The sequence below is a fragment of the Hyperoodon ampullatus genome (assembly GCF_949752795.1).
Source record: "Hyperoodon ampullatus genome assembly, chromosome: 10".
Taxonomy (NCBI): domain Eukaryota; kingdom Metazoa; phylum Chordata; class Mammalia; order Artiodactyla; family Ziphiidae; genus Hyperoodon; species Hyperoodon ampullatus.
In genome coordinates, this window is record NC_136923.1 from 38,998,619 (window position 1) to 39,142,797 (window position 144,179).

Genomic DNA, 144,179 nt, shown 5'->3' on the forward strand with positions numbered 1-144,179 from the left:
AACTACAGAGCCCATACGCTTTGGAGCCTGCGCACGCCACAACTAGAGAAGAGAAAACCCGCACACCGCAACTAGAGAGAAGCCCGCGTGCCTCAACGAAGATCCTGCGTGCTGCAACTAAGACCCGTCGCAGCCAAAAATAAATAAATAATAAATCTTAAAAAAAAAAAAAAAACAAACAAACCTGCAGGGCCCCAAACTTGTTGCCTATCCCGCTTCACACAGAGCTTCGAGGCCCGAGTTCTAGCCAGGTCCCCTTGAATCTCAGAGACCTGGAAGAGGTCCTAGGATCCTCCAGCACCCCAGGACTTGGTGAGATACGCTCCCAACAAGAGCACCTAAACGAGTCCAGCCCATAAATGATGAAGTGCTGCCACCTGGTGGCCATCAGTAGCACAGCCCTTCTTCAGGGTCCAGTCTCCAGGGCAATCTCCCCCCCATCCCCCCATCCCACCTGTCCCTGAGGGCATTCATCCTTCGGGAATCAGGATGGCCGATGGCTGGACTCCAGGCGCCCTTGAGACCTCCAGCCAAACTGTGCATGCCTGGGGAGCTTAGCTCAGGCCTGGCTGCTCATCTGGGCTTTGAAACTCTTTTGATGCATGGCCACGACATCTGCTCCTGGACGGCCCTCAAAGCCCTGCACATTGCAGCAGCTGTCCCAGCAAAGGGCAGGCTGGACTTGGGATCCCTGGAGGCTCCCTCTAGGTCAGCAAGAGACCCTTCCAAATTCAGAATTTGGGTTTCCCTGATTGGGAACTTTGCACTGCTCTCACAGCACGCCCGTCGGCCATGGCTGGAACAGCAGTCCTATGGTCAGGGTAGAGCAGGGCAGGACATGGCACACTCATCCCTGGGCTTGGGGTTGGAGTAGAACCTGACAGGCCAGTGGGGGATGCCTGGGCCCTTGGGCTTCAGCCTCAGGTCCTCAGGGAGTAAGAGTCATTTAGCACTGCTGGCAGGATCTCTCAAATACGGTCCTCCATGAGAGATCTGAGCCAAGGTACAGCCTGTCAAAACTTTAAGAAATTGGTCCATGGGTTCAGATGCAAGATGAAGGCTGCAGTCACCTGGCTAGGTATGCTGGTGACAGGTATAGCTGTGGAAGAGGCTTAAAGTGGGAGAGAGAGCCGCCAGCTTCTCTGAGGATCTGATCAGAGGATGGACACTAAATCCATGTTTATAGGAAAGCCCATGCCAGTGCAGACAGCAGATGCTGTGGTCCAGAGCTGTCTTCATGGGAGCCTTGAGCAGCTGAATACGTCAACTATCAGCACCAAGTAGGGCTGGGACCGATTCAAGTGCCCTTCCTGGTGTGGGGAAGTCAGAGGTTCAAGATGGCTGATGGAGGCCTGGCTCTCCTGCCAGGGCTCAGCTGTGGCTTCCCCAGGGAAGAGGCTTACACTCACCTGCCCCTTGATGAGCTGGCTATACGTGATTAAGAGCTTCCCAGATTTCATGATGTGTGGCCTCACCTGTGTGAGGTGACCATTCACAAAATATGACCATTCACAAAAGCCATGGAGGTCTAGCTTTAAGAACAAGTTGCCCCTCCCTGACTAAACGCCAAACAGGGAGCCCAAGTACTCAGTTCAGCTAGATGGGCAGCATGGGTACCCCATCACCACATCTGGTCCCGGGAACAGCCTCAGACTCAGGCACACTTCCTGCTCTTGTCAAGCATGGTGTTGCTGGCCAAATGATGACAAGGACTTGATGACACCACTCAGAATGGAAAACCCCGCAACGTCCCTGACCACCTCCTCAGCAGCTGAGATGACAGTGGAGAAGTAGAGTTCTTCGGGGGAGAGAGATGGCCTCTCAGCTCCTCCACCTCAGCAAAGAGGTCGCCTGTATCGTGGCCAAAAGCAGGAAGGCTCTTCCTCACAGAGCAGTAACATGCCTACCCTCCGCAGGTCTAGGATATAGTCTGTGAAAAGTGAAGAAGCCCAAGTGCTTGCACTCACTTAGGCCTATACAAAGTAAGGAAGTGGAAAAGCCGACTCAGTTATGATCGAGTTTTCATGAAGAATTTTCACACACTTCCTTCATCACCCCAAGAATAAAGAGACACAGACACACATTTTTCAAGGTATTTCTTTTGTAAAGGAGCCAGATTTGGCAACTAGACTGAAAATCTTCCAAAATTCTGTACAAATGTGTAATATACAAATATACACAAGGCTTTTGCCGAGAAAAGACAGCACAACAAATGACAGAGGTGGCTTTGGTGTTACATACCACCCTAGGGCATCTCAACACCCCCTAGGAATGCAAGGGGCTGATGGATCACAACATAGGCTACACGTGTAAAACACACTACAATTACACTATGTACACTGAAGTATAAAAGACCCACTGTCCCCTTGGCCAGCTCACAAGCCCTCTGGCAGGAAGGCAGGTCATTCACCAGATAACCCATACTAGGGGAACTCCTTTAAGTGGGAGAACCTTGCAGAATGAAGTGGTTTGCCCTAAAAACTATTAACAGCACAAGGCATGCCCTTAAACAGAAAGGTGGTCAGAGTGAATTCATGAGATGGAGCACTCCTTGTGCTCTCTGGAGCTCCTTGTCATCTCCCTCTCTCTCTCTCTTTCTCTTTCTCTCTCTCTCTCTCTCTCTCTCTCTCTCTCTCTCGCTCTCTCTCTCTCTCGCTCGCTCTCTCTCTCTCATCCTCTCTGAGTCTCACTCCATCTCAGTGAACCGGGCAAACATGGCCTTCCGGACAGCATCTTTGTAGGAATCTGCACCAGACAGTCCGTATGCGCTGCCTTTGGCTCCTAGGCCAGCTCCTTTTAGCCGGACTTGAGCCTGGGGGGGATAAAACTGCTGTCAGCAGCTGGCAGGTAGGGTGTGGACGGCCCCCTCTCTCCCTTATCTAACCCACTCCCTACTGAGCTGGACCACCCTCTGGAAGACAGGAGAGGAAGTTTTAAATGAAGACATGGATTTCTATATTGGAGACCTGGAGTAGGTTTAAGGACTGAAGGGATCAAATAGGTAAGAGAGACAGGCAGATAGAACCCCACCCTCCCCTACTCCTATGCCTGTTCAGCAAGCATTGTAAGGGCCCCAAAGCACAAAGCATTGCACTGAAGCCCAGAGAAGGTCTGGTAATTTTGGGCACAGATCACAGCAGGACAGCTTGAAGTCAGCAGAACTCGCTTGCACAAATCAACAGTAAGAGTCTGACCTAAGCTATGTTGCCGGGTCAGAGAGGGAGCAATCACTGGCGGTGCTTTTGTCTAGAAGGCCAGTGGTTGAGGGCCTCTGCTCCTGAGCTCTGAGTAAAGGATTTCTTATCATGGATGGAAATCCTACTAAATTATAATTTGTTTTATACATAAGCAAAATCACTTAGAAATTAAAGCACAGTACCTTTCTAAAAATCCAATCTAATCTACACGGGTCTGAATTGGTATTAAGTTAGGGTTTGTTTATAACAAAGGACATAGAAAGACACAGCCCTTAGGAGAAGGTAGGTTTTACCGAAAGATGCCAAAAGACCAGAAAAATCAAGTAGGGTGCCACATCCATTCCTTCCAACTGACATCTTAAAAGGAGCGTGAAATATGGGAGGGCTGCAGAGAAGACAACTCCCACTGGGTCCTAGGTCCTCTGGGTGCTTCAATCTCATCTCTGGGATAAGCCTGCAAGCCACTGCTTACCTCAATGGGGGCTGTGATGCCTTGACACTTTCTTCCCAAACCCGAGCCTTCCCGCCAACCCATGGCCTGCAGCATCTTGTTGCCAATGTTACTGTGGTCAATGCCATCTTTGGTGGGCTGCTCGTAATTCCTGCCAGTGGCAAACACACAGTTACTTAAAAAGCCAGAGCCCCGGCTCACAAAGTGGAAAATGTGCACAACACATACACAGTGCCAGCATCAAACTGCTTCTTGCGCTTAGGTTCTGGAGGTTCTGGAATGCCATACTTCTCCCGTCTTTCTGCAGCTCGATCCCGGTATTTCATCTATGTGGGAAAACAAACATGGTTAGAGATATTCAGACTTCAATCTGTAGCAGTCTCATGCACCCACACTTCAAGATTATCACCTCAAGTGCTTTCTTCTTCTGGAGCTTGGCCTTTTAGAGTGCTCTCAAATACCACATGCCCTGTCTCCCTCGCTGCACTCAGTCATATCCAAAACGGCAGGTTTGTAGAGATGAACTGTGTATGGAACCTGGGGTAGAACTATGTTTCCAACAACCAGTTTTATTTAACGAGTCACCTCTTGTCAAGCTCTTCAACCAGCCTGCTGGGCGTGGGCACAGCTTGCCAAGGTCCTCGAGGGAGAGGAGGGCAGAGCTGCTGTACCCCCTCAGCATTTGGACAGGCCCACCTCCAGGGAGACAGAGCCAAGGAGACTTCCAGAGACCTGTTCTACAGTCCCTGGGGAGACGGCACCATAAACAGTGGAAAAAAACAGGAAAGCAAACGCCCTAACTACAGATACTATCTTGGGGTGAGAAATTTCAAGTAACTTGCTCACTGGTTCATCTCTAACCCATAGGCCTCTATTTGTATTTAAAACCCTGCCCAGCTGGCTCTCAACCTGCCTCGTCAACTACCAAATGACTGCCCATTAGTGGCCCCACAAGCTTCTCCTGCCCACTGCTTCCTTCCACATCACCTGCAATCATCTTGTGTCCTGCTGTTCCCTGGGCCTCATTTTAAGCTCCTCTCATTGTTCACAAAGGCTTCCCTGGCCAGGCCAAATGAGCTCACTCTCCCCTTGCTAAAATCCAGCATATTCACCAACTTGTGAGCAGCCTTGAGCACCCTCATTAAGGGTCAGTACAGGGCTCACAAAGCACAGAGTTGGGTCCAGTCTACATGAGCCACAATGGCCAGGTGACAGGTATGTGGCAAATCCTACCCTGCCCCTGGGACCTGAAACAAGTGCTACAAATAAAAGCCAAAGGCAGTTACCCCAAGACACTCTAGCAGCACAATGACCCCCATTCACCTCTCTCTCCCTCAGCTCCAAGGCTTCCAGCTCCTGCTCGCTCAGCCTGGATCGTCGGTAGATGTCCATGTTTTGCTATACAAGAGATTTTACAGACAGTAAGAATTCACACCTACCTAATTTGAGATATCACAATATTATCAGTTATCTATTATATTCTTTTTTTTTTTGCGGTACGTGGGCCTCTCCCGTTGTGGAGCACAGGCTCCAGACGCGCAGGCTCAGTAGCCATGGCTCACGGGCCCAGCCGCTCCGCGGCATGTGGGATCTTCCCGGACCAGGGCACGAACCTGTGTCCCCTGCATCGGCAGGTGGACTCTCAACCACCGCGCCACCAGGGAAGCCCCAGTATCTATTATATTCTAAGAGTCAAAGCCCAACTCACTACACTACAGCATGAAAGCCAGAGTCCGGTGCATACGGAGCTGCCACAGTCCTTTCCACTCTATAATCTAGAACATACTATAATCAGGAGCAGCCTTCTAAAAGGCAATCATTTCATACAGGTATTTACTGAAACTTCACTACCGTCAGGGCACTCACAGCATCTTGCTGCCTCCCCTCCCTGCCTCAGATCAGCTCAGAGAAGCATGGCCACCTTGTGTAGGTCTGAGAGCTGCTGGTGCCTGACCAGGGCGTCTCTGTTTGGGAACTGGCGCCGGCAGAGCAGGCAGGCCATCTTCTTCCAGTCGGCCAGCTTTTCTTCTTCACTCTCAAGTCTCTCCACCAGCTCCTCTTCATTGTCACTGTCACCACTGTAAGCAGCAACCAGACCCCTCTAGGGACAAAAGGAGGGTGGGTCATTGGAAATGTACAACAGGAAGATAGCAATAGCTAAAAGTAACGCCTAATCCAAGCTGTGACAGTACGCCCGTTACCCGTACTGAGTGGAGCAGCCAGGTCCTCCAGTGCTGGGCTCGAGAGCCTCCTGGCACCAACCCTCTTGGGGCCCCAAGAAGAGTTCCTGGATGGCTGTTCTCAAACTACTGACCATGTTTGAAAACCCCAAATACAACAGATCAGAGTAACGGCCCACCCACATTAGTATCTACCAATAAAATGTTTTTTTCTTGCCTTAATTTTCTCTTTCCAGTCTGTTAAAACTCTCTGTTTACAAATGCAATAAAACTCAATTAACTGAGCTCAGGAATTTGGGCTTCATTCCCTGCTCCATCTCTCCAGCTCTCACACAGGGAAAGCAAAGCCCTGAACATGGATTCTATGTGCAGAAGCTGCTCCAAATACCCACTGACAGGGACCAATTAAGTAGAAATCACATTAGCCAAGATGGAGCCGAGTTTCAAAGTGAGACACAAAGCACAGATATGGTCTTTAAACTCTGGTGGTACTTCCTTACTTTGAGGGGATTCTCCTCGTCTCCATTTCGCACCAATTCGGGGATGAGCTGCTGCCTTTCTGCTAAGGCTCCCTGGGAAACAGAGAACAAGTCATAAGCCTCAAATTTTACCTAAGTTCCCCTCATGAAGTAAGGCCATTCCTGCTACTGTTACCTTCTTCTCAAAGAGAGCAAAGCCAGCATCTGCTGCAGCAGATTCTCTCCTTTCTTCTTCCCTCAAAGAATTGACAGGTTGAAAGCTGTTTTTAAAATTTTCTTTCTGCTTGTTTAAACTCTTAGCCCAGCGTTCCATGTCTTTGGCAATCTAAAGTCAAACAACAATCACAAAAAATACACTTAGGTAGAGGAACTTAGAAAACAGTCTCCTATGCCATGAAAACAAGTCATTATTGTAACAAACTGTAACAAAACCCCTTTTGCCCTTACCTTTATGAGATACTATATACAACCAAAGTCATTAAAGGTCTCAAAAGTCAATGTATTTTAAATTCCCTAAATAGTTTTTATGGATGGGCTCTATCAGCTTCCCGTTGAAGTTACCTGTATAAACGACTTTTCCTCCCTGGACTGAAGCTGGGACTCATGCAGGCTCCTGCACTATGCAGGCTGATTAATGACTCTTTTCTTCTTGCTGCTCCATCAGAGGGAACTCTTCAGTGAATTCTTCTAACCGCGGAAAGGCACAGGAAGCCCCATACAGCCTTATACAAGCTAAATCTCAGGGACTTCCCTGGTGGTCCAGTGGCTAAGACTCTGTGCTCCCAATGCAGGGGGCTCGGGTTCTATCCCTGGTCAGGGAACTAGATCCCTCATATGCCGCAACTAAAGACCCTGCATGCGGCAATGAAGATCCCGTGTACCGCAACTAAGACACGAGACAGCCAAATAAATAAATATTAAAAAAAAAAAAAAAAGTCTTTGAGTCTTTCAGGATTTTTTTCCCCTAAGTACATAGGCAACTGACAGACAACATATGGTAACACTAAAAAATTGCAAAATGCTCTACAAACTTGATATAAATAAGATGTGTGGCCCCATTTTAAAGAATCCAAATAAAGCAGATATAAATGCCTCGCCCCCTGCTCCCCCCCCAAAAAACATAAAAATTAAGCCCAATATCCCAGAGAGAAAGATGGGTCTGCTGGCTGGGTCATGATCTTACCTGCTGTGCTGTTTTGCTCTTGGGTTTCTCCTTCTTTTCCTTCCCCTCTTTTGCAGGAGGTAGGCCCGTCTGCTGGTGGGAGTTAGACTCTGCAGCCAGCACGTAAGTCTCCTTCTCTCCATCCCAGTACAGGTACTGCTGGGTTAAGGAATTGTAGTAGTACTGGGGAAAAAAATACCATTAATGCAGATTTCTGCTGTGTTGAACCATTAACTTAAAGGAGTATTTTGTCAAAAACCCGCATCAAAGTTGTTTTGTCAAAAAACCTAAATATAAAAACAAAGCATGTTGCAGACTAGTAATATTTTCCGCGTAGAGAAGAGGTGCTGTACACCTTGGTGTAGGTGAGGATGATGAACCAGCCAAGAGGTGTGAAACCTCTTGGGCAAAAGTAGAGTGTAGTTTCTTTTTAAGAGTCTAGTTCCCATTAATTTAATCCCTGGGCCTGGAGGGCACCCAAAGAGAAACGCATCTGACTCCTTTCCATAGACAGACCATTTACACAAACCAAGTGGCCAGAACAGGTGGTTCAGGAGGAGCTTTTTCTCATACGTCCTCCATGACAACCACTTAACATCTCATTGTTGGGTTCAACCATACAGAACCCTGCCTGTGGACACCCAGGCAACCAAACAGGTTTGTAAGAGGCTAGCTCAGGAGCCTGGAAGGAGGTGACATGTGAAGGAACTTGATCTGAAATTTGTGGGGAGAACCACAACAGAGAATAGGTAGCAGTTCTCTCTCCTCTTCTCTATTCTTCAATCACTCACTCTACCTGCTCAACAGGGACCCAGGAGAGACTGCCTGTTTTATCTCTTCCAGGGAAGGTGGTGCGGGTCAGACACAGGAGCCACAACCTCTATGGCCATCAAGAAGAATGGCCTGGGAAAGGTTAGACTTCACAAGCAAGAGCAGTGGAAGAACCATGCACAGGCTCAGCCTGCTTGGCACGTCCCACACAGCTTCACACCTGACTCTCAGAAACCACAAGCTCTCAATGCCAAGTTCCTGTTAAAAGCACTTATTTTTACTGTTCTATATATACATACAGCTCCTGGTCATAAATAGCTGTTTATTTTTGGAGTGTTAATGTTGCTTTTCCTCTTTAAAAGTTATACACACCACCAAAAATAAAATATCACTCCACACACCTGCTAATTTCTACTCTCAAAAATACAAAGGGTTGCTAAGTAAAAGAAGCCAGACACAAAAGGTCACATATCTGATTCCATTTACACAAAATGTCTAGAATAGGCAAATCCATAGAGACAGAAAGCAGACAGCAGTTGCTGGGGTGGGACAGGATTAGGAAGTGACTGCTTAATATATAGGGCATAGGGTCTCTTTTCAGGTTGATGAAAAGGTTCTATAATTAGATAGTGATGATGGTTGCACAACACTGTGAATATACCACTGAACTGAACACTCTAAATGGTTAAAATGGTGAATTTTATGTTAGTGAATTTTATCTCAATTAAAAAAAAGAATATATAGTAAGAAAAAAATCACAATTAAAATTTCTATCTAGGTCTTTACATGAAGGTTAACAGTCACCTATAAATTTTAACTTGACAAAATAATCCATGGTTTAGGATTAAGAATAGTGGCTACGGGTGGTGTTACTGACCAAACAGCAACAGGCACCAGAGAATGTCCAGCGTGCTAGGAATGCTCTCGTTCTTATCTCAGTGCTGGTATATGTATGAACGCATATACATGTAAACATTCAAAGAACTGCAAGAACTGCACGTCAGTTTCATGCATTTTTCCATATGTACATTATACCTCAAAACATGTATTTTAACCCTTAAATTACCTGCGAGTTGGGGTCATAGTACAGCCCTGTTGTCGGATCATAGTAATATCCTGAAGATTCATCATACTGGTAAGTGGACGTGTCAGGCACTGCTGCAAAAAACAAAATCCAGCATATAGTCATTCCAGGTAAGAAACTGGCTTTACTTCAAATTCTAAGCCACTGAGATGCAGCAGGCCTTAATGGTCTTCTCTCACATCCCCAAGTGTCCCTCTGACACCCACAAAGGGAGAGGAACTCTTATTAAACAAAGACAACAACTAGGACCTTCCAACTATCAACAGCCCCATGAGGTTTGGCTTACCATATTTGGTACCAGGAACTACACCAGTGGGGGAAGCGGCTGGGGCCTGTGTACTTGTGCTAGTGCTAGGCTGTGCTTCCTCAGTCTGGAAAGAACAGCAGCTTCAATATAATTTCAACTGTAAAGTCTCTCAGAACTAAATCACTGCAATCATCCAGCAGGAAGGGCCCCCTGACAGACCCACTGTAGCAATGATCTAAGGCAATCCTTGAGCAAAACACATGTTGACAACTTTCTTCCTAAAGGTCAAGTCGAAGCATGCATAATATAAATACACCCTGTTTGGAATCTTGCACTTAAAATACATACACAAAATTATTTTATTATCTAATAATATTTGACAGAGAAGTGAGACTGGAATGTGTATTATTCAATCCTAGCTCATACAGCAGGAAAAGACAATACTAGTATGGCAACACAAAGCTTCCCCAACAGTCACCAGTTCTGTATCTAAAATGACAGGATTACCGGAGAGCCGGGTGGATTGGAGGTCTGATTATATAGCTGGGGACTCTGAGATACTACAGCCGCTGAGGTGGTGGTCACCGCTGTGCCTGATAATAAACACAGGAGTTAGAAGAGCCAACGCACTGAACTCTAAGCCAAACATCCTTATCTGTAATGCCCAACCTAACATCTTTGTATATGTCAGTTCTTAACAACCTAATTCCCAATAAGTACTCTTGAACCTACGATATTTTCATTTTTATAATCCTACTAGAATGTGACACACAAAGTCAAACATTCTGTATGATGGCTAAGAAGAAGGAAGAGAAGAAAGTCTCCATATCTGCTCTGGGGTTGAGAATAGATTTAACTGCCACACCTTTATAATTCTAGAACAAAAACTGAAGCATAAGCTTTTAGAGTGACCCTTCTGATTAATGTCTGGACACCAGACTGTAGGGCCACACCGTATCTGCTTACCTGAACCTACATGGTCACCCATGATTCCTAACAACACAGACAGGGAAAATATTGAATTCCAAAAATGAACACACTTCACATGGTCTCTAAGAGCTTCTTATCAGCTCCTGATGTACACAAGCAATCCCAATATTCCCCTAAGACCTTAGGCACATGGTGACAACCCTGAATGTGTCCTATCCCCAAGTTTTGCAGGAAAATGGCCCTCACAGATTTATTTGGGTCTATCTAGTGAGAACATCTAGTTCTATCTCAATTGTATTTGCTTAAACAAAAATAAAGGGAATATGAAGTTTATTACCTGATGCAGATGATGCATCAGATTCCAATCCTCCAGCCTGTTGCTGATAAAACTGTTGGTAATCCTGTGAGTACTGTAGAAGAGTCCACCATTAAAGCTGCTATTCTCAGACACACTCTGGAGACCAGAAGTTGGATGCTGGTCAAATCTACCTACCTGAGCATACTGGGCGTAGCCATCTTGGCCTGGCTGCAGGTAACTGTAGTCAACATTGCCTCCTTCGCCACTCTGAGACTACAAAATATCAAAAGAAGAGAAAACACAGACATCAAGTTTTTAAAATGTCCTTGGAGAGCTTCTAAGGCAAGCACCGCTGGAGAGGTTACTTCTGTGAATCTGGGCAACACCACCACACTACTTTGAGCAAAAAGATCCTCCATCTTACCTGGGTGGAAGACCACTGAGCGGCAGCAATGGCTGTACTAGCCACGGAGAAAGCACTGACCCGGTTACCATCTGGGAGGACCAAGTCTCTGAAACCACAATGATCCAATCATGTGATTCTATCTCAGTATGCCTCCAATCACTAACGCCACACTACCCAGAAAACAGCAATTCACTCCAGCCTTTGTTGGAAGGTCTCTAATGACAGCAAGGCCACATTTCAGATGAGGAAGGGTTCCCATGGGCAAAGCCCTAAGTGGGCAAGTGTCCCTGTAGTATTTCTATTCTCCTTTGTACCCTTCCATCTAATAAGGTGTCTGCTGGATGAGCAATGATACCAGAAAGGGGAAATTTATGTTGCTAGAATGAAGCTCTATATACATGAAGCTGCATGTTGTTCTGGAAGTAAAGAATTATATCCAGATGGGTTTGCACCATCCTGAAGCAGTTTGCATAGCACTTATTCTCAACCCATCTGCCATGTCTCTCTTTGTCTTGCTCTGAAGTTTTCTGGCAACTGGTTATTGAGACAGGAGGGAATAAGCTCTAAGAAGACAACTGTATCCTTCCCAGCCAACCAGGAAGGATAGTGTCTCAATGTAGAGAACATGGGCTTTGAGTGCAGTTAGCAAAGCATCCCTGGACAAGCACGCAGATGCAGCGGTTTGAAGTAAGGACAATGAAGCCACTCACTTTCTGGCACTTTTTGCAAAATCAACCCCAATAGTTTTGCCATCAATTTTCAAAGGAGGATGGAGACTCTGTAGTATCTGAAGCAGCTGAGAAGCATCCTGAAGGAGAATGTGAAGAAAAACAATTCTGTCACGTAATTGAAAATCTCTACTACCTAGCCCAGTCAAAGAAATATTAAAAAAAGAATAGCAATTCATTCTTATTTGTGGATATGAAATCATGAGAAAAAAATTAGCCCTCTTTCCTCCAGGACATGAAGGTATCCAGTATTATTAAAAGAGTAAATGCTAAAACAGTCTAAAACAAAGCATTATGGAAGGACGAAACTATGGCTCAACCTTCAGTTATCTACAGGTATATATGGTATTTTTACCACTTACTGAAGTCATCAGCCTGTAATTTAGCACTGTAATAACTGTCATTTCTTAAGTCTTGAACTTTGGGCTCCAGGAGCCTTACACACAGTATCACAATTGGATGAACCACATCTGCCTCTTAAATCTCAGTTTCTTTTAAAAGGAAAGATTCAATGAACATCTCACCATTGCAGAAGACAGCTGCACAAACGCGAAGCCTCTGTTCTGCTGGGTCTGTTTGTCTTTTATGAGGCGAATGTTATTGACAGCTAAGGATGCGTAGGGAGACAGCGCTGTCATGATGGAATCCACCACAGTGTGTGGAGCTATGTTTCGAAGTATGATTGCTGCAGGTGAATGAGACAAATGACAGATACATGCATTCCCACCATCAGTGCTTTTCAAGGCAGGTTCAAGTACAAACAAACAAATCCATTTTGGGAGGTTTCTAGCATATTTGACCCTTGAATGCAGGGGGATTGGGGGTGCTGACCCCACCCCCATCCCAGCCACGCAGTCAAAAATCTGTAGATAACTTTATAGTCAGCCCTATGTACTGGTAGTTCCACATCCCCAGATTCAACCAGAGGATAGTGTACTACTATAGCATTCATTGAAAAAGCCCACATTGTTCAAACCCATGTTGTTCAAGGGTCAACTGCATATCTTTCAGACTTTGACATGGAGAAGATTCTAAAAACCAATCTTCTATGAGGCAACCTGAAGCTACTGCTCCTCATTAAAAAACGGCAGGATGGGACTTCCCTGGTGGCGCAGTGGTTAAGAATCCGCCTGCCAAGGCAGGGGACACGGGTCGAGCCCTGGTCTGGGAAGATCCCACATGCCGCGGAGCAATTAAGCCCGTGCACCACAACTACTGAGCCTCCGCTCTAGAGCCCGCGAGCCGCAAATGCTGAGCCTGCGTGCCAAAACTACTGAAGCCTGCACGCCTAGAGCCTGTGTTCTGCAGCAAGAGAGGCCACCGCAATAAGAAGCCTGCGCACTGCAACTAGAGAAAGCCCGTGCGCAGCAACGAAGACCCAGCGCCAGCCAAAAACAAATAAATAAAATAAATGCAAAATAAATAAATAAATAAATAAAATAAAAAAGGGTAGGAGAACAAAAACATCAAATGGAGGTCAATTTCCAACATAAAGGCCAAAAGATTACATTTGAACTTACTATCACAGTAGTAATCCACAGACTGAACTGATTCTGTGGTTCCAGGGGGCACTTCCTGTTCAGAGTCTACAAGAAAGGAAAGGAAGAGGAAGAATCAGTAACTGAAGACAAACAAACAACAAACCAATATAAAATATACATTGAAATACCAAAGTTTTAATTTTAAGTAAATGTAGCAGTTATTTTTTCTTTTTTAACCATTTGTGGCTATAGTAAAACCTCATTAATTTTGACATGAATTTTAAATGGGGAATGCAAAAATTGGGCCAGTGGAGGACTGACATTACCTCTATACTAAAGAAAAGCAGATGCAGAATGTAAACAAGGCGAGCAGACTTAATTTTGGAACATAAAAGAACTATTTGTACTCTCACAATCATCAGCAGGATCTACCTAACCTAAGGTAAGAAGGTTTAAGGAAAATATATAGGTTACTTGTTTAAATGCCCTACAACCTGTACTTCTCCTTAGGTTCACAGACAATCCAATTAGTCAGGGTTTAATACATATTCCCAAACAGCTGAATCTGTGCTTACCAAACTTGTCTGCTCCACATCGGAAGCATTTTAGTCTTTTCCTGAAATTGTTAAGGCAGCACTGGAAAAAAAAAGTTTTATCTTGGTTATTTCTCACAGTAGGCCGGGCTTACTAGTAACAATGTGGGTAAGAGCAAGAGGGCCATGGGCAAGTCCCAGTGAGGAACAACAACAAAAAAAAAGCAGAAAGTGATACCATGTATCCAAGATAAAGGGATATTAACCTAAAAATTTAGAATGCTTTTACTATGTGACTTCTCCCAAGAAAAACAAATTTTGATGTATTCTGAAGTAGAATTCCATTTTTATCAAGCTGGGGAAAAGTTTTAGTTCACCCCAAAATCTTACAGCAAGCCACTGGCAAAGTTCTCCCTTATAACAGAAGAGCACCATAAGGACTTCCCTGGCGGCGCAATGGTTAAGAAACCGCCTGCCAATGCAGGGGACATGGGTTTGAGCCCTGGTCCGGGAAGATCCCACATGTCACGGAGCAACTAAGCCCGTGTGCCACAACTACTGAGCCTGCGCTGTAGAGCTCGCGAGCTACAACTACTGAAGCCCATGTGTCTAGAGCCCATGCTCTGTAACAAGAGAAGGCACCACGACGAGAAGCCCGCGCACTGCAATGAAGAGCAGCCCCCATGCACAGCAACAAAGACCCAATGCAGCCAAATAATAATAGAAAAAAAAAAAAAAAAGAGAAAAATTGCCAAAAGTTGAGAGCTCTAGAATTCAAGAAACCATAAAGTGAAATAAACTTAAAATCTTAATTGAAACACTGGGCTTAGAACCAGGATCTTAAACAAAATCTCTCATGTTTGAGGGATTCTGTCCTCTAATACCTACTCAGGAGGACCCAAGAAAGAAAGTACGAAGATCACCTTATGATAAAAGCTGGTGATTGTGTACTTACTCGTTTCCTTGTTTGGACAGTCAAACAAACAAATAGAAAACAACAAAACCCCAAAAGAGTTTTGTCTATTTGGGAAGAACGCATGCTTACCTTGTTACAAAGCCAATCTTCAAACTTAGGTCTGGGATTGCTATAATGCATTGCAATATGCTTTCCTTGAATCACCAGCTTTTTCTGTAAAAAAAGAAGTAATTAGTTATTCCCATTGTGAGGAACATGTGTCCATTTTCCCAGGGCAGAGCACACTTCGGAAAAATCAGTGCTCTGGAATTAAATGGACAACATACGGGGAGGACCAACCACCGCCACCTATACTCTGCCCATCCAATCCTTCAGATAGGCAGTAAGAGAATGGGATGCGGAGTAAAGGTAAACGGAGTCAGGGAGTGCTGAGAAAGCTGCCACACACTAAACGCTGACATGCACCAGGCCGTGTCTCCAGCAGAGACAGAAGTCCTAACATTCATCATTGACAGGCTGCCTGAGAGTGACAGTCTATTTCAAAAAGCAGAAGACACAACTCTCCCAGTTCTGAGGTTGTCTCCTACTTTAGCCCTTAGCATGGTGTCCTTGGGCTTCGCTTCACTTTTTCCCCAGTCCCCCATCCTTACGCAAAGTGAAAGCCTTTACATTTCCCCTTCCCTCAAATTCCTGCTTCAGGATGTGTCCTCTGGGGGACGATGGGAGGGGAACTCATTTTTAAAGGGAATCTGGTTACAATTTTCTCAGGAGGAACTAGTCTGAATGCCATCGACTCTAAAACAGCTAAATGAGATTTCTTCCTGCCAAGTGCAACCACGTGATGTCCTGACATGTGTTTTTCACTGAAATAGATGGTACTCTCCTTCAAGATGAGTAACCAGGAGGCCAATGAAGTTTCTTCAGGGGGTTAGGAAAAGATTGTAAATGTTCATATACCACCTCATCCTTCAAGTCAACCATGTGACTAAAAAGGACTTAATTTTCAAAGGTCAAAACTCCAAGCTGAATCTGTCTACCAAGAGTATACCCAGCACCTGCCCCCAAAGAGCCTTCATTTAACAGGCACATATTTTCTTTTTCTTTTTTTGGGGGGGAGGGGAAGGGAGCAGGATGTTCTGACACTGTCAGAACAGATTTAAGTAGGAGGTTAGATATCCAAATTTTTTTTAAAGGAGTCTAACCCCTCTAAACATACATACTGTTGAGTAATTTGGTTCTTGCAAATCCTGGAAGAGTTAAGACATGCTGTGAATGTTGTCTCTGCAATATCTAAAGACAAGATTGCATGTCTGGCCAAGAGGGAAAGAGCTGAAGGCCATCCACTCACTGTGTTGTAAAGAAGCAAAAATAAAGAAGCTGGGAGATATGTCAACAGACCATCCCACTAGGAGGGATGTGTGCTGGGGGAGACTCCAAACTATCACTGAGTCCCTAATCCTACTGGCCTTTTATTTCTGGAGTGAATTTGAACTGTAATGAAATATTACACATTAACATAGCTTTGTATACATTAAAATTGTGGAGATTTTTAAGTGTCTTACAGGTTTTAATTTCCTAGGAGTTTTAAACTCCCAAGCAAGTCATTCTGATACATCTACCATATTAAAAGATGCTGTCATGTAAAGAAAGCAGATTCACATGAAGCTTGTGTATGTCCTGAATTTTATTAGGATGGTGTCCATGGTATGAAATGAATGAAGATCTACCATTATAAGATCAGGCTGTCACCTCTGGGTTAAGGAAATGAGAGGCTTAAAAATCTAACAAGTCAATCAAAATGATACCCTCATTAGTGAGTCTTGTTATAAATGATAATAAATCATCAAAGAATATAACTCGTATTTATGAGTGACAAATCATAAAATGCTGCAGAGAAACAACATAATGAGTTAAGCAGACTTCCCAGAATGCACTGGTTAAGGCATTCAATACTGTGCTTTGGAGTTCTGGCAAAAAACGTTATTTAAGTGCCAAGCACTGAACATTATCTTGACAAACTGTAGAACACTTCAGTTAATGCTTCTTAAAGAATCATCAATGATTTGCTTTGAACAGACTATAAAAGGCATTCTCAGGGAGATTAGAATGTTAATGCCACTCTTAACTAGATCAGACAGCAGCAGGACACCAGCTCCCAGGCTAATCTCATCAGACTTATTGTTCAGAAATTCCACTAGGTCCTTATATAGTCCTTGAAGACCCATGTGAGCAGTTACGCCTCCAGGAGGCTTGCAGTCTCCAAGCGAAATAAAAAATTACTTACAAAATGCCTGTAGCAGACTTCAATTATATTCTCTTCACTGTCAAATCGAGAGTTGGATAATCTAAGATTACTCTCAATGGACATAATAGGAATATAATCAGGTAAGGAAAAGGGGAATATTAAAGATGTCTTGATTAACTACCAGACAAATATTCAGTGGTTAACAAGGCCCTGCCAGGTAGCCATGTTTAAAGGCAGAGCAAATTCTGCAATGTAGTGCTTGGTACTGTATTTATTCTAGTAACAGCAATTTTAATATATACAAAGCTTTTCTTTTTTTAAAGTCACTCCTTTGGAACAAACCACTCCTTCAACCTTTTTTTTTTTAAATTGTACAGACTTGTTCCATTTTCATGAATATCTAGACTTGGTGAGTGAAGCAACCTGATTGGCTTCCATCCAGCTGGTAGCATCTTGCAAGTGATAAAACTCCACGAAGGCGAAACCACGGCTTACACCTAGAGACAGCATTCAGATATAGACGGGATACTCGTGTTAGTCAGTTCCTTTATAACAGGTGAATCTCTCTCCCACTGCTTCAACACTGCGTGACAAAGCCAATTGGGAAGCAGCTTTACAAATGTGACTTGACTTGGGGATCTTCTTGATACTTTGCCATGGCAAGGAACCAAGCCGCCTGAACTAAATGCCACTCGATTTGATTCCACGCTTAAAAAGTAACCATGCAACCGACTACAAACAGTCAAACAAGGAGTTTATAAATCACTACTTACCGAAGGGAAAAAAAAGCCCCTAAAAACAAAGTTTTTAAAAAGGTCCTCAGATGCTTTCTAACATCGTTTTCAAACAGTCACATTCCTTAGCCATGGCAAACCTTTCATTCTGAATTCATGTGCTTGAAGATTGGGGATATCAGGATGTTCTTTAGGGACTGAGGTGGGAATGGGGAAGAGAACCAGAACAGCAGGAACTAAGCAAGCTCTCACCTGTTTTCCTCTTCATCAGCCTCACGTCCGCAGGCTGAGGGCCTTCAAAGGATTCCATCATTTCTCGAATCTGCACAGACAGGGTTTTACACATTTATAGTTAAAGCTTTAGCCACAAACTATTCCACACTAAAGAGAGGTCAAAGACTAGGGATTACATTAACTGCCTAATTTAGCCAAGCTTTTAACTTCTATCATCAAAACGTAATTATTCTAAAAATAGAATAAAAGAAGGAACACTTCTCATAGAAACTGATGTACTGTAACAGCTTTGAAGGCATTCTTTATATGCTGACTGGGAATTTCCTCAGGCACAATTATTTATGTTGTGATACACAGTCTTGCTCATGGTATGCTGTCCCTCAAGCCTCCCTCCTTTAGTCTAATCTTGTTGTTCTTTGTACTAAAGGACCAGAGAGAAAGATGAGATTTAATAAATGCAGAAGATATGTCACTGTCTTCTGAAGTACGCAACCAAGTATCAATGCCAAAAAATGAGGAACTCCCTTAAGATAAATATTTTTTGCACAATATCTTAAAGAAATACCTTCCTTACATTTACATTAATGGTGAAAATTAACAAAGCTCATAATGTTCTTCGGCTCCTAGTAAATCAAAGTAAACATTAATTTGGCCTGAAGAAAGACTTCTGGCTGGTAGGTTTGTTATTGATGTCAGATCAAACCCTTACTGCAAAAGGCAAAATACATTAATAAATACATTAGTCTCTTTATCAATCATACCAGGCAGCGATACTACCAGGGAGAAAACCAGGGCCAAATTTGTGAAACAGAGATTCTTAGTGGCCTCCACTTTCCATAATTACGTGTAAAGGCTGCAGGATTATATATAGTCAATCCTCATTATTTGGGGATTCTGCACTTGTGGATTTGCCTACGCATTAAAATTCGTTAACTCCAAATCAATACTTGTAGTGCTTTCATGGCCATTTGCAGACGTGTGCAGAGTAGTAAAAAATTTGAGTCACCTGATGTATGTGTTCCCGGCAGAGGTGATGCTCTGCCTTGTTTCAGCTTTCATACTGTAAACAAGTGTCCTACTCATAATCTGTTTAGTGCCAAGTTTTTCACATTTTTGTACTTTTTGTTGGTGATTTCACTGTATAAAATGGCTCTCCAAGTGCAGTGCTGAAGTGCTGTCTAGTGTTCCTAATGCAAGAAGGAAGGCTGTGATGTCCCTTACAGGGAAAATATATTAGAAAAGCTTCATTCAGACATAAGTTACAGTGCTATTGGCTGTGAGTTCAATGCTAATGAATCAACAGTATATATTAAATAAGGCACCTCTAAACAGAAATACACGCGAAACAAGGTCATATATTGATCTGTTAATGAAAATGTTGTGACCAGAGGCTCACAGGAACCTAACTTTGTATTTCCCCTAAAAGCATGGTTCCGTACCCCAAGTGCCTTTATAGACTGCAACTACCACAAATATAAGGAAAATCGACTATTTTTTCACAAAGAGTATGTATGAGAAGCGCTACACTGAGCCAGAGCCAACCACCTGACTCAAATTCATGCTTGGTAACACAGTAAGTAAAAAATCAGTCACCAGAGTAACTAAAAACAGTTTCTATAAAAGTAGCAATACAGTAACATACATAGTAACATAATTAACTAAAGACAGTTACTCTAAGAGTTCATATGTCAGTGGGGGACTAAAATAAAATGACAATACTGAAAGTGATAAACTGAAATTCAGGAGAAGATTAAATACTATAATTTTAAACTGTTTTAAAGATCCCAATAAGCAAATTTTCTACAAATACTGCACAAAATTTGGCAACCTCAGAAAGTCTTTGAAAACCTGCCTTCTTAAGGTAAGCACTTCTAGTTCTCTGAGAAGCCTGAAATAAATAAGCATTTCAATCTTGTTTCATTACCAGAAGGGAGTGCCCCCAGAGTCAGCTAAGGCATTGCTCTCCCCATGCCACCCACTTCTTCTGCACGCTCCCAGGGCCACAGGCCTAAAAGACTCAAGGGGACAGTATGATCAACAAGTAAACTTTCCTCAACTGACTCCTGCAAGACTTCTTGTTATCCCCTTCTCCCCTACTCCACATGCTCATGGTTGCTGCTACCTGAGCTCAGCTCTGCTGTCTTTCAACCCCCTACCATTCTAACCTACATAGCTTTTGTTACCAGGTAAAAACCTCAGTAGCTTTCTTTTATACCTAGCTGGGCTTTCAAAGACTCCATCACTGGCCCCCAAAGCACCTTCCCATCCACCTCTCTCCTGCCAGAAGCCTTTGATTTCAGTCAAATCAAGCTGATTTGGGCCAGTCCACATCTTATCCTCAGTTCTCCACCAGACCAAAACGTTTCTATCCCCCAAGAATCAGCTCCACTAAAATCTCCCTGGAGCTCTTCCTTGCCCTCGACCAGTTAACTCAGCTCCCTTAAAGAATCCTCCAGAGTTACTCCACAGAACTACTTTCAACAGGACCTCTTCCAACGCCTGTCCCTTTCTACTCTGCATTGTCTTCGTTATCTGCTGACCTTAGCTATTCATCCTTAAGCTTTTATGAGGCAGGATCCATGGTTCTGCATCACTATAGCATAGCAGTACACAGTGTAGCAAGTGTGCTGTGGATCACAAATACCCACTATTAATTCTAACATCCCATCTCACATTTGTCACTTCCAATGTTTAGAAGACCAAGGCTGTGTGAACTCAGTACTTATCTTTAGCTCTAAAATTCACTAAACATTAGTCAGAATATTACTCTGAATACTCCAAGACAATAGATACTGGCATAATGTATGTTTTATAAATGTATTTCAAAACATCACATTCATTTCACAAACAACATTGGCTGAGCAGCCTCCTGCATTCAAGGGTTGGGGATACACTTAAGAAATTCCAGCTGGTAGGTCAAGAAAGGCTTCAGGGACTTCCCTGGCGGTTCAGTGGTTAAGACTCCATAGCTATTAGAAAGAAAGGAAGGAAGGAAGGAAGGGAGAAAGAAAGAAAGGAAGGAAGGAAGGAAGGAAGAAAGAAAGAAAGAAAGGCTTCAAGGAGAAAAAAAGGGCACACTGGTAGAACAATGGACATGTCCAAAATGGCCTGCAGCAGAAGCAAGTGGTGGATGTGGCTGGAAGGAATGCGTGTGGGTCAGAGATACCACTGGAAATCAGGCAGTGCCCAGTACACCAAGGCCGTAGTTGACCAATCTGAGAAGTGGGGAGCCAGGCTTTTCTACAGGCTTTTCAAAAGTTTCAAATGGATAATATAATTTCCATTGAATCAAAGGATGGCCAAATCATAAAATGTTCTTACAGATACATCCTCACTAAGTAAGTAACCAATTCAATAAAAACGTACTGGCTACCTTCTAATAGCTATTATTGAAGGAATAAGAACTGCTCCCTGTAGTTCTTCTGAAAACTCTACATTGAGCTTCAAAGCCTAAATACAAATGATAATCTATCTGTGAACCAAGTTGAGAGAACTCCACCCTAATTACAGAAATGTATTTCATTAGATATTAGCTTGAGATATAGTAACACAAGAAAATAATGGTAGAAGCTCAAAGTTCATTGTGCCTATTGGATTGCTCATTAGAACTGTTGGTTCTCCTTACATCGCTCTCCGTGATGGTGATGGGAAGGCCGCGAAGCATGATGGTCTTGCTCTCCCTCTCATCACTGATGTCATGCCTATAGTCATGCTCGCCATAGTCACCATCTGAATGGTAGCCATCTTCGGATCGGTCACTGTTCCTTCTTTCACGTTCTCTCTGATTTACAATAAAGAAAATTGTAGTTCAAACCACACTGGGCTTATTTATACCCTTTGATCCAGTCTCTCCGCTTGTAGTAATTTATCTTTAGGCATAGAGATAATACAAGAACTCCATGATGATGTTCACTGCAGTGTCTTCTAAAACAGCATAAAACAAAAACAAAAACAAGAACAGAAACCCCCAAACCTGGCAACAATCATTTAGTTCAGGAAGAATGGTTTAACAACTCACCAAACAGTGTAACAACACACAATGAAACACTATTACCTGTTAAAATAAGATTATATGCATAAGAAAAAAAAAACAGTGCAAAATTATGTGGGCTGCACAATTACTGCTAAACAAAGCTAATGCATATGGAAAGAAATGTGAAAAAAGCTATGCTACAATGTTAAACTACAACTTTTAGAAACACCATCTGAGGCAAAGGGATGGTATATAATTATGCCCCAATTGTCTCATCTTTAAAATGAGAATAACACCTACCTTATAAGGTTGTAGTGAGACCTGAATGAGTTCATGTAAGTCAAGTGCTCAAAAGAGTGCCTGGTGCATAGTGAGCCCTAAGTAAACCCTGGCCAGTATTTCTATGACTACAGGGCTCAGTCTGTCTTTGAGGGTTATAGTCGACTCAAATTTCAGAATAATAAAGAGTTTGAATATAATACTCCTCTTGAGAAATTTCCACACTTGGTATACTTATTTCAAGAATCTTGGAGGTTCTGTGCATATAATTCATAATTCTAACAACTCTATAAACAGTTGTTGGCCACTCACCTCTGGACTGTCATAGTCTCGGTAGTCATCATATCTATCACCCCTCCGATCATCACTAGATCTTTTGTAATCTGAGTCCCTCCTCCTGCTTCTGGATTCACGCTCATCACGATCATCCCTGTCTATGATGGACCCGTATCTTCCACTGCGTTCTGTTCTACTCACTCTGCCACAGAAAATAATTTTCATTTACTCTTCAGTAAATCACATTTTGTCCCTTTAGAAAACATGGTTGAAAAAACACACAACCCACCTCTCAGTTCATAAGATATCCAACTAGTTCAGTGTATCCCTTAAAATTTATCACCGAATTCCAATTTACAAAGACAATAACTGGGAAAACAGCTATATCCTTAAGTATAAAGGTAGTTTTCAGGAATTCATATTAAATGTAAAAATATAGCTATCAAAGGTATGGGTTTAATATTTTTGAGAGAGTCAGGCTGCCCAAGTTCATCCTGCATTTTCCCAAGCCTGTGGCCTACACATCACTCCTTTCATCCCTGATTTCAGATCTTAGTGATCAATCTAGACTGGAAGAATGTAATTATAGTTGTTCCCACCAGGGACTGGTTCCAGGACCTGCTGCAGATACCAAAACCCATGGATGCTCAAGTCCCACAGTTAGCCCTCTGGTATACACAGTTCTGCATCTGCAGATTCAACCAGCCACGGATCATGTAGTACTGTATTTATTGAAGAAAATCTGCCTATAAGTGGACCTGCAAAATTCAAATCCATGTTGTTCAGGGGTCAACTGTATTAGCATTTCACTCAGTTACAAAGGAGGACATGTCCTGACTCATCCACTCTGAAGGGTATCTCACTACTGAGAAATGGACCAACAAACTGGATAACCTGTCTTTTTTCCCCATTAGGCAGTTAACCAAGTTCATTTGTTAGATATAACTAGCACCATCAGAGAACATTATTTCCTATAACATCTGATCGATTTTGACTGATTGGCTGTGTTGGGTCTTCATTGCTGTGCGCGGGTTTTCTCTAGTTGTGGTGAGCAGAGGCCACTTCTTGCTGCGGTGCGAGGGCCTTTCACTGCAGTGGCTTCTCTTGTTGCAGAGCACGGGCTCCAGGTGCATGGGCTTCAGTAGTTGTGGCTCACGGGCTCTAGAGCACAGGCTCAGCAGCTGTACACAGGCCTAGTTGCTCCGCAGCATGTGGGATCTTCCCGGACCAGGGCTTGAACCCGTGTCCCCTGCATTGGCGGGCAGACTCCTAACCGCTGCAGCACCAGGGAAACCCCTGATTTATTTTTGATTACTGAGCAGCACTGGGCTTCACAGGAAAACCTAATGACAAAAGGCTTAAACCCATTTGACCACAGATATAAACAGTTCTTTCATAAATTGTTTACCAGGTTCATAAAACTACTATGTAAGGACAAGACAAAGAGAAGGCTTATAAGCGCCTCATTTACAGTATACAAATTTCATAAAAAGAAACAAATGAAACAAGTAGTCTAGGACTATTTCGAAATGTTAAGTATGTAGATGAGAGACCCTAAAACGGTAAATGTTAATTTATTTGGAACCAGACTACTGACAAAGCATTAAAACAATGATATCATGTGACATGAATACTTCATGAGTCCCAATGCGCCATCAATTTGATCTATCACTGCGACTGGACTCAATATTAAGGAGGCAGCTGGATGAATAAATAAAGGTTGTATGTTTAAATCAAATGGTTTGAGTCGGAGAATCCACAGATGACACAGGAGTCAAATGCTCTCATCTTAATTCTTTATTAATTTTTTAGCGGTTTTTCTTTCTTCTTCTTTTTTTTAAAAAATGTAACCCATGGTCCAAAGCTTCTCAGCTCTCTAAATCTGGATCATCTTGTCATGGAGGTGACAATAACGAGAACTGGCATTCACTGATTGCTTTCTACAGCCCAGGTACTGTGCAAAGTGACAGACAGTATGATCTCCTAGCTTCTTCCAGAGGCTGTTTGTTATCCACACCAGGAACCCTCATGACTTACTATTCCACCCAGCCCTCCTTTGCCTAATTCTTTCTTACCCTTCAGGCTTCACCTTAGAGAATACTTTCTCCAGGAAGCTTTCCTGGCCGTTTCCAAGAAAACACATGTTCCTAAGTGTTCTAACAGCACCCTCAACTTCTTTTACCATAGCACAGTTCACACAGTATTTTAATTATCTCATTAAACTCTGTGCTTGTGAGAGCAGGTATCATGAAAGTGCTCACAGCAATGCCGGATACAAAACAGACACTCAAATATTTGTCTGATAAACAATTTTTAACAAATAGCTCAGTCCCCATTGAAATGCTGAGATCAAAGGCATGTAACAGTAATAACTTACCGTTTGTCTGAACCCATTGTCCTGCTGAAGATCTAGCACACTGCTCCAAAAGGTACAAATTTTGTTTTTCCTAGGAGACAAGAGATAGGTTGCTGCAAATCTGAGAGATCACGTAAGTCAACTGTTCCATAGCTGTTATACTACTGAGACTGGAATTTCATTAAACCATTAACAGTGATTATCTAAAGTTGGGGGGGTGGGGAGGGAAGTGGGGACCAACTGTCAACATTAAAATCAAGCTAACATTTTGCTAACAGTGAACATAGCAGGAAGGCGAAGCACAGTGAAAAATATTAGATTCCACATTCAATAACAAACCCATAAAAGGATACGAGCAGAAGGTTCCTTCCCTGCTCCTGCTGTAGGATTACAAAGCAAAAAGGGCACAGCTGCAATCAGCTCCCTGTGTTCTGAATCAAAGCAACTCCATTGGGATAGCTGACCATTAAAACATTAATCAAAGTGTCTGTATTAATACAAGGAGCGAAACGAAATTCAAAAATTACTTATGAAAAGCTTAAAACCTTTCAGAAGCCCGATGCTGAGTTGATGGAAAATCTACTCCATTTAAAACGCAACGGCTGATCCAAAGCTATCTCAAACAAGGGTGAACCTCCACACGACTTAATTCCTAGGTAACAATAATCGTCACAGGTTCTTGAGGTGGCCAGCCTGGCTCAGCTGCGCACCGGCGGTGATAAAACGTCACAGAGCTAGACTGCGTTCGATGCGTGCGCGGTCCGAGAAACTACTTACAGCCGTCCCTGGCGCCTGTTCTAGGCAGGCGCTCAACGAACATTTACTGAATTAACAAATGGAAGAGAACCATCCGGGAGAAACCAGGCCCTAGGCAGAATCTCTGATGCCTCCCCTCATCGCCTGGGCAGTTGCCCGGACCCACCTCCGCGGGGTGTCGCGGCCGAGATGGCGGCGCCACGGCCTGCGCGACCAACTCAGGCGTCCGGCTTTCTCTTCCTGCCTTTACACCCGCCTCCCGACCCCTAAGAGGTTCCCAGCCCGCAGATCAGCCTTCACCGAACAGCTTTCCGGAGAGGGCTGATTCAGGTCAAGCTGAGGGGCGATGGCGGCCAGAGACTGTCAGGGCGCCCCTGAGAAGTACCCGAGGGACAAACGACGGCTTCATGCTCAGCCGGGCTGGGTAGTCGGAAACACGTCCCGACAGGGGCACACTCAGAGGCCGAAAGAAGAGGGCCTCGAGCTGGGCGGGAGAACGCTCTCTGAAAGCTGACAGCGCTAGCGGCGAGGAGGGGCGCGGCTCTCCAATGCCTCCGGTAGCCCTTCGAGAGATCCGGCTGGAGCTGATCGATCGCCGCCCGCGGCTAACAGGGAGGCTCTACAGGGCCTGCTCCAACAGAAAGAACCGCGGGTCATTACGGGCGGCCGCCGCACTTACCCCCAGGAAGGACGGAAGTAGCAGCAGTAGCGGTTTTGTGCCAGGGGATTCCAACGGGGTACGGCCGCCTCACAAAATGGCGCCTCCGTCAACGGCCGTCTCCTACCCACAGTACCTCGCGCCTGTCCCCTCCCCCCACCACACGCTTCCTATGGAGGTGTCCAATCCGCGAAGGTGTCTGGCTGCGCGAGGGCTGCTGGGGAGTGTGGTCGCTAGGGCAACCTGTCACTTAACTACGCCCTGTGTCAATTTCCTGCGTATTTCCCTTTCTTCAAAACCCAGGCCTAATCTCCAGTCTGCCTTTTGCAGATACGGATCAGAGCTTTTAACTTTATTAGGCATAGTAATTATTTGCTTTGCTACAAGGGCCTTAGAGAGTACAGTTTTCTTTCACCGACGCGGTGTAAACCATCACGTTTATAATCTAGCTTTAAGAGAAGGAATGTAGGTCGATCGCCTATTGCATATTGAATGCTAGATTAGATTATTGGGCTACATGCTTTACAAATTTCTATTTTCATTTTCATAACCTATGAGGTGGTTATTAAATCCATTTTGCAAGTAAGGAAATTGAGGTTTATGGAAATTAAGAGGATTTAAAAAAAATATTTGGTTGCATTGGTTCTTAGTTGTGGCAGGCAGGCTCCATAGTTGTGGCATGCAGGCCCCTTAGTTGTGGCATGTGGGCTCCTTAGTTGTGGCATGCGAACTCTTAGTTGCGGCACGCATGTGAGATCTAGTTCCCTGACCAGGGATTGAACCCGGGCCCCCTGCATTGGGCCCGTGGAGTGGAGTCTTAACGCCACCAGGAAGTCCTTCCAGGGTTAATTTAACAGTTACTACTTGGCCGTCTAATAGAATCTCAAAATTAACACAGCCAAAAACCAACCTTGTCTCCTTCACAGCCTTCCCCACCCCATAGTTAGCAATCCCCTGCTTCCAGTTACTCAGGACAAAAACCTTGGAGTCATCCATGACTCCTTTTTCCTTGCACTCAATCTATCAGCAAATCCTGTTGACTCTACCTTTAAACTATATCTTGGATCACTTCTAGCTGGCTCAACTGCCATTCACTTAGTTAAAGCTATTATCACTGTCCTTGTTTTAGAGAGACAGTAGGTCACACTAAAATGTCGCACTATAGATTCCAAACTATAGTGGTGGAACTGGGATTTGAACTAGTAAGTTTAATTTGAGTCCACGCCCTCATTCACTAGAATGTACACTCCAGAAGGGGAGGGACTTTTGTCTGTTTAGTTCACTACTATATCCCCAGTGCCTCTACTTCTGCCAGGCACTTGGTATGCACTCAGTAAATATTTGTTGAATGAACAAATGAATCCACTACCAAAGCTAAAAGTGCAACATTTGTGGCAGAAAGAACCAGGGATCCTTCAGCAATTCAGAGAGATATTTTGGACCCTCACTCATCCGTCAAATGGTGGTATTTCTATGTATCCAGTTAGCATAACTTGCCCACTGGCATTATTTATAGATATAGATTTAGTGGAACTTATTTTTCAGGTCATATATACAGATTGAATAATTAGACCATGACAAGGCAGAGGAAGATATTAGATGTGGAAAACCACACTTATACTCTTTTCTTTCTGGATAAAAAGAAATCTTTTAAGAGTAAGTAGAAGGGGGACTTCCCTGGTGGTCCAGTGGTAAAGAATCCACCTTCCAATGCAGGGGATGTGGGTTCGTTCCCTGGTCAGGGAACTAAGATCCCACATGCCACAGGGTAACTAAGCCCACACGCTGCAACTACTGAGCTCGAGCGCCTCAACTAGAGCCCGCATGCCGCGAACTACGTAGAGCCCACGTGCCCTGGAGCCCACACGCCAGAACTAGAGACAGAAAACCACGCGCCACAACGAAAGATCCCACGTGCCGAAACTAAGACCCAATGGCAGCCAAAACATAAATTAATAAAATAAAAATAAAGAAAAAAACAGAATAAGTAGAAGGGCGTCAAAGAGATTTCAAACCAGAAGCTTCAGATATACTGGAAAATCTTTTCCTTGGAAAAGCATCTTTAAACATGTTCTAACTATGGCTTATCCTTCTACGTCGAGGGCATTAAGTGACTGACACTGGAAACTCTTTGGATAATTAAAAACATGACAGTAGATGGAAAGGTAGGAATCTCTGGATTTTAGAATAATGGGTAACTTTTCTCTCTCTCCTCTCCTCATCTCTATTTCTATCTTCCTATCTATCTACCTACCTACCTATGTCTGTTCGGGCTGCTATAACAAAATACCACAGACTGGGTAGCTTGTAAACAACAGAAAATTTTTTCTTACAGTTCCGGAGGCTGCAAAGTCCAAGATCAAGGTGCCAGCATGGTTGGGTGAGAGCCCTCTTCCGGGCTGCAAACTTCTTGTTGTATATTCACATGGTGAAAGGGTCTAGGGAGTTCTGTGGGATTTCTTTTATAAGAGCACTAATCCCAGTTATGACAGCTCTGTCTTCATGACCTTATTACTTCCCAAAGGCTTCACCTACTAATACCATCACCTTTGGGGTTTAGGTGTTGGTGGTGGTTGGGGGGGAAGACAAGCATTCAGACCATAGACTACCTACACACACATATTTGTCTACATTTTCATATGTATGTATGTATCTGTATATAATATCCAACTTATGGGGGAGTGTATATATATGTATATATATACACACATATGTATGTAAAACTTTTACCATCAGAATAAATGTATGTGACCCTCGGAACTCCAATATTAGTTTAATGATATTTAAAACTTAAATATAGATGGGTCATTGCAAACCCTGCAATGGATAATGCAGATGCCGAGAACCCAGAACTTGCTAGACTTAATGGTCACTAGAAGTCTGCTCATTTCCAAAGCAGTTAAACAAGCACTTCTGAGCATCCCTGAGGTGCCTGCTGGGCTGGCTTGTCACCAGCCATAAAAGCTATATAGCTGTTCATAAATGGTACAAAATCATTCTTAAATACTTGAAGGAGGTGTCTAGAAAAAAAGATGGATTCCACCAGAGCGAAATGCCATCCTCAAAATTCTCTGGTAGCTGACCTTCTTTGTGAACACTGCCCTGTTGAGTTCCAGAGCTGTGCCCCCAAAGGCCTGTCTGGCAGTTGATGTGAGTCTGGAAAAGTTTAACAGTTCCTGGCTAATTAAGGAAAACAAAGACAACAGAATGATTTGGTTTTTTGTTTTAAAGAAAGCTACAGATGTTCAATATAGAATAGAAGACAGTCCTTTAAGTTTGCCTTTACTACTTTTTTTTTTTTTTTTTTTTTTGCGTATGCGGGTCTCTCACTGTTGCGGCCTCTCGCGTTGCGGAGCGCAGGCTCCGGACGCTCAGGCTCAGCGGCCATGGCTCACGGGCCCAGCTGCTCCACGGCATGTGGGATCTTCCCGGACCGGGGCATGAACTTGTGTCCTCTGCATCGGCAGGCGGACTCTCAACCACTGCGCCACCAGGGAAGCCCTGCCTTTACTAGTTTTTTGATGGAAAAAAAAAAAAAGTTCTCTTAATGAAACGATCTTAGGTCTTTTTCTTAATTTCTCACTACTTGACAAAAGAAAAAAAACTAGTTCACATGTTTTGGTCCCAGGCTGGGAACTACTGCTTTAGAATTAGTAAAAAGGCTCATGTGGAGGGGGGGGGGGAAAAGACTTAACGTGAGAACTCTTGCCTATACCAAGAAACCAAAATAATTAATTTTGTCAGAGATGGGCTTAAACTGAGAGAGATATGCAATCAAAATTTAATTCAACAAGTATTTACCATAGACCTATGAGTTCAGCACTATTCACTCATTTATTGGGTGCCAACTGTGTTAGGCCCTGGGCCAGGCCCTAGGGATATAGTAATGAAGAAAATTACCCAAGATCTCTGCCCTTATGTAGCTGGCATTCTGATCAGAGGCCTCAGGGAACCTCCTAGGGACATCTTAGGGTGACACACGTTTCACACCCATTCCGAGTTTCATACAATATCCAAAGTACTGCTTTAAAAATGTATGAAATACTTTAGACCTTATTTCCAACCATAAAATCTCCACTAAAGTGGCAAAATAAAACCAGAAGACAAACCAAACCAAAACTAGACAGTGGCCTAGTCTGGAGGTCTGAGTTTAAACACATCAGAGAAGATGCTGCTGCCACCAAATGAGAATTAAGTCCATGTCATAGCATCCCAGTAGCATGCTATACTTCTCCCCTGCATCTCTCATCATATCAGAAATTGTGCAACGTCCATCTTCCCCAGAGGACTGAGTCCCATGGTCACAGAGACCCACACTGATCTTGCTATAAGCCCCAGTAACAAGTAAAGTAGGCTTTCAAAACATTCAATGACCACTTAATAACTTGATGATGCTACTGCTGGGCAGCCAGTAACCTGAGTCAACCAAGTAGCCTCTACAGGATCTTCAATACTGAAGCACTGGATGTGTTTCACAGCTCTGGTTAGGCCGAACAGGGTGACACAAAGTTAGGAGGAAAACCTAGTCTGACCAGTTCAGGACAAACTTGGAAACTTCGAAAAAATGTTTTGACCTATTCAGTGAAGGTCAGACAGAGAGTAATTGGACATACCATAGATGCACCTGCAGACCATCAGTCAGACCAGAAGGGCTCTTGGAGTACATCTGTCTGGGGCTGAAAGATCCAAATAGCCCATCTTCTAAAATGCTGCACTAGTGATAGCAAGGCCCAGAACTAGGGACTTTTGATCCCTAAGCCAATGTACTCCTGTTTGTTTTCCTTTTTCGGAGGGGTAAAAAGATATATTAAAGATTAAGAGAAAGGGATTATATTTGGACACAGCATGGCAAACAATTTAAATTCACATTTACCATTCCTGTTGCTAGAAATGTTTTCTCCTTGGTATACTCGCACCTCTCCTTACCTCTCCCACCCCTCACTGCTCATCCTCTCCAAAATGCCAATACCCCCACTCAATTTTTACAAAACCCTCCTTGGTCCTGCCTTATGCATCCAGACTATGTCGTTAGACCAAGGGTTGGGAAAAACCACAACCCCTGGGCCAATTCTGGCCTGTGGCTTGTTTTTGTAAATAAAGTTTTATCGGACCACAGCCAAAATCACTTGTGTATTGCCTGTGGCTGCTTTCTTACTACAAAAGAGCTGAGTAGTTGCAACAGAGATCATATGACCTATAATATGAAGTCTAAAATATTGACTCTCTGGCTCTTTACAGAAAAGTTTACAAACCCCTACCTTATACAATCAAGATGTTCTTCGAAACATGCAGTTCTAAGAAACATTTTTCCCCTGAGATACCTGAAAAGTGCAATTCTTAGTACCATATGTTCCCTTGAGAAATTATTTTTTAAAGTTTTAATAGGTGCATAGGATATAGTAGGATGTAGTAGTCCTTTTAACTACAACGAAAAACAAAAAAACTCACTTTTGAAGCAAATTCTGTGAAATGGTATGAGTGATATGGTGGGCAATAAAGATTTGAAAGAGGGCAGACATCTCTTTGGAGAGTTCTAGCCATGGAGGAAAGGAAAAGCTGGGACAGTGGCTGCAGAGAAGTGGTAATTCTTATTAAGCCAACTTGCTGTGGTGACCACAATGGGTGAAGCAGTGAACACCCAGCAGACACTCAGAAAAAGAGCTGTCACAACACTTCCTCCCCCCCGTCCCCCAACAAAGTCAGAAGAGGACTTCTGAAGGTCTAATGACTAGTAAACCAACATATGGAAATATGTTCAGCCTTAGCAGTTACAATAATGTGTGATGCTATTTTCACTAATTAGATTAGGAAAATAATTTTTAAAAATCTGACAGTATTCATACAAGCCAGAGTTCAATGGTCACTGCAACCAGTCCACTCACACTGATAGCAGGCACTGTTCCAGGGCTCACTACAGCTCTTGTTGCCATTTCAGCGTCACCTCAAATGGACCCACACCAAGGGACTCTCTTCCTCCTACCATTAGCCCCACCCCCCCACCCACGGGAGAAAAATTTAACCACCAAAAGAAGTCACATTGAAAAAAAGTTTATTTAAAAAAGTTCTAGCAGCAAGAACAGTAACAAAACAAAAGGAGAGACGGACAAACAAAACAAGAAGGAGGCTGTGTCCTTTGGGACTTGTCTCCACTCTTTAATCGAGTTCTTTATACCGAGCAAACATGACTCTTCGCACAGCGTCTCGGTAAGTCTCATTGGACTGTCTCTTGCTGGTTCTTCCTGGAGCTCCCACACTGGGACCCCTCATCCGGCTTTCAGTCTGTAAAACAAAGACAAACAATGAAGTGGGCTCTATGAATTAATTAGCCTCAGGGCTGGTCTTTGACTATAAGCATTTCTGGACTAGTAAGGAGCAGGATATAGGAGAATTTTTAAAGAATGCTTAATTAATAAACAAATACTCAAGATGAATAAGGAGGGTGGCGATGCCATGATTTCAGGATACAGGATTCAACACCAGAAATGTGAGAAGCCCATCTCCTATATGTGGCATTTTCAGACAGGGACTAAGACAACACAAAATGGAGAGGGTTCCCTCTTATCACCTTTTCTATCTTCTCTTCTTTACCTTAAACATGAGGGGTGAGGCCCTTCATGGGACCCAGGACTAACTTCATGCTCCTCAAATTTTAGCCATCAAAGACCTCTAACGACAATTCCTCTCTGAGATGCCTTTGTACCTTTTATTGCTGGTTTCCTGGTTCTTTTCACCAAATGATTCTTCAATCTCAAACTGCCTGATTCCCACACTGCCTCATGTCTTACTCTGTGTAAGAGTGAAATCAGCCCCATTCCAAATTCTCTCTCCCCTTCCCATCGCCAATCAAACAGCAAAGAGCCTAGCATGCCTAGCTACAATCCAGTATCAAGATTGACAGGGTTCGGGGCTTCCCTGGTGGCACAGTGGTTGAGAATCTGCCTGCTAATGCAGGGGACATGGGTTCGAGCCCTGGTCTGGGAGGATCCCACATGCCGCGGAGCAACTAGGCCCGTGAGCCACACTACTGAGCCTGTGTGTCTGGAGCCTGTGCTCCGCAACAAGAGAGGCCGCGATAGTGAGAGGCCCGCGCACCGCGATGAAGAGTGGCCCCCGCTTGCCACAACTAGAGAAAGCCCTCGCACAGAAACGAAGACCCAACACAGCAAAAATAAATAAAATAAATTAATAAACTCCTACCCCCAACATCTTCTTTAAAAAAAAAAAAAAGACTGACAGGCTTCTCAGCTCTCACGTTCTTTGCCAGCAGCGGTGAAAGCCCAGCTAATAGGCAAGGACATAGCTCTGGGCCACAGAATGAGAGGAAACTAAGTATATGCCAGGTTCATGCCATCCCTAACAAGATGGAAACCATTTCACCTCCTCTGTTGAAGCCAATCCAGGATGGCCATATCCGAGGCCTGCCCCCTTCCTCCAGCCAGTGGCCTGTTGGACACAGCCTCCTTTGCTGCTATTGTCGATGCCTTCTTTACCAACAGGCTTACGATCACTGCAAAAGAAGCATACATACTTAGACACCAGCACTTTCAAAGTGACATGCTTGTGAGCCCAATAAAAACCTCTGTCCTCTTGATTCAGATTTGCCTCCTCTTAAGAATATTAAACAGTATCTTTGAGTGCCTGCTATCTATGAAACCGGCTTTGTCCTGGGGGTACAGAGATGACCAAGATCTGACTCTGTTCATGGGGAAGGATGTGAGAAGGATAATATGTCAACAGATGCTTACAGCACACTGAAGAGCTCAGCCATGGATGTAGCAACAGTATATACCTACTATGGAAATACAAACAGGGAACACAAACCTGAAGGGGCATCACCAAAAATGAGGAATTCTAACAGGAGGGTATACCTGAACTGGGTCTTAAAAATGAGGAGCCTGTGAGCTAGAAAAAGCATGGGAGGAAAGGAGGACACAAGCAAGGAGAAGTGAAAAAATACAATTTGCCCAGAAGAAGAGTAGCAGGAATTGACAAAAGGCTGCTTGAGCCAGATTGTGAAAAGCCTTGAACATCATGCTAAATCATGACTCTGTACTTCATACTTCAGGCAAAGAATCTCTAGAACCCAGGCCTCCCTTTAGGCAAGGTATATTTTCACAAAAAGGCTAGTTTTAGGAGATTTCTGTTTATAAAGGTCATTTTGGTGGTAGGGTAGAAAGACTGAAGAGCAAAGATGGAGACTAAGCAGTCCAGTTTGGAGGTGAGCTAGGAATTGGGGCAAGGCTTAATTATGGATGTGGCCACTAACGATACAGAGGATAAAGGAGGAAGATTGGGACAGACCAGGTAGACCATGATGCGATGATATTACTACTCTGAAACAGGAATACAGCAGGTTTAGCAGGACTGGACTAGAGAATAATGTGGAATATAATATTGAGTAATTGTTTAGTGTGAGGAGGCTGAGAAGTGGCCAAGAGGATATGCCCAGAAGGGAAACAGAAATAATGATTTTGAGCTCAGAAAACAGAAATGACTTGAGATGGAGCCATAGGACTTGTTAGCCTGTGAGTGGTGGCTAAAGCCTTGGGTACCGTAGGCAGTCCAAGTCAAGAGGATGGAGGAGCAAGAATAAAGGAAAACTGAGGGCAGAGTCCTGGAGAATATCTGGAATAACCCAGAAAAGGAAGAGGAGCAGGAGAGAAGACTTAGAAGGAGGAGAGCCAGTAGAATGTGATGTGATGGGTGCTGAGAATAGAGAGGCATCTCTTTCTACACCCAGCTACACCCAACTGACTCAGGGCTAAGGCGCTCTTCCTCCTCCTGGCTGACTCCTTCAGTTTTGTCATCGTTCAGTGTATTTCAAATTGCAGAGAATGACCCAATGGGATGCTACATTGATTAAGTGGTCCCAACTTAGCACTTCTTACAAATGCGAATAGAATAGACTAAAATAAAAATGTCAGTGTTTATTGCACAGTAAGGAAGTATTTTTCATGAAGATTTCTTTTTCAGTTATTTACACACATACGCATATTCTGGGCCATGATTCAAAATAATCTCTTATTGAGGGCTGTGAACAAATAAGTTGGAATGCCAGAGCCCCAGACCCCATCTAGACTTCTTAGGGGCCTTTCTCCATCAATCATCTCCCCTTTCCCCACAGGCGTACTCTACCTTGGCTACTAGTTCTTTTGCTTACTAATGTAGAGACTTGTTCAAGTTTCACTAGATCAATATCCTGCTTAAAATCATTTCATAACCTCCCACTGCCCTAAGACAAAGTCTTAGCAAGGCGTTCAAGGAGCATGAACTTCACAAACTGGACTGTGTCTGCTGAGCCAGCCTCATCTCCTTGTCACTCAACCACTTATCTTCAGTGTTCAGCCCATCAAGCTACTTACAACTTCTCAAATGCATCATGACCTCTCTCTCTTTCATCCAAGAAGCATGCAGTTCCCTCCAATTGAAATGCCCTCCCCTTCTCCACCGGATTTCTGTGTCTGCCCTACAAGACAAAGTATCACCTAAGCCTTCCTATTCTCTGTTCAGACAGTCAAGGATAATATGTGTCTTGTCCACATGAATATTCCTTGCCCTTGGTGCAGTATCTGTACACAGTGGGCTACCAGCAAATTCTGTATAACTCTGGACTCACGACTTGGGAGCTCTCTGACCAGAAACAAGCACAGGAAGCTAGAGATCACATATTTCTATCAGCAGCCAACCACTTATTCAGCACCTAATGTGTGAGAATGGAGGTTCCCTAGAGAAAAAAGTCCAAGAGTGTGACATTCTTATCAGGCTAATACGGAGGTACAGCATTACTGATGAGGAGAGAAAGGGTTCTCAACTATAGCCACTCCAGCCCTGGTTTTGATTAAGCAGCCAGTGAGTCTTACACGCAAACATACATATTCCCTGTGTTAAGACAGGTGGTAAAAAGGCTGGGGTGAACTTCATGCTCAAGAGTTCAGACAGAACCTGCTCCCGATAACCTCACTCCCCGAGAGAGAAAAAGGCAGCATGTTGGAGAAAGTGATGGTTTCATCATTAGGCTTGAGACCTAGGCTGAGTGAAGAGTTTCTAGCTTACCTGTCAGTTTCCCTGGAGTATTTAATTCGCTTCCTTTCTGGAGAATCAAAAGATTGGAGCTTTTCCCTGCGATCATTTCCTCTTTCTTTAAACCTTCCCTGTTGGTAAGCAGAAGAACAGATCTGAGACTCCCATCTGAGTGGGTGGGAGAGTGCGAAAGCTTCACTTTATTCCCGATATTTCTTCTAATGTGAAGGGATTCAACTGGTAACTCCTGGAATCTCTCATTCCTTTAAACATTCTTCTTGAGAAAGTAGTAGCTTCTCTAACTGGTAAATTTGGGAAGAAGAGGCTATCTTTTCCTCTTCTGAGGAGGAGGTGCTCTCCAATACGCCTCCACAGGTGGATTCTTAACCGTCACATAAAACCTGTCATGGGCTGGTGAAGCCTGTAGCTGGGTAAGTGAGTCTGCCTAATTGGTCTAGATAGCAAGTCCATTTGGCTCTCACTCTAAGCTACTTCCTCCAACTTGGCCTTTAACAGTAAAAGATGCTATTTTAGCAGCCCTATCCAACACTCCTTCATTGATTTTAAAAGCTGGGCAAGAAAGAGGAATGTTATTTCACCTACCCAAAGACCCTAACACCACCTTTTAAAAAACCAACTTTATTAAGGTATAATTTATAAACTATAAAATGCATCCACTTTAATGTAGTTTGATGAGTTTCAAGAAATGTATACACCATCTTTTGGGGCTTCTTCGTTCTTTATCTTCAGCACAGCCTACAAATGCTACACCAGAAAGCAAAAAGAGTTGGGGGTCAAGGGAGTAACAAGTCACCGAATCTTACCTCCCGTTCTCTCCTCTCCAGATAGGCTAGCTCCTGCTCAGACTGTTTTATCTTCCGATGGATTTCCAGGTTTTGCTGAGAAAAGAGGGAGTTCTATGAGTGTAGGTCTAAAAAAAGTGGTCCTAGAAATGCTCTAGGCCTTTCCTGATAGCTGCTTTAGGACTGTAGTTCCTTTCACTGACCAACTCTCCTAAGTGATCACTGCACCACGCAAGCAACAATCCCTAACTGGACTTGCGTTAGCCTCACCAATGGGAACCCAGGTTCTAACACTGGCTTGTCACATAGATTAGTTACATGTTGTGGCACAAGACAGAATTTTATCCTACTTCTCTCCAAAGTGTAGAAGACACAAATCTGGTTTATATCTCTTTACCTAAGGTAAAAATGGGAGAGGGGAATCTGACTACACCAGTGAAGAAAACCAAATGCCCACATGCTCTGCCTACCACCACTACCATCTGCCATCCTCAGACACTATTCTCTGTGGGCACTATTCAAGCCCACAGAGAAACAGGAAAAGGAACTCCAAGGTCACAAAAGAACAGATTGCTCTGAGAGTCCTGTACTCCTTGAGGGTCCTACACTCCTGAAGCGTGGCTCCCTCTGGCATACATAAGAAACTTAAGGTGTCCAGAGAAGCTCTTGCACAGAGAGGGGATTCTTTGCATTGGATTACTGCAAGGAAAGGGAAAGTGCTATAGTCCACGTTTCACTGTCCCAGGGCTAGTTCAGTTTGTGGATTCATCAGACCTCTGGCTCCTCTTTCCTGACAACTTTTTAATCTCTTTAGAAATTTACTAGCACTTTCATAAGAGAGCTGAATTTTAAATGTTTTGTCTGATGACTCAGAATTCCAGAAGGTCAAAGGAACCTGGGAGGTAGTCTGTTGCAGGGGTTGTCAGAAGGAGCCTCTCAGAATCCTAGAAACTTTGCAGAGCCTCAACAGAGGCAGCTGGAAGAAGAGGTGTACCTATCATCAAAGCAGAGCTTCTCAGCTTTTAGCTACATAAGACTTTGGGTTTTATATTGAGAGAAAGTCTAAATCTAATCCCTTCATGTGCTCTAGCAACATCTGCTAGAAAAGGAGTGTGAAAGAAATTACTTTATACTGAGAACACGAGTCCATCTAGGGGCTTTACTTGTCCAGAATTTGGCTCCTTGGCCAGTACATATAAATGAGAAGACTGCAAGGGAGGGCCAATGTATGTCAGTTTAACACCCCAAGAATAGTTGTTGTGCCATGGCTTATAGCAATAACTCACTACATGAAGAGATGGCAGAATGTGACTCACCCTTGGGGAAAACCGCACACTGTCAGAGCTAGATGGAACCAGGCGAAGCCACCAAGTATCAAAGAAGAAAAGGGCCTTATATGAAGTCCAACTGTTAGGTTAATGGTAGAGCTAAGATGAGAAACCCAGCACGTGAGTTTCCTTTTCCACGACCCCTTCTCCTCCTGTCTTCAGCACAGCTTCCATGTTTGGTGCCCCAGCCATAGCCATGATGCTTGCCTTGGGTCTACACCCTGAAGTTTTTTGAAGGTGGGCACCGTCTTAATGCAGAGCAACTCATGAACAAAAGGTGGAGGAACAACTCATTTTTGTCTTTTTTTTTTTTTTTTTTGGCCACACTTTATGGCATGTGGGATCTTAGTTGCCCAACCAGGGATCAAACCTGCGGCCCCTGCAGTGGAAGGCGAAGTCTTAACCACTGGACCACAGGGAAGTCCCAGCAACTCATTTTTGAATTAAACTGATTTAATTAGAGGAGTTGGGGAAGATACAGGCTCAGGAGGACAGCATAAGCTTCTTTAGTCACAGTGATAAAGAGTCAAAAGTTTGAAAGGTCAGGGCCCTTCCCCTAATACCTTGTGCAGGTCTGAAAGCTGCTGGTGTTTGCTCAGAACTTCTTTATTGGGAAACTGCCTTCTGCAGAGCAGACAAGCCAGTTTATTCCAGTCAGTGAGTTTGTCTTCTTCATTCTCCTTCTTGGTCAGCTCCTCCCGCTGCTGGGGCTGTGCTGTGCGGGGCTGTGGAGGAGGGGTCTGCTCCTCCTCCTCTTCCTCCTCATAGTCACTGTCTCCTCCATATTCACCCAGGAGGCCGATCAGTGGGTTTACCACTTTAGGCTGGTAGGAGAAGGCCAGGGATTAACACAAACTCAACCTATATTTTGGGCCTGTTTTCTGGATATTCTGATACGGGCATCTCATTTCTTTTAGCTTGAATAATGAACTGGGTTCAAAATAGGCCCACTGACCATGTTGCTCATTTCCCAGATGGAAGCAACATGGCTCGAGCTTGACTTTTCTCCTTGTCCACTGAGATAAGCCAGAAAGTTTCCCTTAGAAGTGACTCTAGCAACAGAACAGTGATGAGAAGGAAGAGAAAGGGAAACTGACAGAGACCACATGGAGAGTTTAAAAGTTGTAAGTTACTTTTGAAGAGGCAGAGATAGCAACCACCTCCAAGTCACTGTAACCCACAGAGAAAAGGAAAGATAACTTTCATCAAGGCTACATCCTAGAGCAAAAGAGATTTAGGAGATGGACTAAAAGCAACTGAAGGATAAACACCCAGGTAGACAGATCCAGTTCCTGAGTAAGGTAAAGACAAAGGCATGGTTAGGATAGATGTTATAGTGAACTGAATCAATAATGTAGAGCAGGCAAAAAGTATTTATCAGTAGCTTATAGGACATGTTAAATAATGATGCATGATCATTGGCATATGATCAATCAAAATAAAAACAGAGGGTCTCTATTGTTATATATTTATATTTAATAGAAATAACTTGTGATTAGATTGACACCATCACTTAAAGGCATCTAAAAAATGGGTACCAATGTTAGCATTGTTCACTCTGGCAGGCAAACTATAAAAATGACCATGCATGCACTCGACATCTAAGAGATTCTCATGCAGCACCAAAAGGTAGGAAACATCGGGGCCAGGAAAATGGGTTTCCTTGGTCACTTAGAAGAGAAGAATTAACAAGACCAAGATTCTAACTTAAAAAGGGCCAGTCTGGTGGGAATGTCACAAGGCAGAGGGAAAGAGGACAGATAACTGCCTCTGATTCTCCATCAATACCTCTATTAGCAGACAGGAAAATTTACCTCATGCTTATACTCAAGAAGAGTCCTTGTCTGTGAGACACAGAGAGCTAAAGGACCAACACCAAAGTGAGGCATCAACCTTTGAACTTCCTTTGCCATTCGGAACCAGCCCCAGCCCTAGCCCAGTGTATCAGCTTAGCCTTACTGGTGGAGGACTCTCTTCCTTCTTCACAGTGGGAGGCAGAGGCTTCTTAAAGACATCTTCTGGGGGAGCTGTCCCCTCACTGGCATTTTCCTGAAACTGATAAAAATCCGAGATAATTTTTATATGATACTTATAAAAGCTGGGTTTAGAGTTAACCCTGTTGAAATGAGTCTGATTTTCCAAACCTCTTAATTTGTGAAATATCTGTAATGTTACTATAATGATTCCAAAATTAAAAAAAAAAAACTTTAAAAACATCACATTTAGTATATATTGAGTGATTACTATATGTCAGGCACCAGATGATGCATTTATATACATTATCTCCTTCAGCCTTTACTATAATCCTTCTAAATAGGCATTAATATGCTCATTTTACAAATGACTGAGAATATGGTTAGAAAGAATAAGTGGCAAAAGCAGAATCCAAGTATTAAGCCAGGGGCTTCCCTGGTGGCGCAGTGGTGGAGCAATGCAGGGGACATGGGTTTGATCCCTGGTCCGGGAAGATCCCACATGCCGCGGAGCGACTAAGCCCGTGCACCACAACTACTGAGCCCATGCTCTAGAGCCCGTGAGCCACAACTACTGAGCCTGCGTGCCGCAACTACTGAAGCCTGCGTGCCCGTGCTCCACAACAAGAGAAGCCACCGCAATGAGAAGCCTGCGCACTGCAACGAAGAGTAGCCCCTGCTCGCCGCAACTAGAGAAAGTCCGCACGCAGCAATGAAGACCCAACACAGATGAAAATAAATAAATTTATAAAGAAAACAAAAAAAACCCCACATATTAAGCCAGTATAACTTTAAAGTCTAAGCTTTCAGTGGTGATCATTTTGTAATGTATAGAAATTTTGAATCACTATGTTGTGCACTAAAACTAACAGTGTTGTAGGGAAACAAAAGAAAAACAAAACAAAACACCCAAACAAACAAACAAACAAACTCAAAGAAAAAGAGATCAGATTTGTAGTTACCAGAGGCAGGGTGGGAGTAGGGGTGAGTAGGGGTGGGGAAATTGGATGAAGGTGGTCAAAAGGTAAGAACTTCCAATTATAAGATACATAAATACTAGAGATAGAGTATACAACATGATTAATATAATGAACAGTGCTGTATGTTATATATGAAAGCTGTTAAGAGGATAAATCTGAAGAGTTCTCATCACAAGGAAAAAAAATTTTTTTCCTTTTATTTTGTTTCTTTATGAGACAATGGATGTTCACTAAACTTACTGTGGTAATCATTTCATTATGGATGTAAGTCAAATCATTATGCTGTATACCTTAAACTTATACAGTGCTGTATGTTAATTATATCTCAATAAAATTAGAAGAAAAAAAGTTCTCAGACAGATTCTTTCTCTATATATATGTATCTGCATAAACACTAGTAGTATTAGAAGGGGGGGAAAAAAGACAATTTATGAATTAAGCCACAGGCCAATTCATCCATTTGCATTAATGCATAACTGGTGTCAGGGTGAATCAATATAATTCTTTGGAAAATAATTTGATTTTATGTCAGGAAATGTAAAAATGTTCATCATCTTTGTTCTGAAAATTTATCCTAAGGAAGTAATTTAAAAAAGAAAAAACAGAATGCTAAATGCTGTATATTATAACAGAATAAGATTAGAAAGAGGAGACAAACAATGTAGGAATGATGAAGAAAACAAGGTCACAGTTTTACTATGAATTTTTACCATACAGGCATGGAAGTAATAAAGAGTATTATACAAAACTGAAAAAATACTTATGATCAAATATAAAGTGAATAAAGAATAGAAAATGGTATCCCTTGCTACAATTACACCTATAGAAATGTGTATACGGAGTCAAGCACTGAAAAGGGATGTAGGAAAGTGAAACTGTGTGGAGCTGAGGTATTGGGGTTTGAGCTGAGCCACTTTGTTCCACCATCCACAGTTTCTGTATTTAAAAAAGAGAGTGACCACAGGCTCTAAGAGGCTAGTGGACTGCCTGCTTTTTTAGTAACTCTACACCTCAAACCCAGACCTCGTCTGTCTATGACTCTTTTCTTTTAATTTGTAATTATGCGGTGAAAAGGGAGCAGATTCACAAGTCCTCTTACCCTTGTCACTCCTCGGTCTTTTTTCTCCTTGCTCTCTCTTTTAGACATTTCCTTCCTGCTGCTTGACTTTCCTTGACTGGTGGGTTTCTTTTCCTTGATGTCTTCTTCCTCAGGTGACCCAGGGTCCTGGGGCACATAGACTTCTTGCTGCAATACAGTTGGAAACAGTTAAAGTCTACAGAACGTTTCACTTTCCCAGTAATTCCAGATCTAAGGAGCACAGTTCCCTTCTGAGGGAAAGAACAGCTCTCTCTCTCAAGCCTAAGAAGAGACCATATCAAACAATCGAAAACTCCACTTCAGGGGCCAGGATGTAGCCAGACCACTCACTGTCCATTTTTCCAAGAACAGCACTGTTCTTGCCTGTAATGCCACAAGGCATTGATTTTCTATATGTACAACAGTTAACATGAAGATTATCATCTTTAAAATCCACCTAAATAAATATAACTCAATATAAAACCTGGACTTTTTAAAACAAGAAGTAGACATGAGGTACACACAGTACAACAGTAGAGCAGCTGCCTTGAATGGAGAAATATTCAGCTTATATAGATTTAAACTTTTACACTTTTCATGTAATGAGCAACCAGAGAATACAGGGAATAAAACCTTCAAAGTAACAAATCACACGTACTTTTCTCAAAAGAATCACTGACAAAATAACAAAGCCAAAAACTCACCTGGGTATTGGGGTCATAATAAGTTCCTGCCAAGGGGTCATAATAGTAGCCAGTAGCAGAATCATATATGTAGCAGTCAGATGAAGCTAGAGGGAATAAAACCAGAGCCAGTGTTAGTGTCCAATGAAGTCCTTGCTGGGGACTCATCAAGAACAATCTAAGAACGAGGCTGGCCAACCCAAAACGGTACAGAACCTGTAGATGGTGCTGAGACAGAACCCCTAGTCAACTGCATCTCTTGCCAACTTTGTGACCATAAAGATTTCAATTAATGAGTAGTCAAGCCAAAAAGAACAATAGAAATAAGACAAAGGTCACTCACACTGTTGTCCTTGTCGATTTGCATCTGAAGACCAGTCTGAATTTCGGCCACCTCCCCGCCTATCTCGGAAATATTTTTTACCCTATCACAGAAAGACAAGTTAAAATTATGGAACTTCTGATAGCCATTTACCTTAACAATCACCCACTAGAGAAAATTTAAGATCACTCTTTCAGTCACTTGAGGATTTTAATAGAGCACCCCCCAACTGCTGAAGCCTACCTGATAGTAGTGCATGTGGTCAGAATGGTCCCCAGAATCATTTCTGCAACAAACAATACAACATGTCTTGAGCCTGCTACCAAAAGCCACTTGAGGAGTGCCCAACCCTACAGATTTGCTGAGAAACTCTTTTCCCCCTTTTGTATGGAAAGGAACCAACCCAGACAGTAAGCAAATCTGGTGATAGAGACTCCCAAGGGAAGGGGCAGTGGGACTCCTACAAAGCTATTGGCTGGAGCAAAACAGCAATTGAGTTGAGGGTGCCAGAGCAAGATCTGCCTGATCCCTGTAAGCCTGCCTCTCTGATGCAGCCATTTCCCAGTTACCACTCCTGGGTCAAGATGAATGAAGGAGTAAAGAAGAATAGGATTTCCCAGCACTATGGAGGTATGAACAAAGTCAAGACAGCATTTTCTTAGGTTTCCAAGGGGCAAGGATATATTGCGATTTTTTTCCTGCACATCCAAGACTGTACCATCACCTGGGACCCAAAGATACCAGAGAATCAAGAGGGAAAAAACCAAAGTACCTAGTACTGCTATTTAAAGGGAAAAACAAAAACCTAGAGTCAGAACAAGGCAAGCTTCAGAAAAAGAAAACATACGCACGTACCTGAAGCAACTCATACTGGGAAAGCACCACGTTTTACTATCTGTCTCTCCAGCCAGGAATAAGAGTTTCCTCCCAAAAACCTGAGTGGGGGTAGCACCCCTCTGCTTTACCTTCGTTTTCCAGTGGCCAGGTTTACAGCTACCATCTTCCCATCAATGCTAAATGGTGGATCAAGGTTCTGCAAGATCTTCACTACACGAAGAGCTTCCTGGGGAACCAAAGACTCATTTGAACCCAAAGAGAGAAAAGGACATGTCCCTTGAAAGAAAACTGAACATGGATTTTCCTTCTCAAAAGAAAAATTTCTAAACATTATGTTCTGGTCATAACCTTAATACTAAGAGCACACTGGCAAAAACAGGCAACTCTTAATGAAGGGTTGATCAGAATAATGGTCAGAGTAGACATCAGTTCTTGGTATAAATTTCAGAAATTCAAATCCTCTTCTTCTAGTCTGCAACTGTCACTGCATCAGATACAGTTTACAAAGTCTCTTGTGATTTCTGAGCGTGAAATCTAAGAAATATCAATGATTTTCATTGCTATCCTCACATTACTTCCATAGAAAAGGGCCCCACAACTAAAAATTCAAGCCATAAGAAATCTATTAAAGCAACACTTTGAGGAAAAAGAGGAAATGTTCTGTTTCCATCAAACATAAAACTGTCTGTGGCCAGGCAAAATGATTTTAAGAAATCAGAAAATTCACTAAAATCTTGAAAAGGTTTAGTCCTCAGATTTTCCACAAGTGACTAAGCTGTCACTTTATTTTAACTGGAAACTGTAAATGCCACAAGACAAAAATGGATCTAGAAAACCACTCAGAGTTCCAACTTTCAAGGGCAGTCATTTCACCTGAATGAACCCCAAGAAAAGAGTAAGAGGGGTTATGGTACCAAGTAGCAAACGAGAATTCCAAGGTTAAAGTCCTTCAAACCTTCTGGAGGTTTCTATAGCCAGCCATCCCTAGGCTGTTCTGAGGTGGTAGGAGGTGAGGGATCCGGGGGTGGTGGTGGTGGTGACGGATAACGACGACTCACCGCATGGGAGTCAAGGTCAATAAAGCCATAGGTGTGGCCCATGGGGCCTGTTCTGTTCTTGATGATACGGACGTTAGCAGTAGTAAGGCGGACGTAGGGCTCCAGCACTTCCACTATCACCTCAGGTGGAGTGGAACGATAGATGCGTTTTAGCATGATTGCTGAACAAACCAAGCACAAACGGGAGAGGAGAAAGGAAAGAGAGAGAAAGATTTACATTTTTGAAGTCCTCAGAGCCTGAGTGTGTGTGTGCGTGTGTGTGTGTGTGTGTATATATATGTATATATATATATATTTTACTGTAGATGACTGCAGATGTTACCCTGCTCTACAAAGGCTGGTTCTATAACAAAATGCTAGTCAAATACTTCATATTTTTCTTCACCAATACTTAGAAATCTAAAGTTATACTTTGCTGCATCTGAATAGCAACTTGCTATTTGGAGGATACAGATTACTTCAGTGAGGCCGGGAAAAGCAAGAGCCTCTTCAATCAGGCTGAGCAGTTTTACTAGGGTGTAAGAAGCTGCTGGTCCAGAGCCACAACACAAGCAATCTGTTTCAACCACGGTGGTCACGGTCTGGTACATGCCCCAACAAACCACTTACTTTTGCTTTCCCCATCCTGGCGTGTCTCCCCAGACCATGGCTCCTTCTCTCGGTCTCTTCGGAAGGTGAGCCCTTCCCTCCGCGAAGGAGGGAGATACCTTTCTGCTTCTCTCTTTTGATGTCCCAAGCGTGGTTCTTGTCCTTCTTCCCGCTTCTTGGGTTCAGATTCCTTATCAGCTGACCTTGGTTGGCTGGGTTGTTTTTCTGACGGTACTGGTATGGATGTTTTCTGAGGCTGAGGGTAGGTTATTAATTCTTGCTTGGCCTCTGTCACTAGAGGAACAGAACAGAAAGAGAATCTCCAACAGGTTTTATCCCCTCAAACACTGTGATTCCTCCTTACCTGCTCCCAAATACTCATACTGGAATGCTTTTATTTTGTTTTGTTTGGCTGCACCACGTGGCATGTGAGATCTTAGTTCCCCGACGAGGGACTGAACCTGGGCCACAGCAGTGAAAGCACCAAGTCCTAACCACTGGACCACCAGGGAATTCCCTGGAATAGTTTTAAAAGTCAAAGAAATACCTACAAAAAGTCCTCTGCCAGACTTTAAGCATGGCTAATAAGACAGCATATAAAACAGTTAACAGAAGAAACTACCCAGTATTTAAAAAATTTAATCTTACGAGTTTTCTATCACTTCCCCAACATTTAAATCCTTCATGAGACCCTGAACTTTACTATTATAACCAATGATAGAACAGATCTGGGGACAAAATTACCAAAGATATGGCCCTTGCTAGAAGTTTGCTAGAAACGCTTATCTCAGACGTGTATGGCTAGGGGCCTTGCTTCTTCCAGTGTTACGGTACTAAGATAGCTGCTCAAATTCTGTAAGACCAGACACCCTATTCTCCGGCAAAGCTAAGAAGAGACCTACCTGCACACAGCTCATTTATATGCAAATAATTATAATGGGCAAATGTCCTTCAAAATATAAATGATTCATTTCAAATCTCTAAAGCAGGATAATTTGTCCAGTTAATTGGAGGTATTTCTGCAATTAATTCATTCTTAGAGGAAGTCATGAGGCTCAAAGAGACATTCTATGGGAGCAGTGTAGAGATTACTTAACAGCAGTGACAGGCGACCAATGAATACTTGCTATGTATGTTTCCATGTTAAAGGTGTTTCAGCCATCTTAGTGGTATGGTGCTCAAAGGTTTTTATAAACCATCTGTTCATTTGTTAGAGTAGACTGAGAAAGAAGTCTTTCTTGAGGGAAAAAGTACAATTTTGCCTAATTGACGTAATACAACAAGCTAAAAATCTCCAACCTGTCCATGGGGAAGTTATTTACTCACCTTCCCACATGCTGGTTTGGTCTCTAGAGCATGTAGAGCCTTCCCCAAAGATTTTCAGAACACCTGCTTCACAGCCCTCACTAGAGAGTAGAATCTCCACTATAGGCCAAAAGCCCAGCTAAGGAATTCTTTGTAGGCATGCTAAGTTCTAACCTTGGAACAAACAGATCTTTCAGAAGACTAACATGATCCCAGCACTGAACTGTATTTTATGGTCATGCACTAGCTTTCCTTACAGAATAATATCAGAAAGAGGCACATAACAGTCATTGTTATAGGACTATTGTTACGGATGCCTTTGACAAACTCTTCAAGGTTGTTTACCTACAGGTTCTCTGGAGAAATTAACTTTAAAACCAAGTTACTGAGAAGCTGTTAGGTTTATTACTCTATAAAAATAGCATAAACCCTCAATCCTGATTATTGTCTCTTGTTTATATTTTTACTGTTACTTTAACAAATGTTTTTGTGTTGAAGATCCTCAAATGTTTAGAACGTAAATGAGAAAATAATAACAATAGCAAATTATTCCCAATAACTTCAAGCTTTACAGATCATTTTGTATTTAGGGATGATCACTCTTTGAAGCCAAGGAAAGCATGAAATTTGTTTTGCTCAGTGCACAAAATAAAAACTACCACCTCCATCTCTACCACCACTCACCTTCCCTTGGGCACTTGCAGAATGAACATGAAGATCGGTGTCCACCAGTGCTGGCCTTACACTACAAGGGAAAGGAAAAGAATTCAAATTGACCCCCCAAAATTTTTTTTAAAATCTTACTTATATCCAACACAGCAACAACTGCCGAAAAATGAAAGAAATAAGCCATATCCCAGATCACCTTAAAACCTAATCAGTCTGATGTCTTCCACTCATCAGAGCTGACATAGACTCTGATGAGCTGCTGTTTGAGAGCTGCCTCTAACAGGGTATATGGACCTTGGAGCAGCCCCAAATGCTTTTGCTCTGGACAAGGATTTCTACAGGAAGTAAAGTTGACTAAGAAAACTGGACTATTAAGTGGTTTATAGGATATACTGCCCTAGAGCTGTTACCACTCAGTCTGCATCCAAAATTTGATCCTGAACTGGTTATGACAACCCTATTCAGGCTTGGCTGGAACTGAGAAGAATCCAGTCATCAATTCCTTTCTCAAACACTGATTTTAAAAAGGGCACGGAAGGAGGAGGAAGATCCATAAGTAGTGTCTCTGGCAGCTATTCTGAGGATGTTAAAAGGAAAAGTTACATTCACTACCCTAGAACAAGGGAAGAGACACTTTGCATTGTGAATGTAGTTCTTCTTATCTGAACCTATGAACAAAAAGGCAAGTCTATCATTGCCCAGCCCCAAACACAGCCCCAAACCTGAACTTTTGCCACTGAGCTCAGAGTGTTAGAAGGGCAGAGTTGACTGGTAAGAAACCAAAAGAGCAGGAACCATGAAAAGGATTCTGTATGAGTAGGGCCTTGTAGGTTGAGTAAAAGATTACCAAATGGAGGAGGAGAGAATAGTAATAAAAGCAGCAGCAGCTAATGATTAAACAGCACACAGCATGTACTGGGCTTACTTTACTTTACATGTGGTCATTTACTGATCCAGACAACTATTATCTCCCCAATTTGTAGATAATGAAACTGAGACCTGGAGAGGTTAAGTCACTTGAGCAAGGTGATTAAAGTCAATTACTTTATTATTCCCTTCTCTGTAAGCAGAACATACACACAGCCCTGCCCACTGTCAAGTGACTGTGGTGCCTCCCTGTAGGGTGAGTGACTTCACTGTCAGCCTTGCCACATGTCTTGCTTTGGTCAATGGAGCATGAGTGAACGTGATCTACACAGGTCTCGCAGAAGCTTTAAGAGCCAATGCTTGTGTAGATGAGCATCCTGTTCTTTCCCTTGGCCAGGAGTCCCGATGCGGGACTAACTCCTTCCACCTGGGTCCCAGACTGAGTGGCCCTGAAGCCGAACTGCAGCAACTGCCCACAGCCCCTGGACATGTAATGTGAGTGAAGAATATGTTTGTCAATGTAAGTCACGAGGATTTGAGGGCTATTTGTTATTACAGTTGGCCCTCCATATCCACAGGTTCCACATCTGCAGATTAACCAACTACAGATCAAATATATTTGGGGAAAAAAAATTCCAGAAAGTCCCAAAAAACAAAACTTGAATTTGCCACATGCAGGCAGCTATTTACATAGCATTTACATTGTATTATCTGCTATAAGTAATCTAGAGATGATTTAAAGTACATGAGAGGATGTGCCTAGGTTATGTGCAAATACTACATCATTTTATACAAGAGACTTGAGCATCTGTGGATTTTGATATCAGCAGGGGGTCTTGGAATTAATCCCCCACAGATACCACTGGATGACTGTACAGCAGAGCTGTAAGTGGGGGAATCAGGATCCTAACCTGAGTAGGTATAATTTAAATACCATAAAATTCATCAGTTTTAAGTGTCCAATTCAATGATTTCTAGCATATCTATAATACAATCATCACCATAATCTAACTTTAGAACATATTCTTATCCCAAAAAGAAACCTGGTGGAGTCATCTCCCATTCTCACCCCCAGTCCTATAGAATTAATCTTTTGCGTCTGGCATAGTTTTTTCCCAGTTCATTCATGTTGTAGCACCTATCAATACTTCATTCCTTTTTACTGCTAAATAGCATTCCATTTTATGGCTATACCACATTTTGTTTATCCATTCATCAGTTGATGGGCATTTGGGTTGTTTCTACTTTTTGGTTATTATGAGTAATACTGCTATGAATTTTTTAAAAAGTCAGTGCATTTCACATCAGGCCAAAGATCACATATGCAGGGTTGGCACCTCAACTCTTCCAGAAAAGCACAGAAATTATAAAGTACCTCTGAAACAGCTCAACAAGTGGCCTGCCATTTTAGGGAACAATTTAACCAAGCTATTTTGTTCTTTCAAGCAATAGCCTTGGCAACAGCTATATAATTCTGATGTCAGATATTAACATTTTTTTCTGCTGGTTAACAGAAAATAGAGTTCAAAACTTTCCCTTTAATGCTAGCTCCCTCCGTCTCTGATTATAAAATAAACAATACATGTGCATTATAGCTAATAATGGAAAGTTTAAGAGACAGGGGAAAATCACTCATAATTCTAAGATGTAGAGGCAATCACTATTAAAATGCAAAATGTTCTCAAAATTCTAATGGCCTTTTTTGCAGAAATGGAAAAGCAGATCCTCAAATGTATATGAAATTGCAAGGGACCCTGAGCAGCCAAAACAATTTTGAAAAAGAAGAACAAAATCAAAGGACTCACACTTCCCAACTGCAAAACTTACTAAAGAGTTACAGTAACCAAAACAGTGTGGTGGGCTTCCCTGGTGGCACAGTGGTTAAGAATCTGCCTGCCAATGCGGGGGATGCAGGTTCGAGCCCTGGTCTGGGAAGATCCCACATGCCGTGGAGCAGCTGAGCCCGTGTGCCACAACTACTGAGCTCTCACGATCCACAACTACTGAGCCCTCATGAGCCACAACTACTGAGCCCACATGCTGCAACTGCTGAGGCCTGTGTGCCTAGAGCCTGTGTGCCGCAACAGGTGAAGCCACCGCACCACAGCGAAGAGTGCCCCTGCTCGCCGCAACTGGAGAGGGCCCATGCACAGCAACGAAGACCCAACGCAGCCAAAAAAACAAAAACAAAAACGAAAACCAGTGTGGTACTGGCATAAGGATAAAAATATAGATCAACAGAATAAAACTGAGAGTCTACAGAAATAAACCTATACATCTATGGTCAAATGATTTCCAACAAGAGTACCAAAACCATTCAACAGGGAAATAATAGTTAATAGTTAATTCAACAAATGGTGCTGGGAAAACTGAATATCCACATTCCAAAGAATGAAACTGGACCCTTACTTCATACCCGGAACAAAAATTAACTCAAAATAGACTAAAGATCTAAATATAAAAGCCAAAACTATAAATTTCTTAGAAGAAAACATATGGATAAGTCTTCAAGACCTTGGCTTTGGCAATGGTTTCATGACACCAAAGGACAAGCAATAAAAGGAAAAAAAATAGGGGCTTCCCTGGTGGCGCAATGGTTAAGAATCCACCTGCCAATGCAGGAGACACACGTTTGAGCCCTGGTCCAGGAAGATCCCACATGCCGTGGAGCACCTAAGCCCGTGCACCACAACTACTGAGCCTGCGCTCTAGAGCCCGCGAGACACAACTACTGAAGCCCGCGCTCTGTAACAAGAGAAGCCACCGCAATGAGAAGTCCGCGCACCCCAATGAAGAGCAGCCCCCGCTCACTGCAACTAGAGAAAGCCCGTGCACAGCAACGAAGACCCAACACAGCCCAAAATAAATAAATATATAAATAAATTTTTTAAAAAAGAAAAAAAATAGATGAATTGGGCTTTATCAAAATTAAAACCCTGTGTATCAAAGGACACTATCAAGCAAGTTAAAGACAACACACAGAATGGGAGAAAATATTTGCAAATCACATATCTGATAAGGGATAAACATCTAGAATATATAAAGAACTCTTACAACTTTTTCTTTCTTTTTTTTTTTTTTGGCCACACCGCACAGCTTGTGGGATCTTAGTTCCCCAACCAAGGATTGCCACTGCAGTCAAAGCACCAAGTCCTAACCACTGGACCACCAGGGAATTCCCAAGAACTCTTACAACTTAACAAGAAGACAGAGGGGAGGGATGTATTGGAAGATTGGGATTGACATACACACACTACTATATGTAAAACAGATTAACTAATAAGGACCTACACTGTATATAGCACAGGGAACTCTACTCAATACTCTGTAATGGCCTCTATGGGAAAAGAATCTAAAAAAGAGTGGATATAAATATAACTGATTCACTTTCCTGTACACCTGAAACTAACACAACACTGTAAATCAACTATACTCCAAAAAAAAAAGACAACCTAATCAAAAATGGACTTGAATGAACGTTTTTCCAAAGAAGATATACTAGTGGCTACAAACACAAGAAAAGATGCTCAACATTATTAGGGGAATGCAAATCATCCTCATACTATTTCACACCCGCTGGTGGTTGTGGAACAGTTTGATGGCTACTATCAAAAAAAAAAAAAAAAAAAAGGAATATAACAAATGTTGGCAAGGATGTGGAGAAATTGGAACCCTCAGACAATGTTGGAGGGAATGTAAAATGGTGCAGCTGCTGTCTGTGGAAAACAGTTTATTGGTTCCTCAAAGAGTTAAAAAATGAAAAGTACCATATGACCCAACAATTCTACTCCTGGGCAGTTCCAAAAGAACTGAAAACAGGTTTTCAAACAAAAACTTGCACATGAATATTCATAGCAGTCTTATTCTCAATAGCCAAGAAGTAGAAACAACTCAAATGTCCATCAACTGATGAACAGATAAACAAGATGTGGTATATCCATATAATATTATTCAGCCATAAAAATAAATGAAGTACTGATACACACTATAACATGGATGAACCTTGAAAACATGCTAAGTGAAAGAAGGCAGACACAAAAGGTCACATAATATACGGTTCTACTTACATGAAATGTTCAGAATAGGCACATTCATAGAGATAAAAAACAGAATATTAATAGTGGTTTCCAGAAACTGAGGGAAAGGGAAATGGCGAGAGACTGTTTCATACATATGGGGTTTCCTTTTAGGGTGATGAAAAAGTTCTAGAATTAGGTAGTGTTGATGATTGCACTTCATTGTGAATGTATTTAAGGCTACTGAATTATATGCTTTAAAATGGTTAAAATGGTAAATTTAATGTTATGTGTATTTCATCACCTTTTAAAAAATAGTTAAATGTTTTCCTAAATTGACAGCTTAAGGTACTACATCCATGAACTATGAATACTTTGGTCAATGACAATCACAGCTATCCAAACTGTATTCCAAAATGTAAAGCTAAAGCTTTTACTTAATTTTATCAAGTTCTACAACACTTTTAATGAATCTTGGTTCAGAAACTTTATATAGATTTTTCAAACTTATTTTTGAAACTAAATAGTAGCAATGAAAAATGACAAAATATATTTTCATGCTCATTTGCAATCAAACTGGACTTCTAAAAAGAGTATAAAAATAAAAAAATAAAAAAATTTTAAAAATAAAAAGAGTATAGCCCAAAATCTTTATATATGCCATTCAAGAACAATATGAAGTTGAACAGAGGAAAAATACCATGGTACCTAAAGTTCTATATCCTTGGAAACCCCTGAATATCCAAAAAAAAATGTGTACCTCTCACAGAACCAGCCTCTTTATATACATCATTCCAAACACTAATAAATCCTCTTTACCCCAGGAAGGGTAACTTGGGAGAAGTTATAAGTCAAAGGACTGTTTTTCTTTCAGTTCGTAACCAACAGAAAGCATGGCATATGTCCTTGGGAAAAGGTCTCCAACGACAGGCCCAGAACCCTCTATGGCCACAGGCAGTAGCTGGGAAGCAGAAATTATAGATGATCTTGCCCTGACCTCCAGTTCATCTGAAGTGAACCAAGGAAGAAGAGCTTTGCCCTTGGCAATGCATACTATACCAGGCAGCATTCCTGTAGACATGGAGGAGCTGTGATGCTGGATCATTACTTCTAAGGAGAGGAATTCTTGGCACTTACCCGTTTGCAGTACCAAAAATCCAGGCTTGGTACATACTCAAGGGTGACCTCTTTGTCATGGATCGTTAGAGTTCCCTGTAAAGACAAAGACAGAAGCCATCAACATCAACCTTTGGAGAAACAAAGAGACAGGAAAGCACAGAGAGCCTTTCCAGTCCCTAAGTTGAAACATTTTACAAAGAGTGGGCTTATTCATCGGCAAAAAGAAATGGCTGTTATAAGCCACAGACTTGGGACAGTGTGGCAGAGCAAGCTTAAGCTTAGGGAAAGGGAATGGGAGAAGGTGAAATCAGTCTTCAGCCTTGGCTCCTGTGGGTTGGGGTGCTGTCTTTGGGCAGGTTAGGTCCAGTCTACTCCTCCAGAGGTCATGTAGTCCCAGCACGTCCCCCACCTGGCTAGGGAGCTAGCACACTGTCAAGAAGCAAACTTTTTCTTTCTGAAGCACAGAGGCACAGGAGCCCTCTCAAATATCTTCTTTTCCATGGCTAACTCAAATCCCCTTGGTGAGGTAGTAAGGGCTCTTAACTTTGGTGCCTGAAAACTTTTTTTGCAATACTGCTGCATGGCAAAAGCACCAAAAGAAAGAGGTACAACACCGAAGACAGGAAGAAAAGAGGAATGTGAAAGCTTCACGGCAGGTCACATCCTGAGAGCAGGAAACTGAATGGCTGGTGGTGGCAGCAGTGGTGGTGGTGGCGGTGGTGGCAGCAGCATCACTGTGGCTTGGAGCCTTCAGAGTGAGCTGGCCATGAGAACTGAGGAGCAACCATTGGCAAATAAGCACTTTGGGAAAGCCTGGCACCAGAACAGGTGGGAAAAGGGGTTCAACAAGCCTGCAGTTACAGAGCTCCTTTGCCTCTGCATTTTGGACAAGACACGAATTCTTTCACATCAAGAAAAAAATAAATTTTGTTTAATAAACACTGGACAGCAGATATGTGTTAGAGCAGAGGAAAAAAAAATCTCTGCCTACTGACAAGGGACCCTCACCCACACTTGCAAGTGAACTAACCGAGGATGCGACTCTGGAACTAGCCCCTGCGCTGTGTTCATTCTCCGCCCTCTAGGGTCCTCTGTGTCTCCTCAGACAGGGCTCTGAGTTATACAAGGCATTTCTTTGCAATTGGACCTCAGTTTCTTGCTTGAATCCATACATCTGTCAAATAATGCTTTACCTCTCTGCTTTTCACACCAAAAGAGTCAAGAGAAATACATAGAATAAAATTATTGTCTTGTGAAAACAAAACAAAACAAAAAAAAACCTGCCCACCTACCTAAGTCCTAGAATTTGGTCTCTGAGAAACTGTTTCATGGTTTGTTCTCAAGGCTAGAGGACAATGATAATAAAAATTTGCTAACATTTTTTAAGTGCTTACTCAGAGCCAGAAACTGTTAAGCATGTTATCTCATTTAACCCCTAAATGATCCCATGATCATTATATCCATTTTACAGATGACGAAACATGCTCAGAGAGGCAAGGTTACCCAGCTGGTGAAAGGGAGAGGCAGATTCACTTCTGGGGCTGTAGATAAGGGACTGCCTGCTGCATTTGGCAACTCCTGCTCACTCTTAGGGATAGGTAATCTGCTCTAGGAGCCAATCCAGGAAAGAGAAAAAGCTCTGCAGACAGGGAGGGTCAGGGGATTATCACTCTGCCAAGCTCTACCTATACAGGAGGTTGGTCAAGATGATACCCTTCCACCCAGAGGCAGTATATCATGTCATTTAAGAATATGGACTCTGGGTCAGGTTCCCTAAACTTGCATCCTGCCTCCACTCCATGACCTTCAGCAAGGTCCTTAACTTCTCTGAGCTTCAGTTTCCTCATTTGTAAAGTAGGAATAACAGTACCTACTTCATAAGGTGGTTATGAAGATTAAGTAAATTAATACATGTCAGGTGCTTAGCATGGGATATAGTTAGGGCTCAATACCTGTATTTCGAGCCCTAAGTGCTAGAAAAGGACTAGTCACTCATTCATCAGATTAGTTACTCACTTCATCTTACTTGCTTGTCAGGTGATAATACTTCACACCCCATTTCAATCTACTGAAAGACTAAGCTTTCATAAGGGAATGGTCACTGCATGTCAGAACCTGTATCTTTAGGACAGCACTTAGCATAAGTTTTCAAATGCTGGGCCAAATCTGATCAACCAGGCTAAATCTTGCTGGTCTTTTATTATCAGTACCAAACTCAGTACTTGGTACAGAAAAGGAGCTTAATAAGCAGTTATGGAATGAAAAAAAGACTGAATGGATCCAACTATCCCTGGAAGACTGGAGTGCTTTAGCACACAGTGGCCCTAGAGGAAGGTACTGCTGTCATGTACACCTGTACACCCAGTCCATAAAACATGTGGGTTGCCATTTGAACAGTGAACAGTGCCATCAGAACAAGGCACCACTGTGAATTGCAGTCAATTGCAAATTCTGATTGCACCACTTGGAGGCATCAGTAGACTCAGGAATTCCTAAGGCAAGGAGCACGTTATACTTATCAGATAACAAATATGATGTTCCAGAAGCCGTTGATGACTTTCTGTCGAGGCTAGGGAACTCGCCCTGCTAGGAGTACTCACAGCATATCAACTTGAGAAGATTACCTTCAATTCATCTGTTACAAAGGCATGCATGATTTTTTTTTTTTGGCAGCACCATGAGGCTTTCAGGATCCTAGTTCCCGGACCAGGGATTGAACCCATACCCCCTGCAACAGAAGTGCAGAGTCCTAACCACTGATTTCTTATTCCTCAGAGCCCCCTACAACTAAGGCAGCCCTTTCTTTTCAATCTGTACATGGTTAGACATGAGGCTACCAGACACCACTGCTAAAGAATACAAAATGGTTGTTAAACCCATCACTATTGAAGAACAGAGCCAACTGATTTTTTATAAATTTATTTATTTATTTATTTATTTATGGCCGCATGGGGTGTTCTCATTGCGGTGGCCTCTCTTGTTGTGGAGCACGGGCTCTAGGCACGCGGGTTTCAGTAGCTGTGGCTCGAAGGCTCTAGAGAGCAGGCGCAGTAGTTGTGGCGCACAGGCTTAGCTGCTCTGCGGCATGTGGGATCCTCCCAGACCAGGGCTCAAACCCATGTCTCCTGCATTGGCAGGAGGATTCTTAACCACTGTGCCACCAGGGAAGCCCAGGAGCCAACTGTTTTAATAAGAATAAACAGACACGGGACTTCCCTGGTGGTCCAATGGTTAAGAATCTGCCTTCCACAGGTTTGATCCCTGGTGGGGAACTAAAATCCGACTGCCTCGGGGCAACTAAGCCCACACCCCGCAACTACTGAGCCCATGCACCACAACTAGAAAGAAGCCCACGCTCCGCAATGAGGAGCCTGTGTGCTTCAGTGGAGAATCCCATGTACTGCAACTAAGACCCGATGCAGCTCAAGACAAATCAATACATAAATATGTTTTTTAAAAAATTCTAAGAAAAAAAGAATAAACAGACACAAAAAACTCAAATGAGAACAATCAGGTTGATTTATGATTTGATTCCCCAGGTGTTATCATACAGAGGCTGCCCAGATGTACCAAGCACAGGCGTGACTTATATTGTACTCCTCCCCATTCCTGCCAGGTCTTTTGTTCAGATTTCATAGAGTAAAGATATGCCAGTGTCTCCTAGGGAAACAACCTGTGGGGAGTTGGATTAATAAGTGGGTAGGATGATTTTGTCACTTTCTGGTTGACCACTTTTAATTGTCTATTACCTACTACCTTCACACACTAGAATTTTTATTCATCATTTGAATTATTGGGTTATTTATTAAGCCACTTGAAGCAAAGGTACCATGAAGACAAGTCTGATTAACCACATCTGGCTTCTAAAGATGTATCACCATATATTTGAAGGTAAAACCAAAGACACCCCCTTTCTCAGTCGTGTTAGATTAGGCGTAAATTAGATTAAAACCTGCTAGAATCCTCCCAAGCCCAAAGCTCTCACTTGACAAAGTCACATATATGCGTCCCTAAGTATATTTCAAAGGGTCTTAACGTGAAGAAGCTGCAAGCAGCGAGAGATAATCACACTCCTGAACAGCAAAGCAAGTCCTTACTCTCCACCTCAGGGACACTAGAGAGTAGCATATTCTGGGTCTGAGGGGTGCTAAATTCAACATTCACATTTCCATTTCCCTTTTCATCTGCTGCTCTTGGAGACTTCGTAACTCCATTTTGTGACTGTTAACCTGTGAAAAGGACTTGGGTCAGAGAATTGAGACTCTATCGTAACTTCCAGCTGGTTTATAACCAAGCCCAAGGATTCTTAAGGTACTGGGGAGGTACAAGAGAAAATGGAAAGGAAAGAATGTTTCTGGCCAGCAGCTCTGCATCTTTTCTGAAGATCTCCCACAAGCAGAGTCACAGTTATACTCTGTATTGAGAATATGATTGCTGTGTGACATAAAAGATCACCCCAGGGCTTCCCTGGTGGCACAGTAGTTGAGAGTCCGCCTGCCGATGCAGGGGACACGGGTTCGTGCCCTGGTCCGGGAAGATCCCCCACATGCCGCGGAGCGGCTGGGCCCGTGAGCCATGGCCGCTGAGCCTGCATGTCCGGAGCCTGTGCTCCACAACGGGAGAGGCCACAACAGTGAAAGGCCCGCGTACAGGAAAAAAAAAAAAAAGATCACCCCATTCAAGTATGGAGACAGACAGGATCAAAGGCAGGGGGAAAGTATGTGAGCCTTGTGAATACAACTCACACTGAAAAATGAGCAAGCCCTCTTTGCAGATTTGTGCTTCTTCCAAATACAGGATGGGAGAATCAAGTAACTGGTGGTTGAGAACTGGTACTGTCTATCAGAGATAGTAATCTTTATTCACAAAGCAATTACAGTTTATAAAGGCATTCTTCACAAATGTCATCTTGATAAATCCTCACAATAGGACATATATAATACCTATTTCCACATGGGAAAGTATGGCTGAGATACATGAGCACCCTGCCCAAGATTATAGAGCTAGTTAGCAACTTATACGGGACTGAATGTCAGGTTTTCTTTTCACCATGTTGCTTTTCTTTGTTTTTAAACTTCCAGGGTGTCAGCCAACTCATAATACTTGCCACACCAAAGAGGTGGCTTCTCTACTGAAGCCCGCGTGCCGCAACTAGTGAGCCCACATGCTGCAACTACACGTGCGCCTAGAGTCCATGCTACACAAGAGAAGCCACCGCAATGAGAAGCCTGCGCACCACAATGAAGAGTAGGTCCCGCTCGCCACAACCTAGAGAAAGTCTGCGTGCAGCAACAAAGACCCAATTCAGCCAAAAAAAAAAAAAAGAGGTGGTTTCTGATGAAAAGGTGCACAAGGTAAGTCTAAAGAAATTTACAGGCAATGGCCCCACAGGGAGTTTTTAGAGAGACTGCCATAAAGACTCTTTCTTGATAGCATTGCCAGTCTTCCAAATGGCCTGCTCAAGGTGCTCTTTATGTTCTTAAAGCACCTGCAATTACTTTAGGTGCTGTGTCTAAGACAAAGAGGGCTGCTAGTAAGTACACTACTAGGAATTTCAACACCAACAACAATCAAATAGACCTGCTGAAAGAGTAAAGCAAGAGGAACACAATAACAGGTTTAAAACAGACGTATCTCTTGGTAACTGTGGGAGACTGGTTCCAGGACCCCCACGGATACCAAAATCCAAGGATGCTGAAGTCTCATCTAAAATGGTGTAGTAGGGTTTCCCTGGTGGCGCAGTGGTTAAGAATCCACCTGCCAATGCAGGAGACAGGGGTTCAAGACCTGGTCCGGGAAGATCCCACATGCCGCAGAGCAACTAAGCCCGTGAGCCACAACTACTGAGCTTGCGCTCTAGAGCCCGCGAACCACAACTACTGAAGCCCCTGCGCCTAGAGCCCATTCTCCACAACGAGAAGCCACAGCAATAAGCCCGTGCACCACAAGAAGAGTAGCCCCCGCTCACTGCAACTAGAGAAAAGCCCGTGTGCAGCAATGAAGACCCAATGTAGCCAAAAATAAATAAATAAAATAAATTTATATAAAAAATAAAATAAAATGGTGTAGTATAGCTGGCCTTCTGTATCTGCAGACGCAGAACCTGTGCATATGGAGGGCTGATCATATGTCATTCCCCTCAGTATAAAAGGGTAGTTTTGGGCTTCCCTGGTGGCGCAGTGGTTGAGAGTCTGCCTGCCAATGCAGGGGACATGGGTTCGTGCCCCGGTCTGGGAAGATCCCACATGCCGTGGAGTGGCTGGGCCCGTGAGCCATGGCCGCTGAGCCTGCGCGTCCGGAGCCTGTGCTCCGCAACAGGAGAGGCCACAACAGTGAGAGGCCCGCTTACCGGGGAAAAAAAAAAAGGGTAGTTTTTATAGAACTCTTTTGCAAAGCAGCTAGGCTCATTCCTTCTAGTACGAGGATATGTTACAGTTCAAACATCTTGTAAAACTCAGTATCCCCAAAGGCCAAAACCAGAAAGAGACAGAAAGAGAAAAGGAAAGGAAGGAAGGAGGGAAGTAGAGGCCAAAAATCCTGAAGGAAGTACACAGAATGCTCTGTGACACCTCTAGCTTGGTCCACTGACTGCCATGTACCCTGTGCTTAGAATGGCCTTTCACCCAACAGAAGCTGAGTTGCCCTCTGAGCAACCAGGAGGTGAGGCCCTGATGGAAACTCCACCAGAAACAGAATAGCACTTGAGGGTCCAATTAATACTGAGGAGCAAAAATAGAACTACCATATGACTCAGCAATCCCACTACTGGGCATATACCCTTAGAAAACCACAATTCAACAAGAGTCATGTACCACAATGTTCACTGCAGCTCTATTTACAATAGCCAGGACATGGAAGCAACCTAAGTGTCCACTGACAGATGAATGGATAAAGAAGATGTGACACATATATACAATGGAATAATACTCAGCCATAAAAAGAAATGAAATTGAGTTATTTGTAGGGAGGTGGATGGACCTAGAGTCTGTCATACAGAGTGAAGTAAGTCAGAAAGAGAAAAACAAATACTGTATGCTAACATGTATATATGGAACCAAAAAGAAAAAAATTGGTTATGAAGAACCTAGGGGCAGGACAGGAATAAAGACACAGATGTAGAGAATGGACGTGAGGACATGGGGGGGGAAGGGTAAGCTGGGACGAAGTGAGAGAGTGGCATGGACATATATACACTACCAAATGTAAAATAGCTAGTGGGAAGCTGCCGCATAGCACAGGGAGATCAGCTCGCTGCTCTGTGACCACCTAGAGGGGTGGGGTAGGGAGGGTGGGAGGGAGATGCAAGAGGGAGGAGATACGAGGATATATGTATATGTATAGCTGATTCACATGTAAAGCAATTATACTCCAATAAAGATGTTTAAAAAAAAAAAAGATTAAGGAGCAAGGAGACACTGCCCTCTGGGTGGCTACTTATCTTGATATCTTTTCTCCTCCAGACAAAAGCACAACAAACATGTTTTCTAAAATACTCCTTGATAACACTGTTTACTGCCTGACCAGCTTATCTGTCATTTCCCAAGAGGACACAACCCACCTCTTGCTAAAACTAAAACCTTATTTGTGCTCTTTGAAGCAGTATGGCTGACCTGTGTTTCACTGGGCTCTACTCACCAGGCTCAGAGTTGGAAGTAAGGTCTCTGTTCCAGAAACACAACACAGGCGCTGACGACACAGGCATCTGGTGCTGAGAATACATTCCACCCACTCCACCAGCATTCCCTGCCATTCTTTTGTGTATTTTAAAGTAAGATCCCAGAAAATGCCTCTATCATTGTGAAAGAAAATCAGTGATCTGCAGTCTTGGAGATGATTTCATTAACTTAGGTCCTGGAAGACTTAGTATGGATAGACTCATCTACCAGGGGATCTATGAGAGACTTCTATTCTAAGAGTCATTTGAGTCAAAAACAAAGAGGCAAAATATAAACAAACAAATAAATAAATAATCAAAACAGCCAAAAGTCTTTTCGTTCCTTGTGAGAAGATGAGGTCCTGTTACAGAGACTGAGACTGCCAGGCAGATGGGGCACTCAGCAAATTCCTTCACCACAAACATCTTACCATAAAGAAACAATTTACAAGCTCCAGTTAACAGTGCTTAGAATAATCAAACAACTGTGAACCACTAAAATGCAAATATTTTTGAAACTTTCCGTTTGTTATAATTTTGTATGTTTTAGAACAATGTTTCAGCCAATGTTTATTTTATAAAGACCTCAGTTTAGTTACGATTTCCCTGATTATTCAATTATTTATTTCCAAATAAAGATATCATCTAGTTCTTAGTGGAAGTAGAAAATTAGGTTTGAACATATCTTACTGATATCCTCAGAATTCCTTTCAGAATTCAGGTTTCTATAACCTCCATTTTATTCTTTCATATTCTAAGATGAGTATTGTTCTAGATCCCCTGGCTCTTTCTTCTGGGAAAAGTGGACCCTAAATTCAACATATACTCATGCTTCATTGTCTAGGTCTCTAAACTGAGTCACTGTAGGGGAAGAAAAAGGAAGTTGCTAAAATCAATGTGGAAAATATACAGCTTATTATTTTGCTTTGTTTGCTGAATAATGTTCAAACCATTTCTCTCTCATTTCTTTTTCTTACAGAGCTGACGACTGGAGGTAGCAGGAGCAGCCAAGAGAGCAGATGAGGCCCACAAGTCCTAAGACACTGCACAGGCCACACTGCTGAGCCTACCACAAAGGCTGCACAATATTCCCCAGGCATCCCCCAAAGAACCAGCAGCTCTTCTTCTGGCCTCACCATTGAAAAGAGATTATTTCTCCTGGCTCTTTATCTACTACCTCCCACCCAAGAATCTTAGCTCTCTTGAAGGTGGTCTCTATTAGCCTCTCTGGCTTCAGTGTCCTGGGCTCAGACACTTCAGAGAACCCTGCTAACATACTTTCTGCAGAAACAGGGCCTTGAAAAGATGAATAAAATACAAAGCTGCCAGACTTCTGAACACTCACTGTTCAACTGCCATTTTAGCTGAAGTAACCATCCACCATTCTTTATTTCTTAGTCAAAAAGCTATAGACCCAATGCCACTCTGACAGAAGCTACAAGACTAACAATGGAAGTTTCAAGTCAGAAAAGGGCCACTGGAACAAGTTGGATCCCTAACTCTTTTAATTAATTAATTAATTAATTTTTGGCTGTGTTGGGTCTTCATTGCTGCGCCCGGGCTTTCTCTAGTTGCGGTGAGCAGGGGCTACTCTTTTTTTTTTTTTTTTCTTTTGTGCTACATGGGCCTCTCACTGCTGTGGCCTCTCCCGCCCAGTGGCCATGGCTCACGCGGTATGTGGGACCTTCCTGGACCGGGGGACGAACCCGTGTCCCCTGCATCAGCAGGTGGACTCTCAACCACTGCACCACCAGGGAAGCCCAGGGGCTACTCTTCGTTGCGGTGCGTGGGCTTCTCATTGCGGTGGCTTCTCCTGTTGCAGAGCACGGGCTCTAGGTGCACGGGCTTCAGTAGTTGTGGCACATGGGCTTAGCTGCTCCGCGGCATGTGGGATATTCCCAGACCAGGGTTTGAAGCCGTGTCCCCTGCATTGGCAGGTGGATTCTTAACCACTGCGCCACCAGGGAAGTCCTCCTAACTCTTAGATCTACTCATTCTCACATGCAAATAACAGAATTATCAAACTTCAGCCCCTAATAAAAGCAAGGGATGGCTTTTCACATGGAAGATGTGCCCACATTAAATTAGTCCATACTGAGGAAGCAACATCTGCTGAGCTGTAATATCATGGCTGCCATTGCAACAGATATGTATAGAGAATGAGGGAATGATCTCTGCACAGGGCAGAAATCTCTGGTAATCCAGGAGTTTGGGAGAAGACAAAGCCAGCGGGTCTCTAACACTATCCCAGCTAGAGGTACTATCAAGTGCTACAAAGGCACAGCCTCTGGCCATGAAGAAACCCTCCTGGTCAGACCTGTATGCCTTGGAGATATAACAGAGACTTAACCCTTGGATGCCTTGAAACACTCTCAAGACCTAAGATACACCATCCAGTGTATTAAAAGGCATCCCTTATATTTGTTTGAAGACCACCAAAATAACCAAGATAAGTGATCATATAATCGAACATTTCTCCTCTTTATAAGAAAAACTGGGGAAAAAAACACATTAAAAAGGGGAGAGTTGGGCTTCCCTGGTGGCGCAGTGGTTGAGAGTCCGCCTGCCGATGCAGGGGACACAAGTTCGTGCCCCGGTCCGGGAAGATCCCACATGCCACGGAGCGGCTGGGCCCGTGAGCCACGGCCGCTGAGCCTGCGCGTCCGGAGCCTGTGCTCCGCAACGGGAGAGGCCACAACAGTGAGAGGCCCGCGTACCGCAAAACAAAACAAAAAAACAAACAAAAGGGGAGAGCCTTGAGCAGTGTCAGGAAGCATCCTGAGGTTTCTAGCACACGGAATAGCAGGCACGTCTAGATTTTTTAGGAAAGTTCCAACTTCATGTTTTGTCCTATCAAAAGGCTATGTGGGGCTTCCCTGGTGGCGCAGTGGTTGAGAGTCCGCCTGCCAATGCAGGGGACACGGGTTCGTGCCCCGGTCCAGGAAGATCCCCCACATGTCGTGGAGCGGCTGGGCCCGTGAGCCACGGCCGCTGAGCCTGCGTGTCTGGAGCCTGTGCTCCGCAACAGGAGAGGACACAACAGTGAGAGGCCCACATACAGCAAAAAAAAAAAAAAGGCTATGTGTCAGGCAATGCAAACCAATTTGACGTTAAGATGGTTAACGTTACAACACAGCTGGCTCCTCTCCAAAAGATTTCAGTTCAATACACTAAGATTATTTCTTCTTGTGGAAAGACTTCTAGAGTTTTATCGATTAAAAAATGCCTTTACCCTTTCCCTACCGCCTCCTCATCCCCCAAAATCAGTAGCCAGAACAGGCTATGTATTCATTATTCAAGAACAACTATTTTCTCACAGCAGACTAGGCATGGGGGGGTTCAGTGGTGAACAAAACCTAGCAATGCTCTCATGAAGATTATTTTTTAAAGCACTAGGACAACAAACAAGTACAGTTTTAAATAAATAAACAGCACATATCTCTATCTGAAATTCTTATCAGGAGAAATACAGAATGGAAAGTGTTCTTTAATATTGTCAGAAGTGAAGAGGGACAAAAGGAGAGTGAGAAAGTTTATGCTAAGAGGTCAACTGTGTGACACAGTTCACCAGGTATAAAGTGCACTGTGAGCAGCACATACAATGGACAAAGCTGGATGTGATCCAGAGAGGAGAAAAGGATAAACCACACTTAAGAAAAGTGAGAGAGGCTGGCTTCCCTGGTGGCGTAGTGGTCAGGAGTCTGCCTGCCAATGCAGGAGAAACGGGTTCAAGCCCTGGTCTGGGAAGATCCCACATGCCGCAGAGCAACTAAGCCTGTGTGCCACAACTACTGAGCCTGAACTCTAGAGTCTGTGAGCCACAACTACTGAAGCCCGCGCACCTAGAGCCCGTGCTCTGCAACAAGAGAAGCCACCACAATGAGAAGTCCGTGCACTGCAACGAAGAGTAGCCCCCGCTCGCTGCAACTAGAGAAAGCCCGCAAGCAGCAATGAAGACCCAACACAGCCAAAAATAAAATTTTAAAATTTATATTTAAAAAAAAGTGAGAGAGGGACTTCCCTGGTGGTCCAGTGGTAAAGAATCCGCCTTCCAACACAGGGGACGTGGGTTAGATCCCTGGTCAGGGAACTAAGATCCCACATGCTGCGGGGCAACTAGGCCCGCACGCCACAACTACTGAGCTCATGCGCGTCAACAAGAGAACCTGCGTGCCACAAACTACAGAGCCCACATTGCTCTGGAGCCCACGCACCCTGGAGCTTCTGCGCCACAACTAGAGAAGAGAAAACCCGCATGTCACAGCTAGAAAGAAGCCCGCGCGCTGCAACAAAAGATCCCACATGCCTCAACTAAGACCCGACACAGCCAAAAATAAATAATACATAAATCTTAAAAAAAAAAGAAAGAAAGAAAGGAGAGTAAGGGAGCCAGAAATAAATAAGATCAAGATATATTCTTTTTCTTGCTAAGATGGGCCTGGCAGAAATGCTAGTGCCTTCAGGAATGGGGCATTCTACTTCTGCCCTCTATAAATCTTACAGTTTACATATAATAAGTTGTAGAATAACTCATACAGAAAAACTACATCCAAAGCTGCCTAGGTAAAATATGGTCTTTATCATACTATAACTTCTCTAGCTTCTGAATCTATTGATCTTTTACTCAAATTTTAGACACTGACATCAACACTGGTCTATTTCACATCATAAGCTTTATTTCTTTTTTTTTTTCTTTTTTTTTTATTAGTTTCTGCTTTATAACAAAGTGAATCAGTCATACATATACATCTGTTCCCACATACATCATAAGCTTTAGCTACTAGTCGTAAGTCTATGTGACATTTTAAAAAATACAAAAACAGAAGCATACATTTTAATTTTATTTATATAGTTTATTATTGTTTAGTATATTTATTATTATTATCAGGATAACTAAAGTTTGAAGAAATAAGTTCCATAACCTAAAAGAATTTGGAATCTGGTTCTTAGCCTGGAAGATTAAGAGACTACAAGTAGTCTCCCAATGCCTATTTGCTTCCTTTTTCTTGGAAGCAAACCCTTGATTTTTAACTGGGTACATGGCTGCCTGAAATAAAGAAGTTTTCCAGCCCTCCCTGCAGTTAAGTGAAGCCATAAATTCTAATATACTGGACATAAGCAGAAATAGTACTTGCAAAGTTCAGGAACTATTCTTAAAGGGAGAACCATGTCCATTTTCATCCCTTCTTTTCCACTGGTCGGCAAGTCAAAGTGATGGCTGACACTCAAGCAGCCACCTTGGACAAGCAGGTAGAAGTCACAGGCTGAGGATGATAGGGTTACACAACTAAAAGAGCCTGGGTCCCTGATGATCATACCACCATAAGAAAACCTGGATGGCTTAGACTTCATTTATGGTAAAGAGAAATAAATCACCTCATTTTAAGCCACTGTTACTTCTAGCGTTTTGTCACTCACCAAATCTAATCCTAACTGATATAGATGCTTTTGGAAATTATTGGTGATAGGCAGAGGTAGGTATTTTGCCATAAAGACTATGAAATAAAAAGAAAGCTGTAAATTAGTTAAATAGTGAAACGAAAGATACAAAAAATGACAGTGAAAAAACTGCATGTTTATTCTGCCAGGCACCAATCCTGTATCTCTATCAGTTACCTAAAGGTCCTGCTGTCACTTCACACTCAACAACCATTTTGTCCCTCCCTTCCAAACGCCTTCCTTTTCCAAATGTTTTCTGTTCAAGGTACTACCGTTCCGTTCTTTTGACCTCTGAGTGGCCTCTGAGTCTGCCCTCCCTCTTGCCCCTCTGTCCAATATCCAGTGCTACCAAACCTCAGAGAGTCTTCTTTCAAACCTGACTTCTTCATTACATACCTGCTCCCAGCCCCTAGTGGAAGCCACTGTCTCCTCACATCTCAATTTCTGCTCCAGATTCTAAAAGACCTTTTCCTCTTCAGTTTCACCCCTCTAGTCAAGTCTATATACTACCACAAGAAGAGTTTCCCTATAGTGTCATTTTGACTTTGTTACATTCTTGTGGTTACCTCATGTTTAAAGACTAAATGTAAGGCCCTTGACAACCTATCTTGCACTTTCCAAGCTATTCCTTTCACTACTTCCTGGAGTATGAGGACAAGAATCAAACAGAAACTTGGAAATTAGAACAAACAAGACGTGGCAACCTCTGTTAGAACAGAAATAGTATATTACTATCTGCTATCAAAGATAATAAGGTAGAAGCCTAATAGAAGTACCAGAATCTGGCAAGTCAAGAGGCTACTCAGGTTGGGAGGACAAGAGACTTCTACATTACGCAGAAACTAAAAAGATCACTAAAGGCTTATGAAGAAGCAATAGAGAGTCAGAAACTACTTTTAAGTTGTATTAATATCCAGAAACAAATATTTCTTTAGCACACCATGTGTTGCCAGTTATAGGTCTAAACCATTTAGGCAGGGAAGGAAATAAAAGTGAAAAAAAGAAACAGTCCCTGCCCTCTTGGATCTTTAAATCCAGAGACGTCTATTTCTGGTAACAACTGCTTTACTGTACATAGATCTTTGTTAGTCATGACCTGGGCACTTTGTCTGGTTTAGCTATTTACTCCTTTATTCCGTATTTCTCAGGGTTCCAGTGCTATCTTGAAACTACCTAAGCAAACACCTGACAACACAGAGTCCTGTTCCTCCCAAGCACTCAAAAGAGCCTCAAGGGCTTCCCTGGTGGCGCAGTGGTTGAGAGTCTGCCTGCCAATGCAGGGGACACGGATGATCCCACATGCCGCAGAGTGGCTGGGCCCATCAGCCATGGCTGCTGAGCCTACGCGTTCGGAGCCTGTGCTCCACAACGGGAGAGGCCACAACAGTGAGTGGCCCGCGTACAGCAAAAAAAAAAGAGCCACAAGAAGCATTTTCCTAGGCAAGGTGCTCAAACTAATGTTCTCTGATCTTAAAGAGGTCCAGCTGAGCTTAGAAACCAGATAGGAACAAACACAAACATTTTTCTGAGCTGGCACTCCTCCAGTTTATAGGGAACCAAACATATCCTGCATTGCTCTGGATTCACAGTGCACAAGAATTACATCGAAGAAGAAGAAAGAAAAAGACCTTTATATCTTTAAAATACCTCAGGAGGGGCTTCCCTGGTGGTGCAGTGGTTGGGAATCCGTTTGCCAATGCAGGGGACAAGGGTTTGGGCCCTGGTCCGGGAAGATCCCACATGCCGTGGAGCAACTAAGCCCGTGAGCCACAACAACTGAGCCTGCACTCTGGAGCCCGGGAGCCACAACTACTGAGCCTACGTGCCACAACTACTGAAGCTCGTGTGCCTAGAGCACATGCTCTGCAACAAGAGAAGCCACTGCAATGAGAAGACTGTGCACTGCAATGAAGAGTAGCCCAGACCGTGCAGCTATGAAGACCCAGCACAGCCAAAAATAAATAAATAAAATAAATAGATTAAAAAAAAAAAAACCTCAGGAATTAGACAACCTGAGCATTATCAGATGCATAGGCAGAAATAATAAATGTGCCATTTAACAGTTGACTATGAGAAGGAGAACCTATAAGGAATGGAAAGAAGAAAACTAGCTGTTCAACCATCAACTGCAAATCCTGGATATGCTCAAAACGCAAATAACAAAGGCTGATCTATGTCCAGGGCAACAAGTGCACTGAGGCATCTGGCTGAAAATAACAAAACAAAACAACATGAAACAAGACAAAAAACCCAACAACAACAACAAAACAATCCACAGTCCAAGGGAGAATACAAAATGGCAGCATGAATGCCCAAAGGCATCCAAAACAGAACTGAAACCTGGCCATTGGAACTGTGAGTATTCCACGTTTTCAATAACACACCACTCCAATATGGGGCCTAATCCATTTGGAGAAAGCTCTTGAAAAAAATACCTGAAAACTTTAGCATTTCCACTCCTAGACATACATCCAAGAGAACTGAAAATGTATGTTTACACAAAAATTTGTACATGAATATTCATAGTAGCATTATTCATAATAGCCCAAAGTGGAAACAACGCAAATGTCTATCAACTTACTAACGGATAAAGAAAATGTGTTACAACCATACAATGGAATATTCAATTATAAAAAGAAATGAAGTACTAATTCTTACTACAACATGAATGAACTTTGAAAGCTTTATGCTAACTGAAAGAAGTCAGTCACAAAAAAGTGTATGATCCCAGTTATATGAAACATCTCAAACAGGCAAATCTATAGAGACAGAAGGTAGATTAGGGGACTTCCCTGGCAGTCCAGTGTTTAAGACTCCATGATTCCACTTCAGGGGGCGTGGGTACGATCCCTGGTCTGGGAACTAAGATCCCGCATGCCATGCACAGCACGGCCGAAAAAAGAAAAAAAGAAAGTAGATTAGTGGACGTTAGAAGCACGAAACGGGGGAAGGTGAAAGGAAATGGGAGCAACTGCTAATGGGTGCAGGTTTCTTTTGGGGTGATGAAAATGTTCAAGAATTAGATAGTGGTGATGGCTGCATAACTCTGTGAATATATTATACTAAATGCCACTTAAACTGTACACTTTAAAACGGTGAATTTTAAGATATGTGGACTATATCTTAATTAAAACAAACAAAACAAAACAAAGCTTTCAGGGATGTAAGACTATTGCCAGAACAAAGACATTCAGTTATTTCATTCCTCTCTCTTTGCCATACCCACTTAACCTGTCCCCACCCCACAGCCTTTCACTGAGTACTCTGCCTCCAGCCTTTTCTCCTCTAACTGTGCATACCACTGCCACACTCATCCTCCTTAGCACACCTCAATTCTTGCCCAAAGCTCTGGTTCCCAATGACCATACATAACTGAAAATTAAGAGAGCTCTAACTAGAAGGGAACATCCGTTTTCCCAACAAAAAGATGGCCAAAAGGCAATTTGACCTTTTTTTTTTTTTAATTTATTTATTTTTGGCTGCATTGGGTCTTTATTTTTGGCTGTAAAAGGCAATTTGACCAACCTTTTTTTTTTTTTTAAAATAAATTTACTTATTTTTGGCTGCATTGGGTCTTCATTGCTGTGTGCGGGCTTTCTCTAGTTGCGGCAAGCGGGGGCTACTCTTGGTTGCGGTGCGCGGGCTTTTTGTCGTGGTGGCTTCTCTTGTTGTGGAGCACGGGCCCCAGGTGCACGGGCTTCAGTAGTTGTGGCACATGGACTCAGGAGTTGTGGCTCGCGGGTTCTAGAGTGCAGGCTCAGTAGTTGTGGCACATGGGATTAGTTGCTCCGTGGCATGTGGGATCTTCCCAGACCAGGGCTTGAACCCATGTCCCCTGTGTTGGCAGGCAGGTTCCCAACCACTGCGCCACCAGGGAAGCCCAATTTGACCAACCGTGAATGAATAAACTTTAGGGATATGAAACAACCAAATGTCTACTTAATTTATTAATTAGTTTTATATATTTAAATTATAAAACAACATGGTCTGAATTACAACTGTACCCCCAATACCTATACACTGGCAGGCATATAAACACAGCAAGGAGCTCAGCAGCTACTGAATGACTGTATCTAGGCAGCAATCAATGAAGTTTAAACTACTAGGTGACAGATTGAGGATACACTCAAAATCCAAGTCCACCAATGGGTATATGTTAACAGGAATGAGTGTACCTATTCACCAAGAGAAGTAACAACTATGAAATAGCCCCAAATGGAAAAAAAAAAACCCCAAAACCCAACCCTCCATGTTCTTTGACACTGGAACCAATGAATAAATTGTGGTATGTTCTTTTTTTTTCTTTAAATATTTGTTTGTTTATTTATTTATTTAATTTTTGGCTACACTGGGTCTTAGTCGCAGCAGGCAGGACCTTTGTTGTGGCATGCAGGATTCTCCGCTGTGGCATGCGGGCTCAGTAGGTGCAGTGCAAGGGCTCTCTAGTTGTGACACGCAGGCTCCAGAGCACATGGGCTCTGTAGTTGTGGCGCACAGGCTCTCTAGTTGTGGCCCGAGTGCTCAGTAGTTATGGCACACGAGCTTAGTTGCCCTGTGGCATGTGGGATCTTAGTTCCCCGACCAGAGATTGAAACCGTGTCCCCTGCATTCGAAAGGGGATTCTTAACCACTGGACTGCCAGGGAAATCCCTATGGTATGTTCTTATACTGAAAGACTGTACAACAATGAAAATGAATACATCCCACTTAAACACAAAATGAATTTTAAAAACAATACTCAGTATAAAAGTCAGGTAGAAGAATTCATCATGTGTGATTCCATATACATAAGGATCAAAAGCAAGTCAAAGGGCTCTACAGAATGACAACTTAGGACAGTGACCACCTCTGGGAAGGGGAGAAAGATTAATGACCAGGAGAGGCTTCTTCATATGGAGCAGCATCCTGTTTTTTAACCTGGGCTGCAGTTACATAGGTTCTTGGACAGAACGTTTGTGTCCACCCCCCTACCCTAATTCATATGTTGAAGCCCTAATCCCCATTGTGATGGTATTTGGAGGTAGGATGTAATTAGGTCATGAGGTTAGAGCCTTCATGAATGAGATTAGTACTCTAAGAGACAAATAAGAGAGAATCTCTCTCTACCATGTGAGGATACACAACAAGGCAGCGATCTGCAAACCAGGAAGAGGGCTCAGGGAAACATACTGGCTGGCACCTTGATCTTGGACTTTCCAGCCTCCAAAACTGTGACAAATTTCTACTTTTTTTTTTTTTTTGTGGTACGCGGGGCTCTCACTGTTGTGGCCTCTCCCGTTGCGAAGCACAGGCTCTGGACGTGCAGGCTCAGCGGCCATGGCTCACAGGCCCAGCCGCTCCGCAGCATGTGGGATCTTCCCGGACCGGGGCATGAATCCGTGTCCCCTGCATCGGCAGGTGGACTTTCAACCACTGCGCCACCAGGGAAGCCCGAAATTTCTACTATTTAAGTACCGTAACCAGTCTATGATATTTTGTTATAGTACCCAAACTAAGACAATAGGTGTATTCAACTTGTGACAATTCACTGAATAGTATGCTTATGATCTCTGCTCTTTACTGTAAGTATGTGATATTTCAAAAAGAAAAGAAGAGAGAGGGAGAAGAAATAATGATTTAGCGACAGTACCCCTTCCATTTGTACACTTCTATTTTATTCAAGCTTTTTACATGCTGCAGTTTTAATCACCAACAGAGCCATTTCAGGTCATCTAGCAGTTCTCTAGAGCACATCACTCATTCATTCATTCATTTATTTATGGCTGCGTTGGGTCTGTTGTTGCGCGCTGGCATTCTCTAGTCGTGGCAAGCGGGGGCTACTCTTCAATGCGGTGCATGGGTTTCTCATCGTGGTGGCTTCTTTTTGTTGTGGAGCAGGGCTCTAGGCACACGGGCTTCAGTAGTTGTGGCTCGCAGGCTCTAGAGCACAGGCTCAGTAGTTGTGGTGCACAGGCTTAGCTGCTCCGTGGCATGTGGGATCTTCCCGGATCAGGGCTTGAACCCGTGTCCCCTGCATTGGCAGGCGGATTCTTAACCACTGCGCCACCAGGGAAGTCCGAGCACATCATTTTTTTAAAATTTATTTTATTGAAGTTTAGTTGATTTACAATGTTGTGTTAATTTCTGCTGTACAGCAAAGTGATTCCATTATACATATATATACATTCTTTTTCATATTCTTTGCCATTATGATTTATCAAGGATATTGAATACTGAGTTCCCTGTGCTATACAGTAGGACCTTGTTGTTTATCCATTCTATACATAACAGTTTGCATTTGCTAAGCCCAAACTCCCAGTCCATCCCTCCCTCTCCCACTCCCCTTCCCCATTGGAAACCACAAGTCTGTCCTCTATGTCTGTGAGTCGGTTTCTGTTTCAAAAACAAGTTCATTTGGGCTTCCCTGGTGGCACAGTGGTTGAGAGTCCGCCTGCCGATGCAGGGGACACAGGTTCGTGCCCCAGTCCGGGAAGATCCCACATGCCGTGGAGTGGCTAGGCCCGTGAGCCATGGCTGCTGAGCCTGCGCGTCCAGAGCCTGTGCTCCGCAACGGGAGAGGCCACAACAGTGAGAGCCCCGCGTACCGCAAAAAAAAAAAAAAAAAAAAAAGTTCATTTGTGTCATATTTTAGATTCCACGTAGAAGTGATATCATATGGTATTTGTCTTTGTCTTTCTGACTTAGTATGATAATCTCTAGGTCCATCCATGTAGCTGCAAATGGCATTATTTCATTCTTTTTTTTATGGCTGAGTAGTATTTCATTATATATATGTACCACATCTTCTTTATCCATTCTTCTGTCAATGGACACTTATTTAGGTTGTTTCCATGTCTTGACTATTGTGAATAGTGCTGCTATGAACATAGCGGTGCATGTATCTTTTTGAATTATAGTTTTATCCAGATATATGCCCGGGTGTAGGATTACTGGATCATATAGCAACTCTAGTTTTTGAGGAACCTGTATACTGTTTTCCATGGTGGCTACGCCAATTTACATTCCCACCAACTGTGTAGGAGGGTTCCCTTTTCTCCACACCCTCTCCAGCATTTGTTATTTGTAGATTTTTTAATGATGGCCATTCTGACCAGTGTGAGGTAGTACCTCATTGTAGTTTTGATTTTCATTTCTCTAATAATTAGTGATGTTGAGCATCTTTTCATGTGCCTGTTAGCCATCTGTATGTCTTTTTTGGAGAAATGTCTATTTAGGTCTTCTGCCCACAAAATGTGGTATATCTTAAGCAAATCTGATGGCAATTAAAATGATGTGCTCTAAAAAGGGAACCATTTGTACAACCTAAGCCCAAGACACACAGATCATGCTGTTTGGAGTTGCTGATAATGCTAATAAATGCTTTATGTAGCAAGTCTTCACTTCAATCAAAACGTGTTGGGAGACTCCCCTGGTGGTCCAGTGGGTAAGACTCTGCACTCCCAATGCAGGGGTCCCAGGTTTGATCCCTGGTTGGGGAACTAGATCCTGCATGTGTGCTGCAACTAAGAGTTCACATGCCACAACTAAGGAGCCCGCCTGCCGCAACTAAGACCCAGCACAACCTAATTAAAAAAAGAGAGAGAGAGAGAAACAGAAACCGACTCACAGACATAAAGAACAGACTTGTGGTTGCCAAGGGGGAAGAGGGGTGGTGGAGTGACAGATTGGGAGTTTGGGATTAGCAGATGCAAACTATTATATATAGAATGGATAAATGACAAGGTCCTACTGTACAGCACAGGGAACTCTATTCAATATCCTGTGATAAACCATAATGGCAAAGAATATGAAAAAGAATGTATATATATGTATAATGGAACAGCAGAAATTAACACAACATTGTAAATCAACTAAACTTCAATAAAATAAATTTTAAGAAGATATACCACATTTTGAATCTGTGAATAATGTTATTGTGGGGAAGTTTATCGTAAGCCAGGAGTACTTTTTGGCATGAAACTACAATAGTCAATTGTTTGAATGGTTCTGTAAGTGAATTTGAATACTTGTTTTATTAAATATGTTATCCAACTTTTTATTTTTGAGATTATAACCCTGGAATAATCACCAAAACTGTGTTAAATTTCTTTGCCTGCTTAAAAAAAAAAAGGATTCTCTTTTCTGAGGGATAAAGTTTCGGGAAACCCCATGTCATATTCAGGTAATATACCTATTTTCAACATTTCAAAAAGTCTAATAGATATCCCTTAAGACTAGACAGGGTAACTAAATGTCCTATTTTTTTCACTTTTAGCTGAATATTCATCAGGAACCAACAATTTACAAAAGAAATACAAATAACTAGTAATCAAATGTAAAAACATTCTATTTCACTAATAACCTAAGACAGAAAATTAAATCACTCCCTTCTTTGCTATACGGGCAACATTTTTTTTAAAATTATGAAATATTTCAAACACACAGAAGGTTAGAGAACACAATAACACACATCCATGTACCACCACTCAATAAAAATATTTTGTTATTAACACTTGGCACCCGTTGGGATGCAGGGAAGACAGGTACTCTCAAACACTGTTGGTAAAAAATAAATCGGGAAATTTCTGGATGGCAATTTGACTATATTTATTAAGTCATAAAATATGCTTACCTCTTAATCTGGCAAGTCTACCTGGAGGAATTAACTTAAAGAAGTAATTAAGGATGTATGACTATTTAGCTACAAGGAGATTGATCATAGCATTCTTTAATAAAATAAAGAAACAATCTCAAAATATCAAATGAAGAACTCGTTAAATCATGGTAATCTATACTATGGAGCATTACAGAGCCATTAAAAGTGATATGATAAAAATGTTTTTAATGACAAGGAAATATGCCCACAATACTTGAAGAGAAAAGGTTATAAAATCATGTATACAAGATTATCCTACTTTGTAAATACAAAGGTTATGGATGATATGTACATAGGAAAATTTGGAAGGGTACACATCAAAATAACAGCAATAATCTATTCAATGTTTATAGACTATTTCATCCAAAAATAGAAGAATACACATTCTTCTCAAGCTCAGATGGAACATTCACTAACACAGACAACATTCTGGGCCAAAAAACACACCTTATCACATTTAAAATAGAAATTATAAAATGTATGTTCTCAGACCACAACATAATAAAACTAGAAATCAATAACAGAAAGACAGCTGTAAAATCGCCAAATACTTGGAGATTAAACAACACATTTCTAAATAACACATGGATCAAAGAAGAAATTTCTCAAGAGAACTTTTTTTTTTAATCTGAAACTAAATGAAGCTGAAAACACAACTTGTTGAAATTTGTGGGATGCAGGGAAAGCAGTGCTCAGAAAGGAAATTTATAGCACTGAATGCACATAATAGAAAAAATGAAGATCTAAACTCAATAATCTAAACCTCCACCTTAGAAAACTATAAAAAGAAGAGTAAGTTAAATCCAAAAAAAAAGCAAAAGAAATGATAAAAATAAGCACAGAAATCAATGATACCGAAAACAGAGAATTCATAGAGAAATATCAATGAAACTAAAAGTTAGGTTTTTAAAAATATCAATAAAATGGATAAACATCTAACCAGGCTAACTATAAAAAAGAAAGATACAAATTACTAATAGCAAAAATGAAATAGGGGCCATCAGTACTGATTTCATGGACAATAAAAGGATAACAAAGGAATATTATGAACAATTCCATGCCCACAAATTTGATAACCCTGATGAATAGGAGCAATTCTTAGAAAAACACAACCTGTTAAAACTCACACAAGAAGAAAAAGACAATCTGTATAGGCCTCTATCTATTAATGAAATTGGATCAATAATAATCTTCCAAAACTGAAAGCACCAGGCCCCGATGAGTTCACTGATGAAGCCTACCAAACATTTAAGGAATTAATACTAATTTTCTACAGTATCTTCCAGAAGACAGAAGTAGAGGACACATTTCCTAACTCATTCTATGAGGCAGACATCACCCTAATACTAAAACCAGACAAAGATACTACATGAAAAGAACCAATATCTCCCATGAAGGTAGATGTAAAAATCCTCAACAAAGTATTAGCAAAGCAAATCCAACAATGTATGAAAAGAATTATATGCCATAACCAACTGGAATTTATTCCAGGTATGCAATGCAAGGTTGATTCAACTTCGAAAAATCAATTAATATAATCCATCACATCAACAGGCTAAAAAAAAAAAAAGAATTACAAGGTCATATCAATAGAAGCAGAAAAAGCATTTACAAAATCCAACAGCCATTCATGATAAAAACTCTCAGCAAACTAGAATAGATGGGAACCTCTTCTACTTGCTAAAGAACAATGGGGGTGGAGGGGGGTGGGGCAGAACCCTAGAGCTGGCAAATAAGCTTATGAAAAGATGCTCACGTTCTGTCATCAGAGAAGTACAAATTAAAATGAGATACCATTACATAGCTATTAGAATGTCCAAAATACTGAATACTGACATCAAATGCTGGTGAGGATGTGGAGCAATAGGAATTCTCATTCACTGCTGGTGGGAATGCAAAATGCTACAGCCACTTTGGAAGACAGTTTCGCAGTTTCTTACAAAACTAAACATACTCTTACCATGAAATCCAGGAATTGCACTCCTCAGTATTACCCAAATAAATGGAAAACTTATGCCCATACAAAAACCTACACATGGATGTATCCTATAGCAGCTTTATTCATAACTGCCAAAACTCAGAAGCAACTAAGTTGCCCTTTAGGTGAATGAATAAACAAACTGTGGTACATTCAGACAATAAAGTATTATTCAGAGCTTTAAAAAAAAAAAAGTGCTATCAAAACACAAAAAGACACGGAGGAAACTTAAATCCATATTACTAAGTGAAAGAAGACAATTACTAGCAAGTGCATACTACTATGTGAAAGAAACCAATCTGCAAAAAGCTACATACTGTATGATTCCAACTACATGAGATTCTGGAACAAACTATGGAGACAGTAAAAAGAAAATGGTCGCTAGGGGTTTGCAACCCAGCAACCATTGAGGAAAGGATGAACAGATAAAGCACAGAGGGTTTTTAGGGCAATAAAACAACTCTGCATGTACTATAATGGTTGATATATGTCATTATCAATTTGTCCAAACTCACAAATCTACAACACCAAGAGTGAACCCTCATGTAAACTATGGACTTCGAGTTGATAATGATGTATCAATGTTGTTTCACTGATTGTAATAAGTGTACCACAGTGAATGGTGAAGGAGGCTGTGGGTGTGCTGTTGGAGGTGGGATGCTCAATTTTTTTGTGAGCCTAAAACTGCTCTAAAAAACAAAGTCTATTTAAAAGGAGAAAAGAAAAAGTCCATTAATTTATTTTTTTTTTAAAAAGCAATATAGGGCTCCCCTAGTGGCACTGTGGTTAAGAATCCGCCTGCCAGTGCAGGGGACACAGGTTCGAGCCCTGGTCCAGGAAGATCCCACATGCCGCAGAGCAACTAAGCCCGTGCGCCACAACTACTGAGCCTGCGTGCCTAGAGCCCGTACTCCCCAACAAGAGAAGCCACCACAATAAGAAGCCTGCACACCGCAACGAAAAGTGGCCCCTACTCGCCGCAACTAAAGAAAGCCCACGTGCAGCAACGAAGACCCAATGCAGCCAAAAATAAATAAATAAAAAGCAATATAGAGATCACTGGAGATACTAACCCTTTTCTTTTAACCTGTGTTTTCTACTTTTTCTACAGTAAAATGAGTAACAACCACAAAGAAGAGTGGGTGAGGTGGTGAAGAATCACCCTAACTAACTTCGGGAAACAGTATTTTGACTATATACTCTCAGGCTAAAGACAAAAAGAACTGTACCCAAATACTGGATTCTAGTTTTTCACAGGGGGATGAATTAACAATCTGAAACTACTTTATGTATACTCTGGGATTGAGCAAATAAGTAAACATATTGTGGATAATGAAAGCCAGGATTTTTACTATTAGCAAAAAGAATTACAAATAAGGAATGAGGTAAAGCTAGAATGAACTCTGTGATATTGGATTGGAATTGGAATTTATAACATCATGAAATCATGGTTTTTAATATATATACACAGATAGATATAAAAATGCATATGTGTGTATACCCCATATTTTTTAGTTCTATTCACTACATAAAATAAGGGAGATGGGATGGTTCATCCTTATAGTAGAATTCTAACAAATGTGTAAGAAATGATGGAAATAGAAAATTGCCCTTAGACAAAAACCCACAGTAGTAACTTTACATGCAAAAGCTATCAACAGATGCTAAAATTATTAAGTGAGAAAGGCATGCTGAGAAATAGGATATTTATAATCTCAAAGTATGCCCCCACAAAATACTTATTATAATTAATTAGTAAGTTAATTATACCTAAAATAGTAACTTTACAGTGGTGAAACCTGACAAACACCACCTTAACCAAGTGGTCTAAGTTAATATCACTAGTAACAGGACAAAACCATGTGCTACCTGATGATATATAAGGAAAGACACACATCACTCCTGGGGTATTCTTGCCAAAAAATGCATAACCTGAATTTAATCACAAGGAAACAGACAAATTCAAACAGAGAAATGTCCTACAAAATAACTGCCAGTACTTTTCTAAAGTGTCGAGGCCATGAAAGACAAAGAAAGACTGAGGAGTGTCACAGAGAATAAAAGGAGATATCACAACTCAATACAACATATGATCCTGGCTTGCATACTAAACCAGAGAAACGACATTTGCGGACAACTGGCAAAATCTGAAAAGTTATGTATATTAGATAATATTATATCTATGTTAACTTAATGATTATGAAATGTTGAAGAGTATTGGTATTCTTTCCACTACTTTGTACCCCCTTGAAAGACTGAGATTATTTCAAAATGTAAAGTTTTAAAAATTAAAAAATTTTAAACAGCCTCACCCCACTAGACCATAAGGAGACATGTCCATTTTTTCATTAATAAATGTATACCACTTAGTCCAAGGTCTTACACATAGAAGTGCTCAGTATTCACCATGTTAACAAAAGTTAAAATGAGTTGTTTCTGATATATCCAACATGATTCCAGACAGACCAACCAGTTTTGCACAGGAGGGTATGTCCCATTTACAGTAAAATGCTATTATATTAAGGTAAAATATACGCATTTTTACCTTGAGTTGAAACTCTATAACTAGTTCAACATGCTGGCTCCAGTTATAAGGCTCTGTGAAACCTTCTTCCAAAATAAAGCCAAATGAAAAGATATTCATTTGGCTTCCAATATTTGATACACTATAACCAAGGGCTATGAAAATCAGCACCCATATTTTAAATACTCCCTGGAAAACTGATATGTGAAATACAATCTGTTTAGGGAATTCTCAACTTGTTTCCCTAGCAACTGCTATCAAATGTGCATGATCTGCTGACCCTCAAGCCCCATATCCAGCTGGTATGTCTGCTGGATAACAGAATTATCTTAGTCATTTCTCAGACTGATTTTAAAAATCATCTTTCGGGGGGAGTTCTCTGGTGGCCTAGTGGTTAGGAGTTGGAGCTTTCACTGCCAAGCCCAGGTTCAATCCCTCGTAGGGGAACTAAGATCCTGCAAGGTGCGTGGCATGGCCAAAACAAAAAACCAAAAAAAAAACCACCAAAACCCAAAACCCTTTGGTTCTTTAAAGAACTTATTCTGGGCAATATATCAAGTTGGTCTCATTCTGAAGCTCCTACTCCAAGGGCACAGGTTAGACTTGTGACTGGCAGTCTGGAGGGTGGGCAGGAGCCATGCCTGCACTCTATCACTACACTGTTAACCCCACCCACCATTCCCCATTCTGTTAGGACCAGGAGGAAGGTAAAGAGAAAGGTGATTCATTAAAAGTCAACCCATGGCAAGTTGGGTCATCCTCTCTATGGCTAACCATAACTCCCGTCCCCTTATACCAGGATTTCTCAAACTTGGCACTGTTTAAATTTTGGGCCAGATAATACACTACAGGGGCTGTCCTGTGTGTTGTAGGATGTTTAGCAGCATCCCTGGCCTCTACTCACTAGTGCCAGTAGTGACAACCGAAAATGTCTCTGGATATTGCCAAATGTCCAGTGGCTGGGGAGGGGAGAAAAGGATATCCAAACTGCCTTCCCCCCGCCCTCTCCCCACTGTTAAGAACCACTGTATTACAAAAAAACATCAGGCCAGGGGATGTAAGCTTGCTTCGCCTTTCCCCTGGCCGCTGTTGCTTCTTGGTCTAATGCTAGCTAGCACACAAGTCCTTCTTTGTGTATCAGGCATCCAAATGCCAGCTCTCTCACGGGGGAAAACATTTGTTGGGTTTTTTTTAAGCCCCACAAAAACCTTACAGTGTGCAGGAGTGGGAGATTTGAATCTGGTCCTATTTCCCATCCTCCAACCCCAACCCCCAACCTCAGCTCTGCCCAGCAGGGGACCGACCCTCTTGGGAGCGCTGACAAGATAGCTTAAGCCCTCATCACTTTACAAAGCATCCACTCAACCCACCAGAAATTTACTTACTTTCCCCAACCAAAGAGTATCTCCAACCACCAAGGGAGGGGGTATGATGGGAAGACAAGTTAAATGATGCCTCTTCAAGAGAAGGAATCATTCAAAAATCTCTGCATTTGTTAAGACTCCCCCTCCCGGGTTTCTCTCCTGGCCCTTGCACCCCTCCACAAGGTGATTTAGCATCCTGAGCGAGGAACTGAGGCCTGAATCGCTTGGCATCCCCCAGCTTCCGTAGGGCCATGGCTGCATGTGCTGTCGCTGTGTTTCTGTTTTTGTTTTTTTGTTTTTTTTAACTGGGTTTGGGGTTTGATTTTTATTTCTCTGGGGGCTTTATTTTTCTTGGCAAATACTAAAGATCTCGTCAGTGTAATTTCTGTGGTTTCTATTCAGCTTGGGTTTCATGTTTTAAAATAAACGAATTAAAAAAAACAAACAAAAAAACACTAATGTGGTAAAATGTTAACATTTGGGGAATGTGGGTGCAAAGCACATAGGAAGTCTTTGTACTGTTTTTACAACTTTTCTTTAAGTCTGAAATCACTTTATGGTTGCACGACTTGGTAAATTTACTAAAAATCACTGAATTATATACTTAAAATGGGTGAATCTTATGATACTTAAATTATCGTAATAATTTTTTTTCTTTAAAAAAAAAGAACCTCTGTGTCCCTCTGGTACTAGAGGTCAAAGATGACAGCTACAGTGTCAATACTGCTGAAAAGGGACTTCTCTGGTGTCACAGTGGTTGAGAATCTGCCTGTCAATGCAGGGGACATGGGTTCGATCCCTGGTCTGGGAAGATCCCACATACCGTGGAGCAACTAAGCCCACGCGCCAGAACTACTGAGCCTGCACTCTAGAGCCCACGTGCCACAACTACTGAAGCCCTCACTCTTAAGAGTCTGTGCTCTGTAACAAGAGAAGCCACCGCAATGAGAAGCCAGCGCACCACAACAAAGAGTAGCCCCACTCGCGCAGCAACAAAGACCCAATGCAGCCTCCCCCCAAAAAAAGAATTAAAAAAAAAAATACTGCCGAAAAGAAGCCTCTGAGAAAGATACAGGGAGGGAACCTCCCTCAGCAGTGATTTGGTCTTCTCTACCCACATTCCAGTTTTGAACTTTGGTTAACAATTCCAGGAAACCAGGAAAGATCCATGTTGGTACCTACAAAGCATTCGGTTACAGGAATGTTGTCTCTGTTAAAAAAAAAAAAAAGGCCAAGGATTTCCCAGCGGCACTTTCATTTTAAATCTATCAATACTTCAAAATAGTCCTTTCCTTTATTTCTTTTTTCCTTCTTTTTTTTCTTTTTTTTGGCTGCGCCGCGAGGCTTGTGGGATCTTAGTTCCCCAACCAGGGATCAAACCCAGGTCCTCAGCAATGAAATCGCTGAGTCCTAACCAACTAGATGGCCAGGGAATTCCCCTTTCCTTTCTTTCTTTCTTTCTTTTCTTTTCTTTTTTTTTTTTTTTTTGCGGTACGCGCGCCTCTCACTGCTGTGGCCTCTCCCGTTGCGGAGCACAGGCTCCAGACGCGCAGGCTCAGCGGCCATGGCTCATGGGCCCAGCCGCTCCGCGGCATGTGGGATCTTCCCGGACCGGGGCACAGACCCGTGTCCCCTGCATTGGCAGGCGGACTCTCAACCATTGTGCCACCAGGGAAGCCCCTCTTTCCTTTATTTCTAACTGTGTGGATACTAAAACAGAAAGCCCACTCTGTACTGAGCAACTACTGTGCACTACTGAGCAACTACTGTGCAACTACTGAGCAATTACTGTGTTGAGCAACTACTGTGCACAAGATACGTGGCCACTTCAAATGTGGCTTGTTACCAATATCAGCCATCACCTTTCAGACATTTAGTTTAAATGTTCTTCTGTGGCATGTAGATACCATTAACAAAGAAATTCTTCAGACATTTTACGATCAAAGCTTTAAATCTCTAGCTTCCAGACAAACTGACATACCACCTTCTTTTCTGTAAGTGAATCTGTACTTTATTTTAGACCCGAATTCATTCCCGTCAGGCTGGGATCCTGAACTAAATTCCATGCTAAGTTTAAAGACTTTTTTTTAAAACTCGAGATACAGTTCACATACCATAAAATTCACTCTTTTATAGTACTCTGTACAATTCAGTGGGTTTTAGTATATTCACAAGGTTGGTCAACCATCATCACCAACTAATACTAGAACATTTTTACCACCTCAGAAAGAGGCCCTATTATCTATTAGCAGTCACTCACTATTCCCTCTTGCTTTCCCCCTCTCTATAAGAACCTGGTAACCAATTATCTACTTTCTGTGATAGACCTCTTTTTCTCTTTATATTTTCCTTTGGAAACAGCGTTCATACAGATTAAATAGATTAAATACAAATTTCACTTGGTCACAGATTTTGGTAAAATATGTATCATTAGTATACAACATCAGCATTACTAATCTCACCATGAGAGATTAAAGATAATTATTTTTTAATAAATTTATTTATTTATTTTTGGCCGCGTCAGGTGTTCATTGCCGCGCACGGGCTTTCTCTAGCTGTGGCAAGCAGGGGCTATTCTTCGTTGTGGTGCCGGCTTCTCATTGTGGTTGCTTCTCTTGTTGTGGAGCACAGACTCTAGGCACATGGGCTTCAGTAGCTGTGGCACGCGGGCTTGGTAGTTGTGGCTCGCGGGCTCTAGGGTGCAGGCTCAGTAGCTGTGGCACACAGGCTTAGTTGCTCCACGGCATGTGGGATCTTCCCGGATCAGGGCTTGAACCCGTTTTCCCCTGCATTGGCAGGTGGATTCTTTTCTTTTTTTTTTTTTGCGGTACGCGGGCCTCTCACTGTTGTGGCTTCTCCCGTTGCGGAGCACAGGCTCAGCGGCCATGGCTCACGGGCCCAGCCACTCCACGGCACGTGGGATCTTCCCGGACTGGGGCACGAACCCGTGTCCCCTGCATCGGCAGGCGGACTCTCAACCACTGTGCCACCAGGGAAGCCCGCAGGCGGATTCTTAACCACTGTGCCACCAGGGAAGTCCCAAAGATAATTATTAATCTAGATAAGCTTATCCATGATTATCAAAGTCATACCATCAATACTCTTAACAAGAAATATGTACATATATATAATACATATTACATAGACACGTATTTATGTATCTAGCTCACATACAAATGAGCTAGAGGGTGGAATGACAACATCTGAACAATTAGCCCTGTGGAGAACAGGACACAAAGACACATGATAACCTCCAAGTTCAACTTGAATGGAGAAGACACCCAATAAACATTCAATGCCACCTGTGGCCTAAGTGAATTCTGTGACAGAACTACCAGCAATGCTAGATTCAGAAACAAGGCTCTCCATCGTATGAGTGCTGGAATGGCCATGATTGTCTGCCCTCACATGCCTGGATGCCTGTGCACTCATCCCTCAGACACTGTCAAGACAGGTGCTACCCAGCCTCTTTCACTTTCAGTCCAGACACCCCAAGTTTCATGGGAGAGACGCTGTGCAACAGCACCACGTGAAATGGCTGTCAAAGATCTAGCTGCCACCCAAAGCACTGCCTCCACTTTTCAGGCATCTCTGAGTCCCAAGAGGTAGATAAGCAGCCAAGAAAAAGGAAGGCAACCAAATAGAGTCCAGTGTTATAGAATCACCCTGTACTACTGAGTATATACCATATGCTAGCTGCCATACCAAGCACTTCACATACATTACATACTTTAATCTCACAATTGCTCTGAGGTAGGTACTGTGATTATCCCTCCATTTTATAGATGAGGAAACTGAGCTTCAGAAGTTACAAGAGCTAGGAACTGATGAAGCTGGAATCTTAAACCTGTCTGTGCTCCTAACACTATACTGTCTGGAGGTATACAAAGTCATAAACTAAAGTTATAACCAAGACCACAAAGGGAACTGTGCCTTTGTATAACCCCTGAACTAGTTAATTAGAATTATACAAATTCTGCTTGTTTTTTTTCAATAACTGTCTGTAATCAAGTTCCAAAATTAGCACTTTGCACAATCTCATTTTTATAAAAAGTCAAACATTAACTAAAAATACAAGCTGGGCGCCTCCCTGGTGGCACACTGGTTAAGAATCCACCTGCCAATGCAGGGGACACGGGTTCGAGACCTGGTCTGGGAAGACTACACATGTTGCAGAGCAACTAAGTCCGTGCACCACAACTACTGAGCCTGTGCTCTAGAGCTCGCAAGCCACAACTACTGAGCCTGAGTGCTGCAACTGTTGAAGCATGCATGCCTAGAGCCCATGCTCCGCAACAAGAGAAGCCACTGCAATGAGAAGCCCACGCACCGCAACGAAGAGTAGCCCCGGCTTGCTGCAACTAAAGAAAGCCCACGTGCAGCAACGAAGACCCAACACAGCCAAAAATTAATTAATTAATTAATTTAAAAAAAACAAGCTGAAAGAAATATGGCAACAACAAAGCACAAGGTTAAAATATACAGGCACATGCCCAATTTAGAACAAATTAGGAACTAAATTTCTTCCATCCACAGAAATGAACCATGTGTAACAAAAATAATCATAAACCTCATCATAGGAGACACATTGGAAATTTCCCTTAAAACTGCCAAATGATAAATGTTTACTTTTCAAATTCAAGAAAACTAAACTGACTCCAGTTTAGAGTACCTTCTACAATTATTGGAAAAATACTGAGATAGGCAACGCCAGTGGCTAGTTACCAGAGTTTAGGGTTTTAAGGTCACAGGCTAGATTCCCAGCGTGGTCTAACCATACTCCATGCCCCACATGTGGTATGTCTCTTGCACTTCCCCTTGAGAAAATTTAAGATTTGATCACTGAGGCAGGAGAAACACCTAGAGAGACCTGATAATCAGTCCCAACCAACAGGCTAAATAAGAAGTATTGTTGATGTAAAAATAATCCCCTGGACACTGCCACCAAATCCTTTTTTAACCATATACTCCATGAAGCCAAAACTGGAGCTGCTATAATTTAGGACTTTCTTGTCCAGTCAGATTAGAAGTTGTGTGTTAATAACAAATAAACACTCAATGTTCACTGCGTGCCAGGCCCAGTTCTAATCACCTTACATGCATTAACTCTTTAATCCCTAGAAGTATGAGAAGACATTGAGACACAGAGATGTTATGTTATGCCACTTGCCCAAGTTACATAGTAGAAGGTTACAGAGCTGAGAAGCAACCCCGAGTAGTCTGCCTCCAGAGTCCATGTATTTACCTACTGAGCTAGTTGGATGGAGATCAGAGTCCATATATTTAACTACTATGATATATTGCCTGGTGCCCAGCCAAGACTCAATCACCAGACAGATAACCAAACTGCATAATCAGATCATCAATCCTTAAAATCATTTGTTAAAAATATTTTATTTATTTATTTATTTGGTTGGTTGTGCCGGGTCTTAGTTGCAGCAGGCGGGCTCCTTAGTTGTGGCATGCAAACTCTTAGTTGCAGCATGCATGTGGGATCTAGTTCCCTGACCCAGTATTGAATCTGGGCCCCCAGCACTGGGAGCTCAGAGTCTCAACCACTGCGACACCACGGAAGTCCCCCTTAAAATCATTTTTAATTCTCCAGAATACCCCAACTCTCCGGAGAGTGAGAATCTTCAATAATTGTTGATTTACACACATTTTAGAATTCATTTTCCTTTCTGTTTGCCACCAATACCTCTACTGAGGGCACTCAGGAGAGGGTACTGAAATTGAAATTTCCAAAAAGAATGGCATGACTCAAGCCACAAGTTATACAGCTGAGCTCTGGCCAGGATGCCACATTCTCTTCAGTGAAGTAGTTTTAGGGTGAGGGTTTAGGCAATGCCACAGCCTTGCAGGAATTTATAAAGATTATTTTTTTTTGTTACTTGGAAAGCACACAATTCAAGTACTGAAATGTTTCATACAACATTGCTAACAACTTAAATAAGATTCCAAGAAACTGAGTCTCAGCTCATTTTTTCCATCATGGCCTCAACAAAGTCTTCCCATCCCCCAAAACATAAGCGTTCCCTATTCATCTCATTTTAATCACAAGGACAGATCCCATTTAAGATTTGGCTTCCTTCACATACCTTCAGAAATACCCTGGCCATCCTGTTATCTTCAAAAACTCAAACTCTCTTAAGTTTGTTGACACAAAAAAACATTATTTCATAAAACTTCATGTATTCTACAGTCTTCATCCCACATACTAGAAAAAGCCAGTGTCTGAAGGAATTTTCACGTTAGGTGATAACAGCATCATTTTCCCTTGCACTTTATAAAGTCAGGCTGATTCTGTCATGTAGCCAAGTCATCTTTAGATAAAGAAGGTCACTGATGCTAATAAAGTTGAGTAAAAACTACAGAGAAATGAATTATTCTCCCAGAGCCCTTTTATAAGGGCACTTTAGTGACTATTTGGTCAAACAGAAATAGGCAACAAACATCATACCTGCAAATTTGAGAAAATAAAATCCTGCAGACCAAATGACAACAGTTTGAGAGAACTAGCACAACTGGGCAACCACTGAGAGATATTCTAACACAATGCTTCTTACTCCCTCCCCAAGTCCCAGTGCAATGGCACACAAAGAGAAAGGAGATAATAGTCATTCTCAATCCTCAGGGACTTGGACAAGAAAGCAAGCCAAGGGTATATGACACTGCTAGAAATACCTTTCCCAGGAAGGGATAGAATAAAAGGTTCTGCATCTCAGTGTTTGCTGGCTTTCTACTTCTCCTAGACAGAGATGGTGAAGGTATGAGCTGACAGACCTCTGTAGGAAATTACTTTCCCAGACAGACAGCTGCTGGCTAAGTGATGCCCTGATGAGTCCCCTTGGCCACCATGCTCAGTACTGCTGCAGAGCATCCTACTAGTTTGATGTCTCCATTAAGGCACTGGGAAAGGGCTAGTGGGGCCTTAGTTATCATCCTGAACAACCTCATTATGCACACATACCCCACAATATCTGACAAAGCAAGCTGGCAGAAGGCTCCTTTATTCCCTTCCCCAGACTTATAAGTATCAGTCAATGATAAATAAAAGACACTTCACATCAAGAGTCAGGATAGTGAAGAGTTATAAAAATCTCAACCCAAAGCATTTCATAGAACCCTCCTCAGAAGCATATACACAGACTACTCAAAGGTGCCCTGTAGATGGTGACTCAGAATTCATACTAATTTGGTCTATAAGTAAAACTTGGAAGGAAGGAGAATGGGTGAATAGACATCTTCCACAAACACTTGCACCTTACTCCAAGGAGTAAGGACTTCTTCCCTCACATTCTTATGTCTCTCATAAGATTTTAAACTGCTGTGTTATTGGGAGCTTGATCCACATCCATTTCCTTAAGGAAAATCCAGATATAAAAATTTTTTCCCGGAATTATGATTGGAAATTACTTGACATGAAGAAGAGGAAGAGGAGGAGGAGGAGACGACTGTCTAATTTCAAATGCTTACTAGGTATCAGATGCTATGCTAAGTGTTCTGTATACATTATGCACCAAGAGTCACTACTCAAATTCTGTGTTATTCTTCAAGAAGTTTCCCTAACCACCTCATCTAAAACTGCCCTCATATGCATTCTCTCAATACCCTGCTTCATTATCTTTACAGCACTTAGCATTATCATATATATATATATATTTTTTTTTTTTTTGGCAGTACGCGGGCCTCTCACTGTTGCGGCCTCTCTTGTTGCGGAGCACAGCCTCCGGACGCGCAGGCTCAGTGGCCATGGCTCACGGGCCCAGCCGCTCCGCGGCATGTGGGATCTTCCCGGACCAGGGCACGAACCCGTGTCCCCTGCATCGGCAGGCGGACTCTCAGCCACTGCGCCACCAGGGAAGCCCTATCATATATTATTTTAAATTTGTCTAATTGCTTATGCTCTGACTTCTATTACTAAAACAGAAGTTATATAATCTGTCTCATTTACTGCAGCATCTCCAGCATCCAAAAAGGTGCCTAGTACACAGCAGGCACTCGTGAACGCACAATCTCGTTTAATCCACTCCAGGGTCCCATGAGGTACTGGTAACAGAGGGAACTGAGGCCAAGGGAGGTTAAGAAATTTGCCAGAGACAACCCAGCTAGGAAGTAACATCTGACTATAGAACCTACACTCCTCTTTTCTATGCTATACTACCTAATTACAAAAATCCCCCTGAATATTCCATTCTCAAAATTTTTCTCATCAGAATGATTTGTACACATCTGAGCTGTGGTAAAGGTTATTAGAAGAATACTGACTGGGTCATGAAGTCTATGCAGTTCAGCGAGAGGATTCTATTGCATGGCAGTGTTAGCAGTGTGACCTCTGTCCCATGGCTAGGGGAAGAATAAAAATCTAGGAAATGGGTTTGACTGAATAAGGATATGGTGATGTCTTATTAACAAATAACTCCAGTCAATACTGGAAATGTTATTGGACAGAATTTGGAGTTTATCTGAGAGAACACTCTATGGAATCCATGAGTACCACATAATCTCTGTCACCTTTCTTAGTATGAGATTATAAGGTCCTAGAAGACAGAGGCTATCTCGTACTTGCTCTCCTGCACAGAGTGACATATGCAAGAGCATGGTTACCCATCAAAACATTCTATTTCACATCTAGAAAAATTCTGGCCTTGCTCCTGCTTTATTCTGGTGTCCCATTCACTGGGCAAAGGTCATTCATGAGGGATCTGGGAGTCCTAAGAGTGTTCAAAGAATGGGTGGGAAGGGTAAGGGGAGATATGTCTATAGGCCACACCCCCTTGACACTGCTTGTGTAAATGAACATTTTTCTAGATGTACCTCTAACAGAAATCCAGCATAAGGATAATCTTTATTTTTAAAGAAGGCTGCCCTAGTTCTATTTGACATTACTCTTTAGGAGGCTGGATACTTTAGATAGGATTTTTGGGGGGATAGAAGGAAGAGGCAGTTAAGACACAATATGGTTATTTTTAAGATTAAATAGCTCTGATAAAAAGCAATATCCCTCTAGGAGAAACATACAGTTGGGAGAATGGCACTAAAGAAATGGCATCTCCCATGACTCCCCATTTATGTTTCTACCACTCACAATATTCTTTAGTACAGTGGCAAAGGATTTAAAGATTACTCACTGATAAAAACAAGATGCTTATGAATTAAATGAATGTTCTCAAATTAGGACAGATTGTTAGAATGGAATCAACCATAAGCATACAGACTAGGACTTTTATTCCTCTCTCCAAATATTGGCAGATAGCATTTTCTGACACATAATTAGTATCTGTTAAATGACAGACTCAATGAGGGACACTGAACAAATCAGGCAACAAGAACTCTGTCAAGGGGATATGGTCCTAATGCAGTCATTTTCTCAGGATCTAACAGTATTTATACTACTAACAATAGGAATGGATACATCAAGTTTCCTCTGATTACTTCTTGACCCCAGAGGATTTACAGCATGTCATCTCCATTGCCATAAAGGGGGAACATGGTCAAAGAAGGGAAAAAGTTAAGTGTGATGAGCCATGCTGAATGGAACAAAGCTGATGAAAGGGCATTAGGCTATGAAAGAGGAACAGTTCTCATGCAATACTACTCTTCTCTGGCAGAGCCTTCTTTTAAGATTCTGGGTGCATCGCAATCACAATGTTAAGCACAGGCAGTGGGCACATAGAAATCAAACTGTATCACTAAGCTTCTTTCTCCCACTTTACAGATGGAGGAACTAACACACCACAAAGAAAGCAACTTTTCCCAAGGAAACACGATGACAAGGATTCTATCCATTTCATAATTCCTCCCAAAACTACCAGGCAGCGTTCAATTAAAGACCCAGATGACAGTTCTAGGTGGCAAGCTAAATACATCTAGGTGTTTCACACATAAGGTAAGTACAGATTCAGATTCACCAGCTCTGACTATATGCAGCTAAGAACTTGAGTATGAAACCCCAATTTGCAAAGAACAATGATGAATGCAAAAGACCCCAACAATCAACAACTAACTCTCTTCTCCCCATTGGACCTCCTCCAAAAGTAGCACATGCAGGCAGGACCTGAGTGCCATAGGAGTTGCCATCAGTGGTCTTCACCCTAGGTCTGGGTGTAAGTACTGACCTAGAATTCCTGTGCCAGGAAGTTCCTTCAGATCACAGACAGGCAAGGATCATTCTTTGCATCTGGATCCCAAGCTCAGTCACATCCCAAAGGGAAGCACTCCAGACCTGTCATTTTTTTCCATCTACTGTCCTTGGAATATGGTGGAACTACAACTGAATGCTATTTTTTAAAATACACTCTGTGCCCATTAACTCTTTTAGAGAAACCTTCCCAGCTTCTTTTAAAGTTTCTCCTGGTTGGAATGTGGTATGCTCCAAATACAGATTTCTGGTACCTTTCCAAAGTTTAATCATTTGAAGCCCTCCCTCCCCATACATAAAAAATATATCCTTCCAGCATCATTTGACCGAAGTATAAAGCAACCTGGTTGGCCTCCATGCATCCGATGGCATCTTCCAAGAGTGAAAACTCCACGCAGACATAGCCATAGTCGTAACCTGGGGACAGCATTTAAATACAGACGGGAGTGGTGTTAGTGCCTTGAAAACACAAAAGACACACTTAAATCCCCTGTTTCTGAACCCCTTAAACACAAGCCCTCCCCATAGCCCCCCCTCCCCTGTACTAGGCAAAGCTGCTACCCCAAACAGAAAAAAGCACTGAAGGAAAGTCTGGATGTTTCTGGACTTAGAAAGTCATTCCAAAATGGTCTTTTCTATTAACCAAGAAGATTCTTTGCCCTCTTTAGTACTGATGATCTGGTGAGGGTGCCCCAGAATTGGGTAATCCCATAGAAAGTTCAAAGGGGGACCCGAAACATTTTAACCACAGGCTGAGTCTTCTGGAAAAACAAGGTCAACAAGAACAGGAAAGTATCTGGAAAAAAAAAATGTATCCCAAGAGAGGAAGGAGAAGCAATTATCTCAAAGCTATGCTAATAGTCACCACTTATCAAGCAGAAACCACCTTCAAAGACAGAAGTGCTGACAGACTGAGGCAACTATATACCACAGGAAGCTTCTGGTTGGCAGGGGACAGACCATATCAGGTCTCCTCTTTTTTTTTCTTTGTTTCAACTCAAGTCATAAGCCAGCTAAAATCTTTATGAAAGGAAGAAGGTGTAAAAGCATAAGTAAGTACAAATGGCTGGGTTCAAAACTGTGCTTATGCACAAAGTTGGGGTAGGCTGGGGGAGAGACAGGAATTGTTAGCAATCAGTACATGTTCTCTAGAATTGTATGTACCATCAGAGCACAAAACACCCTTCACCATTTTCCTGAGCAAGTGTCATCTGTGACTCTCGTGACCCATGAGATGGGAAGTCATGGGATTTACAAGCTGATAAACTCTAACACTAACCCCATCCTATAATTTCCTTGATACTGCCACCATATGACTACAAAAATATACTTATTAAAGCAATGCTCCACAAGTGGCTTCCATGTTTCCTCCACTCCACTGCCTCACGGGATAAAGAAGTTCATCTTTAGGAGTGACACTGTGCAGATGGAACACCAAGAAAAAGATGTGATTTGTTCAAATAAGAAATAAAACTCAGGGGCTTCCCTGGTGGTGCAGTGGTTAAGAATCCGCCTGCCAATGCAGGGAACACGGGTTCGATCCCTGGCCCGGGAAGATCCCACATGCCGCGGAGCAGCTAAGCCCGTGTGCCAAAACTACTGAGCCTGAGCTCTAGAGCCCGTGCTCTGCAACAAGAGAAGCCACGACAATGAGAAGCCTGCGCACCGCAATGAAGAGTAGCCCCCGCTTGCCACAACTAGAGAAAGCCCCGTGTGCAGCAATGAAGACCCAACACAGCCAAAAAATTTTTAAAAAACACAAATAAATAAATTTATTTAAAAAAAAAAGAAATAAAACTCAGGGAAAGAGAAACCACACAAAACCTAGGTCAATTTTGAGCACAAAGTATATATAACAATAGAAAACTGGTATCATTGAATCAAGGTAATAAAGGCCAAAAAAAGAAAAAAAAAAAAAAAGGAACAGGAAAACAACAACAAAAAAGCTAGGGCAAGAGAAAATGTAACTTAAAAACAGACCAGGGCTTCCCTGGTGGCGCAGTGGTTGAGAATCTGCCTGCCAATGCAGGGTACATGGGTTCGAGCCCTGGTCTGGGAAGATCCCACGTGCCGCGGAGCGGCTGGGCCCGTGAGCCACAATTGCTGAGCCTGCGCGTCTGGAGCCTGTGCTCCGCAACAAGAGAGGCCGCGATAGTGAAAGGTCTGCACACCGCGATGAAGAGTGGCCCCCGCTCGCCGCAACTAGGGGAAGCCCTTGCACAGAAACGAAGCCCCAACATAGCCGTAAGTAAATAATTTAAAAAAAAAAAACAAAAAAAAACAGACCAAACTTGGTGAAATGGGTTGGATCCCTTGTCACATGGAATGAATAGCCTGAAATGTTTTATTATGATATAGGTAAGGCTTTAGATCTGTTACATACTCCAAGTTTATTATGAAATGTTACAATGGTATAATTTGATTCTTCCTTTGAATTTTAGGAAATGACCAGGAAGAAAAGAAAGTTACTAGAAATCTCAGCACCCCCTTACGTGGACAGAGACTTTCTACCTGATTTCACAGCTTTGACCAACACAGATTAGAACTAACCCCTGGAATCTCTATTTAAACTTACCACAACAAAATCAGTCTTCTCTGATTAGTAACTATTTGGAGAAATGAAACTACTTTAGAGAAACAGTATATGCATTTGTATATACCCTATTAACAGTAGAAATTGTTTTGTTACATATTTCCTTTCAGGTGGATTTCTTGATTCAACTCAGTGAACATCTCATACATAAAACATTCTGCATTTTGTAAAGGGCTCTGAGTGTTCTTGGGAAACACTGCAGAAGAGCAGAAGCAACTAAGGTGCCTTTTATCACCAAGTATCTACTGTAAACATTCAAATGTATGTCCACAATCAGAAAGGGGCAGCCACGTAACAAGCAGATATACTCTCAAGTGTGTTGATTACCTCTACAGAACATCATCAAAGGAGCGTCCAGGTGTGTGGAAAGCAAACCCTCTCCGTAGCTGCCAAAATGAAAAACACAGGGAACCAACACCAAATTGGCAAAGCCCTGAGTTTCCTTTCTGTTCTTAAAGAAGTAACTATTGCAGCCCAGAGGAGCACACAGAATCTATGTGCAGAAAAAGAAAGGATTCATGGCAACATTCATACTTTGCGAACAGACTTTGATACTAATGTCACTGCAAAGGAAAAGATACTAGAGGAGACATAATGAGCATCTAGAGGAGAAATAATGAGCATCTAATAGCATCTCTATACAGTCCTGAGATACTATATGTTGACAATGTACTTCAGATATAATATTTAAATTTATAAGCCCAACATTCAACTTCTTCTGCCTGAAACTTTATCAAACAAAAACAGAAATTCAAAGTTTAGGGAATTCCCTGGTGGTCCAGTGGTTATGACTCGGTGCTCTCACTGCTGGTGTCCAGGTTTGATCCCTGGTCAGGGAACTAAGATGCCGCAAACCATGCAGTGTGGCCAGAAAAAGCAAAAAATTTTAACTATAATACCTAAAACTTTAAAAATAAATAAATAAAAATTAAAAAGGACCCAATCTTGATCCAAAGCATTTCGTGTGTCCAAGACTCAGAGTTGTACTATAAGGATTTTCATAAACTGCCAAAATGGGTGATGATACCAAGTAATATTTACAAAGCACCTGTAGGTGCAAGACTGTATTCTAAATATTTTACATATAGTTAATCCTCACATGACTATCCTATAAGGTAAATATTATTAACTTCATTTTATCCATCATGGGGAAGCAGTCAAAGAACGAACAAGTAATTTGTTCAAAATCACCTCAATGGTAAGTAGCAATACGTGGCTTCAAACCCAGTCAGTCCAGATTCAAATTGATGCTATTAACCACTACACTGTATAAATTAATCTGATTTCCAACCTCCACAGAGCCCAATTACAGAAAGGATCCCACATGCCTAAGCACAGATAAGACTATGTCTATAGTTAAGAAATACTGAAATTGGAGCACAATAGTTATTTTTATTCTAAAATATCTATAGCAGAACCATTGTGAGTGGGCCTGACTGTGCAAGTTAGAAAGCATTCACTTTCATGGATTGAATATACTGGCTATCAAAATTCTTCTGAAAAGACAGAAACCCAAAAGTCTTGTTGTAAATGATGGCTATAAAAATTACAATATGATAAGATACTTGATATAGTATATTGAATATAGTATATTTTTAAAACTTTAAAATTGAGAACAATTATATAAAATGTGTATAGGAAAAAGGACTAGAATTAAATACAATGAAGTTGCATCTAATTCAGAGGTCAGAGACAAAAGTCAGCATATGAGATGAAAACCATGCATTTTCAATATCATACTTGAACACCCCAAGGTGAAGAACAACATACCATCTCTCAACATAGGTTTAAGTCCAACACTGCCAGTTTTTCCTCCAGCGTCGCAACAGATCACTTTTCTTTTGGCTGACACCAGATGAAGAGGTTGGCTTGCATTTAAGGGCCATAATGTATGAAAAATATATCACTTTAAATAACAGAATCACAGCCAGCATAGTGAATGCTCATACTCAGAGAAAACTGGAGAGACCACCTGAAGTCACAGCCGAGTCACACCCCCACCTCTCATGCTCACTCCATGAGAGGGAAAATGGGGTGTGGGGTAGGGGAGAGGAGTTGAGCAAGCACGGGTGAATATACAGAAATCTGAAAATGATGTAATGTGACACAACTGTAAACAAAAATGATTACAGTGGTTGTATTGAGATAATTGGAATTTTTTTCCTTTAGTTCTCAAATGTAATTTTATAATTCACAGAAAAAGTTCTAGTAGACATAGAAGATGTTCCACTCAGAGACCTAAATGTTCTGAAGACTGCCAACCAACCTTGCATTCAGAATTGCTAGGAACCATCTGGAATCATCAAGATGGTAAACTCAGTGTTAACAGTCCCACAGACAGATTCCCACCTAAAAAGAGTAATAAAAAAGTCTCTTTTATTACCTTTTTCTTCCATCATCACATGCTGGGAAGAAACCTGGTGGGCTGATGGGTCTTTGTGGCTTATTTGTATGACTATTAAAAAGCATATCTTACTCCATATTCTAACCTAAATGTATAGATTTCTCATAGAAATGTGAATGCTCCTTATACTTTTTTTTGCAGTTGAGAAGGATGAGAACAAGGCAAAGGAAGGAAATCTATAAAGGTAATATTAAATTTTCAATTCTTCTCCATCTTCATTAACCATGTGGTTGCCTGTTCCCCCAAAAAGTATCTGTGATAATAGCTAACCAGGTGCTTAGGGGAAAACAAGGTACAGAAAACAAAGCCCTGATAAATAAAATCCAATCCCAGAACTAATTCTTTATCTCTGTCCCTAGAAAAGCTGACTCAGTGATGCTGACAAACATGGCCCTTGATCATTCAAGCCAACTGTTAGTCTACACCAAGCCCAGTTTTCATAACAGTTATACACCAAGATTTTTATTTAAGCAAATGAGATGAGCAGCCCTATATTCAAACTGACCAAGAAGAACCCAACTAAACATAAACAAGTCCAGTTGAATTTCCCATTAGGAGAGTACTGGTTGACTTTGAAAAAGGCCAGAATATACATACCAACTATGAAATGTAAAAAAGAATCAGGATTTTAAAGGACATAGGCAGAGGGAAAAATTAATTTTTTAAATTTTATTGGGTATCTTTGAGGAAAAAGAAAACACAGGGATTTTTTCCCTTTAAAAAAGGAGTAATATTTCTGTGGAAACAAAGCATTATGAATATAAAAAGCACCATGAAAAATATTAATAGAGATTCAAGAGGGCTTAGTTCTATTGGTCTTGTTTTCCTAATTCCATTTCACTGGGAATATAGGTGTTTAGAAGAAAAGTAAAATATCATCAGGTTAGAGATTTTAACAAAAGTCAAACAGAACTGATCCAGGTATCTGAATTCCCATCAATGGAAATAACATGACAAAGGAGGCCTGTGTGAAAGATTTCCAACAGGTACTTTGCTATGTTAAAACCTCAAATGAGTATGTACCTGCAGCTTTCATTAGGAAAACTAGGAAAATATCTGACTTACATGTCAAAATACCATCTGGGGGGCTTCCCTGGTGGCACAGTGGTTGAGAGTCCGCCTGCCGATGCAGGGGACACGGGTTCGTGCCCCGGTCCGGGAAGATCCCACATGCCACAGAGCGGCTAGGCCCATGAGCCATGGCCGCTGAGCCTGCACATCTGGAGCCTGTGCTCCACAAAGGGAGAGGCCACAACAGTGAAAGGCCCACGTACCGCAAAAAAAAAAACAAAAAAAAAAACAAACCATCTGGGAAGAATGAAATTGGCCTGTATGAAATCATCACTTTGAACATCTTATAACCACTTTCAATTCTCTCTCCTTCAACTATGCATATAAGGATTGCTGGTTTATAATAAAACAGATGAAACTATGAAGATATGCACTGATGATTACTTGCTAAATTTTTGAAAACTGCATATGGTTCTATTTTATCTAGCTTTCCATCTGCACCAGCTGGTTATTTTTTTTGGTTTGTATTTTCAAGTAGTTTTCAAAATCCAAAATTAATCATAGGGTCACTTCACCCTGATGATGGTTCTCGGGCCCAGATTAACATTTGTTAGGAAATTCTCACCCTTATTCAACTCATTTCAATTCCACTGACATTTACAATGCTATGTGAGCACAGAGGAGGGGAGTGTCCTAGCCCTCAGAGAGCTGAGTCTAATGGAAGAGTTATGACAAGTAGATAAGCATAGACCATCTCAAAATGCCATGTAAGTCAAAAAAGGGAACATTTATTTTTTTTCTGAACTATAATTAACAAATAATATTGTATTACTTTTAGGACACAACATGATGATTTGATATATGTATATACGGCAAAATGATTACCACAATAAGTTTAGTTAACATCCATCACCATACATAGTTACGATTTGTTTTCCTTGTGATGGGAACTTTAAAGATCAACTCTTACTGAACCTTCAAATATCCAATACAGTACTGTTAACTACAGTCACAACCCTGTATATTAAATCCCCAGGACTTTTTAAAAATCTGTGAACAACTACTCTTTTTAGAGCCAATGATCTAGTTCAATTTTTGTTCACTTGAAAACAAACAAAAAAACCTACAGATCAACCATCAGGAATAAGATCTGAGTTTTTCTCCCCAGCTAAGAACACTCCAACCTGACAGGAAAGATGGTACAGTAGTGGCAAACGGATCACCCAAGAGAGGAGTAGCATCAATGCTGAAGAAAACTGCCCATGCAGAGAGATGATCCTAGAACAACAGAGGTCCCAGACTAAGTGGGGGAGGGGGATATTTTCATTTCTGTACACCCAACACTAGCATAATACCCGGCACGCAGTGGCGCTCAGTCAATGCCACATCACTTGTAATGAGTATCTTCACTGGAGCAACACACAAGAAAGTAACTTCTACAGTTATGAACGTAGGCAAGAAGCTACAGCTAATTCACCACGTGCCCTCAGGCAAGCCACTTCTCTCTGGGCTTGGGTTATCTCATATGCCAAGTAGCAATGATGGTAACTCCTTTGCAGGGTGGTTTCAGGGGTGCATGAGACAATACATTTCAGTACCCCTGTGCTTCTATTACAAAGCGCTCTCAGGGACTAAAGATGAGACAGCTGCCCCTGTGCTGCTGCTAACTTACTGACAGCACTTGTCCTCCATACAGCCATTTTAAAATACGGGACTATTCTTTTTTTTTTTTGATTTATTTTATTGAAATATAGTTGATTTACAATGTTCAGTTAATTTCTGCTGTACAGCAAAGTGATTCAGTTATACATATATATACATTCTTTTTCATATTCTTTTCCATATGGTTTGTTACAGGATATTGAATATAGTTCCCTGTGCTATACAGTAGGACCATGTTATTTATCCATTCTATATACAATAGTTTGCACCTGCTAATCCCAACTCCCAGTCCATCCCTCCCCACCCCCCTTGGCAACCACAAGTCTGTTCTCTACATCTGTGTGTCTGTTTCTGTTTCATAGATAGGTTCGCTTGTGTCATATTTTAGATTCCACATATAAGTGATATCATACGGTATTTGTCTTTTTTTTTTTTTTACAACTTTATTGGAGTATAATTGCTTCACAATGGTGTGTTAGTTTCTGCTTTATAACAAAGTGAATCAGTTATACATATACATCTGTTCCCATATCCCTTCCCTCTTGCGTCTCCCTCCCTTCCACTCTCCCTATCCCACCCCTCCAGGCGGTCACAAAGCACCGAGCTGATCTCCCTGTGCTATGCGGCTGCTTCCCACTAGCTATCTACCTTACGTTTGGTAGTGTATATATGTCCATGCCTCTCTCTCGCTTTGTCACAGCTTACCCTTCCCCCTCCCCGTATCCTCAAGTCCATTCTCAAGTAGGTCTGTGTCTTTATTCCTGTTTTACCCCTAGGTTCTTCATGACTTTTTTTCTTAAATTCCATATATATGTGTTAGCATACAGTATTTGTCTTTCTCTTTCTGACTTACTTCACTCTGTATGACAGACTCTAGGTCTATCCACCTCATTACAAATAGCTCAATTTCGTTTCTTTTTATGGCTGAGTAATATTCCATTGTATATATGTGCCACAACTTCTTTATCCATTCATCAGATGATGGACACTTAGGTTGTTTCCATCTCCGGGCTATTGTAAATAGAGCTTCAATGAACATTTTGTTTGGTACATGACTCTTTTTGAATTATGGTTTTCTCAGGGTATATGCCCAGTAGTGGGATTGCTGGGTCATATGGTAGTTCTATTTGTAGTTTTTTAAGGAACCTCCATACTGTTCTCCATAGTGGCTGTACCAATTCACATTCCCACCAGCAGTGCAAGAGTGTTCCCTTTTCTCCACACCCTCTCCAGCATTTATTGTTTCTAGATTTTTTCATGATGGCCATTCTGACTGGTGTGAGATGATATCTCATTGTAGTTTTGATTTGCATTTCTCTAATGATTAATGATGTTGAGCATTCTTTCACGTGTTTGTTGGCAGTCTGTATATCTTCTTTGGAGAAATGTCTATTTAGGTCTTCTGCCCATTTTTGGATTGGGTTGTTTGTTTTTTTGCTATTGAGCTGCATGAGCTGCTTACAAATTTTGGAGATTAATCCTTTGTCAGTTGCTTCATTTGCAAATATTTTCTCCCATTCTGAGCATTGTCTTTTGGTCTTATTTATGGTTTCCTTTGCTGTGCAAAAGCTTTGAAGTTTCATTAGGTCCCATTTGTTTATATTTCCATTTCTCTAGGAGGTGGGTCAAAAAGGATCTTGCTGTGATTTATGTCATAGAGTGTTCTGCCTATGTTTTCCTCTAAGAGTTTGATAGTTTCTGACCTTACATTTAGGTCTTTAATCCATTTTGAGCTTATTTTTGTGTATGGTGTTAGGGAGTGATCTAATCTCATACTTTTACATGTCCCTGTCCAGTTTTCCCAGCACCACTTATTGAAGAGGCTGTACAGGACTATTCTTGATTAAGATTTACCAAAACCTTTCATCAGATATGCTTGTACATTGTCAAACATATTCACTGTCTGATAAACAAGGTGAGCACTTTCTAGGACTTGATATTAATCTGAAAGCTAAAATGAAAAATTTTCTAAAAAATACAGAATTTTAAATTACTTACAATTATACAAACAGAACACTCTACTCCCTCAACATAACACCACTGCATAGTTTTAGAAATTAAAATTAAGTATGTCAGAATTTTTGACAAAAATTTCTTGAGAGGGGGCTTCCCTGGTGGCGCAGTGGTTGACAGTCCACCTGCCGATGCAGGAGACACGGGTTCGTGCCCCGGTCCGGGAAGATCCCACATGCCGCGGAGTGGCTGGGCCCGTGAGTCATGGCTGCTGAGCCTGCACGTCCGGAGCCTGAGCTCCGCAATGGGAGAGGCCACAACAGTGAGAGGCCCGCGTACCACAAAAAAAAAAAAATTTTGACAGGATCTACTCATCCAATATTTTATTTCCAAAGTTAGCACATACATGTTAACTAATGTTAACTAATACTTTCAGGTTGAAGAAACATATCCCAATACTTACACAAATATTATTTAACCACCAATTCACACATAACCTCACACATTGCAACCAGGAATTTTTGTAGCTTGGCTAATATTTTCTTCTTTGATTTGAAGACAAGCAAAGGCAGGAAATCATTTAATTTGTGACAAAAATTCAATTGCTCGGTTATTAGGAAAAAACTAATGAAGCTTAAGCTTCATTTATTAAGCAATGATTTTCCTACCCTGTCAGGGACATTTGATTCATTTTTTTAAATGATGTTGTCTAAACAAGGTCCTACTGTATAGCACAGGGGTCTATATTCAATACCTTTGATAAACCATCATGGAAAAGAATATAAAGAAAGAATGTCTAAATGTATATAACTGAGTCACTGTGCTGTACAGCAGAGACTGGCACAACACTGTAAATCAACTATACTTCAATTAAAAAATAAATAAATAAAATGAAAATCAAAATGATCTTATCTAGTCACTTTCCCTCACCAGAGAGCTATGAAGTACTATTCCACAGCTCCCACCCCAACTCCTGTACCATGGGATTTTCTAACATGTATCTGACGATTGTGACAACCAACATTCATTCCTGATAAATGCAAAAGCACTGGTGGGCATTCAAATAAACACGAAAGGAATTTTTTGTTTTGTTTTACTTTGTTTTTCCTGTTCCCCTTGCCCCTAAAACAACTGAATGAACCATGAAAGATATAAACCAAGCCAATGAATATCTTTTTTTTCTCTTTCCAGTCCAAATCTAGTTTTTAAAATCGTGGTCAAAACAAAAACAAGGGCTTCCCTGGTGGCGCAGTGGTTGAGAGTCCGCCTGCCGATGCAGGTGACACGGGTTCATGCCCCAGTCTGGGAAGATCCCGCATGCCACGGAGCGGCTGGGCCCGTGAGCCATGGCTGCTCAGCCTGCGCGTCCAGAGCCTGTGCTCCGCAACGGGAGAGGCCACAACGGTGAGAGGCCCACGAACCGCCAAAAAAAAAACAAAAAAAAACAGTAGGCCCCACAAAACCAAAAGAGGCAATACCACAACAAAACTAACATTCTTTCAACAGAGCCAGGACTAAGCTCTACCATTTCCCCTATCCTGGTTCCTAAGGTACATTTTGAGGTGGTTTAGAAGTCACGTTTCAGACCACTCTAAACATCTCAAAGTGCTCCAGATCATTTAAAAACTCCCCTGAAGGCAAAGCAGCCCTCTTTTAGTAAGGAGAAATAGTAGAGAAACTTCCCCAATACTGAGACTGAAATAACCAAGACCTTCGAGGCCTCCAAAGGTCTCCTATGTAGAAAACAGCTTCTCTCTGAGAATTTACAAATTCTTACAACCCAACTACATTTTTAGAGGTTGAAAATATTCTTTTTAAAAAATATACATTGGGGGCTTCCCTGGTGGCACAGTGGTTAAGAATCTGCCTTCCAATTGAGGGGACACGGGTTCGAGCCCTGGCCCAGGAAGATCCCACATGCCGCGGTGTAATTAAGCCCGTGCGCCACAACTACTGAGCCCGCATGCCACAGCTACTGAGGCCTGCACGCCTAGAGCCCATGCTCCCAACGGGAGAAGCCACTGCAATGGGAAGCCCTTGCACCGCAACGAAGAGTGGTCCCCACTCGCCGTAACCAGAGAAATCCCGTGGACAGCAACGAAGACCCAACGCAACCAAAAATAAAAAAATAAAAATAAAAGAAAGAGAGTCTTTCATAGACAGCATATAGTTGGATCATGTTTATATAAAAAAAAATGCATTGGAACAGAGGTACAATGAGCCTTCCAGAAAGCACACAAAAAAGGTCCATCTGTATGCATTTTTCTCTACTTCTTGTCTGATCATTTTCTATAATACCCATGAAAAGTCTTGATTTATTTTACTTCTCTGAAACTCAGGGGACATCACTTTATTTGCTGATCTCTCTGACCAGTGATTACCTTCAAGCATTCACCTAGGTGTTATTCTCTTTTAATCCTGTTGCCTCTAAAAGTTGTCAACCAGTTTTCAAGAAGGCTTATTTTCTAAAATTGAGATGTAATTCACGTACCATAAAATGCAGTGGTATATTCACAAAGTAGTATAGTTCAGTAGTGTACAATTCAGTAGTATATTCACAAAGTAGTGTAACCATTACCACCAAATAGTTCCTAAGAGGCTTGTATTTAAATTAGATAGAAGACCTAAGTGATAACCTAAGTAAGAAACATGGAAGTAGGGAAAAATTGCTTTAATTTACATTCTGAGGGTAGAGAATGTAAGCTAGAAAGGGTGAGTACAAATCAGATGTCCTGCAAGGGGAAAGTTAAAGGAAGAAGCCAATGTACTTTAAATCCCATAAATAGTTTTTATGGATGGCCTCTATCTGCTTCCCATTGAAGCTAACTGTATAAATGACTTTTCCTCCCTGGACTGAAGCTGGAACTCAAGCAGGCTCCTGCACTATTCAGGCTGATTAATGACTTTTTTCTTCTTGCTACTCCATCAGAGGGAACTCTTCAGTGAATTCTTCTAACTACCAAAAGGCACAGGAAGCCCCATACAGCTTTATACAAACTAAGATTCAGCCAAAGCCACCTAAGCATTTGACCAAAAAGACAAGTGAGGACTATAGAAGCCAGAAGCAATTCTACCTAAAGAACAGTGAGGAACTCAGAAAGGCAGTGAACTGACACAGGGCTATAAACAGAGTTCAAACACCTTATGCATTTCAGAGAGGCAAATTCCATCTCAGCCAAATAGTTCTAGGGAAGAGAATATAACCTGCCAATTAAGGCATCTGCTCATCACTGTCATGCTATACTGTCACCTGTCTGTTCTACCTACAGATGTCCTGTGTGGTTTAGATAGAGACCTCCAATGCTACATAGTCTACCAACCAAAAACTGCCAAGCTGGTGGTCCTTGCTTCTGAATAAAGTGATGCCTTGGGTTGCAAAGGATGTCCCATTCTCAGATCCAGATTAAGACTCTACACCCAGGACTTCCCTCGTGGCGCAGTGGATAAGAATCTGCCTGCCAATGCAGGAGACACAGGTTTGAGTCCTGGTACAGGAAGATTCCACATGCTGCAGAGCAACTAAGCTCGTGCACCACAACTACTGAGCCTGCGCTCTAGAGCCCGTGAGCCACAACTACTGACCTGCGTGCCTAGAGCCCGTGCTCCGCAACAAGAGAAGCCACTGCAATGAGAAGCTCTAGAGCCCGTGAGCCACAACTACTGACTTGCGTGCCTAGAGCCTGTGCTCCGCAACAAGAGAAGCCACTGCAATGAGAAGCCCACGCACCACAACAAAGAGTAGCCCCTGATCGCCGCAACTACAGAAAGCCAGCGCACAGCAACAAAGACCCAACACAGCCATAAATAAATAATCAATCAATCAATCAACTAATTAATACCATATTAAAAAAAAAAGACTCGACACCCAAAAGCCCCAAGGAAAGGTAGCATGCAGGGAACCCAATAAAAAAGTCAATAAAAATATTAAAACTTCCCTACCAGGGCTGCAAACTACCACTAACCATCCTTGCTAAATTAAGGGGTTTTAATAAGGAAGCTTAAATTGAAGAATAAACCAGCTCCCAGAATAGAAAATGAGTTTCATCTTAAGTGTTAGGAAAGTTAACTACCCCAAAGAAAAAGATTAAGTAAAACCAGAAATTCTAAAGTCTTGCTTTCCAAAACAGTACTGGGATTCTACTTTAAAGTCAAAACCTCAAAAGTACCCAGCCCTGACCAAGCCCTGAAAACATACTTATATCCTCTTAGGCTACCCCTCCCCTTACTAGCTGACAGGCCTAAACTCAAACTTCCCTTAGTCACTAAACCTTAGTGCCTTACTGCTCCTATGAAGTCTACAGGGACCTCAAGCTATCATTCCCAATAGTCCAGTGAGTCCCTATTCTGCAGTAAGTACCACACCACCTAATGAGGTTCAGAATACATCATCATCAGAGACAACTTGCTCATGTCTCTGCTCATGGTACTTAGCCAAGTTGTCCATTTCCAGAGTCTACACCAAGGTAATCTCTCAGGAGAGGTAATCCCTTAAAGTGAGGGTAAGAGTCACAAAACATCCATATTCTCTAACAAAACCTTCTACTCAAAGTCTTTGGGGTGGGAAACGTTAAAAATGAAATAAACAAGACCAATCCCCAGGTAATGCCAAGGATGACTAAAATTAACCCTAGTTCCAGCACCTCTCCCCAGTTCACGTGATCCCTCTAGGACCGCATCACAGGATTCTTCTCCAGGTGTACTGTTCTCCACTCAGCCACAGAGTCCATCCACTGCCTCCATAAGACCCACCCAGCCCTAAAAAGTGCCTCTTGGCTTCCCAGACATTCTTATTTTTAAAACTCAGCCACCTTTCCTTAAGGCTCATCTGTAAACACCCTCCCCAAATGTGGTACCAAACCCAGTAAGTCTCCTGGCTGAAAACATCTTCTGTAGTTTTAGAGATGTGACAAGTAAGTGTGATATTTTCTGATTTGTCAGTTTTCCCCTAAGAACTAAAAGTTTTACTTGTCTATTCTGTAAGTGCCAGAAAAAAAAAGCAAAAATGTGTATCTCATTTTCCAACTATAATTTATTTTTTCTAAATGATGTTGAGCTACTCCATCTGGAATACCATAAACTATGCATGTTTTGTATCATCCGTGTCAACCCATTTCACAGTGGATTTCTGCCCCTAAACTGAAAGATCCTCTCAGAGTTTTTTCTTTTCTTAAGGAAGGCACTTCTGTTTTATCAACACAGAGGTAAAAACTCAAACCATTTCAATTGTGAAAAATGAAAGGATATGAGCCTGTTCCCTTAATAAATGCAGAGAGCCTCTGACACTTTCAATATACCCAAAATGCTAGGGTACAAGACCAAGTGACTCAGTTGCTGCAAATGCTTACTTCCTAAGAAGAAATTTCCTTCACAGGGTCACAAAAACTGTGTCCACTCACTATATGAACACTGACAGAATCAAAGCAAGATATTGCTTCTTCCTACTAACACCACCCTATTAAACTTCTAACTTTCTGACACTACTTAATGAAGCAATACTAAAACAATTCTGTAGCACTTCAGTTTACTGTAAGAGAGTTACTTTCTATGTCTGAGACTTATTAGGAAACATAATCCGTAAGCTATACTGTTTTTACTTAAATGATACAAATTCCTTTGGGAAAAAAATCACAGCAAGCTTTATACTGTCAGTATTCAAGTCCATCTAAAAATCAACAGCAGTTCTGTCTGCATTCAAATATCAGAGAAACACTGTGAGAATGAGAACACCTACAACCATTCCAAGAACTCTGGAGGAAGTATGCTACATAAACAGAAAGAAGAACTAAGAACATAAAATAACATCAACACTACTCCAGTTCCTGCCCCAGCTCTGTACAGCAGAACTGATATCAGGTAGGCAAGGCCTTGCCATGGGCTCCTAAGGCACATATGCATTAGGCTTTTCTACTTACAGAAGGTCCACTTGCTTACTGTCTATTTTAAATGGTGCAAAAAAGTTCTAGAATAAAGACTACAAACAAATAATCTAATGCAATCATTCTCACAATTCAGGGTGCATCAAAAATCGCATGGAGGGACTTCCCTGGTGGCACAGTGGTTAAGACTCCACACTCCCAATGCAGGAGGCCCCGGTCTGATCCCTGATCGGGGAACCAGATCCCACGTGCATGCTGCAACTGAGTTCACATGCCACAACTAAGGAGCCTGCCTGCCGCATCTAAGACCCGGCACAACCAAATAAATAAATAAATACATAAAATAAACATTAAAAAAAAATCGCATGGAGGGCTTGTTAAAGCAGAGATTGGTAGGCCCCACCCCCAGAGTTCCTGATTCAGAAGGTCTAGAAAGGAATCTGAAAATATGTATTTCTAACAAGTGAGAGGTAGTACTGACACTGCTGGTCCAGGATGCACTCTGAGAACCACTGCTCTATAGTTTGTTGACAGAAATAGTTCATTGTAGTCTTTATCCTGCAAGATTTCTGCTGATTGTTTAAAAATAGGATACATCAGATTTATGTCAGTTTTTCACATTTTTATTGGAAATAATTTCCAAGTTACAAAAAAAGTTGCAAGAACAGTACAAAGAACACACTCATATGCCCATTACCAGTTTCATCTATTGATACATGTTGTCATATCTACTCCCTTCCTTCTCCATATTCATCAAATTTTTTTTCTAAACCCCATGAAAAAACTGCATACATCATGGTCCTTTACTTCTAAAAATTTCACTGTGTATTTCCTAAGAATAAGGATGTTCTCTTACATAACCACAGTAGTTACCAACTTCAGTGAATTTAACATTGATACACCACTGCCACAATCAATATATAAAACAGTTCCATTATGCCCCCCATTCCCTTATGCTTCCATTTTACAGTCAACTCCTCCTCCAATACCTTGGCAACCACTATCTTCTATTACTATAATCTTGCTTTTTCCAGAATGTCATATAAATAGGATCATACAGTATGCAGTATTTTTTAAAATTATAATCAAATACAGAGAACATAAAATGCACCATTTTAAAGTGTACAATTCAGTGACATTAAGTACATTCACCGTGTTATGCAACCATCACCACTATCTAGTTCCAGAAGAACATTTTTATCACCCCAAAAGGAAACCCCATACCCATTAAGCAGTCACTCCCCTTTTCCCTCTTCTCCAGCCCCTAACAACCACCTAACTACCCAATCCATTTTCTGTCTCTACAGATATGCCTATTCTGGATATTTCATATAAATGCAATCAGACAATATGTGGTCTTTTGTGCCTGGTTCTTTCACTGAGCATAATGTTTTCAAGGTTCATTCAAGTTGTAGCATGTATCAGTACTTTATTTCTTTTCAGGGCCATATGTAGCCTTCTGAGTCTGGTTTCTTTCACTTAGCATAATGCCTTTGAGATTCATCCATGTTGTTACATGCACACACATAGTTTCATCATTTTTGCTGCTGACTAGTATTCCATTGTATGTGTATACCAGAGTTTGTTTGCTCAGTCACCAAAAGACATTTCATTCCTGATACTTTCCCCAGGAATATAATCATGTAAGTCAAGGTACTTTTACAACTAATAGGGTTATTATATATTTGCACACGGCAATAGAAAAACTCAAACGTACAAAATACGTGTAGGTTCACAGTCCCTTATCTGCAATTCCAAAATCCAAATATCCCCTAAATACCAAGTTTTTGGTAAATTTTCAGTGAAGTCATTTGGAGACAAATCTTGATCTATATACTACACTTAGTCTCTTTACAGTCATCTTCTTAGTGAGAATATTCATTTTGCTGCAGAAGTACTACATCTGATACACATCCCACTGGGAGAAATAATTCATGTATGAGCTATGTACCACATTACCTTTCTATATTCAAAAAAATTCATAAATTCATCTGACCCCCCAGATTTTGGATAGAAGTTGTGGCCGTGTACTTACACAGCTCTAAATGAGACAAAAATTAAACTGATATTACTTGAGTCAGTGAAGAGGCATTAATGTTTTCTCTGTTACAGACTAGCTCCCCAATACATCAACTAAAAGGATGAACTCTACCCCACAATCCCCCTCTTATGATCAACATCCATCCTACATGGTCTCTGCAGGTTATCCTAGCCTAAAAAATTGACTGCCATTTATAAAAGACACCATTTCTACTAAGATTCACGCAAAACCTTTGAACAAGTAAATGTTAAAGTTCTCATAACATCTGATTGTTTCAAGGTATGTTCTTCAGCAGATACATAAGAGTGCCCGGCTGTGAAACCTAAACTACCCTTTAATACACCTCACCTGAAAGGAGACCACAGCTGCTCTCCATATACATTACTCCACATACACCACATTATTCATTCCAGGCATGCTGGGAACCCATCAGGGCCTGGCAGAGTGTCAAGAACTGGGTAAACAGGAGGGAACAAGACAGACGAGGCTCCTGCTATCATGGAGCTAACTCTCTAGTGAGAGGAATAAGACACACAAATCCACTGAGAAAAATATCAAAGTGATAAATCCTATGATGACAAACCAAGATACAATAAAAAATGACTGAGGAGTGATTTTAGATTGGATGGTGAGGCAAGGCCTCTGAGAGTTGAAACTGAAGCCAAGAACTAAACCCCAAAAGACAAGTGAGGATCAGTGGGAAGAGCAGTGCAAAGGCCCTGAGAGAGAAAGAAGTCTTTATTCGCCAAGGACTAGAGAAAGGCTCAGTGTGGCTAGAGTATAATAAGAAAGGTGGAGAGCAGTATGGGATGAGGTCAGACAAACAGCCAAGGGCAAACTCATGCAGGACTGTGTAAGTCAAAACAAGAAGTTGGGAATTTCTTCCAACTGAGATGGAAAGGTGTTAAAGGGTGTTAGGCAGGGGAATAACATGATCTGACTGATAATTTAAAAAGTTCATTCTACTTGCCACACAGTGATGTAATATGGATAACATGGGACTGGTAATCCAATCCATTCATTTTAAAAGGTATATATATACATATATATATACATACACATATGTATGTGCATATATTTTTATTACACTATCACTCATATATTAAAATGCCAAGAAAAGTGCATTTCCTGAAAGCTGATTTTTTTTTTTTAAACCACTGTCCTGTCTTGAACAATTTCACATGTGTACCAATATCTCTGGTGTGCCAGCTACAATTTTAATAGCTACCACAGCCAGGAAATTTAAGAACTCCCTCTGTGAACCATGTAAGTTAATGTAGGTTTTACTCTGCTAATAAATCTGACAATACACAAAGAAAGTCAATGACTACTAAAGAAATGGAAGAATTGCAATTGCTGCTATTTAAACATCAAGACATGCTTTTTCCTAAAAATACCAATACTTAACGAAAGCACAGTTCATGAAACAACATAAAAGCTGAAATTATTGCCCTATGAGTCAAAAAGCAACGGCAGCCTATAAATTCTATTTTTAATTCCCAAAGTTAATGGTAAATCAAGAAAGTCTGTATGAGACACATGCCCCTCCCTGCCAAAAAAGTGGTGTGCAAGAACAACATAACTACTCTTAGTCATGTTTCCACAAATTTAGAGTTGACATATTTAAAACAAAGAAACAATAGCTTTCTGAGAAATAATGCTTCTGAGTTTGTTGTCAAATTACAGAAAAAAAATTTCTGTACTTAAACACCAGATTATTTCAAGCACAAAAATTTATTTTTGTGGATAGTTTTCCTCTGTAGAACCAATCGAAAGAAGCTATCTAGTTAATGCAAAAATTTTATTCCATGGTAAACTGTTTATGGTACTGTAAAATACTAGGAGGATATTCTGAAAATCTAATCTGCAGTTCAGACCACAGAACAGAGGTCAAAAAGAAAGCTCTTCTGGATCTATTCATGGGTTTCAACAAAATAGCTGTTGCAGGAGACTGTTCGCAGAATAAGACTAAAATTTCAAGAAATCACTAATTTGTACAATTTCTCTGGAAAGTTGAAAATTCCATGCTGAAGAAATGAAATGTAAAATTTTACATATAGTAAGATAATTAAAATCTTACCAGGCTCAAATGTAAAAATTCCACCACCATGAAGAACATAAGCAGTAAGTTTAATGATTTAATTATACAAAATATATTTGGGGACAAATGCTACAACACTCACTTTATATCTCACAGGCACTCAGAAGAACTGGAACATGCATCCTTATTGCCCATGTGTGGACAAACATCCACAAAGAACCACAGCTAACACTAAAGCTGGCTGTTCTTTGAAGGCATCAACAGGAGACTTCTGAAAATCTTAACTATGGTTTCTTAAAAAAATTTTGAGTAGCACAAGATGCAGAGATCTGACAAAGACTCTTCCTAACCCAAGGCTGCATGCAAGTCATGAAACTCACCTGTGTTATACTCCCTCAACTGCAAGTCCTTTACAGGCATGCCATCAGGAGTCCGAAAGGCATTAAGAATCTGCAAGAATATGGTATGTACAGTAATGATACACATCATAATCAAATATTGAATATTATATTTCCCCTAGTGGCTTTTATTCTACATAATTTAAGGCTATGATTACTTTACAAAGGCAAAATTGAGCCATACACACTCCAGGCATTCAAAAACTGCTGAATAAGTAGAACATAATTATTTAAAAATTCTCAAGTACGGGGCTTCCCTGGTGGCGCAGTGGTTGAGAGTCCGCCTGCCGATGCAGGGGACACGGGTTCGTGCCCCGGTCTGGGAGGATCCCACATGCCGCGGAGCGGCTGGGCCCGTGAGCCATGGCCGCTGAGCGGGCGCGTCCGGAGCCTGTGCTCCACAGCGGGAGAGGCCACAACAGTGAGAGGCCCGCATACCACAAAAAAAAAAAAAAAAAAAAAAAAATTCTCAAGTACATAAAAAAAGCAGAAGAGCATAACCTCAAGAACTCAAGCTCTGAAATCAGACTGCCTGTATTCCAAGCCTCTCCTGCTCATGTGCTGTGTAACCTTTCAGCATCCGGATTCTCATCTTTCAAACATAAGATGATGCACTGAGCTCTTTCCAGTCCAGGGCCATGGTACCTGAACTCCCTCAGCCTGGTCAGTTCTTCTCCCCATTTTCAAATGGACTGTTCTCTCACTTGCATTCAGGCCTGGGCTCAAATGTCACTTCCTCAGTGATGTCTTCCCTAACTACCCAATCTAAAATAGCCTATACCCCAATGATGCTCTTACTTTAGTTTCCTTCAGGGCATTCATCACTGCTTGATTTTTTTTTTTTTTTTTGCTTATTTTTTTATTATCCATGGAAGCAGTGACTTCATAATGTGCACTGCTATATCATTCAGTGCCTAGAACACTGCCTGGAATACAACAGTGCTTAATATTTGGAATGAATGAATAAAGAGTACGTGTTTCATAGGATGTTGTGGTAATTAAATGAACTAATGCTTGTAAACATCACACAATGCCTAATACAGAGTAAAGCACTGTCTGCTCTGGTTGTTGTATATTCTGACCAAACTCTTCCTTAAGGTCATCCATAGTTTAGTCACCAAGTCCTTTACCACTGAGGAGTTAGGCAGCTCCCAGTTTTTACTGCTGTCAATAAACTGCATCTTTATGTATCTTTATGTAACTGCATCTTGGATCATCCCCTAAAGGATGATTATCAGGTCTAAGGACAGCAATCATTTGTCATAATTTTCTTTTTTTTTTTAACAAACCTCACCTCAGTTGAGTACATGTGTAACTGGTGAAAAATGAATGAGCTCTATGGATTATACCAAAGCCAATTTCCTGGTTTGGCTACTGTACTACAGTAATACAAGATGTTGACACTGGGGGACGGGCGGGAGAAAGCTGGGTGAAGGATAACCAAGATTTCCCTGAATATTTCTTTACGCTTTCCTGGGAATCTACAATTTTTCAAAATAAAAAATAAAAAAAAAATTTTAATTGATGAAAAGAAAGGAAAAGGAAAAAAGAAAAAAAGGCTTACCTCTTCTTTTGCTGCATTTTCAGGCACCCCATTTAATCGAATAAGCTTGCTTGGTTTCTCCTCACTTGGGCCAGTCCTATAATCTTGATCCTTGAATCCAGAATAAAAAATTATTTTAGAAACAAATACATGTTAATGCGCAAAATGAAACAACATGAAATACAGGTACTCAGGATCAAAAATCAAAATGACTTACATCATATGAAGATATAAAAAATTATAATTGTCTCTATTTTTCTGAGTTCCAAAATTTGATTTCTTTCTTTCTTTTTTTTTTTTTTTTTTTGTGGGATCTTAGTTCTCCGACCAGGGATTGAGCCCGGGCCCCAGCAGTGAAAGCGCTGAGTCCTAACCACTGGACTGCTAGGGAATTCCCCCAAAATTTGATTTCAAATCATTAGAATACAAGTGTGCTAAGATCCATGGTCATTGAGGGAATTTTAAAATAGTAAAGCAGAAAATTAAGAGAAACAACACTGAATGCGACTTTTATAAACAGGAAAAAAATCACCTAGATTCTCAAAACTAAAATTTTCTTTTCCTGAATGAGAAAACAGCAAATAAATAAATAAAACCAGATGTCACTTATCAAAGATGTCATCTATAAACAAATTCCAGAACAGTCAAAAGGTGTCATCTGACAATATAACTTAACAGTACAATTCAGAGAAATCTGCATTTTCCATATTCACAAAAGTCTCAGCTCTAACTGATTCTCTTTCATTTCAACAGTTATAAAAAGGGTTTAACTTTTGGGAAAAAAAGTCTCCTATAACTATGTGACCACACCTCCCAGTTATGCCTACTCTCCTGGCATAATTACAAATAGTGTCCTCTTTTACTCTTGAAAATGTCCTGACTTGGACAATAAATTATATGGTTATCCGCCTCTAACATTCTCAAAATCCATTATCTGGTTAGCATGTCTTAGAATTACTGTCCAAAATAACAGAAACTTCAATAGAGATGGGTAATACCTATTTTAAAAGATAATATTTTCAATGTCCAACTGCAAACATAATTCTCCTCACTTAGATTATATATATATTAGATTATACATACAGAAATTCAACATTTAAGTCAATTAAGTTAGCTTCAATAGAATACATGCAACATTAACATCGCCTCCTCATAACTAGGTATTCTCTATCTCTATATCCTAGGTATTCTCTAAATGAGTTTAAATAAGAAAATGAACCCTAAACAGCCACAGGCCTGACTATGTAAGAGTTGAGAGAACCAACTCCCAAAGACAAATACTTTCAAACTAAATTATCCCAAAGCATTTCGATCAGTACCATCAAGCAAAATAATGAAGAGACACACATCAAAAATATGATCTGAACTGAGGGCCCTTTCTCTAGAGATGTACATTGAATACAAATCTTGCTTTTTAATGGATGTACAAAGTTAAGACCTAGGACTAATGGTCCTGGACTCTACACTTCACCCTTCAGAAAAGTCTTATGAAAAAGCAAAATTCAAAAAAGCAATCCACTCCATTAACATACCTGAAGGTCCCGTTGGGCATCTTGGGAAGTTTTGCCCTCTGGAAAAGACTTGCTCTGGCCATAGCCAAATATCTGGCTTCCTGGAAGCCTGTGATCCACATCACGGTACTCCATGCTTCTGTAATCAGTGTCTTGCCGGCCAAGGAAGTCCAGACCACCTTCTTCTTTAAACATACCAGCATCCGAACTCTGTTGTTCACCTCCAGAAAGCTGTGACTTGTCCTGGTCTTGAAGTGGACTTTGGCTGGTCTGAAAGTCTGGTGGAGACTCATGTTCAAAAGCTACACCTTGTGTTTCTCCTTCTCTTGTTTCTGAATGCTCAAATTCTCCCTTCTGAATGGCAAAAGCAGGCCTTTCTGTTGTATGGTCATGTGCAGATTCTTCTCTCTTGTTCACATTCATACCAGAATGTTCTCTATCTTGTGTAGAGGGCTGAATGTAATCCAAAATAATTGGATCCACAGAGGGCATCTCCCTATCTTTAAATTCCATACAAGGTCCCACCTCTCTGCTCCTAAAATCCTGATCAGTCCTGGACCGGTGTCTACCTCTGAAATCTGAATGTGGTGTATCCCTGTCCCTAAAGTCTAGATCACTAGTACCTGAACCTCGGCCTCTGAAGTCCATCTGTGTTCCGTCTTTGTCCCTGAAGTCCAAATCAGATACATCTCTATTCCTAAAATCAGAACGGGACTGATCTCTGGCCCTGAAATCCAAATCTGATAAATCCCTTCCCCTAAAATCTGCATGGGATCCATCCCGGCCTCTAAAATCTAAATCATAAGTGCCCCGGCCCCTGAAGTCAGGTGGAGGAGCATCCCTACCTCTAAAGTCAACAGTATGAGCATCCCTGTCTCTGTAGTTCATGTGAGATGTCTCCCTACCTCTATAATCCATAGAAGTACCATCCCCAGCCCTATAGTCCATAGGTGGTCCTTCTCTATCGCGAAAATCCCCAGAATGTATGTCCCTACTTCTGAAGTCCAACTGTGATGAATCTCTGCTCTGGAAATCAGAAGATGAAAAATCTCCCCCCCTGAAATCATGTCCAGGTCCCTCCCCTCCTCGATAGTCACCATGCTGTCCGTCTCTAGCTCCATAGCTGAAAGAATGCTCCTCTACATTTGCAAAGGGAGGCCCCGAATGCCCCTGGAAATCAAAGGGAAGTGAATCTCTGCCAGGAAAGTTGCCAGAGTGTCTCTCTTGAGCATGACTCTTAAGGGGAGGAGGAGGATAATCCCTGTTCCACCCGGGAGCAAACCTTTCTTCTTGGCTCCCACTGTAGAAACAAAGACAGTGTTATTCATATTGTCCAGAGAGTTTGAAATCTACACACCAGCATATTCTTCTCTAATCACAGCACATTCTTCTGTAAACATTTTTTTTTTGGCAGAGTTCTGTAACAAGGTCCTAGATCTGCAGAAAACAGCAATGTTTTGCTATTTTAAGACGAAGTGGCGTAGTAAACTTTTATATTCCCATTTCAGAACACGAGGAAAGTCAACACAAGGTTTTCAACATGACTGCTGCAGAAAAAGCTTTCACCCAGTCCTGCAACAGGGAAAATCCGCAACACCAGATAAGCTAGCAATGGTGACACTCTACAAAAATTTCCATTTCCTATAGCCAGGGAACTTAGAATTCCAAGATCAGCATGATGATTCCTATATATCAGAAAAATCAATGCACTGTAAATTTTATACAGTAGGTTTCAGGAGGTGTCTTTCTCATTGGTGCATACAGGAGTAACATTCCAAAATATTTGATTACAGCCACAGTATGGACACCACCCAGTCAGAATGGATGCAGGCCCAACATGAAGAAACACTGGCTGTAAATCACTAGGAGTACACCAGTGTTCACCAGCTGAGCATCAGTCCTGGCTGCATCTAAATCCTAGTTCTACAGTGGTTTTGCCTAGAATTGCTCTCACCTGAGTCCTATTATTGTAACTACTCAAGGGTATCTCAGAAGGCAGCATGAATCATGCCACAAAGCATGTGTTAAGTCGACTAAACCAAGCAACAGCATCCAGGAGCTTAATACTGAAAGGGACCTAGAGAGAGCATTAGGCCTTCAAGCATTATCACCAGGTCCCAAAAAAAGAAGCTGATTTTCTAGATTCTAATGCCTCATCTAATTTTTTATGGTAATACAATATATTTTAAAATAAACATAGTATTAAATTCACATTCTCAGTTTACAGAACTCAAGAGATAAATGGGACTTGGCCCAATCTTTCATACTACCTAACTTCCTCACTTTGTCTTAAGCTCCAGACCATTTTATACGTTTTGACTTTGGTAAAAGATTAGGGAATTTAAATAGGCAATTAGGTACCTAGGATACTGAGCTTGAAGGGGAGGGGAGAGAAGGGCATGAAAAAGGAAAACATGAAATGATCTGAATGGTTACCTGCTTTTTAGCAGTAAAACAAAAGTATTAAGAGATCAAGTCCAACTCAATTCTCTCCTTCCAGAATATACAGGTTCTATTACATGACCCTTCTGAACTCAGACTACACTGCTATAGAAAGATTCAACAGACAACTGCTTCTGGGTTACTCAGTGCAAGAGAAACAGTTACAATGCCAAACCCTTTCCAAAAAGTAATAGGAATTTAACAATAGTAACCTAAACAGTTGAATGATGCATATTTAATGGATTTTCAGAACATGGTAACTTCCATTAGCTCCTATTAACATTAGTTATATCTATGGGGTTCATCATAAGAAAAGCAACTTTAAATGTTCTTCACAAATAATACAATATAACACTAAAATTAAGACATTACCACTAATTCTGGTGTCACCCATATTTAAAATCATTCAAATCCCAATAGTTAGGGACTTCACTGGTGGCGCAGTGATTAAGAATCTGCCTGCCAATGCAGGGGACACGGGTTCGAGCCCTCTTCCAGGAAGGTCCCACATGCTGTGGAGCAACTAAGCCCATGCGCCATAACTATTGAGCCTGCGAGCCACAAAAACTAAGCCCACGTGCCGCAACTACTAAAGCCCACGCGCCTAAAGCCCGTGCTCCGCAACAAGAGACGCCACTGCAATGAGAAGCCCGTGCACCATGACAAAGAGTAGCCCCCACTCGCCGCAACTAGAGAAAGCCCGTGTGCAGCAACAAAGACCCAACACACTCAAAAAATTAATAAATTAATTTTTAAAAATCCCAATAGTTAGCTTGCAGGAAGACTTAAGCCTCAGCAGACACTCACAGGCTGAGTGCTGAGGTATCTAAATCTACATGTTCTCTGACCAAAACACATCCAACAGTGTCTTTGAATACTACCCTAAGGATTACCTTACCCTCTTAAGTGGAGAAGATCAAAGAGATCTAGAGTAACCACTGTACTAGGGTTCTTAGAACTGTATTTTATGTAGACTATTCAAGAAACACTTCTATTAGTATAAAATAGCAGTGGCTATGAATATCATTTTCAACCAAATTTTAAAAAATTTTAAGAAGATGGGTTGTTAAAATAAATACAAAATTATTTTCCTGCAAGATACCTTTTTCACCCAAATTAGTCCCCCCAAAAGTTATGCTATATAAACTATGTCTCTTTCTGGTCAAAGATCTTAAAAAAATAGCATGTAATGACTTATATGTAAACTAAAATTAAGGTGGGGAAATACAATTTTAAATAATAAATTCAAAGAGAAAATGTTCTGAAAAAAATTTTTAAGTGATGCAATAGAGCTAAAGTTACCTAACATTCCTGAAGGCTTACAGGAAACAGCCTTACTTACAAATAATTATCCATAAATATAAATAAAGAGGAGAGATTTTTAAATGTTAAAGTACAAACTCACTAATCTAGACTAGGGATCTGCAAACTTTTTCCATAAAGAGTCAGACAGTAATTACATTAGGCTTTGCAGTTTCTGTCAGAACTATTCAACTCTGCCATTGCAGCACGAAAGCAACCACAGACAATTTGTAAATGAATGAGCAGGGCTATGTTCCAATAAAACAAAAACAAGCTGCAGGCTGTACAGCTTGTTGTTGTTGACCACTGATCCAGACCTTAATATTTTGAAAGGAAAAACATAAGCAGCATCACCACCACTGCTTTAATTTAAAGACTGCTAAGCAGAAAGTAAAGACCCCTTTATTCATGAAACTAGTTTTACTAAATATTATATGGATTTTAAAAAAACTTAGTTCTCTCCCTAAATTTTTCATTGGAACCCCAAGCTTCAAAATAATAAAACATCTGTTGAATTTGCATAAGAAGATCCTGCAGACTGCCAATCAAAAAGAAAATTTACTAGTAACAGAAGTTTCAATTAGAACATAAATTTTTTTTTTGCCACACCACGTGGCTTGTGGGATTTTAGTTCCCTGGCCAGGGACTGAACCCAGCCCCTTGGCAGTAAGAGTATGAAGTCCTAACCACTGGACCACCAGGGAACTCCCTGGAGCATAAATATTTTTTAATGTATAGCTTTAAAGGTCAGATTTCTTTGCCATATACCAACTAAAGCCATAACAATCATATTCCAATTGTAAACATAATGCAAAAGTTTTAAAATACCATCATCAGTGTTTATTATACTGGCTATAAAAAATTAACTCCCCACAAATCTAAAATATAATACATTTACAACTGAACGGTACCACCTTCTCCACTTATCTTTGTACCTAGTAACCCTTAAAATTGAAATGCAGCTTAGAAAATTGCATCGAGTAATTTTTCTTTCTCAGAACTATTTTTGGTAGCTGAAACACAATGTGTCACAGGAAAGACAGAGCTCTGGATTCTAGACATAAATTACTGAATTTAATGAAACATTTACATACATTTATAAATATTTATGTACATTTTTTACTAGCTTTCCTTATTAATCAAATATTTACTTTGCTAAAAGAGACAAAAAATATTTTTAGAAATTGGGGGATTTTGTTAATGCTTTTAAAAATGCTAAAACACAAAACACTTGGCACGGTGGGTATTTAGTCTCACAATCACTTTAGAAATGACTAGAAAATTTTTAAATAGTTTCTATTTTTAAAAAATCGAGCTATTTCTAGAAAATATCCCTCTTTATGGTAGACCAAAAATATTATACTGTATCATTAAAATACTGACATTTCAATATTCAAATTTAAAGACCTACCGAAAAGGTCCTGTTCTGTTAGCAGATCGAGAATCCCCCCACATCTCTATGTCACGAGGGTCCAATAAGTAGATCCTTGCCACCAAACTCTGGTTATCACAGTACCTGTACAAAACAAACCACAAAAAATGAGTACATTGGAACATGAAGTAAAGACTAAACCAATCTCCTCCTGTTTGGCTTATCAGGGACCACATCAGCAGGTATACTTTTGGAAGTCACTTTTAAACATTTACATATTAATTTATAGAAAGAAAAATACATTTTAAATTTAAAATGTGCACTCTAGGGCACCATCAACTTCTCAATGTACTAAGAATGCTTCATAATATATTTACTAATTTTTCTGGCACCCATTCTATCTTCCTTTTCGGAAACAGCACCTTAGCATAAACACCACTCTCAGTCTGTGTGGCTGATTTTACTCTATTCAGCCTGGCCGATCATAATAGTCTATTACTGGGACTTCCCTGGCTGCCCAGTGGTTAAGACTCCAAGCTTCCAACGCAGGGGGCACAAGTTCAATCCCTGGTGGGGGAACTAAGATCCCACATGCCAAGCAGAGCAGCCAAAAAATAAATTAAAATTAAAAAGAATAGTCTATTACCTCACCACAGTGATTGCTTTGAAGATGGGCATGTAACCTAAGGCTGAGAAGTCATCACAGGACCTGTGCTCCGGCTACTAAAAAAGAGGCAAACTTTTTTTTTTTTTTTTTTGGCCATACCACGAGGCCTGTGGGAGCCTAGTTCCCTGACTGAACCTGGGCCCAGGCAGTGAAAGAGCCAAGTCCTAACCACTGGACCACCAGGGAATTCCCCAAAAGAGGCAAACTTTTATGACCTTGGATTTGGCAATGGTTTCTTACTCTGACAACAAAAGAAAAAATAGACTTCATCGAAATTGAAAACTTTTGTGAATCCAAGTACACTATCAAGAAAGTGAAAACACAACCCATGTCAGCAAAACAGCAGACTATAAAATTCCAAAGCCTCATTCCTCCACAGAAACATCAAAAAACAAGCAGTCTGAACCAACTCTGTTGTAGCTTTAGAAAACAGTCAAAGCTTTACAACAACCAAGTGAACACTCAATCAAGAAAAAGTCATCCTCGGGACTTCCCTGGTGGTCCAGTGGTTAAGATCCCGCGCTCCCAACGCAGGGGGCCTGGGTTCGATCAGCGGGACTAGATGCCGAATGCCGCAACAAAGATCCCACGTGCCACAATAAAGATCCCACGAGCCGCAACTAAGACCAGGTGCAGCCAAATAAATAAATAAATAAATAAATTTTTTTTAAAAAGAATAAAAAATGAAAAAGTCATCCTCAAAATAATAGGAAAGTTTTGTGGTGTTTTTACTGATCCTTGCCCCACCCCCACCCCAGCATGGCAGTGGTTCTTGTCTTGAAGGCAGCCCAGTTTTCAGCTCCCTCCCTAAACCCAAGGGAAACCTGATTTGTAAACTATTGTGTAGATCTGTTCTAATCTGTATGGGGGCTATCTGAAGGACTGATTCAAGGTACTGGCCTCTGTTTTACCTAACTCAGAACTCCGGGGGGAAAAGCGGCAGGCACTGCTAATAAAAGCTACAAAGCAGACTACAGACTCACAGATATGGAGAGGATGGGGTGAAAACACTTTGGGAAGTTAGGACATTCCAAGGCACCATGTATATGAGAAAATTTAGAACACCACAAGCATACCCAGACACATGATCAGACAAAACCTGAGAAGACTCTAAGCTTTCACCTCAGGCTGATCTCTAGGTTCAGAGCAAGCCTAGCTAAGTGTTGAAGGAATGGCCCCAGCACAGAACCAATCTGCAAAAACAAAGAGAGGTGGGTTTTTCTTTCTCTTATTTTTGTTGGTGTGTTCATTTTTGTTTTATTTGTTTGAGCTCCTAGCATTCAAGGAAATCTTGGTTAACCCATTAGATGAACAAAGGCTAAAAGAACAGGTGTCAGTGATCACACTTAAGGAATACAGCCTTTGCAAAAATGGTATAGGAAAAGAATTCTATATCTAGCAAAACTCTCCTTCAAAAATGAGAAACAGGGACTTCCCTGGCAGTCCAGTGGTTAAGACTCTGCGCTTCCACTGCAGGGGGCACGGATTCAATCCCTGGTCAGAGAACTAAGATCCCGCATGCCACTCGGCGTGGAAAAAAAAAAAAATTAGTAAGAAATTAAGACATTTCCTGATAAGCAAAAGCTGAGGGAATTTGTTACCAGTAGATGGGCCCTGCAAGAAATGCTAAAAGTTCTTCAGGTTGAAATGAAAGAAAGTTAAACAGTAACTTGAAGCCATATGAAGAAATAAAGATCTTCAGTAAAGATTAAAAAAGCAAGAGCAATTATAAAAGCTAGTATTATTGTAACTTCAATTTTTAACTCCAGTTTTTACTTTCTACATGATTTAAAAGACAAATGCGTAAAACACAATTATTAATCTAGGTTAATGGGACACAGTTTATAAAGATGTTATCTGTGACTTCAGTAACAGAGGGAAGGGGGACTTCCCTGGTGGCGCAGTGGTTAAGAATCTGCCTGCCAATGCAGGGGACATGGGCTCAAGACTGGTCCGGGAAGATCCCACATGCCGCAGAGCAACTAAGCCCGTGTGCCACAACTACTGAGCCCACGCACCTAGAGCCCGTACTGCACAACAAGAGAAGCCACCACAATGAGAAGCCTGCTCACCGCAACCAAGAGTAGTCCCCACTTGCTGCAACTACAGAAAGCCCGCGTGCAGCAACAAAGACCCAACGCAGCCAAAAATAAATAAATAAATGAATAAATTTATTTAAAAATTATTAATCTAGGTTAATAGGACACAATTTATAAAGATGTTATCTGCGACATCAATAACAGAAGGAAGGGGGACTTCCCTGGTGGTGCAGTGTTAAGAATCCACCTGCCAGTGCAGGGGACACGGGTTCGAGCCCTGGTCCGGGAAGATCCCACATGCCGCGGAGCAACTGACTCCGTGCACCACAGCTACTGAGCCTGCGCGCCACCAACTACTGAAGCCCATGCACCTGGAGCCTGTGCTCCGCAGCAAGAGAGGCCACCGCAGTGAGAGGCCTGCACACCGCAACGAATAGTAGCCCCCGCTCACTGCAACTAGAGAAAGCGCGCGTGCAGCAACAAAGACCCAATGCAGCCAAACATACATACATACATAAATAAATAAATAGAAGCAATGGGATAATATATTTAAAAAAAAAAAGACAGAGGGAAGGAAAGGAACAGTATAGAAGCACAGTTTTTGTATGCTATTGAACTTAAGTTGGTATAAATTCAAATTACATTGTTATAACTATATGATGTTAAATGTAATTCCCATGGTAACCACAAAGATAATATCTTTAGAATATACACATAAGAAAATGAGAAGGCAATCAAAACATTTCACTATAAAAAAATCAACTAAACACTAAATAAGGCAATAATGGAAGAAATGAAGGGAAAAAAAGCTATAAGGAATATAGATTACAAATAGCAAAATGGCAGAAGTTCCTCCTTATTAGTAATCACTTTAAATATAAACAGTTTTAAAATCTTCTTCTCAAAAGACAAGATTGGCATAATAGATTAAAAAACATAATCCAACTATACGCTGTCTACAACAGACTTGCGGTAGATCCAAAGACACAAATAGGTTGAAAGTGAAAAGACAGAAAAAAATATTCCGTGCAAATAGTAACCAAATGAGATCTGTGGTGGCTATACTAGTATCAGACAAAACAGACTTTAAATCAAAAAAGGTACAAAAGACAAAGGACATTATATATTAATTTAAAGGTTAAAAAAACACAAGAAGATAAATCATAAACATTATACACCTAATAACAGACCCTCAAAATATATGAAGCAAAAACTGAAAGAAACTGAAGGGAGAAGTAGACAGTTCTATAACAGTTGGAAAGTTCAAACCTCACTTTGAATAATGAATTGATCAACCAGACAGTATATAAGTAAGAAAATAGAGAACTTAGCACAATAAACCAAACACATCTAATTGACACATACAGAACACTCCACCCAACAACAGCAGAATCACATCTTGTCAAGTGCACATGGGGTATACTTCAGGATGGACCATTTGTTGGGCCACAAACAAGCCTCAATAGATTTTATAAGATAAATAACCATACAAAGTATCCTCTCTAACCAAAACAGGATAAAGTTAGACATCAATAACATAAGGAAAAATTCTACAGTTTTCCATAGTTTTCCTTCTACATAAACTAGAATTCACAAAATTTTAAATGCATATTACTTCTGACTTTCTAGTTCCTCTTCTAGGAATTCATTCTCTAGAAACTTACAATGTGAGGTGACATGTTTACAAAGGTACATAGTGCAGCACTGTTTGTAACAGCAAAAGATTATAAAATTTAAATTACATCAACAGAATATATTTGTACTACTGAAATACTACGCAACTCTCAAAAAATGAAACAGCTATGTTAATTTATATAGGATAAACTACTATATATTAAGTTTAAAACTATGTGCAAAATAGAAAAGAACACATACCACAAAGTTAGGGGACTCACATTTCCTGATTCTAAAACTTAACTACAAGCAACCTATATGTCCATTGACACATGAATGGATAAAGAAGATGTAGTATATACATATACAATGGAATACTACTCAGCCATAAAAAAGAACAAGATAATGCCATTTGCAGCAACATTTAGATTATCATTCTAAGTGAGGTAAGCCAGAAAGAGAAAGACAAACATCATATGCTATCGCTACTATGTGGAATCTTAAAAAAATGATATAAATGATATAAATGAACTTATTTACAAAACAGAAAGTGACTCACAGACATAGAAAACAAACTTATTGTTACCAGTGGGGAAGTGGGGTGCAGGGAGGGATAAATTAGGAGGTTGGGATTAACATATACACAATACTATATATAAAATAGATGACCAACAGGGACCTACTGTATAGCACAGGGAACTATACTCAGTATTTTTTAATAACCTATAAGGGAAAAGAATCTGAAAAGGAATATGTGTGTCTGTGTGTATATACGAAAAACTGAATCACTGTGTTGTATACCTGAAATGAACACGATATCGTAAATCAACTATACTTCAATTTAAAAAAAAGAAAACAAAGCTACAGTTATCAAGACAGTGTGGCACTGACATAAGGATAAACAAAGATCAATATAACAGAATTGAGAGTCCAGAAATAAACCCTCACATTTAGGATCAAGTGTATTAGACAAGAGTTCTAAGACAATTCAATGAAGAAAGAACAGTCTTTTCAACAAATGGTACTGGGACAAGTGGATGTCCCATGCATAAGAATAAAGTTGAACCCCTACTTCATGTCATGTATAAAAATTAACACAAGGGCTTCCCTGGTGGCGCAGTGGTTGAGAGTCCGCCTGCCGATGCAGGGGACACAGGTTCGTGCCCTGTCCGGGAAGATCCCACATGCCGCGGAGCGGCTGGGCCCGTGAGCCATGGCCGCTGAGCCTGCGCATCCGGAGCCTGTGCTCCACAACGGGAGAGGCCACAACAGTGAGAGGCCAGCGTATCGCCAAAAAAAAAAAAAAAATTAACACAAATGGATCAAAGACCTAAATGTTTTAAGAGGTGAAACTATAAAATTCTTAGAACAGGCATAAATCTTCATGACCTTAGATTAAGAAATGGCTTCATGGATAAGATGAATACCAAAAGCACAAGCAACAAAAGGAAAAATAAAATAGATCAATTGGGGCTTCCCTGGTGGCGCGGTGGTTCAGAGTCCACCTGCCGATGCAGGTGACAAGGGTTCGTGCCCCGGTCCGGGAAGATCCCACATGCCGTGGAGTGGCTAGGCCCGTGAGCCATGGCTGCTGAGCCTGCGCGTCCAGAGCCTGTGCTCCGCAACGGGAGAGGCCACAACAGTGAGAGCCCCACGTACCGCAAAAAAAAAAAAAAAAAAAAAAAAAGATCAATTGGATACCATCAAAATTTAAAATTTTGTGCTTTAAAGGACACCATCAAGAAAGTGAAGACAGCCCACAGAATGGGAGAAAACTTGTGTAAATCATATTTGATAAGGGATCTGTATCTAGAATGCATAAAGAACTATTTTATAACTCAATAGCAAAATGACAACCCAATTTTTAAAATGGGCAAAGGCTATGAAAAGACATTTCTCCAAAGATGATACTTTTAAAAGGCCAATAAGCACAGGAAAAATGCTCAACATTACCCATAAGGGAAATGTACACCAAAACCATAGTAAGGGGAGTTCCCTGGTGGTCCAGTGGTTAGGACTCGGCACTTTCAATAAGCCAAAAAACCAAAACCAAAACAAAACAAACAAAAAAACCACAGTAAGATACCACTTCATATCCACTAGGGTGTCTCTAATAAAAAGTTGACAAGAATCTGGAGAAATTAGAACCCTCATATACTGCTGGTGGAAATGGGGCCAAAGATATGTATAAACATCTAGTGGTTCCCTCCAAAATTTTCCTCAGAATAGCTGGAATTCTTCAGACAGTTTAATCCAGCAAAGCAAATGATTACAGGTCTTGGGGCTGAAATGATGTTAAACTATCCTTAAACTTTAAATGGTGGCGCAGTGGTTGAGAATCCGCCTGCCAATGCAGGGGATTCGAGCCCTGATCCGGGAAGATCCCACATGCCGCGGAGCAACTAAGCCCATGTGCCACAACTACTGAGCCTGCGCTCTAGAGCCCGTGAGCCACAACTACTGAGCCCACGTACCACAACTACTGAGTCTGTGCTCTAGAACCTGTGAGCCACAACTACTGAAGTCTGTGCACCTAGAGTCTGTGCTCCAAAACAAGAGAAGCCGCCCGGGCACGGCAAGGAAGAGTAGCCCCCTCTCACTGCAACTAGAGAAAGCCCCGCGTGCAGCAATGAAGACCCAATGCAGCCAAAAATAAAATAAGATAAATAAAAAAATAAAAAGTTCACACACACACACACACACACAAAAAAAAAGAATGCAAAATTGTACAACCACTTTAGAAACTGGCCTGAGAAACATTACCCTATGACCCAGCAATTCCACTTCTAAAGTATTTGCCTAAGATAAATGAAAATAAAAGACCTCTACAAAAATGTTCACAACAGCTTTATTCATAATAGCTTTAAAAAAAAATGGAAACAACCCAAATATCCTTCAGTGGGGGATGAGATAAACACTGGTGTCCTAAAGGGTATCCTCCTTGGGGCAGTGTACTTCAGTTAGACTGCAAATGCAAAGGTGACTTTTTGGTAAAGTGGGAGAAGGGTTAGTAAGAAAGAGGAAGTGGAAAAGGAGAATCAACAAGACCCATTTAAAAAAAATAATTTAAGTTTACCACTTTAACCATCTTTAAGTATACAGTTACGAGGGATTAAGTACACAGTGTTTTGCAAATATCATCCCCATCCATCCACAAAACTTTTTTCATCTTGCAAAACAGAAACTCTGTACCCATTAAACTGTACTCCCCACTCTCCCCTTAACCTAGTCCTTGGCAACCACCGTTCCACTTTGTCTTTATGATTTTGACTACTCTAAGTACCTCTTAATACTAGTGGAATCATACAATATTTGTTCTTTCTGGCTTATTTCATTTACCATAATGTCTTCAAGGTTCATACATATTCCAGCATCTATCAGAATTTCATGCCTTTTTAAGGCTGAATAATATTCTATTGTGTGTACATTTTATCTGTTCATCCACTTATGGACACTTGGGTTACTCCCATCATTTGAATAATGTGAATAATGAACAAGTGTGTACAAATATCTCTTTGAGATCAGTTCTTTTGGATATATATACCCAGAAGTAGAATTGCTGGATCATATGGTAATTCTATTTTTAATTTTTTGAGGAACCACCATACTGTTTTCCACAGCAGCTTCACCATTTTACATTCCCACAAATAGTGCATAATGGTTTTGTTATGGACTGAACTGTGCCCCCTCCAATTCATATGCTGAAGCCCTAACTCCCAATGTGACTGTATTTGGAAATAGGGCCTTTGAGGAAGTAATTAAGGTTGAAAGAGGCCATAAGGGAGGGGCCCCAATCCAACAGGACTGGCATCAGTGGAAGAGACACCAGGAATGCATGCACAGGGAAAAGGCCATGTGAGGACACGGACAGAAGATGGCCTTCTGCAAGCCAAGGAGAGAGGCCTCATCAAAACCCCAAACTGCTGACACCTTGATCTTAGACTTCAGCCTCCAAACTGTGAGAAAATAATTTTCTGTTGTTTAAGCCACCTAGTCTGCGGTATTTTGCTATGGCAGCCCTAGCAGAATAATACAAGTTCCAATTTATCCACATCCTCACCAACACTTGTTATACTGTTTTTCTGTTTTGTTTTGTTTTTTAATAACAGCCTTCCTAATGGGTATGAAGTGGTATCTCACTGTGGTTTTGATTTGCATTTCCCTAATCAATAATGATGTTGAAAATCTTTTCATGTGCTTATTGGCCATTAGTATATCCTTTTTGGGAGAAATGTCTATTCAAGTCCTTTGCCCATTTTTTGATTCAGGTTTTTTGTTGTTGTTGTTGAGTTTAGGAGTTTTCTATATATTCTGGATATTAATCCCTTGTCAGACATGTGATTTGAAAATATTTTCTCCCATTTTGTGAGTTGCCTTTTTACTCTGTTCATAGTGTTCACTGACCACAAAAGTTCTTAATTTTGATGAAGTCCAATTTGTCTATTTTTCCTTTTGTTGACTGTGCCCTTGGTGTCATATCCTCTAAACGATCATTGCCAAATCTAACGCATAAAGCTTTCTCCCTATGTTTTCTTCTAAGAGTTTTAAGAGTTTTCGTTCTTACACCCAGGAGCAAGATTCATTCTTTTTTTGTTTGTTTTAATATTTATTTACTTATTTAAGCTGCACCAGGTCTTAGTTGCAGCATGTGGGATCTTCATTATGGCATGCAGGATCTTTAGTTGCAGCATGTGGGATCTTTCAGTTGTGGCACACAGACTCCTTAGTTGCGGCAGGCATGCAGGGATCGAATCTGGGCCCCCCACATTGGGAGCACGGAGTCTTACCCACTGGACCACCAGAGAAGTCCCCAGATCATTCTTAAGAAGAGTATTTATGGAAGGCAAGTTCTGCATATTGATTCCTTTAAAAATATACATGCCCATAGTCTCTCTGGGATGTTTTTGTGTACCCATAGATTAAAGATTGTAGTCTGAAGAATCTACCCTTACCTTGCTCTATCACTTAACTCATTTTTTGACCTATATTACCACTCTGCTGACTACTTCCTTTTTGTTTGTAAACATACTCAAGTCTCTCTCGTGCAAAACACACACCCACACACTCAATACAAAACCTTTAAACATTAGTTCAATATATAAATGAATGTCCACCAAATACTGCTAATCCCCTAGCCTCTATTCTGTTCCCCAGCATGGTTCTTGATGCTGTCTCTTGGTGCTATGGACTAAACTGAATGTTTGTGTTACCCCAAAATTCATGTGTTGAAGTCCTAATCCCCAATGTGACAGTATTTGAAGATGGGGCCTTTAGGAGGTAATTAGGTCATGAGGGTAGAGCCCTTAGGAATGGGGTTGATGCTCTTATAAGAAGGGACAAAAGAGGACTTCTGTGGTGGTGCAGTGGTTAAGAATCCACCCGCCAATGCAGGGGACACGGGTTCAAGCCCTGGTCCAGAAAGATCCCACATGCCGCGGAGCAACTAAGCCCGTGTGCCACAACTACTGAGTCTGCGATCCAGAGTCCACAAGCCACGACTACTGAAGCCCTCGCGCCTAGAGCCCATGCTCTGCAACAAGAGAAGCCACCACAAATAAGAAGCCCATGCACCTCAACAAAGAGTAGCCCCCACTCACCACAACTAGAGAAAGCCCGCGCACAGCAACGAAGACCCAACACAGCCAAAAAAAACCCCCAAAAAACAAAAAACTTCCCTGGCTCCAGAACTATGAGAAATTTGTATTGTTTAAGTCACCCAGTCTAGAGTATTTTGTTAGAGCAGCCCAAACTAAGACACTGGGCAATCTTACCCATTCCCAATTTAACCACTATCCCTACCATCTCTATGATGATAATTTCCACATCTCCATCCCCAGCTTAGACTTCCCTATGAAGTCCAAATGCCTGCCAGAAATGGCCACTTAGCTATCCCATAGGAATCTCAAGCTCATGTACAAATGAGAATTTACTACTATAGGGAGACATTTAAATACTTCATTAGAGCTGCTTTTTCTTGTGAATAGAAATTTCCCAGATTTTAAATATTATATCTTGGTCCCTTACACCAGCAAATTACAGTCAGGTTCCTAGTTTAAAAGTGAGTTTTATAAGAAAGCACAGTGTGGTGGTGAAGGGACAAGAGTGTAGTCTCTGGACATACTCTGCTGGGGTTCACAGTTAGATTGCTTGAAGGCAAATCTTGGCTCTGCACAATGTAGCTCCTTAAGCAAGTTATTTAACTTAATGCCTCAGTTTACTTCTCTCTAAAAATCAGGATAAAAATAATGTCTACTTCATAGTTATCAGGATAAAATGACAATGTAAATTCACTAGAACAGTGCCTCACAAATAAACGCTCAGTAAATGTTATTACTCTTTTTAAGAGTTTATTTCAAAAATCATTGGGATTTGGAATGTTCCCATTGATGCAGTCTGGTTTGGCTAAATGACTGACATTAAAGTTTGATTTGCCAATTAAATTATATGGCAGACATTTTCCATAAATTAAATCTGCAGTTCTAAGGTTCTGTCAACTATATATTTAAAGCACATATGCAGTATATATATTATGCCAGAAAATACATCCTTTGCAGCCATTTATGACAGAAGTGTTAAGATGCCAACATAGAAATGTACAAGGTGGTAAACAATTTTTTTGAAATTTTAGGGGTTAAAATTACTTTAATCCTTTTAGGTGGTTCAAGAGTAAAAGGGTTTCAAGACCATCGGCCTAATGAATATGTTTTAGAGTCAGACTGCCTGCGTTTGAATCAAAACTCCAGCTTCTGGGAATTCCCTGGTGGTCCAGTGGTTAGGACCCCATGCTTCCACTGCAGGGGGCATGGGTTCCATCCCTGGTTGGGGAACTACGATCCCGCATGCCACGCAGCATGGCCAAGAGAGAAAAAAAAAAAAAGGAAGACAAAACTTTAGCTTTCTTTTTTTTTTTTTTTAATTTATTTTTGGCTGCTTTGGGGTCTTCATTGCTGCGCATGGGCTTTCTCTAGTTGTGGTGCGTGGGGGCTACTCTTTGTTGCAGTGCGCAGGTTTCTCATCGTGGTGGCTTCTCTTGTTGCAGAGCACAGGCTCTAGGCACGCGAGCTTCAGTGGCTTGAGGGCTCTAGAGCGCAGGCTCAGTAGTTGTGGTGCATGGGCTTAGGTGCTCCACAGCATGTGGGATCCTCCCGGACCAGGGCTCGAACCCATGTCCCTTGCATTGGCAGGAGGATTCTTAACCACTGCACCACCAGGGAAGCCCAAAACTTCAGCTTTCTATGTACCCTTGGTAAGTTATATTTAACTTCTATATGCCTCAAAGCTCTCCTCCTACACAAGGGGGAATAATAATGGTACCTACCTCATATGATTACTGTAAGGAGTAAATGAGATCATGCATCAGAAGCAATTGCATTGATAGCAACATTATTCATAATAGCCAAAAACTGAAAAGAATCCAAATGTCAATCCACAGGTAGATGGATAAACAAATGTGATATGCTCGTAAAAAGGAATGCAACATGGATAAATCTCAAAAAATATTACAAGTGAAAGAAGCCAGACATTCCAATTATATGAAATTTCTAGAAAACATAAAACTACAGAGGCAGAAGGCAGATCAGTGGATGCTAGGACTTGCAGTTAAGAGTGGGAAGTGGAGGGCTTCCCTGGTGGCGCAGTGGTTGAGAGTCCGCCTGCCGATGCAGGGGACACGGGCTCGTGCCCCGGTCTGGGAAGATCCCACGTGCCGCGGAGCGGCTGGGCCCGTGAGCCATGGCCGCTGGGCCTGTGCGTCCGGAGCCTGTGCTCCGCAACGGGAGAGGCCACAACAGTGAGAGGCCCACATAACGCAAAAAAAAAAAAAAAAAAAAAAAAAAAAAGAGTGGGAAGTGGAGATTAACAACAAACAGGAACTAGGGAATGTTTTGAGGTGTTGGAAATATTCTAAATCTGAATAGTGGTGATGACTGCATCAAACTGAACTGTTACAATAAGTGAATTTTATGATATGTAAATTACGCCTCCAAAAAAAGTTTTGAAAAATTTTAAAGCAACAATGTATTAAATATTATTACTACTGCTACTATGGTCAGGTGTTTAAAATGACAATAACATTAAGCTGGAAAGGACCTTTCTGAGTATGTCTATTCCTACTCTCTGAAACAAGAGTAATAAAGGCAGGCATAGCTGAGTACTGACTCTGCCACAGTTGCGCATTTTACGTGGGTTCTCTCACTTAATCATCACAGGTCCTCCATGGGGTAAGTTCTGCTACAATCCCCACTTTACAGACTATGAAACTGAGGCTCAAATAGGTTGAGAGACTTGCCCCAAAACAATATAAATATGAGGAAAAGCCAAAATGCAAACTCAAGACCATCTGATTCCAAAGCCCATCCTAAAATTCGTATAGAATTTCATAGGTCTCTGAATAGCCTTGAAAAAGAACATAGTTGGAGGACTCTCACTTCCCAATTTAAAAACTTACTAAAGGGCTTCCCTGGTGGGGCAGTGGTTGAGAGTCCGCCTGCCGATGCAGGGGACACGGGTTCGTGACCCGGTCTGGGAAGATCCCACATGCCGCGGAGCGGCTGGGCCCGTGAGCCACGGCCGCTGAGCCTGTGCGTCCGGAGCCTGTGCTCCACAACGGGAGGCCACAGCAGTGAGAGGCTGGCGTACCGGGGAAAAAAAAAACAAAAAAAAAAACAAAGAACACTATCAACAGAGTAAAAAGGCAATTCACGAATGGGAGAAAATATCTGCAATACACATATCTGATAAGGGATTAACATCCAGAATATACAGAAAACTAAAACTCAACAACAAAAGACAACCTGACTCAAAAATGAGCAAAGGACTTGAATACACATTTCTTCAAAGAAGACATACAAATGGTCAATAAACACATAAAAAGACTCTCAACATCATTAGCAATTAGGGACATGCAACTCAAAACCACCAGATACCCCTTCACACCCATTAAGGTGGTTATTAAACAAAACAAAAATAAACGAACAAACAAACAAACCTAACAGAGGCTGGTGAGGATGTGGAGAAATCAGAACCCTCTGCGTTGCTGGTGGGCATGTAAAATGGTGCAGCCACTGTGTAAAACATACGGTAGGTCCTCAAAAAATTAAAAACAAAATTATCATGTGATCCAACAATTCCAATTCTGGGTATAAACCCAAAAGAAATGAAAGCAGGGACTCGAGTAGATACGTGTACCCGCCCCCATGTTCATTCCTGCATTACTCACAACAGTCAAAAGGTGGAAACAACCCAATGCCCACCAAAAGATGAAAAGATAAACATAATATAGTGTATATATATATATATATAATGGAATACTATTCAGCCTCAAAAAGGAATGAAATTCTGATAGATGCTATAACATGGATGAACCTTGGAGACATTCTGCTACGTAAAATAAGCCAGTCATGAAAGGACAAATATTGTATAATTTCTGATTCTATTTATATAAGTACCTAGGACAAGCAAATTCATAGAGATGGAAAGTAGAATGGTGGGTACCAGGGGTTGAGGGAGGGGAGAATAGGAAGTTATTGTTTAATGGGTACAGAGGTTCTGTTTGAGAAGACAAAAAAGTTCTGAAGCTGGATGGTAATGATGGTTGCACAACAGTGTGAAGGTACCTAATACCACTGAAGCGTACACATTAAAATGGTTAAAGAGAGAGAGAGAGAGAGAGAGAGAGAGAGAGAGAGACTACTTCACACCCATTTGGGTGGTTACTGAAAAAAAACAAAAACAAAAAAACAGAAAATAAGTGTTGGGATGTGGAGAAATTGGAACCCTTGTGCATTACTGGTGGGAACAATGCAACTGCTGTGGAAGACAGTATGGTGGTTCTTCAAAAAGCTAAACACAGAATTACCATATGATCCACTTCTGGGTATATACCCAAAGATACTGAAAGCAGGGACATGAAGAGAGATTTGTATACCCATGTTCACATCAGCATTATTCACAACAGCCAAAAGGTGAAAACCCAACTGTCTAGCAAGAGGATAATTAAACAAAATGTGGTCTATACACACCAACTGAGTATTGTTCAGCCTTAAAAGGGAATGAAGATGTCAATTACATCTCAGTTTTTAAAAAAATCTTTAATTAAAAAGGAAAGAATGGGGACCTCCCTGGTGGCGCAGTGGTTGAGAATCCGCCTGCCAAAGCAGGGGACACGGGTTCGAGCCCTGGTCCGGGAAGATCCCACATGCTGCGGAGCAAGCCCATGCGCCACAACTACTGAGCCTGTGCTCTAGAGCCCGTGAGCCACAACTACTGAGCCTCCGTGCCACAGCTGCTGAGCCTGTGCGCCTAGAGCCCGTGCTCTGCGGCAGGACAGGCACCGCGATGAGAAGCCCGTGCAGAGCAACGAAAAGTAGCCCCCACTCGCCGCAGCTAGAGAGACCGCGCGCAGCAACGAAGACCCAATGCAGCCAAAAATAAATAAATAAATTTTTTTAAAAAAAGGAAAGAATGAAGTTTGGACACACGCTATGATGTGAAAACATTTTTACCTGAAATAAGTCAGACAAGAAAGCATAAATATTGTATGATTCCACTTATATGGGTTATCCAGAACAGGTAAATAAACAGAGACAGAATACAGATTAGATGTTACCAGGGGCTAGAGGGAGGGGGCAATAGGAGTTACTTGCTTAATGGTTAGGGTTTCTGTTTGAGGTGATGAAAACGTTTTAGAAATAGATAATGGTTATGGTTTCATTACATTGTGAATGTAATTCATGCACTGAATTTTATGTAAATTTTACACATAAAAATGGCTTAAATGGCAAATTTTGTTACAATGTATGTAACAAAATATATTCATCACAACTTTGTAAAAAAAAAAGTAACGTAATATACGAAGAAACACTGAATTAAGCACCTTAAATGGGTGAACTGTATGGTGTGTGAATTATATCTCAACAAAGCTATTTCTTAAAAAGGTAACCATGGCTAACATTTAGTGAACACTTTCCACACACCAGGCACTGTTCTAAAAGGATTACATAAACCTCAAAACAACCTACCGAGGTGGCTACATTTCTTAACCTCATTTCACATATGAGGAAATTGAAGTTAAGTAATTTGTCCAATGTCACTCAGGTAGTGGAAGAGTCAGGGGTTCAAACCCTACCAGATTTTAGAGCTCCTACAGTTACCCACTCTGCTCTACTGAGTCCCACAGTGTGATAGGAAGGTTATTAAAGGCACCCAATAGATGCCCCGTTAACTAAGTGAATGAGATGAACAACTACTGTGGAATTCTAGCAGGAAAATAAATTCTAAACACTTGGAATGTAGCCAGAAGAGTCCATGATTTATCATCTTTAAAATTTCAGAATTTTCCAATAGCGGGCATTTCCCGGTGGTGCAGTGGTTAAGAATCCGCCTGCCAATGCAAGGAACACGGGTTCAAGCCCAGGTTTGGGAAGATCCTACATGCCACGGAGCAACTAAGCCCGTGCGCCACAACTACTGAGCCCGCGCCCAGAGCCTGTGCTCTGCAACAAGAGAAGGGACAACAATGAGAAGCCCGCACACCACAACAGAGTAGCCCCCACTCGCCGCAACTAAAGAAAGCCTGCACGCAGCAACGAAGACCCAACGCAGTCTAAAATAAATAAATTAAATAATTAAAAATTTTTTTTCAAAAAAAAGAATTTTCCAATAGCTTTAATGTTAATACAACTCTGAGTTAGATTATTAACACACCATTTCATACATTTAAACACTGGCAGAAGAGTATAACCTTGCCCATGTATCTTCAATAAGACTGGAGAGTTCACTTAGTAACCTCTCCATTGACAACTCTCCTCTGAAAGGCTACAAAAAACTAGGCTCCTAAAGGCAACAAAAGTAAACCCAATTCTAGTAACAGAATTCTATAAAGAAGGGTGCTACAAATGTCCAGAAACAGAGACCTAGTACCTATTCTATAGGTTAGGTACCTAGTTAGACGCCTGTTAACCAGGCAAGGTTCAGGTCCAACTTTTGTATGTTTCACCAGAATGCTAACATACCATTGTCAGTCCTACCCTCACGTATCAGTTCTTGATACCTCTCCTATAGTCCTCACAAGTTTGCTGATGTTGACATTATTAAACCATTCACATTGGCGGCACTACTCAACAGGAAGTTGAAAACTAACAAACCTAGGGCACAATCCAGAGTTCAGAAATGAATCAGGTGACCAGGCGCATCTAAGTCTACTGAACTCCACCTAGATCCCCGCAACTCTGACCTTCAGAAGCAAACCTGGAATATGCAAAAAATACAAGTACTCTTACAGTTTATGTACCCTACAAAACAAGGCCCTTTGTTTTATTAAAAAATGCACGCCCAGAGTTGAGCCCATAAGCACAATATCAATTCTAAAATTAAGAGAAAAACACAGATTTACAACGCCGAAAGGAATCTAAAGAGCGAATACGAGGAAACTTCCCTCTCCTCCTACATGCGCCCAACGGGTGCAGGACCCACCAGACCACTCCCCCGGCTCCAGGTTCTACAGCCTCGAGTGCCGGGCTTCGAACTCTTGCGCCCTCTGGTCCGGCTGAGCCCACTCGGGTCTGTCCAGGTCTGAGAGTGAGGCTACGTGCTAAGCACAAAAAAAGCTCTCTCTTGAACGATGCCTCAGAACTGTATCAGAATCTTTAAAAAGCCGGAAAAAAGGAGGAAGAAAGGGCCGACTGCCTGGAGCTCCTCAGACCAGGAGCACCGAACCGCAACCACGCGCCAGCTACAAACACCGCAGCCGGCCGCCCCGACACTGGACCGGTAATTCCACCGCCGCGCCGGGCCCCGCCCCGGGCCCGCGACCATTCTGGGTCGTTCCTCCCGTGGGCGGCGCCTCCCTCACCACACCGCCACTTGGCTCTCTTCCTGAGCGAGGCCGCGGCCGCCCCGCGACACCGAAGCCGCAGCTTCTACCCCGCGCGGGCCCGCAACGTCCAGAGCGGCCTGGCAGGCCGGCTCTTTTTCCCCCAGGCTCCGGCACGCCCTCTCTACGGCCCCAAGCCCTTACCGAGGCAGCGCGGCCTCCGCGGCCCGCTCCTCCTAATCCTCGGCCGCTGCCACAGACCCAGCGCCGCGGAGACCGGAACTTCCTCCGCGCCGAGCCGCTGCCTTCACAAAGGCGCCGCCGCCTTTAGCGCTCTGCCCGCCGGGAGATGGAGTACCGCGGCCGGTCGCACCGAATCCACTCCCGGCGTACCCCGCGCGGGGGGCGGAGGGCGGGGCGGGGGTGGGGGCTTGCCTGCGCGGGCGGGACGTAAGGGCACGGTCTCGTCGGCGTCCAATGGGAGGGCGCCCTTCCCTCCCCCCTCCCCCCCCGTCCGCCGGGGCTGCTGGGGGTTGTGGTTTGGCCTCTGGCCCACGGGTTCTAGTTCTTTTTCGATCTTTGGAGTCGAGCGAGGCGTGCATTTTCTTGGTGGCTTGGCCTTCTCGAGTTTTGCTCCCCGCCAGAGCGCACATATGGCCCCGGCCTGCGTAGCTTGAAAACGACTTATTTTCCGTTAATGTGAAGGAAATGGAAGGGAGGCGTCTCCGGCCTAAGACTTCCGAGGCAGGGGCTTCTGGCCCACACAAGAGCCTGTTTTCCGACCCTCCCATAGGATAGGGAAGCAGTAGTCACAGAGGCTCGTCTCCTTTTCCTTCTGATGGGTTTCCAAGTTAGGTATTACCGACTCAGGAATACCAGGTGGGTGTCATCTGTGTTAAAGGTTTAATAGCCCTACCTACGAAGGAAAATCTACTCAGTTTACACAGAGCCTTGCTAGCTCGGGCAATACATCTGGCCAAGAGTGACTTGTGCGAGGTCACAGAGGAACTGGAAAGTATCTGCAAATCAGCAATCTAGTGGAAAACGGGGCAGCACAACTTTCAGTTTGCAGCTCACGTCCAGAATCTCCTTACAGCCAATGTTCTTCAAATGGCCAGCTCCAAGCTTCCAGGTGGATTGTCTACATTGTTGAAATGCTTGCTGGTTCCAGCTACCTGGTATCGCCCCTCAGGGAGCCTCATTTTATAGCCTGAATTCAACATCATGGAATCGAAGAAGTCTGCCGCAAGAAAAGCCTATAAATCATTCTAAAATAAAGCAAGACTTATCTGTAGAGAAAAGAGATTGTTGAGTTAAGTAGTCTTTCAAGTTACCTTCCCACTTTTCAGACATCTTGTCTGGAAGTCATTCAAGAACTGCATGAAGCTCTTGCTGTGTGCCAGGCACTGTATCAGGTGCTGGGGCCACAGGAACCTGAACAAAGCTGATAAAACTTTGCTGCTCTGGGGACTTACCTGGTGGTCCAATGGCTAAGACTCTGCCCTAGCAATGCAGGGGACCCAGGTTTGATCCCTGGTCAGGGAACTAGACCCCACATGCATGCCGCAACTAAGAGTTTGCGTGTCGCAACTAAAAAGATCCCGCATGCCGCAACAAAGATCCCGCGTGCCACAACTAAGACCCGACACAGCAAAATAAATAAATAAATATTTTTAAAAAACAAAAGCAAAACTTTGCTGCTTTGGTGGAGATGGGAGTGGGGGTGGTTACTGAAGACAGACAACAAACTAAACAAGATATACAATCTCTGCTGAAATGAGTTTGGTTTCTGTAAGGAGGGAGATGGAAAGCTGTCGGAGGGCTCTAAACAGAATAATATCATGGCTTCCATGTAACCGGGATCCCTCTGGCTGCTGTGTAGAGAATAGACTGAAGGTAGGAAGGGCAGAAGCAGGCCAGCTGATTAAGAGACTGTTGCAGTAATAAAACCACAGAAGGATAATACTTGTACCTGTGTGGCCACAGTGGAAACAGGAAACATGGACTGGGATGAGGGGAAAGAGGGAAGAATGTCAGAGGAGCAATTCTGGTAGAAAGAGCAGGAGCTCAGTTTTGGGTAGGTTGTTTTTGATGCCTAGTAGACAAGATGTAGAGTTGGCAGTTGGCTACATGAATCTGGAGTTCAAGGTAAAGGTCAGGGTTAGAGATGCAAATCTGGGAGGTATCAACATATCGCTTGTGCTGCTATTTAATGACATGGGCCTGGATGAGATGACCTAGGGAATGAAGGAGTGAGAATAGACCAGAGAGCAGAGTTCCAGCCCTGAGGCCTGGGGCACACCAGCACTGAGGTTTCAGGGAAGAGGAGGAACACCTACACAGAGCTCTGGATACTTTGACTTTGCTTCCCAAACTGGGCCATTGTTGGTGGTTCTTTCCCTTATTGGATAGTACTTTGTCCTCTAAGGAGGTAAACATATGAAAGAACTAATTATTTTTGCCTTATGCCCAAGCTCCTTGGGCAATAATAATTGCTACCCTTTATCACAACTCTTTGCCTGGCCTTGTGCTGACACTCATTATCTCATTTAATCTTCACAATAACTGTATGATATCCCCTTTTGTAGTTATGGAACCAAAGCCCAGAAAGATGAACTTGCTGAAGCTGGAGAGTAGAAGGTGGGGGGATTCCAACCCAGGTCAGTCCTACTCCAAGGCTCATGCTCCTGCCTACTTTCCCCTTTTCCTTATGGTGATTATTGAGTTTTCAGAGGAAGCATCTAGATTTTTTTTTAACTTACATTGGCCCATAGTACTTGTAAGTTTGTTTATATTGCCTAAGACCAGGAATATGAGTATTTAGAATAGCTGACCCAGAACAGCACCCTCACCCGGAATGGGGAGCACAACGTTCAGTTGCAGAGGTAGCTTGACTCACTTTCAGCCCCTAAATTCTCACACGGGAGAACCCAGCAAAGAGGAAGACTGTTGTGCTGCCTGTTGTTCTTTGTGGCCTTGGTCACACTTGGGGCCATGACTCTTCAGCATCGAAAGTAGGGACTTGATCAAATGTTAAAATGAGAGACAGGAACCAGGAGAGATACAGATACTACAAGGGCCACAGAGGAAATTTTCCAGCAGAGCAGGAAAACCATCTGCCTTACCAGGAACTGCAAAGTAATAAAGACAGGAAGGAAAACCTCTTCAAAATTTCCAGGGAAGAACTGACTATTCTTTTTTTTTAATTAATTAATTTATTTTATTTATTTATTTTTGGCTGCGCTGGGTCTTCGTTGCTGTGTGCGGGCTTTCTCTAGTTGCGGTGAGCAGGGGCTACTCTTCATTGGGGCACGTGGGCTTCTCATTGTCGTGGCTTCTCTTTGTGGAGCACGGGCTCTAGGCGCGCAGGCTTCAGTAGTTGTGGCACGTGGGCTCAGTAGTTGTGGCTTGCAGGCTCTAGAGCTCAGGCTCAGTAGTTGTGGTGCACGGGCTTAGTTGCTCCGCGGCATGTGGGATCTTCCCGGACCGGGTTCGAACCCGCGTCCCCTGCATTGGCAGGCGGATTCTTAACCCCTGCGCCACCAGGGAAGCCTGACTATTCTTATTATTAGCTCAGAATACTTCATATTATATAATCTTGTATTTGTAGGAGGGAGAAACTGCTGAAGATCCTGAAAGAGTCATTAAAGAATTTGCCCTGAGTCACACCAGCAAGATAGCAACAGGGCTGTCAACAGATCCCAGCCTCAGGATACAATCAGGTCTTTTCACTTCAGCTACATTTTCACAGCACCTCAGGTTCTGAAATATCCACTCAAGCTATGAAAGAAAAGACATCTGGGGAAGAACAGAGGTCTTATTACCTTTGCTCCAGTTCCAGCTAGTCCTCACCACTGCTATTGTGGAGATGACATGCTGGGTCCATGAAAATCATGGGCCTAGACAAAACAGAAAGCTGAGGTTTTGAGGAGCCCCTGACCTGGAGGTGCACAGTAGCCTGTTGTTTGTGGCAAAGCCCAAGGCTTGAAGCAGCGTCATACAGGGCAGCAGAGCCATCACAGAATTGACATGTATTATTATTCCAAAAGACCTAGATTTATTTCCTGGTAATTCTATCAGTAAAAAGTGACCTTTAGGGCTTCCCTGGTGGCGCAGTGGTTGAGAGTCCGCCTGCCGAGGCAGGGGACACGGGTTCGTGCCCCGGTCCGGGAAGATCCCGCATGCCGCGGAGCGGCTGGGCCCGTGAGCCATGGCCGCTGAGCCTGCGCGTCCGGAGTCTGTGCTCCGCAACGGGAGAGGCCACAACAGTGAGAGGCCCGCGTACCGCAAAAAAAAAAAAAAAAAAAAAAAAGTGACCTTTAGGAAGGGTTGTCCCAGTATTCAAATATAGGTCAATAGGTTGATTTAAGCAGAGTTTTAAATCACAACCTTAAAATGTTTCGTAAGTAGCCACAACGGTTTGCTCTGAGAGAGTGTCCTAGGCTCAAGAGTTAGCCAGAAGCCCATGGGGTAAATGGCCACTTGCTTGGCTAAGGAGATGCAATACTTCCAAATGACAGTGGTGCTATCTGGTAGAGGTGATGTGCTTGAAAGCAAGAGTGGGACTCAGATAAGCCCTGAGGTCACGTGGAGACTGTTGAGGAGATTGGTTAGGTATGTTAAAAAACTTTAAATTTGTCTTCTATGGGGATCAATTCTATGGGCTGCAGCTTCTGGTTAATGGAATGTAGCCAGGATATTTCTGTATCAACCAGAGAAAATGAGACCTTCTTGGCTTGAACTCTCATAATGTAATATGGCAGGATTAATGAGAGGAAAACTATATAAATGATATTTACTCTAAGGGTGGGAGCCTGTCCTCCTGAGCTAGTAAGGAGAGAAAATACTGAGTGACCTGTGGAGACTAGGAGAGACTCCTCCTCTCTCCTTCCCAGGGGAAAAGATAGTTAAGGAATTGGGCATTTTCTCACATGTTCTTAACTATCAATAAAAGGGAGGAGAAAGCTCCCCTTAAACTATGTGCAAAGGTCTAAGCCCTGTGCAAAGCCATCTCTGGTAAAAGGCCACAGCTTTGTCACAATGTCAGTCACAGTCCAGTGTTGTGGAGGTAGGCTCCAAGTGGCAGCTGTCTGAGACTATGAGAAAAGCCCAGGGGCAGAGCTCTCCCTCAATTCCAGAGTAGGACTGAAATGGAGACAGAACACAGCATTGGGGTGTTTGGAGCAGCAGAGAGAATCAAAGGAGTGACTTCATACTTTTTCCTTCATCCCTGAACTGTTGGGTGAATTAACCATGAGGCTATTAAGTGATTTAATTGCTTCAGAGAAATATGAGCAGTATTGTTGTTAATCCTTAATTTTATTTCGTTAAACTACTCTCCAAAAGTAAAATTGTTGATTTTATGTTTTCCTGTTTTTTTCTAGGGGTGGTATCCAGGCATTCATCTTTTTTTTAAAAGTTCCCCAGGTCATTCTATGTGCAGATTTGAGAACTACCATTCTAGAGATTCATACTGATATATTAAAACGTGGCTAAAAGGATGTTCTGGGACTTCCCTGGTGGTACAGTGGTTAAGAATCCACCTGCCAATGCAGGGGACACAGGTTTGAGCCCTGGTCCAGGAAGATCCCACATGCCGTGGAGCAATTAAGCCTGTGCACCACAACTCCTGAAATCCGTGTGCCTAGAGCCTGTGCTCCGCAACAAGAGAAGCCACTGCAATGAGAAGCCCACTCACCGCAACTAGAGAAAGCCCGCACACAGCAACGAAGACCCAATGCAGCCAAAACTAAATAAATTTATTTAAAAAAAAAAATATATATATATATATATATATATAAAATAAAAGGGTGTTCCTTTAGCAGCAGCTGGTGTGTTTACATCCTTTACAGTCAGTGTGGCCGGGTCCACTAATGACATTTATCCAGACCCCAAACTTGCACTGTCCTTCCACAATTAGTGGAGGAAACAATGCCATAGTCTCTTTCTTTCGCTTTAAATAAACCTCTTGTTGGCTCGGGCAGAGGAGCTGGGGAGTCTGGGCCTGCGGTCCACCCTAGGCTTTGGGTTTGGGGAGGTGCCTGAGTTTGGCCGGGACCCCGGAAAAGGCGGTGCGGGATGATGCCACCGCCGACCCGGGTCAGGCCCCGCCCAGGTCTCTGCCGGGACCTGGCGCCCCGCCCCACCTCGCGGCGGCCGTGCACTGCGAACTACATTTCCCATAATGCACACCGAGGGCGGGCAGGGCCAGGCCCAGCGACTGGAGCCGGGCCTCCGCCACCAGAGGCTGGCGAGTGCTGTCTTCGTGAGCCGGCAGCCGGGCAAGGGGCTGTGGGAGGGAGCGGTGGCCTGCGCTGTGGCCATGTCTGTGTCTGCAGGGGGCCATGGTCCCGCGAACCTGAACCATCAGTCCGGGCCCGGCCGGACACCCGTGACCTCCCGGGGGTCCGGCAGAGGGCAGTGACCGGCAATCTCTGTGCTTCCTGACCCCTTCCCCTCCCCGAGAAACAGGTGAGTCCGACTGCCAACCCACGTGGCTTGGGGGCGCCGAGAGACTGGAGAGCTGTCATCTTTGAAGGGAGGGGCTTGAAGACTGGGGGCCCTTGCAGTCTACGCTGCCATTTGCGGTAGAAGGACTGGGTCTCTCTGGGACCGCTTCGCCGGTTCCCAGCTGGGAAATACAAAAGGCGAGGCCTGGAACTCTTCCTTCGGCTGGAAGGGCAAAGTCCTGTAGCCCCAACGCACACACATTCGGCCCAGCAGAGTGCTCTCAAAGACTGGCAGAGGTTGACTGTGGGGTGAGCAGGAAGCTCCTGAAAGTGTCTTGAGGCTTGGGACTTTGCCTTCAAGGGTGCCCTGGCTCAGATAACCAAGCTGCCTCTTGCACCTGTTGAGCCACACTTTCTGGGCTCGAGTTTGCTGGGGAGGGTGAGCAGCCTTTGTTAGAGAGGGGAGTGACCACTAGCAGTGACAAGTAGCAAGCTATACTCTCAGCATGGAGTAGGCATCCTGCTGAAGCAGTTACAGCACAGCCTCACTTGGACCCACTGCCACACATCCATGCATCCTGGCACCATCCTCCCAGATAGCCCACTCCCCAAAGGGTCAAGGCAGGATAGGGCACTGTCTAAGCAGGAAGAGGGAGCAAGAGTGGTAGGGACCCAGTAGGGAGGGGTTCTTGCAA

At 42.0% G+C, this 144,179-nt stretch overlaps 2 protein-coding genes across 3 annotated transcripts; both read right to left on the reverse strand.

The window, feature by feature from the left end:
• Positions 1-2,089: 2,089 nt before the first annotated feature.
• RBM5 (RNA binding motif protein 5) lies at positions 2,090-24,998 on the reverse strand (the record flags this gene model as incomplete). Of its 2 annotated transcripts, none has more annotated exons than XM_079712715.1 (24): positions 2,090-2,812; positions 3,670-3,799; positions 3,877-3,974; positions 4,972-5,046; positions 5,570-5,749; positions 6,329-6,400; positions 6,483-6,632; positions 7,491-7,652; positions 9,307-9,395; positions 9,611-9,695; positions 10,079-10,164; positions 10,839-10,911; positions 10,995-11,072; positions 11,224-11,311; positions 11,916-12,013; positions 12,458-12,618; positions 13,454-13,519; positions 13,990-14,050; positions 14,993-15,076; positions 17,532-17,605; positions 18,095-18,164; positions 21,702-21,857; positions 22,641-22,806; positions 24,982-24,998. In XM_079712715.1, 24 exons carry the CDS (start codon positions 24,996-24,998, stop codon positions 2,687-2,689), a joined length of 2,445 nt encoding a protein of 814 aa, XP_079568841.1. In that variant the 3' UTR covers positions 2,090-2,686. The 2 variants fall into 2 exon arrangements, with proteins under 2 accessions (XP_079568841.1, XP_079568840.1); XM_079712714.1 differs by having other exon boundaries at positions 9,307-9,398.
• A 7,408-nt stretch (positions 24,999-32,406) lies between these two features.
• Positions 32,407-120,592, reverse strand: RBM6 (RNA binding motif protein 6). The gene is made up of 21 exons (XM_079713477.1): positions 120,551-120,592; positions 119,944-120,048; positions 114,810-116,088; positions 113,299-113,388; positions 111,717-111,786; positions 92,099-92,172; positions 54,039-54,113; positions 48,034-48,094; positions 46,066-46,338; positions 45,457-45,617; positions 44,527-44,624; positions 43,805-43,847; positions 43,583-43,664; positions 43,261-43,346; positions 42,578-42,724; positions 40,485-40,580; positions 39,089-39,349; positions 37,219-37,293; positions 36,428-36,525; positions 33,752-33,881; positions 32,407-32,653 (listed from the first exon to the last, which is right to left on the reverse strand). The coding sequence occupies exons 1-21, from the start codon at positions 120,580-120,582 to the stop codon at positions 32,528-32,530; spliced, it is 3,462 nt and encodes a 1,153-aa protein (XP_079569603.1). The 5' UTR covers positions 120,583-120,592; the 3' UTR covers positions 32,407-32,527.
• Positions 120,593-144,179: the final 23,587 nt, after the last annotated feature.

Coding starts and splice junctions, on each gene's coding strand:
- RBM6 (XM_079713477.1), bottom strand. CDS start 120,582: ATGCCCATCTTCAAAGCAATCACTGTGGTGAG. Junction 116,089..119,943: donor AACAGAACAGGACCTTTTCG/GTAGGTCTTTAA, acceptor TTGTTTCTACAG/TGGGAGCCAAGAAGAAAGGT. Junction 32,654..33,751: donor GATTGGCTTCAACAGAGGAG/GTGAAATGGTTT, acceptor TTTGTTTTACAG/ACTGAAAGCCGGATGAGGGG.